The sequence below is a fragment of the Halichoerus grypus genome, chromosome X, assembly GCF_964656455.1.
Source record: "Halichoerus grypus chromosome X, mHalGry1.hap1.1, whole genome shotgun sequence".
Taxonomy (NCBI): Eukaryota; Metazoa; Chordata; class Mammalia; order Carnivora; family Phocidae; genus Halichoerus; species Halichoerus grypus.
The window spans coordinates 95,325,689-95,469,867 of record NC_135727.1 but is presented as its reverse complement, the minus strand read 5'-3'; the positions used below and the strand labels follow the sequence as shown (position 1 = coordinate 95,469,867).

The following is a 144,179-nucleotide window of genomic DNA, read 5'->3' as shown; positions in this document are numbered from 1 at the left end:
GAGAGAGAGCTTTTGACAGAGTTTTGTAGGAGAGGCCAAAGTAATGCAGATACGACCATGCGCAGAAGATCCCATAATGGAGTGCCTTGCTAATCACGTGAGAGAATCTCATGCAGAGTAAGTAAGGCCTGAAGCCAGAGCCCCACACAGTGTTCAACCTCTCTGTCATCTGACTCATGGGAAAAGACCATTGAACAAACCAAGGCCAAAGGTGAGGTAGGGAATATCGATCCCTAATGCCTCCCATTCAATCCCTTCTGTCCCTATCTAACTTCTAGCTCTCTGAACTCAGCCTACCCTCCAATTACTCAGGACTCCTCAGTTAGTTGTTTCCTACCTGAATATATCCTTCTTGGGCAGTGCTGAGTTGGATTGGATGATATCACCCCCAGGCTTTGTTTCCTTTTATCCTAATAAAACCTTACCCTTCCTGAAGTTCATTCCCCCAGAGCTTTACTCTGCAAATAAAGCGATCTGGGTTATTGGCTCAATAGGGTATCTCTTATCTAATATACTTGCATCCTAACAGAATCTCTCAGAGCCTCAAGCAAAGGATAGGTTCAAATTGTGGTCTTTTTAGTTGAGCAATATGATCGGGGAGCTGTTGTAGAGGTGGAAGATTCCTTGGTTTTCCCCAGACCACACCAACATAGACAGCTGCCTTTGCTTGCCTGTAGAAGTAGTTCTAAGGAATTTCCATGCTTTTCCTGTGGTCTTCAACACCCTGGCTGCCCCTCCCGCCATAATCAGAGGAGCCCCCATGGGCAACATTGACTGATAAGGAGAAACCACCATGTCTGCGCCCTGGCTGGACTGTGTCCATGGAGGACCTGCTATCCCAAGGGTTTCCAAGAAGACCCAAGTAACTCAGCCCAGAAGTACAGGTAAGCTAATATTCTGTAGACCAATAAGAGACTGGAGATAGGAAGAAGCCATTGCCTTCCCTTTCTCCCCCAATAGATTGTTCTGAGACACAGTGGTTCCATGCCGCCTCTCTGGACACTTTCTACGTGAGCAGGTTGTGTTTTGCTATGAGGCTGTGGCCAGCCCAATGATTCACCACCTCGTATTTGCTTTATTTCCTTCCCTGTCTCACTTCTATATTTTTTGCTCTTGGCTTCCGTGGGATTACACTCCCCAATAAAGGGCTTAAGTGTAAGCTTCTACCATTGGTTCTGATTTCTAGGGAATTGGGGCCAAAACACAGAGTAAAAATTGATTATTAACAATGATCAAAAGAGCACTCAAGTGTATATATATTCTCTTAACTATAAGCCAAATTTGGTCTTGGTGAAGTCGCCCAAAGGTTATGTGATACAGGTTGTTGAGTGCAACATGACGTGGCAGGGCGTGAAGGAGTGGAGTGTGACAGGAACGGCTGAAAGCTGGCTTCCAAAGGGCAGTGGCCCAAAGGCATAAGAAAGTTCATATAAATGGAATATGTCCAAAGCGCCCTTCTACAGAGATGTGTCACCTGTGCCTCACCCACAGTGTGGAAAAAGAATAGAGATATCGGGAGCAAATCCTGAGGGTAGTTCTTCATTCCAGACATGGTGTGCGTGGACATCTTGAGCTGTTGGCTTGGCCAAGGCTCTCTCTCAGAGCTGGATCTAGCTAGGGGTCTCTAGGGAGTCCTGGGGAGCAGCACATTGCTAAAGTTCTCCTCTGGGTCTGCGTGTTCTCAAGGCCGTGTAAAGCTCGTCTGTGTATATGCTTGATTATTGCTCTGCAACCAAGAATCCACCTTTACGTGGGGTTCTTAAAATACTTTCCACTTTACAACCCATTTCTACTTATATTTCTTAGCTAGCCAAAGATTCAGAATTACCATATATGTAACAAGATAAGTGTCTCCCCAGGTCCATGTGTGAAACTAGGGGCTGAGAATGGACAAGTGTCCTCTAAATGAAATTAAGGGGAAATGTAATAATGGCTTTAATAAGGTCACATTGAAAGGGAATGACAGGATAAATTGGACCATTTGAGAACTTTGCCAAGTATAAGAATTAAGGTTACATTACTAAAAAATCCATCTAGATAATCTTGGACTCTGAAAAAATTAATAGGAAATGGATCTAATTATTTGAGCTGAGATGCAGAAAATGTAGTTGATATACATATTTAAGGACACGTCATTTTTTGCCCAAGATATCTGGATTAAAGTGCTGACAAAGATCAATTTAATATTGAATGACATTACTTCAGGAGACCTAGAATCCTTTTTAAAAAGAGATTTAGGGGGGAAAATCTGCTTAAATAAACAAATTGCGAGATAATATTTCATTTGGATTTGGGTCGCCGGAGAGGATAAATTTGATTTTCAAATATAAATAAAATTGGGAGACCAAAAAAGACTGGACAAAAATAGACCAATGCTCTTTAACCTAAAATCAAGGAAGGATAATGAAAAGCAATATGGAAACAGTCAGGAGCAACAACGTATTTGATTCACTGTCTTTGAAAAAAATGCAGCACATGTTTAGGAATTTAAAGCTTTCAGGTACCTTTAGATGGATTTGCCTGATATTATCTGGACAATATTACAATCTGAAGATGGTTAAACTAGAAAAAAATAATTATCTAAAAATTCAGTCATTAAAGTTTCAGGAATTAAAAATCATGCCCAGCACTCGGTTTAAGGTTTTTCTATATATGATCTTGTCGACTGCTCAGAAGAACTAAGAGAGGCAGTTCAAGATGGTGGCGTAGGAAGATCCTGAACTCACCTCCTCCCACAGACACACCAAATCTACAGCTACATATGGAACAATTCCTCTGCAAACTAACTGAACAGCTCCACCAGAACAAAAGATAAAAGGGCCACATCAAGACAGGTAGAAGAGACAGAGACGCAGTCACACACACACACCCTCTGCTTGTGTGGTGACTCGCAATCAGGAGGGGTCTCACAAATATGTAGCTTCTCCTTGAAGAGCGAGGAGTTCATGCCCCATATCAGGCACCCAGACCCTTGGGCCCTGTACCAAAGAGATGAGCCCTCAAAATGTTTGGTTTTGAAAACTGACAGGGCTGATGCCCAGAGACCCAAAGGACTATAGAAAACTGAGATTTTAAAAGACTGGAACTTTAAAAGCTGTTGCTTGAGGGTCTGGCTTCTAATCAGCTGGACTCATGCACAGACTCACCCACCCCAGAACCCTGAGTGGGAGCAGCAGTTTGAAAAGCCCCTAAAAGATACGTGAAGGAGATTCATTTGCTTACCTTTTTTAAAGATTTTATTTATTTATTTGAGAGACAGAGAGTGAGCGAGTGATCGAGCACAAGCTGGAGGAGGGGCAGAGGGAGAGGGGGAAGCAGGCTCTCCGCTAAGCAGAGAGCCTGATGCCAGGCCAGGACCCTGGGATCATGACCTGAGCCAAAGACAGATGCTTAACCGACTGAGCCACCCAGACACCCTTCATTTGCTAATCTTAAAGTGTCTGCCGGAATGACAGGGATCTGTTGGGGCTCGCTCTGGGGAAGGATGCGCTGGCAATCGCCATGCTTGTGCTCTCGCTCTACCTTGCTAGCCCTGGTGGGCACGGCCTGTCCCATGTCCTCCCACAACCCTGCGAAAGCTGGTAAGCATGACCCACCCCTGGGCTCCCCTGCAACCCAGCTGAAGCAGGTGGGGATGTGCAGTCCACACAAGAGATGACCCCTTGAGTACCCTGCTCTTGAGTTTCTGGGCCCCATGGGACTGAAGCAATAAGAGATGGTTTGGAGCAGGCTACCACGGCCTAAAATGCCTAAAATGCACCCACATTTCCCTGGGAAAAAGGCCTATTTACTTGTCCTGGATCTTCAGTGTGAAAGGCAGGCTTCAGGTTTACCACACATCCAGAAGCTATAAAGGTGTTCTCAGAGAACATAGGCTAGGCTACATCATCTTTGCACTTCCCCTTGGCTTTGCTACCGTTCACCAGTACCTTCTGAATAGGAGCTTACACACTCATCTAGAGCCTCAATTTTTGCAACTCTCACCCAGGGGACACTTCCAGATCACCTGGTCTGGAGACCAGCAGTGTTTAGGACTGTGGTCCCACACCACTGTATATATTTGCATCCTTTAAATGCTGCTGCCTGAGGGTCTGGCTTCCAATCAGCCTGAAACTAGGTGCTCACTGAGATCCCTCCCTTTGGAACACTGACAGGTCTTGTCTTGGCACCCCCTCAACAACTGGGACCTATCAAGGATTAGGCTGCTTAGACAATCAGAAAGAGAAATTAGGGAAACAATCCCATTTACAAATGTATCAAAAAGGATAAGATAATTTAACCAAGGAGGTGAAAGACCTGCACTCTGAAAACTATAAGACACTGATGAAAGAAATTGAAGAAGACACAAATAAATGGCAAATTATTCCATGCTCATGAATTGGAAGAATTAATACTGTTAAAATGTCCCTATTACCTAAAGCAGTCTACAGATCCAATGCAACCCCTATCAAAATTCCAATGGCATTTTTCACAGAGCTAGAACAAACAATCCTACAATTTGTATGGAACTGCAAAAAATCCTGAATAGCCAAAGCAATCTTAAGAAAGAGCAAAGTTGGAGGCATTACAATTCCAGACTTCAAGTTATATTACAAAGCAGTAGTCATCAAAACAGTATGGTATTGACATAAAAACAGACACATAGCTCAGTGGAACAGAATAGAGAACCCAGAAATAAACCCACTCCTATCCATCCAGTCGATTAATCTATGACAAAGGAGGCAGGAACATACAATGGGGAAAGGACAGTCTCTTCAAGAAATGGTGCTCGGAACACTGTGGCCGTGTGTATCCTCTGGCGCTAGCAAGGTAGACAGCAAAAAATAGTGCCAGCCAGTGCCTCCATCCCTGCAGTGTTCCAAGAGGTCCCTGCCACTCCAACAGACACTTGAAGATTAACAAATAAATCTCCTTTATATATTTATATATATATATATATATATAAAGTTTAGGTGCTTTTCAAATTGCTGCTTTTGCCCTGGGTCCTGGGGCTAGTAAGTCTATGTGGGAGCCCATTAAGAGTGGGATCTCAGTTCCCTACAGCCCTTTGAGTCTCCTGGGCATAAACCCTGTTGGTTTTCAAAAACAGACTTTTTTACAAGCTCGTCTCTCCAGTGCAAGTCCCAAGGGTTGGGATACCCGATGTGGGGCATGAACCTCTTGCTTCATATTTGTGAGGTCCTCCCAATTGTGGGTTGCCGTGCTGGGGTGGGTTTTCTGGTGAGACTCTGTCTGCCTCTCCTACCTGTCTTGGTATGGCCCCTTTTTTAAAAAAAAAGATTTTATTTATTTATTTGAGAGGGAACACAGCATGGGGAGTGGGAGAAAGAGAAGCAGACTTCCCGAGGAGCAGGGAGCTTGATGCGGGGCTCCATCCCAGGACCCTGGGATCATGACCTGAGCTGAAGGCAGACGCTTAATGACTGAGCCACCCAAGCACCCCTTGGTATGGCCCTTTTATCTTTTGTTATAGAGAAGATGTTCAGCTTTTTTAAAGGTATTTCTCAGAGAGAGTTGTTCCATATGTAGCTGTCAGTTTGATGTGTCTGTGGGAGGAGGTAAGTTCAGGATTTTTCTACTCCACCTCCCTTGGTGTGAATCTCTTTTGATTCATCTTATTTGGTACTCCTTGGACTTCTGGGATATGGATATCTGTTTTTCCTGTTCCCTCTGTGCTGAGCCCTGGCGGGGGGAAGTCCTCTAGAGTCCATTACAAACTTTTTTGTTGTTTTCTAAAGTGAGTGTGAGTCTCGTGGACACAAGCTCCATTGGCTTTCAGAGTATACGTGTTTTGGGGGCACATCCCTTAGGCGAGATTCTTAAAAGTTGCGGATCTAGATGTGGGCTTCAAACTCTTTACTTCTCGGGGAGAAAGTGGGAGTCGGGAGTTCCCTCCCAATTGTATGGCTCTGTGCCAAGGGTGGGGTTTATGGCAAGAGTGTATCTCAGCCTTTCCTACCCATTTCATTGGGAGTATTTTCTCATTTGTCTGTTGTATAGGATTCACTCAGCTAGTTGTTGGATTTCTTTCACAGGGAATTGCTCCACATGTAGCCTTTGGTGTGTCACTGGGAAGAAGGGAGCTCAGGAGATTCCTCGGTCACTATCTTTGACTGAAACCTCCAGCATTCATTCATTTTTGATGTGATTACCTGTTATAGCATGTGGAACAAATTTGTTTACGTTTGGTCATGTTTTCCATTTAATCAGATACAATTCAGTATGGCAAAGGAGTGAAAAGCTTGTCTCCATGTCCATAAACCCACGGATTTTGGACAAAACAACAGAAGTTGGTGAACTCTGAAAATGGCTGAATAAACTAAGTTCCTAATGGCAACATCTAGGGAATTATGGCTCGTTTTCTTTCACTTCTTTTCAGAAAGTGTGTACTCTAGCCAAATTTAAGATGCACCAAAGGACACCAAGAAACATGTCACAAAAATTTGCACATTAAAAAACAACCTCTCAAAAGTGTGAGGCTTCTTAGTGGTTAGCAGTCTTGGATTCCGTGCTTGACAAAATTTAGAATATATTACATTCAGTGGATTACTGTCTGAATGTAAAGTTTGTCCATTTTTAAAAAGAAAATAATGAGATTCGATTCCTTGTGACCTATGGGGTCACCTCAAAAATTCACTGTCATGGGCTTTGGAATTAAACCGAGTTTGAATTCTCACTCTGCCACTTGCAAGCTGGGACCTGGGGGGGGAAGTTCCTTGGCCTCTTTTTCTTATTTTTCTCCTCTCATTATAAGGATTAAAAAGATAGAAATACATTCGTTATATAAGTAATTAGTATTACTAATAAACCATACTTCCAAGTTCAGTGTAACAAACCTGATAATTTCATAAGCAAATAAAGTTTCGTTTATAAATTTTAGATTCTTAGGTCAGCATATTGATTTGTGGAGTAAAGGACTTCTAAGCAATAATATATAAATGTATATTTTTTCATTTTCATTTTTTCCTCAAGTCTCCTTGTCACCCACCCTTCATCTGCCATGAAAAAAAGAGAGGCAGAAAGGAAGGGAGGGAGAGAGAGGGGAGGAAGGAAGGAAGGAAGGAAGGAAGGAAGGAAGGAAGGAAGGAAGGAAGGAAGGAAGGAAAGAAGGAAAGAAGGAAAGCAAAGAATGAAAGAAATATGTTTCCCTGTCTTCTTAATTTTTGGAAATTTGACTCCTTCAGCTGTTGTTATTTAAAACACATATATAACTTGATATAAATTCAAGAAGGACATTACGTTGAAAAGTTTCCTCTCTGGTAAAACTGACACCAGCAACCCATCCAGCTTGTGGGGATCTCAGGCTTCACTGGGAGCCATTCCAGAAACCTGCCCCGGGAGGAGGCATCGAATGGAGCACCCTCCTCAGCAGTAAATCTCAATGGGCCCACGTTAGCATGATTCCTGCAGGAACTATAGTCCCCTAGTTGCCAGAAGTGCAAATAGAGGCTGCCATCGTTTCTGCCGCTCTCATTTGTTCTCCCGGTGACGGAGTTTTCTGATGGAGGTCGAATTTTTCATGCCGTCTACACTATACACAAGAAGGACTCCAAGTTAGCCTCTGTACTCCCTCTCCCACTTTTAGTAGTCTGAGGGCTGAAATGGTGTCTGAGAAAGATCTGGTTAGGTAATTTGGGCCCTACTAAAATTCTGTCATTTTTACATTTCATGACAGTTGTTAAACAGTGAGTTTGAATAGTGGAAAAATAATCATTTAGGGCATTCTATAAATAACTCAAACATTAATAAGCATGTCCCTAATACTTTCGGCAGGAAATTATCTTAATCTTCCACTATTAGGGAGATGGCATGAAAAATTATTTAATCACCAGATATACAATGTTTAGCACTAAAATCAATCCAGGGGTAATATAATAACCAAATATTCTATTGTGATTTTGGAGCCATTATCCAAATTGGTTGCTGAAAAAAGAAACTACACATAACAAGAGCTGTGGAACCATTAATAATTTTTTGGTCTTCACTAAAAGTTAGCTATAAGAATTCTCATCCCAAATTACAAGTATAATTCAAAAATCACAGAAGACTCAAAACAAAACACAAAATGACAGTCATGAAATCCATCGACTGCTCTAATAGCAACTTACATTTCAATGGTGGCTTACACTTTGAAATATGATTTCACAGATGTTTTCTTAATATAATAATCCTTTGAAGTAGGTGGTTATGCACCATTATTCCTGTTTTTCATATGAATGTACTGAGACAGAGAGATTATGTAACATGGCAATGTCGGCCCTTTAATTCAGTTTTCCTGTCTTCAAAGTAGGTTTTCTTCCTTCGATCTTTCTGAAGGTCATAGATGTGAATATCCGGTATACAGTGGCCCCTGGAAACCATCCCAAGGTGCCTGAAGAGCTCAAATACTCACCCTCTACATCTTGGAGGGATTTTTCAAGACGGCTTCATTGAGATATAATTATGTACCATAAATTCACCCTTTAAAAAAATCTTTTTTAAATTGAACTGTAGTTGACACACAATGTTACATTAGTTGCAGGTGTGCACTATAGTAATTTGACAAGTCTATACGTTCTGCTGGGCTCATCCTTAGGGTGGTGTCACCAGACTGTGCTGTTATAACGTTATTGACTAAATTCCCTATGCTGGACCTTTCATCCCTGTGACTGATTCACCAATACACTCGTGTGTGTGTGTGTGTGTGTGAGATCCTCGTGCTACTGCGGTGCTACTCTGTGTCATTGGTGGCCTCAAACGAACCACACCTCTTGGTGTTCATGCCTTTGTGTGTTCTCCCTCATTGTAGCTGGGCTGGACCTGTGTTTGCTTTAGTCAAAGGAATACAGCAAGATGGCTGCTGGGCCTAAGCCTTAAGAGGGCCCAGCATCTTCTGTTTCTTGCTGCCGGGAGCCTGGGCTATCATGAGAGAAGTCTGACTATTCTGCGGGAGAGATCATGTGGAGAGGCCGCATGGAAACAGAGAGAGAAGCCCAGCTGGCTCAGAATCCTGGCAGAGCCTGGCCCCAGGCCAAGCTGCCTGAGGTCTTCAGCCACGCTAATGACCGCTCGGAGAAGTACCGGAAGAACCCTCGGTGGGGCACAGCCCAGGCCACGGAACTGTGAGAACATAAAATAAATGTTGTTTTAAACTACTAAGTTCTGCGGTGGTTTGCTACCCAGCAATAGATAACCGAAAGAAATGTCAGAGCTATGGGTTTCAGCCTTCATTACTCTTTCCAAGTACACAGTTATTGAATGAATGAGTATTCCCAAATCCTATATCTCAAAGTCCTGATGACAGTGCTATGAATTCTGCATTGGAGGTTTTTCATCATCAGAGAGAAAGAAAAACCTGCCATGAAAGACCAAACATTTTATGAAATTGACTTCTTTCTTTCCTTTCCTTTTTTTTTTTTAACCAGAGCCATAATGCAGCTAATTGTTTGAACCAAAGACCCAGGCACAATGTGGCTGCCTAGATAGGAAATGACACTCCATAAACTTGCAATTTCATTTCTCACCCATGAATGCATTTCCATCCTAGGAGGACCACCGCATGTGGGCGCTTTCAATCCTGGGAATGTCATCTGGGCAAATACAGCATCCGCTTGGCCCTGAAACCACAGGTTTGCAAATTAGCCAGTTTTCAGCACTCTGTTCATTAGTGAATTCAATGAGACTTTTAAAGGACTGAGAGAAATTTGTCAAAATATGAGAAGATGAAGATGATGAAATGATGAATGAAATGAAGAGTGGGGGCGGGGGCGCGGCACACTGAGCATCCCATTGCAGTCCCCTAAGCAGATGAAAGTCAATCACATGTATCACACCCATTGCTCCACCTCTGGGTCACTTGCACCTTCTGAGTCCTTGCAACATGCTCTCTCAAGTCATTTCTTAGTTGAATTTCCTTGCTCTTCCAATTCAGACCACATCAGATGTTGAGAGATGCCCCTCAACTGTGTGATTTTAAAGAAAGTTACTTGAAGAGGGTTGCTTACTGTATATTTGTGCCCTAATGCAAAACCCAGTCATGGTTTACATAATAGAAGTACATGATTCAAGGGGAGGGGTAAAGGCCTGAACTGATATATCATGAGATTTCCTTCTTCCAGCTTTTTCATCTCCCTGTCCAATGACTTGTGTTAATTCTTTGTGAGGCAGCTGATGTTGGCTAAGATCTCGGGAGGCGGGGGGGGGGGGGGGGGATGGCAAAGAAAAGCATAACATAGAGCCCCTGCCTTCAAGGAGTTTAGCGTTTCATTTGGGAGGGTTTTAACCATTCTGAGTCAGAGAGCCTCCAAGGAGCTAATGCTGAAATCAATCTCTCCTTCATTTGGAAAAAATGGGCTCAAATGAAATACACACGTTGGTTTCCTCTCACTTTTTTTGTGCCAATAGGCAGTAAGGTTCCCTAGTCCTTACCTCTTTTTAGTTGCCAGAAATGCCTACAGTCTTGAAAGACATCAACCGCCCTACAGCAACTTACATTAAACAGTGTCTTTTGGTTAAAAATGAACATGCAATTTCCGATATTTTTCCTAATAAAATAGTTCCTAAAAGGTGAATGGAGTGTGAACTATTATTCCCATTCTTTGGATGAATAAACTGAGAGGGGTTCACACACTGGATTTAAAAGTCAGGAGGTAATATGCTCATAGATAATGAGGTTGTTGACTGTGAGCAAAAATTCCCCAGAAACATGAATCTTATCCCGTCTAGTTATCCTAGTTGGGAATCAGAGGAGGCCATTACGAAGCAGTAGGCGATTTATACAAAAAGGAAGATGAGCATCCTGAAGTGTACTGAAGGTTACTGCTCTTTTGGCAAAAGAGGAGTCCTAAGCTCAGAGCTCATGGGGTTGCTAGGAGGCCATTGAGAAGGAGTCAGTCCCCCACTCTACATCCCATTTTTAAGTGGGTGCCAAAAAGTACATAGAAACTTTCAATTCAAAGCAGAAAAGGAATGATGGGACTAACATGGTGGAAGGCTCCTTTTCTTTCCCAGTGTTGAAATAATACATGTTTCCTGGTGTGTAAGATAGTATTAGGTTTACCATCTGGAATGTTTTCGCTATGGTGTCGGCACACACACACAAATGCATATTCATACATGTACACACACATATATGTTATCACCTTGATCTACTGTATTTAGTGGACACATAACCTGGGAAGAACACTGGGCCCTTTCTGTTTCCATCTGCACCATACTAACTTGCTGAGAAGCTTTTGGCACTGTGTCGAATAGAACCAGAACATACTACACAACTTTGTGGGCTCTCAACTGCCCTCATGTTTGAGTTATAGAGCAGAGAACCTTTCTCATCACCTCACACCCCACAGTATCCTTCAGAAGTGTTTGAACAGGATATATTTTTTCTAGGACAAATCTAAGGCATCAACTGGGCTAACAGAAAATTCAGTTTGAATTTCCAGTCAATGGTAAATGATTCAAACTCTCTGTGCCTCAGTTGTCTTTTTAGTAAATTGGGGATAATTAGAATAGAGTTTAAGTGCTTCTTGATGGGAGCTTAACTGTGGTAGAAATTTCTTGATATACTTTGACAAGCAAGAGACAGCTTTATTCTAAATAAGGGATTGTTGTTTCTCTCTTCCCCGATGGTCCTGTGAACTCAAATAAGCGACAATACAATGTATGCCCTGTGTGTACTGGCATTTTTTCCCTCCTCCCTCCTCAGGAGAGACACAGGTAATCCAACCATGGCAAATGAATAAGCTTCTTCCATAGCTCAGGCCAGACATTTTTCATGCTTTGTCTAGCTGTCTTTAATTTTCTGTTTGATTTTCCACCGCTCTCAAGTAAGATAGAGGGCTGTTTTGGCAGAAATTAACTGTGCAAAAATGTTTTACCATCTGCTGAAATATTCTTGGATGTTATTCTTCCAGAGCACTCATTATTAAAAATATTTATTGGACATTGACAATATATCAAATTCCGTTCAAAATATGGCTGCCTCACAGTTACTCCTCAAACAAGAGGGAAAAAAACCAATATTGATTGCATCTGAGAATGGGCAAGAGTTAGTTCTATCCCTGAATTCTGCTGCTCGTGACACTATTTTTCCCCTACTAGGAGGAGAAAGTTATTTAAGGCAAGAACTGTGTTTTTCTTATTTAGAATATGCACAGCCCTTAACACAATGCCTTGTGCATAGTAGTAGAGACTAAAAATATTGATTGATCGACAAAACCATGAAGGCCTGGTTCATCATCTGAATTTCAAGTTTCTTAAGGGGCAGTGACAAGATTTACTATTTCTTAGGTAGGGGAGCATCTGTTCCTTTCTGTTTTTAATGCCCAGCATCTGATGCCCCAGTCCAGATTTGAAAAATTGCCCATGATAGAAGCTGAAACAATGGGTACTCGTTTTCCTGGCCTCCCTTTTAGCTTGAGGGCTGGCAAGTGACCTACTTAGACTGATTAGAAGCTAGTAATGGTAAGGATCAGGCACTGTAGAGAACTCATTTGCAGGAGCAATATTTGCCATCTCGGGAGTGACAGGGGTAGCCAACTTAGCAAGTGCAGGTTGTGGGGAAGGGGATGTGGTGAGACAGAAAGCTCCGAAACTGTGTGGGTTATGAACATGAACCTGGGAACTAAGCTGTATATTCTAGGGTGGGGACTCCGGGAGCCAGCCAGAGGGGGAGGGTGGAGAACTGCCCGTGTTGGAGCAAAGAAGACAGTATCTGCATTTGAATAATCAGAAGAGGATCCTACAGACGTCAGCGTTATGAATCAATGTCAAGCAGTTCGTTCTTTTTTGAAGGCATTCAACAATCATTTACTGAAGACTTGTTTTGTGTCATACATGGCTCTAGGCTCTGGAGATAGAACAATGAATGAGACAGATAAAATCCTCAACTCGGGGAGCTTACATTCTAGTAAGAGAGATAATAAGCCATCAAGAAAGCAGAAATAAATTCCAGGTATCAGATATTTTGGACAGGGTTGTTAGAGAAGTTCTTTCTCTGAGATGGCTGCATCTCAGAAGAGCCTTAAATAAAGTGAGGAAATGTAGGACGGGTGCTTCAGGGAGAGGAGGATCAAGAGCAAAGTTCCTGAGGCACGACTGTCCTTGACTTGTTTGAGGAACAGCTAAGAAGCCAGTTTACCTGGGGCTGACTAAACCAGGGAAGAATCATAGGAGATGAAGTAGGAGAGTGTGGTGGGCACTATGAGGTGCTGACAGATCCCTTTAATGGACTTGTTGCCCCAGCTTTGGGAGGACTGTGGACAGACCTTTCCTGGCTGCTGAGAGCCACTTCAACCAAGGTCATGCCTCTTCCTAGGGCTGCCCACATCCAAAGATTGATTAATGAGGGAGTCTAAGGGCCCAGCGTCTTGACCTAACCTAAGACAACTCTAAAGCACCATTCCAGATCTAGAGCTCTACGTGACATTGGCCAAGACTCTTGTTGAGCCAATGTCAAATTTTAACTTCTTCCTCTGCCCATTCTTGCTTTGTTCCCCTCCTTTCCACAGATGTTGATCCCAAGTGCACACCCTAATAAATACCCTGCCATCTAGCCTCCATCTCAGATGGGGAATCCAACCTGCAACAAAGAGTTGGATAAGGACTTGCGTGGGAGTCTAAGATGTTATGGGAAAACTGTAGGGTTCTGAGCAAAGGAGTGATGTGATCAGACTTAAATTTTAAAGAGGTTACTTGGCCACTTTGTGCAGAAGAGACTGTCAGAGGAAAAGAGAGAAAGTTGGGGAAGTATTGCAGTGATCCTGGCAAGAAATGATAGTTAACTTTGACTAGAAAAGCGTTGATGGAGGTGATAAGAATGAATCAGGATATTTTCCAAAGCCAGAGCTAAAAGGATCAAATGATGCTCTTTAACCCATGCAAGGGGCCCTTACCCTTAACAAGTTACAGCAGAAACAAGAGTTGATTTAAAACATGGCTATTTTGCGAGCACAATTACTGCTTAAAATGTATAACACTAATAAACAGCAAGTCACCTTTCATATTCATAACCCAAATGGTTTGTCTATGTCACGGGAACAAATGTCATTGGGTTACCTGGTGGAATGCCCTGTCAGCGTGGTGGGGCTGTTGGCCTATTCCCTCACTCTAATATTAGTCCCCACTAGATACCAGGTGATGAGCAATCTTTTAGGGTCAATTTGTTGAGGTTTGTTTGAAAGGCCTATTGAATTCTGGCATTTTCTGTTATTCTTTTTGCTCATTTCAAGGTCTATTGTGATGCCTTGAGTGTTAGCTGTTTCTTATTACTATAAAACTTGGTCTTGGGACCTCTCTCACTGACCTTGTAACTTCTAACTAGTCATACCCACTGAGCAACATGCAGTAACAAATGAAAGCAAATAGCAAAGATTTCGGTGCCCTTCCCCATTTTCTATGGCACACTCCAATCTCTCTCTGCAGTTAACCCTTGCCCCTGTCTCTCATGTTTTTCCCCTGGCCCAGCAATTTGGATTTGACATCAAAACTTGTTCTTCCAAGTATCGATTCTCAGCCTTCTCTAGGAATTTTGACTCAGGCTTCCATTTTTGTCCTTCTGTTCATGGCTGTCATAGAGAAAGCCCCAGATTGGCTGTGGTCCCAGAACTCCATTGCCTTCCCTGGATGACTCCCCCTGCCACTAGAGGCTGCCTCACCCCTTGGCTGTCTTGCTGCCGAGCTCCTGCTATTGCTCTATGGTCATCTACTCTTTGGGTGGTGCATGTCAGAAAGATCCCGTACCCAGAGTTCACTTTGCTCATTCTCCTTCTTTTGGGCTCTTCTTGGTATCAATGAGCAAGGTAATATATACCTTGCCCTTATCACCTCATGCAACCGTAATTACCTCCTAAAAGGCCCTGTCTCCAAATATAGCCACACCGAGGGTTAGAGCTTCAACATATGAACTTTGGGGGGACACAATTCCCCTCATAGTAGTGCATTCCCCACTTTGCATACCATATTTCATTCTCTCAGCAACTCCATGAGGTAGGCAGGTGCTCTTATTACCCCCATTTTACAGATGTAGAAACAGAGATTTCCTTTGCATAAGGTGAAACTTGTAATTTTAGGCACATTTAGGCCTGAATTCCACGTCTGAGTGAATGTACACCTCACTCCCTTCAGGTATCTTGTAGACCTCTTCTCAAAAATTATTTCCCTCTTTTATAGGATTTACATCAGTTTACTCTAATCCATTGTATATGGGTCTTTTCCTTCCAATGGCTGTGAGCTCCTTGGTGACCTCCAGAGCTATTTGGGCAAGGGCCCTTGGGGCCCACAAAGTGCTATATAGCTACAAGGCCTCTACAGCCTCTGGTGGGTTGTGGAAGAGTCCTGGGAGACAGTGGAAGTCAATACAATACAAAGGGTGTAAATCATGGGGCTATAGTTTGTGCCAGACTCTGCGGCCTGGTTTTATAGCATTCTAGGAAGATGACAATGTGACAAGTTTCCATGATTTTAAGTGGGAATGAGAGAGGGTGTTGGTGCACACTTATAGTTCTATTCAATTTTATCATATGTCTAGGTTTGTGTATCCACCACCATGGTCAACACCCAGAACAAACAGTTCCATCAACGCAAAGATACTTTGTGTTCCCCTTTAACATGTCCAGCTCCTTCCCTATCCTGAATCCCTGGCCACAACTAATCTGACCTCCATTCTAAAATTTTGCCATTTCAAAATTGTTATATTAACGAGATCATGCAGTATATAACCTTTTAGTATTGTCTTTTTCACTCAGCGTAGTTCCGGAGATTCATCCAAATTGTTGTATGTATCAATAGTTCATTCCTTTCTGTTGCTGAGCATGTCTATATGTATCACGGTCACGTAGCCACCCTGTTGAAGGATATCTAGGCTAACTCCAGTCTTTGCCTATCGGCAATTAAAACTACTCTTGACATTTGTGTACAGGTTGTTGTGTGAACATGTTTCCATTTCTCTAGAATAAATGCCTGAGAGTACACTTGCAGGGTCCCTCTGGGTGAGAGAAGGGAGTTTCAGGCCCAGGTGGACAAAGAAGCTTCCTGGGCAAGGCCCCTTGCTATAGTGGAGCTCCCTTTTGCTGGTTCTACCCACCTGCTTCCATTATCTCTCAGTGGGGTAAGGGAGTCTAAGGCACCACCGAGATGGGGAGCACTTCTCCTGGCTGCTTATTGTTGGTGAGGCTCCCTATGGGTCCCTCTTGTGAGTGATGTCTTGCCTGGTGTTGTCAGATGGACTCCCATTCAATCTGGGGGGAGGAATGAACCTAACTGGGCTGCCTTGTGTTGCTGGATCAGGGGCAGGGAAGGCCTGGGTCTGAGTTGTCTTCTTCCAATGAGTGGGAGCACGTAAGATGCTCTGCTGCTGGGCTGTTCTTTAGTCCTGGGGTCTCAAAAGAGTTCATCTTCTTACCATCTTTCAAACTTCTCTTTTTGTTGTCTCTTTCATAATTTCCAGGGTTTATAGTTATGCTTAGTGGGGAGGAGCAGGGTGAAAGGGGTCTATGGAATCTCATCTGGACTGGAAATCTGGGCTGATTTTTAAGATAAGCAAAGAGGTGGACACTTTAAGATAAAAATCAAGGGAATAGGTAATGGCTGTTTTTACTGTCTCTTATTATCTATTCAGAACAATATTACACAGCAGCAACTCTGACCCTGACCGGTTTCAGCCTTTTGCATGTAAGATTTCTGCTAGTTTTCACATCTAAGCAGATTGTCATCCTTCCATCTTTAATTATGGGGTAGGAGCAGAGCGGATGGATGGAAATAGGAAGGCTCACCCTCATACTGGGCATCTGTTTCAAAGGATTCCTGCCCCTTTTATAATTTCTTCTAGGGCAGAAATGATTGTCTGTGGTGAAATTTAACCCAAACTCCCTGGCCGTATTGAGGTGGATTAATGGGCAGGTCCTTCCGTGTTCTTTAGAACCAACATTGAACATCAAGCTGGCACAATCTTTAGGCAAAGACACCTGCCAGAGACTTTGTAAGCATTAGAGGTTCCATTTGTTCCAACAGCATGAAATTTATCTTTCTGAGAAAAGAACACTCAGAATTTTGTTGGACTTATTTAAGAAGTGCTAATAGACACGACCTTTTATTTCCATCGTTTCTTGAGAGAAGACTAATAAATCCATGACAGGGGTCAGGGGCTTTAAGCTTCTAAAACAGAATTTGCCCAAGAATCTCCTGAATAATGCTTGTAAGAATCCTGTAAGATAGGTATTACTTTCTCCATTTTATAGATGATGAAGCTCAACAAGGGTAAGTGACTTAACCTCTGTCTAATGGGGGACAGGAGAATCCACCCAGCTTTGAATCCTTGTCATGACTCAAAAGCCCATGTTGTTCCCTTAATTTAGTTAAACTTGTATTAAGTGTCATGCTTTGTGTTAAGCTTTGTACACATCAAACACTGTCTTAGCCAAGAAATCTTCTATTATAAATTGTAAAACTCTGTGAAATTGTGGGACACCTAGGTGGCACAGTCAGTTAAGCGTCCTACCTCTTGATGTCTGCTCAGGTCTGATCTCAGGGTTGTGAGATTGAGCCCTGTATCAGGCTCCATGCTCAGCATGGAGTCTGCTTGGGTTTCTCTCTCTCCCTCACCCTCTGCCCTCCCCATTGTGCTCTCTCTCTTTAAAATAAATAAGTAAATCTTAGGAAAAAAACATAAAATAAAATTCTGTGAAATTGCTCTCCCCAGTTTTCCTTTAGGTGAAAGCTACATGGACACAGGAGCAAGCTCCAAATGTAATGGCCAACAAGGGGCATGACCCATTTCCCAGACTACAACTGTAAGGAATTTCTCAAGTATCCTTTATGGCTGATGTCTGAAAGATGATGGTATTGATTGTATTTTCATCCAAAAGCTCAGTAGTGTGGGATTTCCTAAATAAAAGATACAGTGACTATTTAAGTGGTAGTTTAATGGGGAGATTTTATAACAGATTAAATGTTACAGTGTTAAAAATGCAAATTTTACTCATATTAAGAAAAAAAATCATTTCTTTAATTCTGCATCGTATTTCTCTTATCCTACCATGATAAATATTTTCTCTCTTACAACTTCATTTGGATGTGGCCACAGGTGGAGAAGGAAGACTACAACTGTGAATTCTGCAGTTAGAGACATTTGGTTGGAATTCAGGCTCTGCCACTTACTTTCTCTGTGACCTTAGGCAAGTGACTTCAAATTGCTGAATCTTAGTGTCTTCATTGAGAAAATGATAGCACGTCCCTCATATGCTGCTGAGAGTGTTGAATGTGGTGGAGTACCTGGCACATAGGAGGATCCCTCAAATGCTAGTTCTTTCCTCTTTTCCTCTGTCCACTCTCAGAATGACCTTTTTTTTTTTTTAAAGATTTTGTTTATTTATTTGACAGAGAGAGACACAGCGAGAGAGGGAACACAAGCAGGGGGAGTGGGAGAGGGAGAAGCAGGCTTTCCGCCGAGCAGGGAACCCGATGCGGGGCTCGATCCCAGGACCCTGGGATCATGACCTGAGCCGAAGGCAGACGCTTAACGACTGAGCCACCCAGGCGCCCCACTCTCAGAATGACCTTTGATTTAAAAAATTTATATATATAAAGTTCTTACAGAGGAGCAAGTCCAGTTTCCCACTGAGTCCGAATTCCTAAGTTGAATCCCTTATTTTGTCAACGACATGTGTATCAGAATAACCTCCTCCTATTGCTGCAAAAAGTGTGTGTGATAGTCTCACCCCTGCCATAAACTCAAAGAATAGTCCAGGTTTTGGTTTCTAAGTTCAGAACTCTTTGTTGATGAGATTGCTATTGGGTTGGGTACTGCAGAGCTAAAGGTAGAGTTTTTGAGGCATGGAAAAAATCTCCTCACCCAGGTTTTTGTTTTAGAAATTCTGGGCCCTGAGAGGCAGAGATGAGCACACGAGGAGATGGGTGTCTGGGAGGACAATTTTCCCCAAGACCAGAGAGGGCTTATTTACGGAAGGTATCCCATGTAGTATGATACATGTCTGTGACTCTTTTACTATGAATTGCCAAGAGGTGGCCAGAGGACTGAAGGCTAAGAGACATGAATTTGAGAGTTCAGATATAGATCTTTGGGCCACTTTCAGGCTTGGACAATAAACATCAGCTAAGACTACAGGGTCCTGTCAGATTATCCTATAAGAACCTCTGTGAGTCAGGATAGGCAAAGTTTACTGTGGAAACAAGGAACTCTTGAAACTCAGTGACTTCAAATGAAAGAGGTTTATTTATTGCTCACAGCCTTCATGGTTGACTAGGGACTCTGCTCCACACTGTTGACATCCACACTCTGGGACCCAGACAAAGAGAGTGAACACTCTCTGAAAACATTGCAAAGCATGCAGTGGGTCTCAGACAGCTTCTTCCAAGAGTGGTACACATCATTTCAGCTCACTTCTCACTGGCCAAGGTAATTCACATGGCTGCACCTAACTTCAGGCAGGTAGAAATACAATCCTACCATGTGCCTGGAAAGAAAGAAAACAGAATATTGTGAACAATCCTACCACTTTTTACAGTCTGCCTTTCTGATCACTGAGTGCACAGTTTAATCTCCTGCTCTTAGGCAGAAGAGACTCATACTTAACTCAAAGGAGGCCATCCAAAAGTCCCGTTTAGTCTTGGCATCAAGTTCAAAGTCCAACGACTCTGGGTCATGCATGGTAGTCTCTATGTCTAGGAGTGATATGCAGTGATGACTACGTCAGGTCTAGATAGAACCTATCTTGATCCAGAGTCTTATGGACTAACACCTGAAAGTATCCCCACGTAATACAACATTAATAGTAGAAGAGAGGTAGCCTAATGACAATAACACTTCTATTTTCAAATTGAAAAAATGGAAGACATTGGTCTGTAGCAATTCTACTGGGCAGACATTAGAAGGGTCCTCTGTCAACGGAACAGAGAACACTTACTTATTCAGCCCCAGTTCTATTTCTTACCTCTTAGTCATTCACCTTGGTGTCATGTACAAAGGCAGGGGAGAATATGTTCTTTGGGGGCTAAGCCGCTTCTTCAATCTACTTGTGCTCAGTCGTGTCAAACCGTCACAGACTTTCCTTAGCCAGGCCTGTGGTTTCTTCGTCCGTACGGCTCCCTCAAAATACTGGCTTTTTATCTATTTCATTCAAGTTATGTGTAGGTGCCAGTGGCCTAGATATCTTTCTTTTGACTTAAATGAAGGGACTTTGAGGCTATCGCTCTTTGGCAGCAGAGCTATGTTCTCACGTTTGGAATAATCCTGAGAGGTTAGTTGTTCATGCTACCTTACAAACAAATGCAAAATTGCGGTGGCTTAACTAATATAGGTCTGTTCTCTCACTAGTGCTTTGAGTCCATTGAGGGTCAGCTGAGAGAGCTCTGCTCGGTCTCCTCACTCTGATCATCAGGCTGAAAGAAAAGAAAGCATAGTGAATCACACTATGGCTCGTAGAGCTCCTTTCTTGAAGGTATACATTATACCCACTCATACTTCACTGATCAATTCAAGCCCAATGGACTCAACTAAGTTCAAGTGGGAAGAAAGTAAGTCCCGCCAAGTGCACTGGAAGGAGAAAGACCTGGAATATTGGTGAAGACCAACAGTCACAATTACAAACCACGTGGACTTTTGCATGATCTATTGTAGAACTTCCAAAATGTGGCTAAGATGGCATTTCCTACCAGCCAGACCCATGAGGCTGTGGGACAGAGGATCTGATACAGACATAATTGTAGTGGGGTAATATTTGACCATGAACTGCTATGTTTTCCATTCTTTGTAAGTACCTTTGTCCCATGGTTCCTCTCTCATCTCCTCTCCTTGGGCAGCCAGGACTCACTGACTTAGCAAAGGAAGGACACAGCATAGTAACAGAATACATTCTCAGCTGGGGTGGAGATTTGTGGGAGATTTCTAAATAGATGGTTCAAACTCCTAGTATGAACAGTGGGTTGAAAGAATGGGTTTTAAATCCCAACAGCCTGTGTTTTGAGTAACAAAATTCAATATTTATGCCACAAACAGTAGACTGGTGATAACACATGCTGAGAAGGTCGGTTCTCCTTCCTTAGACTTGATAAAGATTCTATTGCCAGGGTAGTAGAGAAAAGAGGTCATGTAGATAAAAGCTGGAGTGGTCTGAGTCTGTACTGTAAGCTCCTTCCCTAGGTTTTCCCGATCTGTTACCACTTTTTTAAAACTTAACTGATTTACAAAAGTAAGTCAGGCCTGGTTCTTTTTCTCACAGAGCTCACAACCTTGGGGGAGGGAAGAGATATATTAAGAAATAATTATAGAACATTTGGCTAAAATTTAAATACAAGAAGTGCAATTGTTAGGGGAAAAGGGGAGATTGAGACCTCTTTGGGAATCAGGGACAAGAAAAACGCTTAAGCCTTCCCACCTCTTCTAGTGAAAAAGCAGGGATAGAAGCCATGTAGCATTTGTTATAAATGGGATTATCATGCTAATTCTATTCCTTCTGTGTCCTCTGCCACCCCCACCCCCCACCATAAACTGGTGTCCATCGTACTCATGCTCTGAAGATCCCGTTTTTTTCCCCCAAATTGGTTCTTCCTTGCCACAGAGGTGGAAGATCTTCCTTTTAGACCTTCCTCAACACAACCATCATGGCTGCCTTGAGGCAGAGAAAGATTTCCCCGTGAAGCCAATGAGTCTTAAGCATCAAGACCCCTCATTCTCCTGGGCCCCTTCTAAGGCCATGGCAGGGGCCTAACTGATATGCTCACATTTGTCATGTGATTTTCTACAATTTACAACAGTAAATATTTCGACAGCAGTTGGGTGGGAGAACTGTCCCCTTCCCCTCTTTCACATTTCCCCTAATATAAAGTGGCCGTGGAAAAGTTTTGGCCCTCTGTGGGATCTAACTACAAGGAAGTGGAGCGGGGAATCTCTATTAGTTCCTTAGGGCTAGGGTAACAAAGTATCATAAACTTGGTGGCTTAAAACAACAGGAATGTCTTCTCTCCTAGTTCTGGAGGATATCTGGAGATGTCTAAAATTCAGGTGTCAGCAGGGCTCCCTTGGGAGGCTCTGGAAGACAATCCATTTTTTGGCCTCTTCTAGCTTCTCGTGGCTGCTAACATTGCTTGGTGTTCTCTGGCTCTCGTGGCCACATCATTCCTTTGCCTTCACATCACCTTCTCCTCTGTGTGTGTAATCTTGCTTTGCCTGTCTCTTATAAGGATGCCTGTGACAGTATTTAGGCTCTACTTGGATATCCCAGAATAATCTCTTTGTCCTTAAGAGCTTCAGGATTCTTAATTATATCCTCAACACTCTTTTTGTTTATAAGGTCATAGCTGCATGTTCTAGAGATTCAGATCTGATATCTTTGGGTTGCCATCATTCGACCTACTGGAATCATTTTAGTTGCGTGTAGTGGGATATATCTTTGCAGCTTTCCTTGCACAGTTAAGCAGGGGCCAGCCATCCTGATAGAATTACTCTACTTCCCAAGGTGCTGACTCATCTCATACTGTAACGTGAAGATACAGGGCCATATTGTGATATGAACCTGCCCCATGGGGCCTGGAACCAGAAGTATATAGAGTTAACTAACTGGAATTTAAATAAAAACTTAAAAAAAAAAAAGAAGTTTGTAGCTAGGCAGTGGCGGAAAGACAAATGTAAGGAGCCTGAAACTGATCTGTGAAAAATTATTCTCAATATCACCGCATGTCTGTCACAGAAATTTGACAGAAGTTTCCCTAAAATTAAAAACAATTCTAAAAATGTGCATGCTGCTATCCATAACAGGTTATTTTTCCTAAACTGTCAATAAGAAGAAACAAATGTCCATCATCCATGCTAAAAGGAAGACTGAATGATCTTTCTATTCTCTATATAGAAAACAATTTTTATACAAGATCCTGCAATTTGTGGTCCCAAATTAGGAACGCTCTGTTATTGAGGTGGGTCAGGCAGTTAATTCACAAACGATACTAATTTTTAGAGATTCTTGTAATACCTGATAAATTTTTCTAAAAGTTGCATTTTTTGGGTGTTTTCTTATTCTAAGTAAAAATCAACTTTTGTCGTTGATTTTTGTGTTCATCTCCTAAAGTGACTCTCCGAATTGTATAAGCTGTGGGTGCAGTAGGACCTAGATGATCCTCAAACTGGGAGCCCCTCCACAGACTGCTCTAGAATTCAGGCCTCTTCTGGAGTGACTGAGAGGGCAGCTTCTTACACACATAAAGGGAAACTGCCCCAGGAGTTGGATGTCCTCAACATTCACAAGAAATCATCCTTATTTTCAGGGCGCCTGGATGGCTCAGTCAGTTAAGCGTCTGCCTTTGGCTCAGGTCATGATCTTGGAGTCCTGGGACCGAGCCCCACGTCGGGCTCCCTGCTCAGCAAGGAGTCTGCTTCTCCCTCTCCCTCTGCCTCTCTCCCTGGTTCCTGCTCTCTCTGTCTCTCTCAAATCAATAAATACAATCTTAAAAAAAAAAAGAAATCATCCTTATTTTCCTAGATTGGCAAAGCTGGCAATACAGAGCAGTTCCTCTCCAACCTTTTGTCTGGGACATCAGCTTGAACTCAGTGCTTCTCGCAAGCTCGGGCGAAAATTCAAATACTTGTGGGTGATTGATTGAATAAGTGATAGGCAAGTGTATCCACCTATTTTTTGCGCGTGCTAGTAGACTCGCCAGACGCAAGCCAGACCATCAGAGAGGTGTGTAGATTCCCACACTGGATTGCTCTTCCAGGATAAGGTTTATATGGTAGCACCAAGGGAAGCATAAGATACTGCCCTACAAAGCTGGTTTTTGTATTTACTTTAGGGATGCTGTTGAGGAAGTTGTCCATTATGCTCCTATATATGAGGACCCAAGGGAGACATTGCGCTCTGGCTCTCCTGGGCATCAGGGTTGATTTTTATCTTACGGACGTTGTAAATCATGTACCTGGTTTTGTCCCTCACATCTCAGGTTCTTAGTGGAGCGATGAGGATTTAGAATGCATATTTCGGGTACCAATATTACCCCTGGCTCTGTCTTATATTAACTACTTGAATTTTTCCTTTACCCTGATTTTCCTAGTTGCCTCTTATTCATTGTGTGTCTACAGCAGTCCCCCTAAAATCAGTCTGCAACGATGCGAGCATAAATAAATAATAATTTAAAAGCCACATTAAGTGATTAAAAAAATAAAACACCTCAAAGCACATTTCCCTTCAAGGCATTATTAATGATATGATATTTCTACACAGGCCTTTTGCCAGCAAGTCAGAACCTCATCTAGTGAGAAAGGATCCAAGTTTCATTACTGAAACCTTAGACATTCTCAGCAGAGGGAAAAAAAAATGCAGCTTCATTTTCTTCCCTCTTACTTTTTTCCCTTTTTCCTTTTTTTCGTTTTTTGAGCTATGATTATTGTTCACTTAAGAGTACAGAGTTTCTCTAACGCCTCCAGTTCTTTCTTATTCAAGTAGGTTTCGTCAAATTACACAGGACAAGGATGACAAAGGCCTTCCTACTCTGCAGGGCTTTCTGCCGCTGGGACAGCTGGCCCTGTGCTCTCCTTTTCTTTCCCCGAGTCAGCATTTGGCCCACCCAAAGCTTTGGGACTGCTGCTCCGAATGTCAGAAGTAAGAGTAACCACAGAGAGAGAACAGCAGCCCATATTTTTAATTTGAAAAGGAGCCCTGCTCTTTAAATGGCTGAACCATCCTGTTGTTAATACCGTCCAGAAAAGACATGGGGGGGATTCACTTCTTAACTGTGACACTGAACTCTAGAGTGAGCTCGTACTTTTCAGGCTCAAGAGACACCCAAGAGAGCTAGTTAAAGTTATTTTACCTACCCAGGGCTGAATCCCCTTATCTTATTCCCCAAACAAAGATCCTTCTGGTAGGTTGCCAATTAAGTGATATAAGCTGGATAAGTCTATATGAATTCTGATAGTCTTTTTTTCATATTTTCTCCAGCCCCGGTTAACACAGCCTCCAGTCAAATGTCTTTTAGACATTTCCAACTAGGATATAATCTGGTGATTTTTTTTTTAATTACCATTATTGTTAAAATCTCTTGCCTATCAATATGGGCAATTTTTAACTGCACATCTGAATTAGCTTCCTCTTAATTTATTTTTGACCAGTGCCCACCTGATTTCAACTTCAAGTAGTTATGTCTTGTCTCAGAATTTATGAATCAAGTTTCTATTCTACATCTCCCTGACTGTTAAGGTTCTTATGACCTTGAGATGCTATTCCTTTATTTACTTCCCCCAGGCTCACACTCCATCTTACATGTCACCCTCCACCTTATGATTTACTGTCTGTTCCTATGTCCTGTCCATTGGCCATTCCACAGGAACACTTCCAATCAATGTTCACCTTGTGGCCCTATGCAAATCATACTCCCATTTTCATGACAACTTCTGCTCACTCTTTGCCCATGCGCGATGGCTACTTGGCTGCCTTTTCCTGAGCTGCCTTAGAGCTCCTCCGAAGTCACCTCCTATTTTGAATGATAAGGACATGAAATTGAGGCCCCCAAACAAATCATCTAAAATAAACCAGCAATTCTCAGCAAAAGCATCCATCAGAGAAGAATGACATTTGTAGAGAATAAAAATGATTAAGATTGATTTTGAATGGCTCTCTACACCTGGTGGGGGGGTGTCTGCATGTGTGTAGGTGAGTAAGACAATATTTGCTGTCTGGAGAGAAAGAGAGGTGGGACCCGACAATGCAGAGGCTAGCCTGAACTCATAATGGAAAGAGATGTGAGTGACGTTACCAGGGCCCTCTTGACTTGGCCTCCCTACTGGGCACCCAGGATGCTGGCTTTTTCTGAAAACGAGGCAATGCTGGAGAGTCTTTTTACTTGAATTTCCTTACTTCTTAGTAAGTAACAAGGGAACCGACACGTCTTGCCACCATGCCATGTCCCAGAGGGGATCCACCTGCCATCCCCCCGACTGTCTTATATTAACTTTCCCAGTAAAAGCAAATCAAGTGCTTCATGAATGCTTACTTACAATGAACTGGCAAAACTATTTGTTTTACTTAGAGTGCCATTTTGGCTTCACGTTTGACTCACTGAATGTGTTCACGTGACAACTGCTAAATCAAAATCCTTTCCACTTGGTGGTTTGTCATAAGGCTTTAGAAGCTTTGTGCACCATGTGTAAATCATGCTTCACCTATGTTCTCTCTCTCTTTTTTTATCCCAGCCCCCATAATCTCAATGTGCCACATTAATAAAAACATCCAAAAAAGGAGTCCAAGAAAAATATTACACATCATTTAATTGGTAAAGACCATATTATACAGTAAAAGAACATTAAACAAAACAACAGCAATTCTTAATACGTTGAGAATTTTAAAAATGGCAGGTACAAGGGTACAAAGCAATTTGCATGTAGTTTATCTAATCCTAATAGCAACTCTGAAAAGTGGGTATTGTGGAAATATAGAAAAGTACAGTTCTTGTTCTCCACTCCAGAAGGGACAAGGCCAGCTGGCTGGCTCCTAGAGGGATTTGTTACCTTTGTGAATTTCAGCCTGACTCTCAGGCTCACGGGCCTAAAAACTTGACTATATTGGCTCAGTGAATGTGGAGCCATCTCTCAGAGGTAAATCATAAGCCAAGGAGAAATCACCATCAGACAAACCAGATACTCAAACCCACATGCTTAACATATGTATCAGTCAGGGGTCAACAGGAGACAGATGGCATGCTGAAATCAGGATAATTGGGAAAGGGTTTAATAAAAGAGTTATTTACAAAAGTGTGGGCAGGAGTAAGGAAACCACAGAGGATAGTGCAGAACTGGAGCCTAGTAAAAATTGCTCCGTTTTTACCTCTAGGCCTGAAAAGATGAGGGGAAGGGTTGGTTTCAAAGAGAGAGTTGCAGAGAAGGGGTCATCTTCACAGGAGCTGCAATCTTCAGTCCAGGGACTCAGCTTAGCCAAACCAACCTTAGAGGGTGGGACTCTAAGGATCAGTCCTCTGAAATTGCTCTCCTTCTCTCCAGTCTTCAGGTAGAGTTTCCCATTGGTGAAGCCCAGTAAGAAGCCACAAGGCAAAGTTGTTCCTTGAGGCAATCTATACAGATCAAATTTCTGGAGTAAAGAGCAGGGTAGAGAAGAATGGAGAGTGAATGTTTAGAGATACAGAATATCTGCTCCTTAAGCCAAACCTTGGTCAGAAGCCACTTCATTAATTTATCATAAATAATTACCTTGCCAGGGGCTAGGAATCCTTGGGTGTTCATGTGGTTGGTCCATTGCCCACTGTAAGCAAACTATGTGGCAGGCCAGGTCATGAGTAGACATTTGTTGGTGAGCATGGTCTCAGAGTAAGGGAAGTCAGGAGAATGGAGTCATTGATGATGTCAGTGTAAAATTGTCTGATACATCCATATACATACATATGGAAGGAATGACCTCTCCCCTGGGACTGGAATACTGAAAGCTAAGAAGTCTCTGGTGTCTAATGCTGCATAACAAACTACCCCAAAACTCAGTGACTTAAAACAATAAATGATTATTTGTCATAATTCTGTGGGTTAGCTGTGGTTCTGTGGTTCTCCTGAGCTGGTAACTTGTTTGGAGCTAGATGGTCTAGGATGGTCTCACTCATATGTACAGGGCCTCAATTGTGATGGTTGAGTTGGCTGAACAGCAGAGGCCTCTCTACAGGTATGTTCTCATCCTCCAGGAGGTTAGCCCAGGCTTGTTTACATGATGGGAAAAGAGTTAGCAGCAGCAGGAGAAGGCAAGCCTCACTATGTAAGCACTATTCAAACCTCTGCTTGTGCCATATTTGTCAACGACCCATTGGCCAAAGCAAGTCATGTGGATAAACCCAGATTCAAGGGGGAGGAACTCTACCCTTTGATGGGAGGAGCTTTCAATCTACTTTACCTTCGTTTCTATGTTAGGAGCAGTTTATCCTGTTGGACACGAAACACCCAAAATTTGTTGGCTTACACTCTGTCTCCCTTTCCCAATATCTGGACAATTGTGTTTGTCATGTTCTGATATGTTTCTATGGCTAACTGCAGCTTCTATTTTGATTGCATTTGCTACCTGGTCTTACAGCCATTTTGTATTTTTAGGGGTACTGGGCAATGAGTCATGGGGTTGATGTTTAAGGTTAGTTCTCAGACATGATTTTGTTTTCCTTGCTTTCAATTTTTTAGGGTGCTCTTAAATTTAGTCCCTAACATTTATAATATGTATTATTATTCCCATTTTTCAGATGATAGAATTGAAAGCATAGACAGTAGAGGTTGGATTTGAATCCAGATCTAACAAAATCTTTCCTTTATACTCAATTACTTCTCCAAATTTACATGGTTTCTAAGCCACAAAGTACTGATGAAAGATAAAGAAGCAACAGCATCATTTTTATTATTATTAGAACTGTCAGTATTATTCAGAGTAGAGTCCGAGTTCGCAGTGAGGTAACAAGCAATTTTTCATTCTTCCCTTTTCTCAGGAGCCAGCAATTAACACTTCATAAGACTTTCATAAGAATCAGTCTTTATTAGAAGGCTCTGAGTTTAATAGTTTTCCATTCTATTAAATAGCTATTTATTCTTTTAAATTAGCTGTCATTTCAATAAGGAAGCCAATTGGTTGAGCAACTGGGCTACAAGGTGTACAAATTAAACCATCTGTGGAGCAAGCATGTCTCATGCTCCCATTATACTCCACGTCAGGGACAAGGACAAGCCCACAGGTTGATGAGTCCCTGCCTTCAGAAAAATTGCTGCCCAATTTAAGGCCATCAACTAATATCTAATTATGATTTAGCTAAGTCAATGTCCACCGATATTCAAATAGACTGCAGTGGCAAGAACTGGGATTTGTACTTCTTTTTTCTGGCACTTAGCACACAGCACACATAATAAGTGTCTGAGGATGTTTTCATTGATGAATTGATTGAAAATTGAAAAAACTGAATGAATGGGGGTTGAGGGGGAATAGTGGCTTTTTCTATAAAATACTATTGGGTAAATATTAGTAGTTTGGATCAGTCAAGAATTCAGTTTGGCTGCAATAATAGACACCCAAATAAGAATAACTTATCAAACATAGGGGGTTTGTTTTTATTTCAGATAACATTAAATTTAGAGCTAGAAAAAAAATAGATATGGTGGCTTCGTGAATGTCATCAATTACACTGTCTTCTTGGGTTTTCCTGCTGCATCATCTCAAGCACAAGCATTTAAAATACACATTATCAATTTATCAGCATCTCATGACACATACTTTGGAAAATGCTAATCTAAATGAAACCTTTTTATAGACAACAGAATTTTTTTAACAAATATTTATTGAGCAGACACTATCTGCCAAAAACTGATTTTGAAGCTCTGTAAAAGGACAGATAAGGAAATCAAGACCTAAAGGGGTGACTTCAAAATTGACACATCACGTAAATGGACTGAGCCAAGGCCAGAACCTGAGCTCTCCAACTGCCATGTTCTTTGACAAACACGACTAAGTCTCACAAAAAATTATATAGGTCAGGTATTATAATAATTCTCCTTTTTCAGATCAGTAAATGTGGCTCAGAGACAAAGAGTAACCTGTCTAAGGTCACCCAACTAACAAAATATTGAACAATAATTCTGTCCTGACCTGTCTGATGCCAGATTATTTACTCTTTTACTACCATGTGTTTATTATTTTCTTATTCTATCTTTGATATGACAAAAGATAGAACTGGCTTTGTGTACAGAAGCTGGCAGGCTCTAAGGACTTTAGGACTGGGGTTTAGGGTTAGCTCTTTGTCCTAGAAGGAACTCCTGCAGGGACATGGAAACAAAGGCTTGGACATTCATGATATCAGTGAGCTGGCCATCTTTGATGGGGGTTACTCTATATAACAAGCTGTACTTTGCCCATGTGAGATCACTGCAGACACCAGATGTGTTAGTGCCAAACTATTTCAACACCCCTGTTGCCAAAAGAGAGTCTTCAATGCATTATGCAGACATCATTGTCTTAAGTCCTGGGCAGGGCTGAACTTGCCAGATGTACAGATTAGTGGCTTTCATGAGTTTTCCTACACTCCTTTCATAATTTTGTCATTCTTTGCTACACACTCCCTTTTCTGCACATTCCATTTACAACCCATCTACCACCAAGTGCTTTCTAAGGTTTCTTCCTTATATAAGTATTTTGGAGTGTTTCCTTTATCTTTTCCATTGCTGACCGTCAGTGTTGCCTTCCTGGATATTTGTCATGGAGATACCAAATAGGAGACTGTCACCAGCCTCTCCCATTCTACAATCTATTGCCTTACACTTCCAGAAAGATCTTCTTTAAACCTTATGTCATGGGGCGCCTGAGTGGCTCAGTCGGTTAAGCGTCTGCTTTCAGCTCAGGTCATGATCCCAGAGTCCTGGGATCGAGCCCCGCATCAGGCTCCCTGCTCAGCGGGGAGTCTGCTTCTCCCTCTCCCTCTGCCTGCCGCTCTGCCTACTTGTGCTCTCTATCTATCTGTCAAATAAATAAATAAAATCTTTAAAAATAAAATAAAATAAAATAAAAACCTTATGTCATGTCCATGTTCAAAATACATTCACAATACCTAGCCTGTCATTAATGTCCATAGTCAAATGTGTAGACACTCCTAATAGCTTCTCCATGTCCCTTTTCTCTTTATGGCTTAACAACAGAACTCTACTTTTATTCAGGGCAACAAGATGCCTAATGAAAAGACTGTATTTGTTTTATTTATTTATTTATTTATTTATTTATTTTTAAGTAATCTCTATACCCAACATGGGGCTCGAACTCACAGCCCTGAGATCAAGAGTCACATGCTCTACCAACAGAGTCAGCCAGACACCCCTTAAAAGACTACATTTGTAAGCAGTTTCTTGAAGATATGGTTGGCCTACCCATCACAGTAAGAGAAAAGCAAGGGATAGGCCCTTAGAAAAATCTATTAAAAGAGGGCTGACTTAGCTAGGAGGAGTTAGAATGTGCACCTGATGACTAATGCTCCATCTGGTAATTCTGAGGAGATGAAATTCATGCATTAAGGAGCAGAAAGACAGAAGGCACTTGTCTCTGAAAACTTCATGGAACTGCCATGACAGCTCTAGACAGGCTACTTCCAGGAGAATTTTCATGCGAGAGAAAAAAGCCTAAGCCTAAAAGTCTAATATTTATAGGCATTTCCCAATTAACATCAATAATCCACTACAGAAAATAAGACATACTACATAAAAATGCTAACTGGAAACCTAGTTCCCATTATTTTTCTTAAAGATTTTTATTTATTTGAGTGAGAGAGAAAGAGCATGAGCAGGGGAGAGGGGCAGAGGGAGAAGCAGACTCCCTGCCAAGCAGGGAGCCCAACATGGGGCTCCATCCCAGGACCCTGAGATCATGGCCTGAGCTGAAGGCAGATGCTTAACTGACCAAGCCACCAAGGCACCCCTTAGTTTCCATTACTTTAAATGAGAAAAAAATGGGTCAAATGTCAACCAAAAGCAGCTCACGGATTTCTTAAAACATAACTAAAACACAGTTAAATACCAACATGTAAAGTACAATAAATTGTTTTGAGATGTAAAATGCTCAAACTATCACTTTCTGACAGGCAAACAATCAATGTGGTTAGCAACAAATAGTTGGAATTCCACTTCCAGCTAAAATGGAGTAAGAGGCACCAGATCACCCACCCAACAAAAACAACCCCAAATTGGACAAAACCTAAGAAACAATGATTTTTAAGACACTGCATATCATGTGGCAAAAGATGGTGATTCCTGAGAAATGAAAAACGAAGTAAGTCCAATGATTAGCCTAGTTTATTGATTTGGAAGAATTCACAGGCTGAAGTGCAGAGAAGGGGAACAGAGGCAGAGTCAGAAGGACTCCCTGAGCTAAGGAGATGTGCATGAGAGTCTGGAAAGAAGAATATGGCTAGAGTTTGCAAGACAGAGTATCAGAGACTAGATAGGTTCACACAGAGAAAACTGGTGATTTGCAGGGGGATCACTCTTGAATATTTAGCAGAGTATTGATCAGTGCCTGCAAGTATGAAACATCCTAAGGCTGGGGAAAGAACCACCCAAAAAGATTATAAGTAATAGTGCCTGGTGCTCACAGTGAGTTGGGAGTAATCCCAGTAGCTAGACTGGAAAACCTCATGATTCATGAAGCATCAGTCAGAGCACACAGAAGGGTTTTACCTCAGAAGTAAGGGATAATCAGCACTAGACAACACTATTCCAGTCCCACCTAATACATTTTAAAAGCAAAACTCAGAATATCTGGCATTTAATCAAAAATTACCAGGCTTGAAAAAAGCAGGAAAACATGACCTATAATGACAAAAAATAATCACACAATCAAAACTGACCCAGAACAGGGAAACAGATTAGAATAAGTAAACAATGACATTAAAACTGTTTTTATAACTGTCTTTCAGGATGCCTGGGTAGCTCAGTCAGTTAACCTTCTGCCTTCGGCTCAGGTCATGATCCCAGTGTCCTGGGACTGAGTCCCACATTGGGCTCCTTGCTCAGCGGGGAGCCTGCTTCTCCCTCTGTCTGCTGCTCCCCCTGCTTGTGCTCTCTCTCTCTGACAATTAAATAAATAAAATCTTAAAAAAATTTAAAAGATAACTATCTTTCATATGTTTGAAAAGTTAAGTAGAGATATGGAATATATGACAGAAGACCAAATCAAAATTCTAGAAATAAAAACTGCAATGTCAGAGATGCAAAATACACTGGATAAGATTAATGGCAGATTAGTCATTGTAGAAGAAACTATCCGCAAACTCAAAGACATAGCAAAAGGAACTATGCAAAATAAAACACACACAGAACAAATTTTTAAAAGTAAAAAGAGCACCCATGAGTTGTGAGCAACAGCAAGTGTACTAATCTACATGTAATTGAAGTTCATGAAAGGGAAGCGGGGAAGTAAAGAAAATTTGAAAAAATAATGGCCTCCGAATCCAAATTTTATGAAAAATATAGACCCAGAGATTCAAGAAACTTAGCATACCCCAAATACAAGAAAGATTAAAGCAACTACTGCAAAGCACATGACAATAAATTTGCAAAAACAATGATAAAGAGCAAATCTTAAAAACAATGAGAAAAAAATTGGTTACCTACAGAGGAGCAAAAATAAAGATGACAGCAAATTTCTTGTGGGAAACAATCAAGTGAGAAGACAATGAAGCAACATTTTACTAGAAGTAAAAAAGGTCAATATAGAATTCTATATCCAGTGAAAGTATCTTTCAAAAATGAAGGCAAAATAGAAATCTTTCAGATGCAAAGGCTGTGAGAATTTATCATCAGTACACATGCACTATAAGAAATGTTAAAGGAAATCATTCTGGCAGAAGGTAAATCATAGCAGATGGCAATAGAAATCTATATAAAGAGGGGCTCCTGGCTGGCTCAGTCAGTAGAGCATGTGACTCTTGATCTTGGGGTTGTGCGTTCGAGCCCTACATTGGGTGTAGAGATTACTTAGATAAATAAAACTTTAAAAAAAACTGGGAGGAGAAAATCCTCTCTCAAAAAAAATAAATCTATATAAAGAAATAAAGAGACCTGGAAATTGTAACTACATGGGTAAATTTATATTTATCTTGTCATTTAATGATTTTTAAGTCACAATGGACTGTTTAAAATAATAACAATGTAGTTTGGTGTTTATAACTTCTATAAAAGTAAATTGTATGACAACGATACAGAAGTTGGGAGGCAAGAAATATACTATTATTAAGTTCTTATACTATATATGAAGTGGTGTATCATTTTAAGGTAAACTGTGATAAGTTAAAGTTGTATACTATAAACTCTAAAGCAACCACTAAGATAAGAAAACAAAGAGTTAAGTCAACTCAGGAAAGAAAATGGAATCATAAAAATATTCAATTAATCCAAAAGAAGGCAGAAAATGGGGAACAGGAGAACACAGACCAAACAGAACAAATAGAAATAAAATAGCAGGTAGATAAATTTAAACCTAATTGTACCAATAATCATATTAAGTGTAAATAGTCTCAATGTCCCAGTTAAAAGGTAGAGGTATCAGATTTGATTTAAAAAGTAAAATTTGGTGCTCGCTTCGGCAGCATATATACTAAAATTGGAATGATACAGAGAAGATTAGCATGCCCCTGCACAAGGATGACATGCAAATTCGTGAAGTGTTCCATATTTTTATGTAATGAGCACTGGGTACTATATAAGACTGATAAATCACAGACCTCTACCTCTGAAACCAATAATACATTATATGTTAATTATATGAATTTAAATAACAAATGAATAAATAAATAAAAATTTAAAAAAATAAAAAGTATGATTTGATTATATGCTGCCTACAAGAAAATACTTCAACTATAAATACACAAACAGCTTTGACAGATAGAAAAATACATATCATCCTAACACTAATAAGAAGAAAGCTTTAGGGGCACCTGGGTGGCTTAGCTGGTTAAGCGTCTGCCTTTGGCTCAGGTCATGATCCCAGGATCATGGGATCCAGCCCCGTGTCAGGCTCCCTGCTCAGCGGGGAGCCTTCTTTTCCCTCTCCTGCTCCCCCTGCTTGTGCGTGCTCTCTCTCTCTGTGTCAAATAAATAAATAAATATTAAAAAAAGAAGAAAGCTTTAGTGGCAATATTAATATCAGACAAAGTAGATTTCAGAACAAAGAATATTGCCATGGATAAAGAACACAATTTCACAATGATAAAGGATCACTTTATCAAGAGTACATAAAACTCTAAAATATTTATGCACCTAGTAACAGAGTTTCAAAATACATGAAACAAAACTGATAGAATGTCAAGAAGAGCTAGATAAATCCACCAATACAGTAAAAGATTTCAATATCCCCCTCTCAATAATTGATGAACAAGTAGACAGAAAATCACTAAGGATGGAAAAAAGCCTAACAACAATGCTAACCAAAGTGACCAAATTGATGTTTAGCTAGAACATGCCACCCAAAGACAGCAATTTTTGTCAAGGGCACATGGAACATTTACTAAGGTGAGCATATGCTGAGCCCTAAAACAGTTCTCTCAATAAATTTAAAGTGTTCAGACCTACAAAGCATCTTGTCTGACAACAATGGAATTAAATTAGAAATTAATAATAGGAAAATCTCCAGAAAATCCCCAAATATTTGGAAATTAAATAGTCCTCTTCTAAAAAACTCATGGGTCAAAAAAGAAATAGAGAAATTAAAAAGTATTTTGAACCAAATAAAAATTAAAATGCAGCTTTTTGTGGGATGTCACTACACAATATTTAAAGAAAAATTGTAACACTAAACACCTATATTAGAAAAGGAGAAAGGTCTCAAATCAATGACCTCAGTGTCAACCTTAAGAAACTGGAAAAAGAGTGCCTGCTTTAGCAGCACATATACTATAATTGGAATGATACAGAGAAGATTAGCATGGCCCCTGCACAGGGATGGCACACAAATTCATGAAGTGTTCCATAGTTTTAGAGTATGATGTTAAGCGAAATCAGTCAGTCAGAGAAAGACAAATACCATGTGATTTCACTCACCTGTGGAATTTAAGAAACAAATGAACAAGGAAAAAAAGAGACAAATGAAGAAACAGACTTTTAACTATAGAGAACAAACCGATGGTTACCAGAGGGGAGGTGGGTGGGGGGAGATGGATGAAGTAGGTGATGGGGATTAAGGAGCGCATTTGTCGCGATGAGCACCGGGTGTTGTATGGAAGTGTTCAATCACTAAATTGTACAGCTGAAACTAATATTACACTGTATGTTAACTAACTGGAATTTAAATTAAAAACTTGGAAAAAAAAAAGAAACTAAAAAAATAATTGGGAAAAGTAAAAATAAAAAAGAAAGTTTAGAGCAGAAATCAATGGACTAGACAGGATAAAAACAATAGAAAAAATTATAAAACCATAAATTGGTTCCTGGAGAAAATCAATAACATTGATAGAACTCTTGCCAGACTAATCAGCAGAGAGAGAGAGAGAGAAAGAACACAAATTACCAACATTAGGAATGAGAGACGACATCACTACAGATTCTATGGATATAAAAAAGATAAAAATGGTGTACTACAAATGACTTTATGCCAATCAATTTGATAACAGATAAAATGGACAAATTCTTTGAAAGACACAAGCTACCAAACTCTCTCAAGAAGAAATAGATAATCTGAATAGTTATATATCTACTTTAAAAATTAAATATGTAGGGGCACCTGGGTGGCTCAGTCAATTAAGCATCTACCTTTGGCTCAGGTCATGATCCTGGAGTCCTGGGATGGAGACCCGCCTTGGGCTCCCTGCTCAGCAGAGAGCCTGCTTCTCCTTCTCTCTCTGCCTCTCCCCAGCCCCCCCCACTTGTGCTCTCTCTCTCTTACTCTCTGTCTCTCAAATAAATAAATAAAATCTTAAAAATAAATAAATATTAAATATGTAGTGGAGTGTGGCTCAGTCGGTTGAGCAACTGACTCTTGATTTCGGCTCAGGTCATGATCTCAGGGTCACAAGATCGAACCCTGCATTGGGCTCCATGCTCAGCGTGGAGTCTGCTTGAGATTCTCTCTCCCTCAGCCTCTGTCTCTTCCCCCGTTCTCAGTCTCTCTAAATAAATAAATAAATAGTTAAAAACCTTCTCAAAAGAAATCCTCAGGCCTAGATGGCTTCACTGGAGAATTCTAACATGTTATGAAGAAATAATACCAATTCTTCACAAACTCTTCTGTAAAATAGGTGGCAGTAATAAAAAACTAATGATGTAATGTATGGTGATTAACATAACATAATAAAAAAATAAAAAATAAATGAAAAATAAATAAATAAAATAGGTGACAATAAATAAGCACATGAGAAGATGCTCAACTTCATCAGTCATTAGGGAAGGGCAAATTAAAACAGCAATCAGATACTACTACATACTTATTTGAATGACTCAAATTGAAAAGATCAACCATACCAAATGCTGGTAAGGATCCGGAGGAACTGGAATACTCATATGCTTCTGGTGGGAATGTAAAATGGTATAATCACACTGGAAAACATTGTGGCAGTTTCTTAAAATGTGAAATATCCATCTATTACATATGACCCAGCCATTCCACCCTAAGCAATCACCCAAGGGAAAAAAAGAAGTATACATCCATACAAATACTTGTAGAGGTAGTCCACAGCAACTTTTTAAAACACAGCCCTCAACTGTAAATAAGCCAAATATCCATCAGCTGGTGAGGGAATAAACAAATCATGATGTAGTTATTCAATGGGATACTACTCAGCAATAAAATGAAATGAACTATTGATACACACTGCAACATAAATGACTCTCAAAGTAATTATGCTGATTAAAGAAGCTGGACCAAAAAAGAGTATATATATTGTATGATTCATTTATATAAAATTCTAGAAAATGCAATTTAATCTATAATGACAGATAATAGATCATAACTCCCAGGGAAGGGAGGCTAGAGCTCAGAGGGCAATGGGGGAGCTATTCCAAAGTGACACAAGAGACCTTTTGAGAGTGATGGAGATGTTTATTATTTTGATTGTGATTATGGTCTCATGCATATCTACATATGTCAAAAATTATAAATAGCATTCTTTAAATATGTGCAGTTTGTTGTATGTCAATTATACCTCAATAAAGCTGTTAAAAACAAGTAATTTTTTGTAAGTAATTGTTTTATTTGCGGTTACTTAGCTTTTCTTAGCACTGGCAGCATGCTGGCTTTACATCCCCTCTGTTGTCCCTTTTCAAAATGTCTTCTCCACATATTGTGACGTTCTACCAATTGTATTTACTTATGATTTGTATGTTACTTAAGATTTCTCTCACACAGTAGTATGTTTTAAAATGTCGGAAGTGTTTAAATGTGAAAACAAAGTTTTAAGTATAATTTTTACGATAGAAATATAAGTTCCAAAATGATCTAGTGCAAGGTACCTACGTTTGTAACTTGGGTTTGGCAGAAAGCTGAGCCTAAGGCTCCTGAAGCTTATGTGCTTGTATTTTATCAGAGATACTATTCCAGGAAGCAGGAGAGGGAGAGAGTGGGACAACTGAAGTAGAACAAACATAAAATGGTGCTGTTAAGCCCGCTGTTGTTAAATGCAACAGAATGCTAGATTTGCGGCACTCAACCCCCACTATAAAAAGCACTCAAGGACTCCACTAGGGACAGTGCACAGATAAAGAGGAAGAGATTTATCCACTGGTTCTTGGATCCCATTGGTCAAAGGTTTACTCCACGGGATGTTAACCAGCCTACACTTCTGGTTTGTGCAGGCCAGGATGAAGGTGCAGGGCAGAGTACCAAGGAGAGAAGCAGCAGTTTCAGTTGGGAGGCGAGGCACTCTGATTGGGACCAGACGAAGAAAGCCCTCATCAAACTTCCCGTCACCACAACAGCTGAAAAGAAAACAAAATGAAACAGATGAGAGAAAGAGGATCTGAAATGGGCATCAGAAATGTCTGACACATCTATGTTCTATGATTATGAGGAACTGGGGTGAGTCTAAACTAGTGTTTTGTTCTATGTCCTAGGTGATATGCAAAACCTACAGTTCATCCTATTTGATATAATATGACCCACTGCTTCGTTTCACAGGAGTATGCTCTTTTATTCAGTCTTGTAGCATTCAGCCCTGCTCTACACTAAATTTACCTCAAGCACTTTTATTTTTTATTTTTTGTTTTTTTTGGCTTAAACACCAGATACTGATTTTCTCACAGTTCAGAGGCTACAAGTTCAAGACAAGATGCCACCAGCTCCAGCACTTTTATCAAACACTGACTGCCGGGCTTCACCTCCTACCAGTTGAAATGCGATACCTGGGATTGGCCTGGAAATCAGTGTTTTTTAAAGTTTCCAGGTGATTCTTTTTTTTTTTTTAAGATTTTATTTATTTGACAGAGAGAGACACAGCGCGAGAGGGAACACAAGCAGGGGGAGTGGGAGGGAGAAGCAGGCTTCCCGCGGAGCAGGGAGCCCGATGTGGGGCTCGATCCCAGGACCCTGGGATCATGACCTGAGCTGAAGGCTTAACGACTGAGCCACCCAGGCGCCCAGTTTCCAGCTGATTCTAAAGCATAGCCACGGTTAGAGAACACTGAATCACTTTAGTCTCCCAGCTGTCCCTTCTATGTTCCATGCTGGTTACCAACTCCGACTAGTTTTCGCGTCTTCACTACGTAATGAAATGCTCTCTTCATCTCTAAATACTATCCACTATCTGAAGTACATTTTAAGTCTTAACTCACCTACATATCTTTCCTTAACCAGTTTATCCTTCAGGATCTTTCCCTTCTTTCTGCATCATCTTTATTAGCAAAGGATCCTCCACACCTCTCTTAGCAATCTATAGTGAAACTTTAAAAAACAAAATGTCTTTCCAGGGGCACCAGGATGGCTCAGTCAGTTAAGTGTCTACCTCCGGCTCAGGTCATGATCCTGGCATCCTGGGACCAAGCTCCATGTCGGGCTCCCTGCTCAGCGGGCAGTCTGCTTCTCCCTCTCCCTCTGCTGCTCCCCGCCCCCACCACTCATGCTCTCTCTCTTGCTCGCTCTCCCTCTCAAATAAATAAATAAAATCTTTAAAACATTTTATTTCCATACTTAATTGCTTTTCTCTTCCCACCCACCAATGAGCTCCTGGGTTTTAATTTACACATGTTCTTAATGTGAAGGGATTCTTCCCCTAAAAATTCTGTTTGTTCTGTTTATTTTGAAAAAGGTCAGTGTGGCAAACAGATTTTAGGGTGACTCCAAAAATCTCTATCTTCTTATGTTCATGTCCTTATATAATCCTGTCCCTTGGATTGTGTGTGAAATCTGTGACTTGCTTCTGATCAATAAATTATGGCAAAGGTGAGGGATGTCATCCCAATGATTATGTTACAATATATAAGACTCTATCTTCCTAGCCGTCTCTTTCTCTCACTGGCGCTGAAGAAGCAAGCTTCCATGAATCCTACAGCCTCAAAAAATGAGTTCTTCCAGTAACCTGAGGGAGCTTGGAGTCAAATTCTTCTGCACTCAACCCTCTGACTCCTGGCTGATCCTTTGATTTCACCCTCGTGAGACCCTGAACAGAAGCCCAAACTAAGCAATACTATAACTTCTGAACTACAGAAATTGAGATAACAAATGAATCTTGTTTTAAGCTGTTGATTTCATGGTAATTCATTATGCAGTGATAGAAAACTAACTTATTTTGGTACAAGTAGTAGGATGTTGCAGTAATAAATACCTAGAAATGTGGGAATGGTTTTGCAGCTTACCAGTAGATAAACTCTGGAAGAATCTGGAGGAACACTAGAGAGAAAGCCTAAATTGCCTCAAGCAGTAGAAGTGTGGAGTTGGAGGATGCTGTTGGTGAGGCCTCAGATGAAGTGAGGAATATGGTAATGGAAATGGAAGGAAGGAGAATCCTTGTTATGTAGGGGCAGAAGGCTCAGAAAAAGGATCCCCTGCTGTTATGGGCAAAGCACATCTTAGAAGTGATGAACTCAGTTATCTAGCTAAGGAGATTAGCCAGTGAAGTATTAATGGTATTGCTTAGTTTCTTCTTGTTGCTTGGAGTGAAATGTGAGAGGTGAGAAATAAATTGAGGGAAGAAAAAAAAGAAAGAGGGCTTCATGATTTTGGAAATGCAGTCTTTTCAGATGGCAAAGAGATGCTAAAATTAAGACAGCTTGGTCTAGACAAAGAGGGTCTAGGAAGAGTGTAACCCTACAAGCTTTTGCTAAAACATCAGAAAGGTCAAGAAGTCAGAGTGTTCGGTCATACAAAGAGTCCTTTCTAGAAAGCTTCTATGCCCTCTCAACAAGAGGTCCAAATAGAGAAGGAATTGTTTTGAAAAAAAAAAAAAAATCTGTGGATGTGGCTTTTGTCTAATGGAGTAAACCCCTTTGAAATCCATGGAACACCCAGAAGGTTTCTGAGAAGATTGTTTCGTAATAAACACTGCTAGCTTGAGCTGAAAAGGACAAAGAGAGTACGAAATGGAGAGGCTGTTGGATCCCCAAAATTACACTGGCAGGAAGCAGGCTGATAAAACTACTAAGTGACAAACACAGGCTACCTTCCATGAAAATGGAAGGATGATTAACACAGAACCAAGAGCCCAAGAGGGTGGAGCTGAGAGCCGTGAAGAATGATTCCTACCCTGAAATCGAATCAAGTAACTCACACTATTTGCCTGGCTGGATTTCACAACGACTGTGGACCACTGACTCCTTTTTCCTCTCCATTCTGTCCCTTTTCGAATTGGAATGTCTACAGCTATTGTGCTGTGCTCATCTCACCATTATATGCTGGACATGTTGGGAGCAGATAATGTGTCTCTTTAGTTTCACAGGCCTACGGATGGGAAGCAATTGTAGCCCCAGAGCTGTGCGTCAGTACACCCAGGAGCCTCCTCCATACTTGGACTTGATTTAGATGATGAGATTTTGGACTTTGAGCTGATGCTCTAACACCATGAGACTCTTGGGAACCTTTGGACAAGGATAAAGATATTTCCCATGTGAGAGACATGAATAATCATGGGGGCCAGAGGGCAGACTCTAGAAGACTTTCTTTTCACATGGCTCTTACAATCCCCACCTCCCTCTGTTCACACCCTTGTATAACTCAAGACTGCATGTCTAATAAGTTCCCAGTGATATTGATGCTGCAGGTCCACGGCCGATACTTTGAGAACAACTTCCACAGACCGTCTCTACTGTAGTTCTTTCTGTGGTCTCCGTGATATACATTTTTTTGCAGTTTGCCCTGACCCCTTTTCTCATGATGATTGATATTGTAAGCTGCTGGAATTTCCAGATTCTCGCAGGCAGTTGCTATGGCAACACACACAGGGTTGCCCTGTGCTTGAGACCCTGAGTGAGGATGGCCCCAGATGAATCACTGACATAAGTGACTTATAAGTAGCATGGATGTTTCTCTTCGGTTGTCTCCTTCCTTCTGTGACCCTATTCCTGGTTGTTGCTGTTTTCCTTTTCTGGGAATGTGTTTTTTGAGTCTCACTAAGATTCTTCTAACGCGATAATAACAAAACCTGAGGTTTATGGGGTTCTCCACATTTATAAAACAGTATCTTTTCTAGCACAAAACTAAATTTTATTAACCTAGCAACCCTATGAGGCGTGCTGCGTAGGCTTTACTGTTCCCATTAACAGATAATGAATAGAGGGCTCAAGGGCACTCAGATACTTAAGATCCAAAGTCACGCAAGGCAGAAAGTGACAGAGGCAAGTCTGGAACCCAGAACTCCTGATTCCTCTGTTAGCACAGGGCTTGCTGGCGAAAAACAGCACAGTCAGAAGGGGAAGTGGAGTGAGCTTACCAGAAAGAACTACCAAGCGATAGTCAAGTACCCCAGGATAAGAAGGTAGCGCAGAGGCCCAAGAGGACAGAGTGGTTAAGTAACCTGAAGAGAGAGCCAGAGGGGCGCCTGGGTGACTCAGTGAAGCGTCTGCCTGCAGCTAAGGTTATGATCCTGGGGTCCTGGGATCAAGTCCTGTGTCGGGCTTCCTGCTCAGCGAGGAGCCTGCTTCTCCCTCTGCCTCTGCTACTCCCCCAGCTTGTGTGCTCTCTCTCACTCTGTCAAATAAATAAAATCTTTAAAAAATTTTTGAAAAAAAGAGAGCAAGAGTAACTGCTGTAGCTATAGGAGGGTGTCCAATAGGAGCTGTGGCCTTCAGTGGCCAAATGCAGGTACCACCAATCCACGGATCAGCAGGAAGCGGGTTGGGACAATAAACAACCAGCTTCTCTCCCCAGAATACGAAAGAGGCTTAGGATGAGGCAGAGACATTTTGCCTTGTGGCTGTCCGATTGGGAGGCCCCTGCGGATTTCTGAACAGGGAACAATACCCGAAAATGGGATGCAGAGAGAACTGGGCTGCTGGTGTGATACAGGGCAGATGGGAGGCATGGAGATGAGTTCAAAGGATGGTATAGAACTTAGAACATCTTCCATTTCTGTCCACACTGCAGTGGCCCTGACCAGAGCGGGCAAGGAAAGACACATGAGGATTGTGCACGGGTTTGTCACTCCCCATCCATAGGACATGTTTGTTTAAAAGAATTACCTTGGGTGCCTGGGTGGCTCAGTCAGTTAAGCGTCTGCCTTCAGCTCAGGCCATGATCCTGGGGTCCTGGGATCGAGTCCCACGTAGGGATTGCACAGCTAACACAGCAGTTGGAAGTTAACCAATGGTGTGTACCCAAGACTCCGAGCTGTCAATCCAAAAAGCAAAAGAGGAGCATAGTAGGCAAGGGAAGTAGCTGGACAGCACTCCCCCGGCTTTGCATAGTATGTCTCTTTGTTGCTCTGACCTGGTTGCAAAAGACCCCTAATAGCGCTTACTTCGCTGAAAAACAGAAGCTTCAAAGTGGTGTCATTTTCCATCAAGTTTCAGAACGGCCCATCGTCCCGCGACTTACACCTCACTGAGTTTGTATCTCTTGATTCAGCCAGGACATCTGTCCTGCTCTACATCAGAGCACTCAGCAGGATCTTGAATCCACACAGACACAAGTTTTAACACAGAGGGAAGCAGTTTCTGTGCCACACTGTGCTGAATTATTTACTCCCAGCCTGGGATTCAGAGAGCTAGCTCTTCCTCAAGCCTTGAATTTTACTGCAATACAAAGAAAGAAAATAAGTAAATAAGGAGAGGGAGGAAATCAAGCCCTTGGAGACCTCCTGGCATCTGAAGTATCTTTTGAAATGGAGCCTGATGCTGAAATGATTATGCCATTCCAGAGTGCAATGCTAATATGCTCACAACTATGGCTAAATGCTGGAGCGAAGCACAATTTTGAAGCAATAAATTTGTGGGTATGTGTTTAAGCAGAAAAAAAATGCACCTGGAATTTGCATGCATTTATTTAATTAAGCATCTCAAAATTTAGAAATCGACTCCAAAATAATGCCTTGAAGCATTGCGTGTAAAATAAGAAGTACAGGTAATGGAAATGAGGGTGTCTCCATTTCCTCTGAGATCGGGGTGAGGAAAAGGGATACGATACACATGGGGAGGCATTTAATATGTCCATAAAAGAAAAACAGTCATCTGCCTCCTTCCAGGATATGTGTCATGGAGGGGGATGATGAACATTCCCAATGCATTCCAAAGGGGCTGTCACCACGTGGTTACATAAATACAAGGTAACTTTATTTTTTTGTCTCCTACTACTCCTTTACATTTATTCAGAAGGATAATTCCTTCCCAGCCCCCAGACAAAATTCTGCGGAGCCCCATTTCTTTTCTGGAGTGTTTAGGTAATAAAAATTCTTTTTAAAAATTTTTTTATTTTATTGTGTTATGTTAGTCACCATACAGTACATCATTAGTTTTTGATGCACTGTTCCATGATTCATTGTTTGTGTAATAAAAATTCTTATCATCACTTTCAGTCCAAAACCCATTCTCTTTTTGGTAATTACTAGGAACTGAAATTTCCAGGTCTGTGCGATGATCAAAATTTTGAACATGACCTGACGCTGGTAGGAAGCCTGGAGCAGGGGATAGGGTGGGGAGAGATATGGTCAGCTTTTGAACTGGAGAAAAAATAGTGCTACTTTGTTTTTCTTCCCCCAGCTGTTCACCTGGTCCTGCACGCCTCCCACCCCTGGTGTGTGAGGAGGGAAAAGTATGTAGTTGGGGGCAGGGGGGGAGATAGGCCTTTTGTAACTGGAATGTCTCCCCCCCCCCACCAAAGGCTGGGGCTCTGTCACCTGCAGTCTTCTTGCCCCAGGTGATGGACTCTCTCCTGTCTCATCTTTTTGCTGTTTTCTCAGTCGCTGGCTGTCCCCTTGGCTTTATTGTCAGCTTTATTCTCCAAAGATTTTTTTTCACTGTTTTAAGTGGGCCCTGCTGGATAGTTCCTAAATTGATCCTACTGCTGTTTGTTTCTCTCTCTCAGTCGAACACGGACACACAGACACACACACACACACACACACACACACACACACGTCCAAATCTGTTTCACGGGAAACACTTATGCATCCTCCTCTCCAGTAGATTCCAGAACTCTTGGTCCTTGGTCCACCCAGTGCAGCCACCCACTAGAGCAGTCAGTTTATCCATTCCAGGTATGAAGTAGACATTCATCTACTGCGTCTCCCCTCGAACGATGGGCAACACATATTATCCCACCAAATGGTTGCGCCGAAGCTCCTCTCTCATGATCTGAGGTAAAGAGAGAAGTATTTCCCTGCCTTCTCGACAGAGCTTTCTCAAATAAATAACGTCTAAAAAAATCTTCTGCTAAACTCTAGCCTTCAACCCTTTTTCCCCACGTTGTGAGTGAGTCGCAACTCATAATTTTGGGGTTTTGCCATTTCTTTCCTTAAATCCTATAGGAAAGTTTATCTCACAAGTCCCTTTGGTTTCTGGTATCTATTAGTGTCTCAGCAGAAATTTCTATTTTAACATCCAATTACAAAGTAAAAAGTGTGAGGAGGCTATTTTTTCCCCTCAGCCAGAACTTGGAAGTGCCCACAGACTCAGCAATAAGGAACCTTTGGCTGGTATTTTGGGATTTGCAGAGGACTTCAGAATCACTTTTTACCAAAAGCTAGTATGTCGACAGCGTTTATTTGGAAGCCACTCTGTGCCCTCAAGACAGCTATGATGTCTAAAATGTCATTTCTCCCCCACCCCCAGGAGAAGAACTAGAGATACAGAAACAGGAAGTGGCTTTCCTGGAGACAGTAATGAGTTGTTAGAACTTGAGAAAGAACTCTATTATTGTGTGATCAGCCAACGGACCAAGCCTGTTAACAAACATATGACAGAATTCAATTTAAGTATTTCTTTCTGTCCCACAAGCACATAGGCTTAGATTGATCAGAAGGATAAGACTGCATGTGATCCAAGATCAGAAGAGTCAAGGAAAGTCTTTTCTGTAAAAGCCTTCAGGAGCCAGAGGTAGAACCAAAGCTGGAGGGCAGGAGATCATTGGATTAATCATATGGGTAACAGAACTTCAGAAGAATGAATGCACCAGGGACAAGAAGAATTGAAGTGAAAGCAAAGCTGTCCCATCTTGGAGGATTCTTTCACGCTCCTCACTCAAACATGAATCCCCCTCATGAGGAAGAGATACACCTTGGAAATGACCATAACTCACTCTCTCAGCACATCTCCGAAGCCTACCAGGGAACGCACCTGCCTAGCCTTCTGCTGCCCTACTTATGTCCATATTGCCCCAGATAAACCCTCTCATGTCCAAAGCTACACACACACACACACACACACACACACACACACACCTACACACTAAATGGCAGAGAACAGCAGCTGCTCATCAAACCTTTCTTCCTGTCTTCCTGAGAACATAGCTAGATCACATTTTCAAGCCTCTCTTGAAGTTAGGTGTGGCCACATGACTGAGTCTTAGCCAGTAAAAGGAATTGCGAACTGTTGTGTGCCACTTTCACATCTGGCCCATAAGAACCTCCCACATGCTACCCTCCATGTTGTTTCCCATTCTACCGGCTTGATGCAAATGAGCCCAACAAGCTTGGAAGCTACATGCTGAAGATGGGTCTAACATCATAGAAGTCTGGGTCCCTGAATCGCTACTTGCAAGATTGCTGCCCACCAGTTGGACCACCCATTTTGGACTTCACACGAGCAAGAAAGAAACTTCTATTGTGTTTGAAGCATTACATATATTGGGATTTGTATGTCGTAGCATCTAGGGTTACCTTAAGTGAGACAGACACCAAGAAAAGTTGCTGGACTGATACACATCTCAGCTTGGGTTTCTTCTGAGAAGTTCAGAGTAAATATTGTAAATGTCACTTTGAGCTCCTTTAGGGCAGAGTCCATATTCTAGCTATCTTTGTATCCTCCTAAAAATAGTTCTTGAAGGAGTGTCACAGAAGTAAGAATTCAGTAGCCATTTGTTTAAAATGTTCAAATGTTTAAATCCTAAGCAGAAGTATTGGCTATGAAAATATTGGAGAGCCCTTATGAGGGCTAAATAAGGGTGTACCGAATAAATGAATGAATGAATGAATAAATGGTATAGTTTTGTGAAAATAAATTCCACCTGAGGAGTGACAGAGAAATTTGCTCATCTGTAAAATGAAGGTGATGATATCTTGCCCCGATCATCAAATCGGAAAATATACTTCCAGGCCTTTAACTGCTAAATGAGTAGGTGGTAGACGCATGTAAGTTCTCTAATATAGTTTGGATAAGTTACTTTATGTGTTGCTATGTTGGCAGTATGTTGATGATATGGTTGAAGCTCAAAGAAGGAGAATCAGCCGCAAAGCACGGGGAAACATCTTGGGAAAAATAAAACAAGTTGTAGGAGGGTCCTCAGGCTTCAGACCTCTCAAATTCAGAGTCTCTTCTGATTTTCAGGCAAAATAATGCCCACCATTTGCCACTGGACTCAAGAGAACATCTTTGCATCAACGGTGCTCTGCAATCACGAGCCAACATATGCCTTCTGTATCTCCCTAGAGAGTACCTGCCACTTCTTAGGTTCCTGCTTGGCGATCACAGTCAGAAAAGAATTGAACAGCACTGCTGTGCCAAATACTATGGAAGTTCATTCAGCTGTATTACATGATTGAAATGTCAGAATGTTTAAACACTTTCAGCCACATGAAAATACATTTGGACACGTTTGGAACAAAGCTAGCAGAGAACAACCACGGGAAATGTTCCCATAAAATAGAGATGATCCAGTGATTGAGGGAATGGTTCTGGGTTGACTTTTGGTCACAGAAGCCTGGGAATGGGGATTGGGCAAAAGTGGCTACCCGGTGTGCCAATAGTGACGACAAACCGTCACCAGCTAAAGTGGGGAGGTCTATGCCAGGGGCTACAATGGCTGCACTCATGCCTGAAAGAGTATTTCTTACATTGGCTGGGCAATCGACCATCCCCAGGGGTCAAGAGATTTCCTGTGAGTTCAATGTAAGGTCACCCCTCCTTTAATCCCTAGTCCTCCATCAGAAAGAGGAAGCCCACATGTTAGAAGGAGCAAGGTTTCCTTTATGCAGACTTCATCCTCCATCGGTAGAAGTCAAGCAGTAGCTCCCAGATTCTATGTATTCCCATCACTCCTCTCAAACTGCCTGACATTTACTAGTACAGTCTACTTTGGAACATATGTCTTATATTCCTGTTCATGTCAGTCACCGGAAGAAATCTAGGGTTCCCAGCCATCCCCTATCCCCTGGCCTCTAGTCTCCTTATGGCTCTAAACATTGCCTTTTCTGTAACCATCTCCCTTCCTTCTGTCCCATCTCCTAAAAGAACGGGAACTTTCTGCCAAGCCTCTATCAATCATCAGCCAAATTCTTCATAACCCCTTACACTTCCTTGACTCTTCCCTTCACTTTTTTTGCTCTAACTGAAACTTACGTTTCCTCAGAGGCCCCTGCTTCCCTGGCAGCCTCCTCAAATGGTAGCCATTTTCTCTCCCAGACCCTTCATATCACTGGGTCTAGATGTGGGGTAGTGTCTTCCTTCCTCCTCATTATCTCTTCCAGGTCATTCCTCCTCACTCCTCCCTAACACTACACAGCTTGGATGACCTCCATATTGCTAAATCCAGGGGTCCATTCGACGTTTGCATTTCACTTGATAGATCAGCAGCCTTTTACTGAATTGATCACTCTTCCCATTGAGACATTTCCTTCACTTGGCTTCCAGGACACCATACTCTCCTGCTTGCTTCCTACCTTACTGGTTGCTTCTTCTCCATCCCTTGCTACTTCCTCCTATCCCACTGACCTTTAAATGAAGCCCCAGGACTTCATCTTTGAACATCTTCTCTTTTCTGGGTACACTCACCATCTCGATGATCTCATTCAATCTCCTAGATTTCTCTACTCTACTCCCTAAGTTATATCTCCATCTCAGACCTTCTCCTGAGCTTCAGATGTATACACCCAAGGGCCTGCCTGACATCTCCATGTGGATGTTAATAGGCATTTCACGTGCAAATTGACGAAGCTCCTGGTCTTCTTCTCCAAACCTCCTCCTCTTGAAGTCTCCCTCACACCACCCAAATCAGTTAATGATAATTATAATCTTCCAGGAATTCAGGCCAGAAACCTTGAAGGCATCCTTGGCTCCTCTCATCCTTACACTACACAGCAAATCCATCAGAAAATCCTGATGGATCTTCTTTCAAAATAGATCTGGAATCTGACCAGTTCTCACCAGCTTTACTACTACAACTCTGACCCAAGGGATGGTTATGTCTCACTTGGATTGTTGCCATAGCCTCCTAACTGGTCTACTTCTGTCCTTGCCTCCTTCATCTTGATTCTAAACACAGCAGCCAAAGTAATCCCATCAAACATAGGCAGAATATATCATTCCTTTGCTTATAACCCTACAATGGCTTCCTAGCCCACATTGTAAAAGCCAAAGTCCTTAAAATAATGTGCAAGGCCCTACATGATTTGGTCAGTCACCCCATATCTAACCTCATCTCCTACCACTCAAGACCCCAAACCTTTCTTGACATTCTCTGACCATCCCGGGCACACTGCTGCCTTGGGGCCTTTGCATCTGCTCTTTCCTCAGAACAAAATATTCCTTCTGTAAATATCCATATGACATACTCCTTCACCTCCTTTGGTCTATCCAAAAGGCCATCATTACTCCATCTTTGACTCTAGCTCCATTCCCTGCTTCATTTTTTTTTTTTTTTACCTCCACACTGACTGCTATCTATCATACTCGATATTTTAGTTATTTACCTTATTGGTAGTCTGTCTCTTCCACTAAACTATAATTTCCATTTGGGTAGGGATTTGGGCCTATTTTATCCACTGTTATATACCTAGAACTTAGAAATATGCTGGTAGGTAGTAGGTGCTCAATAAATCTTTGTGGAAATAATTGTCTTACAACAGACCCAGTGCATAGCAGGTGTTTAGAAAGTATTTATCAAATACTGTGGGACTTCTCTTCACTGACCAGAAATCCAATGCAGGACCTTTCCGCCCCCAGAATCTTAGTTAGAACCATGACCCGTGATCCACATTCAGCATCTATATCTTCCTCAAGTGCAACTTCCATTAGCATTACCTGGGGTGTATCACCATCCTGCTCAACCATCAGCTAGCATTCTACCCACACTGACCATGTGGTTTGAATTACAGTGACGCTTCATATTTCAGCATTTCTTCTTTTAGTGTCCATATTTAGAGTCTGAAGTAGTTCCAGAAGACTCTACAGTGATCTTGGAGGAATAGGGTTGAGTCCACACCAGTGGTCATAATGGGTCAGACCATTTTTTTTAAAATTTTATTTATTTATTTGAATGAGAGAGAGAGAGAGAGCGTGAACAAGAGTGGGGAGGGGTAGAGGGAGAAGGAGAAACAGACTCCCCACTGAGCAGGGAGCCTAACTCAGGGCTTGATCCCAGGACTCTGAGATCATGACCTGAGCCTAAGGCAGAAGCTTAACCGACTGAGCTACCCAGGTGCCCTGGGTCAGACCATTCTTGAATGTCCTCTAAAGGGCCAGCCTAATTGTGAACTAGCCACACCCCACCTCCGCCATGATTTGGAGAGTGGCTGAGAGCCAAAAGCATGTCTAGAGCTCTAGAGCCTTAGGATTCTTCTGGGCCCCCAGAACCTCTTAGGAACAGATTACCATAGCTTTAATACTGTTAACCTTTACTGAGTTCCTACAATATGACAGGCATGATTCTATGTACTTTACATGATTAACTTATTGAACACTCTCAACAACCTAATGAGGTTGGAACTATTATTATTTTCATTTTAGATGTGAGAAAACTGAAGCTTGGAGAGATTAAGTGGATCCAGAAGTCACACAGTTTGAAGTTGCAGAGACTGGATTCAAACTCAAACAGTAACCACTGCTAGGGTACCATGGGAAGTGGTGGTCCAGATGCTATCAAGCCACAACCAAGGGGTTGTAATCCTGTGACTTCCTTCTCCAGTGGATGAGACAGGAGCAGTAACTAAGTCTCCTACCCTGGCTATGTGGGAATTCGCTTCTCCAGCTCTATATTTCCCCCTCCCTGCCCTCCTATACAATGAAATGGTGAGTGAGGGAACATTCTCAGCCTCTGCTGTCAGACAAGCAAAGATGAGATGTGCTTTTCTACCTTTTGCGTCAGCTCATACTTTAATGGTTGGAAGTTTCAAATCACATCCCAAGTTTGTTGGAACTCAAAATTGAGTTATCTGATTCAGTAAAATGTAGCTTTCTCACTTAAAAGGATTTGCCTGAGGGACCTCTGGGATTTCAAATATACTTAAAAGCAACAACTGTGTTGAATCACAGAAGCATAAGGGATTGCATTTCCCCTGGAGAACACACAGGATGTATTAAACAGAGGGGGAAATGTTTGAAGTCCAACAAGCTTTGAGCTGCATCCCACCCACCACATCTGAAAACTATCTGAGTCATTTGATAGAGGCAGACTACAGCTGGGCTCCCTCATTCTCAGTGTTATGTGGCCTACTGCCTTGACATTGAGATGCTAGCTCCACAGGAACATTTTTACCTACATCTGCTCACCCCTTTTTACTGTACTCAGGAAGATCCCATTTTTTAAAGCCTATCTGGGGAAGGGTAGGCGGGGGGTTGCTGGGAGCAACTATCTCATCAACAGAAGGCTAGAGTTCTCATAGCAGCAAACACAGCTCTGGACAAAACAGTGAAGGGGAATGTATAGATTTATTCATGCTTAGCTGCTATCGAAGAGGTCCCAATAAAAGATTAATAATTATATAATTAGACTTTGGGAAAATTACTTAACCTCTCTAATGAGGTGTTACTTTCATTCCTATCAAATGGGGTAATACTAGTTACCTACTGGGGTTGGTGTGAGGGTAAATCAGAAAATCTTTGTAAGGTGCTTGGGACAGTGCTGAACACATAACAAATATTCAGTAGACACAAGGTATTATAATTGTTGTTTTTGTTACTACTGCCTGTCTCTCAAATGTCCATTGCTCTTTACTCTTTGTTAAAACCTGCTTTCAGATGTTTTATTCACCTAGGGAATGGATGAAAAGAATTCAAAGTCTTACCTTCCTTCTTAAATTCTTGATTCCAGAGCAGCACCTAACATGAAGCTCAGGGGGCAAAAAATAATAAAATAAAATAAAATAAAATAAAATAAAATAAAATGTGGGGTCCTCCCAAGGAGCAATTTATTCCAGGCCTATGCAGACATCCACAATGAGGCTGCATAGTGGGAAGGGGACTGGCTTTGGGGCCAAATCTAAGGGAATCCATATAAATTTGGAACTTTGGACAAGTCACTTCAATATCTTGGGTCTCTTTATAATATGAAAAGACTTAAGGCTCTTAGATCAAGAAGTTTTCAAACCTATTTTTCGACATGAAACTATTTATTCAAAAAAATTGTCACAGGGAAATACCTGTCACAGGGAAATAGCTATTCAAATTAAACAGGTCTGGGAGGTAAATTTCGGAAGCCCCTGTCCCCAGACTTCAGGAGGGTCCTGTGAACCCCTAGACTACACAGAGTCGCACTGCATACTTCTTAGTTACATGACCACCCAAATCCCTTCTCGATCTAATGCCCTAGGCATGCTGCCTTCTCTCCTTAAACACCAGGCTAGATTGCCATCATCCTCTGAACCTGCTCTGCTTATACCCACCTTTCACCTTGAGAGGCCTCCTACTTGAAAGGCATTCTGTTTTCTCCTCCATAGGATCTACATCACATCACTAAGCGTCATCTCTTACCCTTGGACCATTCTAAATGGCAGACCTCTTTCATTTGATTGGCGTAATGTTCAAAATTCTATATTGAAATAGCTCTAGGTGAACATGCATTCTGCGGTTCCTAGCAGGCCCCATTCAAACATGTGTATTACCTGCCTGTCCCCTGAAAGCATCTGAACTTACGATGCCAGATCTTCCCTGTCATTCAAGGTCCTGCTCAAGTTCAGAGGTCTCTAGGCACTCTCATCTCCAGCATCTTGTTGTACTTATAATATAGCTGTAACAATAAAAATAACAAACATAAGACAAAGTGGAGAATAATTTAGGGTTTAATTTTGGAGAACTAATTACAAAAAAGAGCAGCTGGTCAACTTTTTCTGGATCTCTTACAACAACTTATAACAAATATGCAATCTCTTCTTGATTGAGTGGTCAAGTATGTGTTCATGGAATAGAATTAAATTCGAAAAGATTCTGCCTGATAATTATGATCAGAAGTATATTAGGATGACACTAATTTCAATTAAGAAAAACCCTCAAAATTTCAAAGGCTTAACACAATAGAATTTAATTTCTTACATACAAGTCCAGTGTGGGAGTACTCAGTATATGGATAACTTAAAAATCTTTTATTTTGAAATAATTTCAGGTTTACAGAGGAATTGTAAAGATGTTACAGAGAGCTCTCAGATACCCATTCCCTAGCTCTTCCTAATGTTACATCTTATATAATCATGGTGCATTTATTAAGACTCTGGAATTAACATCAGTATGACCCTGTTAACGAAACTACAGATTTGAATCAGATTTCACCCGTTTCCCCACCAATGTCCTTTCTCTGTCCCAGGGTCTAACCCAGAATACCACGCTGCATTCACTTGTAATGTCTCTTTAGTTTCCTCTAATCTGTGACAGTTTCTCAGTCTTCCCTTGCTTCTCATGACCTTGGCACTTTTGAAGACTTGTGGTTTGTTGAATGTCCAGCAACTGGGGTTTGTCTGATGTTTTCCCGTGATTGGATTGGGGTTATGGATTCTGGAGAAGAACACCTTCTTACCACATCATATTAGGGGGTACATAATACTCACATGACTTATCTCTGATTATGTTAGCCTCAGTTCTCTTGCTTAAGGCAGTGTCTGTCAGTTTCTCCACCATAAAGTTATGATTTTATCCATCCCATACACCATTCCTTGGAAGCGAGTCCCCAAGACCAGCCCCTATTTGAGGGGAGGAGAACTAAGCTCGATTTTCTGGAGGAAGGAGGAGCCAGGACTTTGTGGACATGTGCTAAAACCACCACCATAATTAATAAATATTTAGGAGGAGATACTTTGAGGCCATGCAAATATTTTTGTCTCCTTAAAGTTTTTCCCATTAATTTTTGCATCCATCAGGGGTCTGCCTGCAGAAATTATTACTATGGTATTCTAATGTTGATTTTCTATTTCTTTCATTCCTTCGACATGTATTCTTTGGAATTGTATTATAACAAGTTTTTCCTTTCTTCCCCACTTATTTTTTATTCAATTATTTATATCAGTGTGAAATCATGGATATTTATTTGCTCTCCGGGTTTATAATCCAAAATTAATGTTATTTATTTTGTTGCTCAAATCTTTCCAGCTTTGATCATTGGGAACACTTTCAGGTTGGCTCCTGCATCTTTTTGACATGCTTCCAACTTTTAAAATTTCTTTTCTGTTTATTTTTATTTATTAATTAATTTATGTTTGAGAACTTTTTACTTTCTGTTACTACAAGATGCTTTAGGGTGATTTTCTGTTGGAGCCCTAGAATCAGCCAGATTTTGAAATGCTGTATTTTCATTTTCGTTTAAGCCAAAATACTTTTAACTTCCACTGAAACTTCCTTTTTGACCCATAAATTATGTAGAAATGCGTTGTTTAATTTCCAAATATTTGACATTTTCATAAATAGCTTTTCATTATTGATTTCTAGTTTAGTTCTGGTATGGGCCAAGAACATACTTTGTATGACTTCTATTTAAAATGTCATAAGGCTTGTGTTACGGCCCAGAATGTGGTCTATCTTGGTAAATGTGCCATGTGCACTTAGAAAAAATGTATATCCTGCTGTTGTTGTTTGGCACATTCTATAAATGTCAACGAGGTCAAGTTGGTTAATAGTGTATCATCTATAGGTGTCCTGATATTTTGTAGGCAAAATATCAATCAATATATTCCAATTAGAATTGTGGATTTGTCTATTTGTCCTTTCAGATCTACCCTTTTTTTTCCTCATGTATTTTGAAGCTTTATTGTTAGGCACACACATTCCTAAGATTATTTAAAGAATTGACCACTTCATCATTATGTAATGTCCCTCTTTTTTAGATTTTATTTATTTATTTGAGAGAGAGACAGTACGGGGGGGACAGGGAGCAGAAGGAGAGGGAGAGAAAGAGCGAGAGAGAATCTCGTGCAGACTCCACGCTGAGCATGGAGCCCCATGTGAGACTTGATCTCATGGCCCTGAGATCTTGATCTGAGCCAAAAACCAAGAGTCAGAGGCTTAACCGATTGCACTACTCAGATACCCCTGTAATGTCCCTCTTGATCCTGATAATATTTCTTGTTCTAAAGTTTACTTTTGCTGTCCTTAACATAGCTACTCCAGTTTTCTTTTGTATAGTGTTTGCATGGTATGCATTACTCCATTGGTTTATTTTTAACCTACCTATGTCTTTATATTTAACGTGGATTTCTTATAAACAGTACATAGTTGAGTCCTAATTTTTTTTAATCCAATATGAAAATCTCTGTCTTTTAGCTGATGTGTTAGACCATTCACACTGAATGGGCTTATACCCGGTTGGATTAAAATCTACCATCCTGTTAGCTGTCTTGTATTTGCTCCGTTTGTTCTTTTTTATTTCCTCATTTCTGCTTTCTCTAGGTATAATTTAACATTCTTGTGAGTACATTTTATCTCTTCTATTGAATTATTATTTATACCTTTTTAAAAACATGTTTATTGGTTTATAATTGGAGTCTACCTACAAAGACTATTACACTGCTTCACATGTAATGTCAGAACTATGTAACAGTATATTTCTAATTCATCCTCCCATCCCTTGTACTTTTGATACACATACAGAGAAGAAGTCACTGTGAAGAGAGAACATAGGGATTTCAAGATGCTGGTCCTCAAGATTGAAGTGATTTGGCCCCAAGCCAAGGAATGTCAGCGGTCACCTGTAGCTGAAAGAGGCAAGGACTAGACTCGCCCCATAGCCTCAAAAGAAAGTATGCCTTGATTTGATTCTGGCCCATGATTCCGATTTTAGACTTCTGGCTTCCAGAACTATGATAGACGAAATCACTGTTGTTTTAAGCCACCGAGTTTGTAGTAATTTCTTACAGCAGCTACCGGAAACCAATACACCTAGGTTTTGTTTTCTCCTTGCTTAGTCTTCTTTGAGCTTCTTGGATCTATAATTTGATGTCTGCCACTAATTTTGACAAATTCTTAGCCGTTGTTTCGTTATTTCTTCAAATATTTCTTCTGCCCTGTTCTTTCTTTCCCTTCTGAAACAAACGTGTTGTATCATTTGGTATTGCCCCATATCTCTTGGATCTTCTGTTTTTCTTCCCGCTCTTTTTTTCTCTCTTTGTATTTCAGTTAGGATAATCTCTGCTGATCTATTATCAAGATCACTGATTATCCCCCTGGCTGTGTTGAGTTTACTGATGTGCCCCTCGAAGGCATTCTTCATCTTTGTTACCGTGCTTTTCATTTCTAGCATTTCCATTTTGTTTCTTCTTATTGTCTTCATCTCTCTGATGAAATCAACTATCCTTGCATGTAATCTACCTTTTCAATTAGAGCCTTTAACATGTTAATTAGAGTAAATTCCTTACTAGTTCCAGTCTCTGTGACATAACTGGAACTGTTTCTGATAATTGCTTTGTCTCTTCAGACTGTGTTTTCCCTTGACTTTTTGTATGCCTCTCAATTTTTTTTTTTTTTTTTTGATGAAAGCTGGACATGTTATGTCGGACAGTAGGTACTAAGGTATACATTTTTTAATGCTTGGAGATAAGCATGCTATTCCTTCTGCTATGCTTTTAGTCTGAAAGTTTGTAGTAACATAATTGTGAGATGGGCTGAGTTTGAAGTTTGCTTTCTACTTGGCTTTGGGTCTTCTCATTGTCATGCTCCTCAAAGGCAATTTTCGTTCTGCAGCTCTCCCAGCTGTATTCCACTATTATTTTCACTTGACACATGTTAGTATGGTGATGGCAGTATGGGGGAGGCTGGCATTCTCTGATGTTCTGCTTTAGCTTCTGTCTTGAGCAGGTGCTATAATTCTCCCCATCCCCCTCTGTGAGCACTTGTGGGTCCCAATAGGAATATCCTGCAAGAAGGTGTGAGCTTTTCTATGTCCGCACCTAAGGGGCTTTATACTCTCATACTAGCCCACACTCCGCCTTTAGCAATTTGATTTAAAAAAAAAATTCTAGCTAAATCCTCTTCCCAGCTTATGTGGTTTCTGGCAACCTCTGTGCCAGGTAAGTAAATGCTAACATTCTGTTCTTCCCTACCGTCACCCATCTATCTCCAGATTTCAGGTCAGTTGTTTGCCCTCTGATCTCAGTTGTCTCCCGTGTTCAATACAAAGCCATTGCTTTCAAGTTTGTTTACCCTTTTGTTGTTGCTGAAAGGATGAAAGCAAAACTCTTTCCAGCTCTCTATGGCTTGGAGATCCAAGCTGAAACTGGTGGATGAAATTTTTCATGCATCGATTCAGGGACCTAGGTTCCTTCCTCTTGTGGTTTTACCATTCACTAGGGCTCATATGTAATTATTTACATTCACAGTAGGCTTTTACTTAGGATATATTCTTAGACGTTAAATGACTGGGTGTTGCAGTGTGTGTTCTCCAGGAAGCTGACGCTAGGTTGGAGATTACCTTGCAGAACTTTGCTAGGAAGTACTCTTAGAATCAAAACCTCTGGAAAGGAGGGGGGAAAGCAGGACTGGGCAGAGGGGGAAGTTCAGTTGTGATAGAACCTCAACAAAGGTTCAGTTGACCCCATGGGAAGCTCTGCAGCAGAGATGGCCCAAAAGAGTTGTCCTATATGCAGTGAGGAAGCTAGGCCTTTATATTTCTGCATCATCAGGTCATTGCACATGGGCTAGTCCAAAGTCATACGTTGGCAAGGTGGATGTCTCCATCTGAGAATAATTTCTAGTGAGGGCTGAGAGCTGAGGACCATCACATGGCAGCAGCTGGAGGAATAAGCCCTGAAGAGGATCTGGGCAATGCATCACAGCTTCTACTAGATCAAGTCAAAGCATATGCCTATTTTAAGGCTCTCAGTGGATACCATCAAAAATTTCACGATTTCACAAAAATTGCTCCAGAAATGGTATAATCTTTTGTAGTTAGTTTTCTCATCTATAAAGTAAAAATAATTTTAAAAAAATCTACCTCACAGTTTTCACTGTGAGAATTAAATGAGTAAATATTTACAGTATGCTTAGGACAGTGGCCAATATATACTAAATGCTAAATTCTTGTTAGCTATTGTTATTGTGGTGGTGGTTATCATTTCACACTGGCACCAGCAGTGAAGCCTTTTCATTAAAAATAAAAATTTCTGGAGTGCCTGGGTGACTCAGTTGGTTAAAATGTCTGCCTTTGGCTCAGATCATGATCTCGGGGTCCTGGGATCAAGCCCCACTGAGTGGGGAGTCTGCTTCTCCCTCTACCTCTGCCCCTCCTCCTGCTCATGTGCATGCACACACAAACTCTCTCTCTTAAATAAATAAATAAGATCTTTAAAGAAATAAAATAAAAAATAAAAATAAAAATTTCCAACCTAAGACCACCTTGCATTTCTTCTACTGTCAATTATCTGTTCATGTCCCTTATTTTCTGTTAAGATGTTATTTTTTTCTTATTGATTTGTGCGAATTTTCTCATTTATTTAGAATATTCATCATTTACTAGTCATATAAGTCATATAAACTAGAAACATATTTCTAGCTTCTTGTCTATCTTTTAGCTTGTTTAGATTATTATATTTTGATATATTTGCTGTACAGAGCCTAACCAGTGGATCAATGTCAAAATAACATTAATGATAATTATAATTATACAGATATTGTTTAATGTCAGCTAACCTGTAGTGAGTATTTACTATCCTAGTGTGGTAAGAGGTACTGATTCATTCAGGCATTATCTTATTTCATTCTCACCACAAACTTAAGAGGTAAGATCTTCTTTTATGCCCACTTGATAGATAAGAAAACCGAGGATTAGAGAGATTAAATACCTTGCTCCAAACTGGTAAGTGGTGAAATTCAGATCTGTTAGTTCCACAGTCAACATTTCCCAAGACGCAGTTCGTGAAACACTATCCTGGGCAATACTACATATGCACTCATGTGCAAATATGTGCCCACACACAAACACGCGTGAGTGTTCCATAGTCAAATCAATGTGGTAGAGCCTTGAATATCTGATTCCAGACCTAGTCCATAGATATTAGCATATTAATAACTCTAAGGGATACTTTATTATTTTTTTTATTTATTTATTTTTTTTAAAGATTTTATTTATTTGACAGAGAGAGACACAGCGAGAGAGGGAACACAAGCAGGGGGAGTGGGAGAGGGAGAAGCAGGCTTCCCGCCGAGCAGGGAGCCCAATGCGGGGCTCGATCCCAGGACCCTAGGATCATGACCTGAGCCGAAGGCAGACGCTTAACGACTGAGCCACCCAGGCGCCCCTAAGGGATACTTTAAAGAAAGAAACTTGTTCAACTTGTGTAATCCGGGGTTTTCCCAAGAATGATTTCGTCGTGATCTTTTACTTCCCACTATACCACCAACCCACTACAGAAATAATGTTCTCTTTCCCCACCCTTGGTAAAATGCCACACCATGCTGCTCAATCTCTCAACCAGAGGAGGTCTTCAGCACCCAGCTGTCTGGGATTCTGTTCAGTCATCATCAGTACGGATGAAAACAAAGAGAGCGGCCTAATGAAATTAGCTAGTGACTCAAAGTGGAGAGGAAAAGCTGCTACACTAGGTAACAAAATAAGGATTTAATAATCTGGAACAATGGACAGAAGTAAATAAGATAAGATCTGACAGGGACGAATGTAAAATCTTGCAGTTAGGTTAAAACAAAAATCAATGACGAGTACAATTTAGGAGAGAGCTTGATTTCACAGTAGTTTGTGTGAGGAAGCCTGGGGGATTTAATTGATCATAAACCCAATTAAAAAACAATTAAAATGTATTCAACAAGCAAGGAACTATGGTTTTAAACCTGCATTAATACAAAGGTAGTGTTCAGAGTGGCTGAGATTGATACCCATTACCTTGGCTGATGTCTGGAGCATAGTGGTATTCCTGGCCAGTGCTTCAGGACAGGCAACGAATGGCAATCCAGAATCTATCCAGATGGTAGTTGACTTAGATAATAAGGAGGCCACCTTGTGACCAGTAGTAGAACCAACGCAAACTGTTTAGTCTGGCAAGAGTAGATTTGGGGTAGCTGTTGGGATTGGATGATCGTACTGGGTATTCTTCATTTGTCTCTCCCTATTCATTTATTCTCCATCTTTTCCCACTGGGCTCTGTATCCTAGGAGGCTCCCTGCCCTTTACCTGTCAGTGGGAGGCACTAGGGGAGATTAGAGTGTGGGAAGAGCGTGAAGTGGGTATTTATTCCCTTGGCTGCCTCCCTACTGGCTTGCTGGGTGGTCCTCTTCTCCAGCTTCAGCTACTCTTTCTGGCCTCCAGTAAGCTTTCCTTCCCCTTGACCCTTCAGGCTTAAGATCCTGCTCTTGTTAGCTCTGGGGTGCTCCTCAGATTCACTTAACCCTGCTCCCATCTTTGTAAATCCCCTTTTATCATTCTGTCCTCAATTACCCTGCCTGAGTGTGTGATTTGTGTCCTGCTGGGGCCAGATTCATACGGATGCTGGAATGATTAGGATGATGGCCTTTGAATATTTCAAGGGCTGTCATATGGAAGAGGGTGGAATTAACACAGAGAGTAGAAGTTACAGGAAGATTGGATTCAGGTACTCATTTAGCTAATCTTATTAAGCCTCTACTACGTGCCAAGCATTGTGCTTCGAAAGCTCAGAGCAAAGGGAGTTCATCTAGGTTAGAAGTTAGAGAGGCCTCCCAGAAAAAGACTTGCAAGATGAGCAGGGAGAGATAGGACCACCTGACCAGGATTGTTCCCAGAAGAGGAATTCATAGGTGAGAGGGTTGGAGGGCTGAGAGCAAAGGAGGCTTATTCCAGAAAATGAAAGGAAACCCAATGTTGAGTGTCTCTCTCTTCTAGGTGGATGAGAAGATATCATCAAGGATGAGGCCGAGAGTGGGGAGGGCCAAACATGCAGAGCTGTTGTGAATGTGGACTTGATCCCGAGGGCCCTGGGAGCCCCTTGATAGGTGTAAAGCCTATCAGAGACCCCTAGTATGATTTTTCTCTTTCCATTGTAGAGTGAAGGGAGCAAGAATGCTCAAGGATCAGAGATATTTCACCAAGGAGTGAGCAGCCAGTTCTTGGTAGCAGCCAAGGAGAGCCTTCTTCTTCTTGGATGACAGCTTCAGGATATTTCCAAGGGGGAAGCCACACTGAGTGGGAAGTTGGACTCGCAAACATCTGTGGCCCTTTCTAATTCTGAAAATTCTGAGACTCCTCTGCTCCGGCCCCCATGCCTCACAGAGGGAGAGAAGGCACCAGAGTTAGAGAATCCATTCACTGTCATCCAAAGCTGGCAGTGAGAAGTCATTCTCTTCTTTCCCAGCCTCCCCTCCCGGAGCCTAGAAAGCAGGATACATGTCCAGACCCGAGCCTCTGGGAATACACAGGCCTCTAGTGTTTGTGCTCTTCCCTCGGCCCAGCTGACGCAGGAGGGGCACCAGCCATTGCAAGTTCCAGAAAATAGCTCTGCCAGCCTCCGACCTTCAGGCCTGCTCACAGTTGGCTCTGTGGTCTAGGATATTAGGCGATTTCACTGGTGCTTTTGTTTTTTTCTTTTAAAATTCAACCCACCAGAGAGTCAAAAAGCAAACCCCTCAGGCCCTGGGTCAGCGTCCCAGTAGGGGCCCCGGGCAAGGTCTGGGGGCTCCTAAAGCCGGGCAGCGTCCAGCACAGCAGCCCTCTTCTTCTGGAGCCCCCTCTCGGGGCCTGGGCAGATCTGTGTGTGATAACACAGCTGTGTGCAAATGCCAGCACTGGGGCGATAATTATAGAAACCTTCTCTTTATGCTTGAATGGGGGCCAAGGCATGGCCCTGGCAGCGAGGGGGGTGCGAGGCTGCAAAACTGGCACTCTTTAGAGCGAGTTGGCTTTTGCAGCCTGCACGGGCACGCAAGGTATGCCAGGGAGCCCATGTTAGCAGAGCCTGTTGTCAAGTGCCCCTAGTGCCCACTACTGCTCTTACCTCGGCCCCAGTCTCTTTGTTCCTCACCAGACTGCAGCAAACATGGCAGTCTGGCGGCAAGGCTCGGTTTTCTAGCTCCTCTTCCACTCAGCTGTTCCCGGGACTCCTCTTCTGGCCCCACAGCCTACTCCTCTCTTTCTCCAGCCCCTGGAATGGGTACCTATCCCTTAACATTCCAGGTATAGAATAGGTTTCATCAGAGCCGGGCAGTCCCTGCTCTTGGACTACAAGGACACCGGAAGCAGCTTAGGTTTCCAGACATTTCTAATGGCCTTCCATGAAGACGGACTTCTTTTGGCTGAAATATCCAGTAGCGAAAGATAATTAGAAAATTATCCATCTAGGGGCGACTGGGTGGCTCCTTCGGTTAAGTGGCTGACTTCGGCTCAGGTCATGATCTCTTGGTCCTGGGATCGAGCCCCACCTGGGGCTGCTTAAGATTCTCTCTCCTTCTGTCCCTCCCTCTCCCCTACCCCCCACTCATGTGCTCTCTCTCTCAAATAAATAAATAAAATCTTTAAAAGAAAAAAGAAAATTTTCAATCTATGCTTTGAGTCGTAACTTTAACAAGAGCATGGGCCAAGTCCTCCTAGTCCAGCCAGGATCACCACTCCAGGGCAACAGGAGGGACCTTCAAGGGGTGGGGCGGGGAGAAGGAAAGAAGGAGCTGTTGTGAGAGTGGCAGCCTTGACGGAGGGAGCAAAGCATAATGAAGTGAATGTGCGAGGGTTACATTTCCTTTATGGAAAGTCTGCTATTCTCAAAAAGCAACTTCCTCTACAGGCATTTTTGCTTTTTCCAATAAAGGCGAAGAAGTGCAGTTTTATGTAACACATATAACAGGGAAAGTAGAACGGTGACCTTGGGAAAATTACAGCATTAAAAGTAATAAGCCTGCCATTGCCGATAAACCACACAGACACCATGCCGTGCTATCTTGAGTATAAAGGTGACATTTTTACAGTTATTCCAATAGTAACTTCTCTGACTGCAACTGCATTTGGAATATCATGAGACTCTTTCCAGAGTTTGAGGATCTCTGATGGTTCGTCCTTCAGGGCCCAAGTCAGGCATCCTGTTCCTAAAAATGCTCCCCAGCCTGGGATGGGACACCTGGGTGGCTCAGTCGGTTGAGCATCTGCCTTCGGCTCAGGTCATGAGCCCAGGGTCCTGGGATCAAGCGTCCCCACCCCATGGACGGGGAATGGGTCCCTGCTCAGCGGGGAGCCTGCTTCTCTCTCTCCCCGTGCTTATGTTCTCTCTCTCTGTCAAATAAATAATTTTTTAAAAATCTTTTTTTAAAAATGCCCCAAGGCTGGGTTTTCTGCTCCCACAGTATCTCCCTCTCATGCAAATGATCTCCATCATCGGTAACTGTTTACTTCTCTTTTCCACCCACTAGATTACGAGCTTCCTGAAGACAAGAAGCACATAATCATTTCTGAATCCCTGGTGTTTGCCAGGGCCTGGCTTGACAAATGTTTGGAGAGTTGAACAACTAATGAGCCCTATTTCTTGCCTTATCCTTTAAACCAATGATAATACAAGTGGGAGCCAACTAAGTTAAATTAGATACATTGACTAATCCCTTCTATCCCCAAGATGCTGTAATTTTAGAACGTGCTGTTTTCTGCCTACATCAGGAAGTGAATGAGGTTCTAAGGCAAGATAATTGTTTAGCTACATAAGAATGTTAAAAGGGAAAAAAAAGGATGTCTCCTAAGCAGAATCCTTCATTTAAAAGGGGGAGGTAAAGTGTGCCAGGGGTGGACTGGAATTTAGGCCAGGCGTATACAAAGACGTATGCACAAAATTATAGAGACATAGAAACATGAGTTCTCATTGTTAACAGAGCAAGGTCAGGAACTGAAGTCCAGAAACAGTGACAACCAAAATTCTGACTGCAAGAAAAAAATTTCCTTTTTTTCTGAAAAGGAAAACTCTGACTTTATAAAGATAAGTTCAGAACGAAGGTGAAGCTTGATCCTTTTCAGGATCAGTGGCTCAAGGGAGGTAGAAACCATTGGTAATCAATACAGAAAAGGCAATTTAATTGGGTTTTTATTGTTTTTAAAAGAAAAATGTATAACATTAGACTTTTCTGAGTTATACAAAAGGAATAGAGAACATAAAAAAATTCAGTAAATAAAACAAATAAAATATATACGCATTTCCATTCTCTCTTGTCCATAGTTGCTGGAATAAGTAAGAAAGAAGATTGGAGAGAGAAAGAGAGAGATGGATTGGGAGAGGCTCCAGATGCATTAACACAAGATGCAGGAATACACCTGTAAACCCACATGGACACACGAACATAACTAGAAAAAGACACACTCAAACAAAGACCCAGATAAAGGTTTCCATATGGCTTAGAATCATGCTTCATTTTTGACTTCTGAGATCTACATTTCTCATGTACGAGTTTATGAGACTGATGTTTGTGGTCTGTGTGTGTATGTGTCTGTGTGTGAGAGAGAGAGAGACAGACAGACAGAAAACAACTCTCTAAAGGAATTGACATAAAAGGTATGATGAGAATCTTTGTTCAGAGTAAGGACTATTTTAAGTAGGGAATATTTTGAGATTTTGAATGGATCCCTTTGCAAACTTAACTTGGTTGCCGAAAGAGACAACATGGTATTGTCTGGGGCAGGGTCAGAAAATAAGTTCCACTGACTGTCGTTTCTCTCCTTAGATATCTGAGTCATCTATTTGTCTTCAGCTCACACTAGTCAGAATCCTGCAGTGGGAGGGGGTTTGGGGTGCTCACACTGCTGTTAACACACTGCTTCCTCCATGACCCAGTGAAAGGGGGGAAACGAAGTCAGCATATAAGGTTTTTCCATCTTAGAAAAGAGATGCTTGAACAGAGAACCATTCATTGACACAAGATAATTAATCACAGCCCACCGATGTGTCTACTGAATTTGTCATGGGAAACATGTCTGGGTTCGTTCCATGCTAAACCTTTGAATTTTTTTTATTCTTATGTAGCTGCATAGTGGAGATATCCTCCAGATAAGCAACTCTGCCCAGCTGTGTCACCCCTATTATTGCACCTTTTGAAAATATTCTACTTTCTTATTCAATTCCATAGCTATTGATTCAGAAAAAGATAGTATGTAACAGTGTGGGCTTATTATTTCATGAATTTAATGTGCTCATGAATCATTGAATGTCTTCTGTCACTGACTGCTTCTCGTGCCCATGTTATTATGTATTATTGATCCACAGTGACTTTGTAATAAAATCAGTTTTCTTTTTATTCTTTCTATTGATGTTCTAGTCAATGTCATTTAAAACTCTGCTAACTCAATTGTATCCATTTTGTTTTGCAGACAGAAACTTCCTTTGAGTTTATTCTATGGGCCAGGCATTATGCTAGCCACTGGACTCAAACGTCTTATGGCCGTGACTCCACGCTGCCAAATGGCTTCTAGATTTGCTCGTTGATTCATAAACTGATTTCACTTCTCAGCTCGCTAACGGGTTTCAATTAAATGAAGCATTATCATAAAAAGTTCTTTAACCAGGGAAAAGACACCTACTTAGGTGTGTGTTTTAAACAAACCAGCATCAAACATCTTGGCCATATGGTAAAATATGACCAATAAAAATGTTTATAAACTGTAGCTTTTTCCTCTCAGGATAGAAGTGGTTTACAGGAAAGGAGATATTCGAGTCTTAGATGAGATCAGGGCTTAGCTGTGCTGATCCTGCATGAAGGGGGGTCAGAGGCTTGAGTTTGGGTCCCTTAACAAGATGGATGGAATCCTAGTTGTAGCATCCACAACACTGATGAGATCCTCCACTGATTACTCCTCTTGACCAGAACTGAGCCAGGCCTTTTTTGTTTCTCTCTCTGGAGTAGAGGTCTACTCCATTTTTCTTCTTAAAAAGTAGAATTTAATAATAAAAATAAGAACAATTATTTGGCTATGGCATAATGACCAGCACAAAGTTAATTCTGATTCCACGGTATAGTTTAAGCCAAAATACGCTCCCTTTCTGAACTCTCAATATGGCTAAAATGACTTTTTCTTCTTTTTTCCCCAAAAGCAGAAAATCATAACCATATTCTACAAGGAAATATCTAAAACTCTATCTGAGACTTGCCTTGTTTTTTCTTAGTCTTCAAGATTAGCTAATACTGACAGAATTTTAGATCTTTGACTATAAGTCAAACTGAAATAAGCATTACAAAATAGGTATTAAAATAAGCAGAGAAGAAAGAGAAATTTATTATACTGGAGGATGAAGATGCATGTTTCACAGAGGCGAGAAACTGTAAGGAAATCAGCTGATTCATAGACTATCCAAAATATTTTGATAAAGAGAGAAAGAAGAAAAGATGATCAGGTCGAAGTGAAGGCATGCCAGTGTTATTGTGTTTGAGGTATGTTTGGGGAACAAGGAATGGTTTAATGTGGCCATGACATATGATTGGGAGTAGCTGGACACCAGGCCAATGAAATATTTTTAAGCTAATTCCTAAGCATTACTAGTGGGAATCAGAAAGAGTATCAGGAGGTAAATCGTCAGTGTATATAAATACAGCCAGACCACTTCATTGATCTGTATCTACAAAACCTGCCAAATCAGAAACAGAATCTTTTCTCTCCCAGACATTTCATTCTGAATCCCAGGCAGGGGAATGGTAATAATCATTATTGGCTCAATTGCTTTAGACCCAAAGTAACAGATATCTATTGTTTTAAATAACCCTGCAACACAATTTCTCTCCCCTAGCCAAAAAAATAAATCTGTAGATCAGCTGGGTGGTTCTTCCTATCTGGGCTAAGCTAAGATGATCGCCATGTGGAAACGCTCCTGTGTCAGTGGTTAGTAGGCAGAGCAGCTAGGCACTGGCTGGTCTGTGATGGCCTTGCTTGAGATGGCTCTCCTCCTTGTGACCGCTCATGTCCCCAAAGGCTGGTCCGGTGTTGTTCACATAGATCTCCAGGGTCCAAGGGAGCAAGGAGAAGTACACCGGACCTTATGAAGCTTAGGCTTGGAACTGCAACACTACTGCATTCTATTGGCAAACCAAATCACAGGGCTAGTCCAGTTTCATGGGATGGGGATACAAACACCACCTTTGATGGGAGAAGTTTCCAAGTCAGGTTGCAAAGGGAATGGATTCAGGGGAGCATGGACAGTTGTGCCATTTTTGTAATCAATCTACCTTGGAATAGGAAGCTTAAAAATTGGAAAGCAGTTATCAGGTTAAGGGAGCGTCTCCTAGGTTGGAAAGAGTTAAAGTGTTGTTTGGTAGTGATGAATTGCATCCAGTTGTGTCTTTGTTTTTGTTTCTTCTTTCACAGTGGCATCTTGCAAAATTAAAGATCACAAACTTAACTAGATCAAGAGCCAAAAGTTATACTGGAGTTAGAATCTTGTTTTAAAAAAGAAATTCACTTCTTTAAGTCTAGCCCAAAGCATATAGTGAGATAATCCCTTATCCATGAAAAAAAACAAACAAAAACAAAACAGTTTTAGGAAGAGCTGAGATTTCATGAAGAAATATACAAAACTTATTTTCAATCTTGATTTGAACCAATTCAACTGGAAGTCCTAATTTCATAAATGTCGGTTTGGATACAAAGCAAAGTTTTGTAGCTTGTAATTACGCAACAAGTGGCGAGATAGAAAAGATACTATCTTCTCTTTGCCCTTGGCGTGTCACTGAAGATCCTGGTGTTGCCATGGGCTGTACACTGCCCAATGTTACCGGTATTGTTAAGAACAAGTCATTCATCCAAAGCCTCACTCCTGCAGAGGTGTCCCTGATGCCAAGATCTGCAACCAGATGAATAGGAGCTGCTCTCCTCTGAAGCCCTGGAGGCTGTCCGTATTTGTGTCAACAAGTATGGGGTGAAAAGCTGTGACAAAGATGGTTTTCACGTCTGAGTGGTGGCTCTACCCCTCTCACTTCATCCTTATCAACAAGATGTCCTATGTTGGTTCCAGACAGGTATGCAGGGTGCCTTTGGAAAGTCCCAGGGCACAGTGGCCAGGGTCCACATTGGCCAAGTCATCATGTCCATCTGTCCCAAGCTGTAGAACAAGAAGCATGTGACTGAGGTCTTACACAGGGCCAAGTTCAAGTTCCCTGGCTGCCAGAAGATCCACATTTCCAAGAAGTGGGGCTTAACTAAGTTTGATGCAGATGAATTTGAAGACATGGTGGCTGAAAAGTGGCTCTTCCCAGAAGGCTGTGGGGTCAAATACATCCTTAATCGTGGCCCCCTGGACAAATGGCAGTCTCTGCACTCATGAGAACCTTGGCACTGCCCCCTCCTTATTCATGGCCACCAATAAATCCTACTTCCTGTCTAACAGAGAGAGAGAGAGACAGAGAGAGAGAGAGAGAGAGAGAGAGAGACTAGCTTCTCAGGAAAACCACATTTCCTTCTTGCGGGGGAGGGGGAAGTGAACTTCTATTGCCTTCTGATGGCAAATAACTTAAATTGCAAAAACCAGCCTAAAGACCTATTACCGTCATAAGCTTTGTAGCCTGTTTAACTTTGTTTTCAGTATGTGTTTGCCTAATAAATCCTAATTTTGATCAAGGAATAGCCCAGACTCAATTTCTCCAAATACCACTGGTAGAGATGCAATGAACACTGTTCCAAGAGTACAAGGAATGGAGAAAGTGGGCTTACAGTTGTGGTGTTAATGTTATATGCTCTTGATTTTTCTGCACCCTGATTTCCTCAACTGCTAAATATGGATGCCTTAAACTTTTCCTGCATAAAGGTTATAAGTACAAATGAAATCACATTTAAAAAGTACTGCATGCCTTGCTGGGAGATTAAATTGGAATAGAGGTAGTTTTGGTGTCAAAAACCTTCGATTTTTGCACACTTCTTGACCCAAGAATTCCACTTTTAGGGAATTATTTTAAGGAAATAATTAGGGATGTACATAAAGCTTTAGCTGCAAGGACACTTATTCCTCTAATTTCATGACAGCAGAAATACTGAAAATCACAAAAATGACCCAAATTAGGGGTTTGGATAAATAAATTACAGTAAATCCATACATTGAAGTGCTAAACAGCAGTGAGAAATGATGATCTGGAGAATTTTTATGAATATATACTGAATAGTTTACATGTCACTAAATGAAAAAGCATGGAGAAAATGATATGTTTAGTGTAATTACATTTTTGAATTAAATATGTGTATAAAAAGACTGAGAGAATATGCTCTAAAATGTTATCAGTGGTTATCTATGTTGGAGATAGGAATGGCTTTTATTTTCTTATTTTTGCTTAACATTATTTTCTACATGTATTACTTTTATATAATAACTTTTATTGTTTTTTCCTTATTATAAAGGTTTATGGAATAAAATTTATAAGTATAAAGCATTTTTTATTCTTACTTCTTGAATCAGGACACTATAATAATGAGAACTCAAATTCAAAAGTCTGCATCTTTAAGAGCTTTGCCAACTGACATTTGTCCTTGTCACAGACAAAACACTTTTCTATTTATGTTTACAGCATTGAAAAATGCACAGTATCCTACAGCACAAGGAGGGAGATTTATAATAAAGCCCTTCATCTCGGTGCAGGAGTATACCTGTAAATCATTCAACAGACTCACATTAAGTATAAGCCTCAAAGCAGCAGATGTATCAAACAAACAATAAAATTTGAGTGTGTCTGCACTATCTGCATCTTTGTTTCTCTGTGTAAGCACGAATATCTTGCTAAACTCTCTGTTCCAGAGCCATCTCATTGTTCATTCAACATATATTTACTTTGGGACTATGTATTATCACCTGAGCCTGGTACCATGATTCTGGAAATTAGGTTGCTGGTGGTTCCTTGGAATCAGAGTCGTTGCAAACACTCAACAATGCCCCTAACAAAGTGTAGGTCCTATATGTAATATCAAATAAGCAAAATACATTAGCTCTGCCCTCAGGAAACTTATTTTCTGGTTAAGAAGGAAAAAAAGGCATACATTGAATGAGTAGGAAAAAAATGCCATTCATCCTTTCTTTCAACAAGATTTATTTGGAACTTATTAATGATGGGCAACTTGCCAGACAGAGTGCATAGGATATATGGTACAAAGTTAGAATATAATTCAGAATCAATTTATGCCAAAAGGTGTAATTTAGAAAAGGGAGGGAGTAATATTAGCCCCCACAAAACTTGCTTCAGAGCTGGAACAGACCTTCGGAGCATCTTGTCCAAACAAACCTAGCATGATTTTATAGAGGTAGAAATTGCATAGGTGGGGAAGTTTTCCTAGTAGAAATAGAGCGTGGGATGGGGTTGAAATGAGGGCCAGAATTTGATGGAGAGAATGACAGAAGAGTACTTTTCCAGAGGAGGAAACAAAGATTCTGAACTGGGCAAGTATATGACCTATAAGTGAGCCTAAGAAATAAGAACAGAAGCTGAACATTTACCCAAGGTTCAAACACAGAGAGAAAGGTTCTCTATTGATTCACAACAAATACCAGTCATTAAAGAATGAAGCTCTTTAAGGACATTATTCTCCCTGAAAAGAGAGATGGAGAATAGATATACAGTCCCAAATAGTTGCTCACCTTTACTCCTAAAGACAAACAAATAAAATTAAGGGCTGAACATAAATGAACAATTATGAAAAGCCATAGGCTGGGAAGGGGAGGGGGGAAGTCCTGAGGTTTCTCCAGCCATACAGATACTTCTAAGATGATGTTTTTGAAGTTGGAGTGAAAAGAACTGGGCATGAATTCCAGCTCTCCCACTTACTACAGCACTAAGTCCTCTTGAGATCATTTCTTCATTTTAAAATGGAACAATCATATTTCCACTTCTAGTCAGGGTAGAGCAAGAGGCACCAGATTTATATTCCTGCCTGAAACAATCACAGAAACCAGACAAAATATTTGAAGCAACAGTGTTCAAGTCACTGAAAATCAGACAGTGAAGGACAGTGATCCCTGAGAGAAGGAAAAATATGAGGTGAAACCTATGATCACCCTGCCTTACTGTTTGAGAGTGTTTCCAGGCTGTGGTGCAGAAAGGGGAACCCAGGCAGAGCTTTGTGGTCTCCCTGAGTTGGGGAGACAGATCTGAGAGTCTGGGAGGACCAAGGTAACTAGAGATAGCTGGTCAAAATACCAGAAAGGAGAGAGGTGCACAATGAGAGAGTTCTGTGAAGATCTTCAAAAGGTTCCACTCAAGTACTTAGGAGAGTATTGATCAGAGCATGTGTGTGAATAAACCATCAGAGAAAATCAGAGATAACTGTGGCTAATACACTGAGCCAGGATAATATGTAATCACCAACCAGGCTGGGAAAAGGTGTAATTCATGGGGCATAGGTAGAGTATTCAAGAAGTTCTTGCCTTAGTAGGGAATAATTAGCTCTAGACCTACCTAACAAATCATAAAAACACTACCTGAAATGACTGAACTATTTTCAAATAATGTAACTACATCCCTGAGCAAAACTGAAGAATACTTATAGGAATATAAATATATCTAGAATCCAACAAGGTAAAGTTCAAAATGGCTGGCATCAAATCAAAGATTGCAAGGCAGGCAAAAAAAAAGTGGAAAATAAGACCCATAATAGAAGAATAATCAATCACTCACTCAAATCCAACCCAGTGTTGGCACACAGATATTAGAATTAGCAGATAAAAACTCTAGTTATTATTACTATATTCTATATGTAGAAACAGGAAAAATTTAAAAAAATCAAACTTCCATACCTGAGAAAACATGGAAAATACCATGAAAACTACCGTGTTTGAGACAAAAACAAAACAAAACAAAACAGTGAATGGGATTAACAGAAGATTAGAAATAGCAGGAGTAAAGACCAGTGAATATTAGGACATAGCAATAGAAACTATCCAAAATGAAAAACATAGAGAAAAAAAGACTCAAAAAAAAAAGAAAGAAAGAATGAGGAAAAAAAGAAGAAGGAAAAAAAGAAAGGAAGGAAGGAAAGAAAAGAGCATTAATAGGCTGTGGGACAACTTCAAGCAACACAAAGGGTATGTAATTGGAGTCCTTGAGGGAGGAGGGAGGAACAGAAAAAAGTCTTGAAGAAACAATAGGTATAAGTTTTCCAAATGTGATGAAAACTGTAAAGCCAGAGATCTAAGAATCTCAATGAACCCCAAACACACACAAAAAAAATAAGGAAACTATTCCAAAGTGCATAATAATCAAATTGTTCAAAATCAGTGATAAAGAGAAAATCTTAAAAGCAGCCAGAGAGAATATGCTATGTTATGTACAGCAGAATAAAGGTAAGGATGACATCATATTTGTTGTCATAAACAATACAAACTCAAAGGCAGTAGAAAAACATCTTTAAAGTACTAAAAAAAAAAAAAAAAAAACTCTGTCAACCTACAATTCTATGTGTAGTCAAAACCATCTTTCAAAAATGAAGTCAAAATAACAACTTTTTAAGATATAACATTGAAAGAATTAATCACCAGAATACCATCAGTACAAGAAATATTAAAGGAAGTCTTCAGGCAGAAGGAAAGCAATACCAGAAAGAAATGTGGATCTATACAAAGGACTGCAAAGCTCTAGAAATGGTAACTACCTGGGTAAATTTGTGAAAATCTTATTTATGATTTAAATCTCTTGAAAAGAGGGCGCCTGGGTGGCTCAGTTGGTTAAGCGACTGCCTTCGGCTCAGGTCATGATCCTGGAGTCCCGGGATCGAGTCCCGCATCGGGCTCCCTGCTCGGCAGGGAGTCTGCTTTTCCCTCTGACCCTCCTCCCTCTCATGCTCTCTGTCTCTCATTCTCTCTCTCTCAAATAAATAAATAAAATCTTTAAAAATAAATAAATAAATAAATAAATAAATCTCTTGAAAAGATAATTGACTGATAACAACACAAACAAATTTTAAAAACCCAATGTATAATAGAGTTTTAAACATAAACATCTGACAACCATATCATAAAAGCTGAGAGGGGAGAAATAGAACTGTGTTATTGTAGGATATTTTTTAAAAGATTTTATTTATTTATTTGAGAGAGAGAGCTAGAGAGAGAGAGAGAGCACAAGCCAAGGGGAGAGGCAGAAGGAGAGGGAGAGGGAAACTCCCCTGCTGAGCAAGGAGCCCGATGTGAGACTTGATCCCAAGACCCTGGGATCATGACCTGAGCTGAAGGCAGACGCTTAACTGACTGAGCCACCCAGGCACCCTATTGTAGGATTTTTATACTATGTGTGAAGTGATATAGTATCACTTGAAGGTAGTCTGTGATGAGTGAAAGATGCATGGTATGAATCCTAAAGCAACTACTAATACAATAAAACAAAGTTATAGTTAATAAGTCAACAAAAGATGTAAAATAAAATTTAAAAACTCAATACAAAGAAGGCAGAAAAAGAGGGAAAATGGGAACAAAAAACACATGGGATGAATAGACAGGAAACAAATAGCAAGATGGTAGATGTAAACCAAAGAATGTCAATAATCCCATTAAATGTAAATGATCTAACAATCCAGTTAAAAGGCAGGTTATCAGATTGACAAAGAAAACAAGACCCACTTAGATGCTACCAACAGAAATACAATTTAAATATTATAACGCCAATAGGTTAAAAGTAAAAGAATGTTGAAAGATAATCATACTAACATCAGTCAAAAGAAAGCTTTAGTAGCTATATTAATAACAAGGTATATTTTGGAACAAGGAATATTACCAGGGATAGAAAAAGCCATGTCATAATGAAAACAGGATTAATGCATCAGGAGGACATAACAATCCTAATCATTTATTGACCTAATAAGCCAGTTTTAAAAGGCATGAAGCAAAATCTGATAGAGCTGTAAGGAGAAATAGACAAATACACAATTACAGTTGATTTTAATAATTCCCTCTCAATAATTGATACAAGTAGATGGAAAATCAGCAAGGATATAGAAGACTTAAACAACATGATCAAATGACTTTACTTGATTGACATTTATAGAAACCATCCATTCAATAAGAACATCAAACCATCTCCCTTTCCAGAACACAAGGAACATCTATCAAGATAGACCATATTCTGGGCCATAAGACAAGTGTCAATAATTTAAAAGTATGTAAGTCGTAGAAATTAGATTCTCTAACCACAATGAAATTAAATTAAAAACCAATAACAGAAGTATTTTTTAAATCCCCAAATATTTTGAAACTAAATAACAGCACACTTTTAAATGACCCATGAAATCAAGGAGGGCATGTACTGCATGGAGCCCTGGGTGTTATAGAAAAACAATGAATCATGGATCACTACATCAAAAACTAATGATGCATGGTGACTAACATAACATAATAAAATAAAATAAATAAACAAATAAGTAACCTATGGATCAAAGAAGAAATCAAAAGACAAATTATAAAGTATTTTGTACTGAATGAAAATGGAAATTAGAATTCATGGGCTGCTGCCGAAGTGGTGCTTAGGAAGAAATTCATAGCACTAAATGTTTATATTAGATAGTCTCAGCGGAGCCTGGGTGGCTCAGTGGGTTAAGTGAGGGACTCTTGATTTCAACTCAGGTCATGATCTCAGGGTTGTGAGACTGAGTCCCATGTTGGGCTCTAAGCTCAACAAAGAGTCTGCTTGAGATCCTTCCTCTCCCTCTCCCTCTGCCCCTCCCCCCATGCATGCTCTAAATAAATAAATAAATAAATAAATAAATAAAATCTTTTAAAAAAAGATAGTCTAAATGAATGACCTAAACTTCTACCTTAAGAAACTAGAAAATAAAAGTACAGTAAGCAGAAGAAAGGAGTTAATAAAAGTCAAAGCTGAAATCAATAAAATAGAAAACAAAACACCAGAAAAGTAAATCAATGAGACCAGTAATTCTTTACTTGAAAAATAAAACAACAGAACTGGTAAACATCTTGCCAGAAAAAAGAGAGACAAGACACAAATTACCAGTATTGGGAATAAGAGAGATGACATTACCTATCCTACATATACTAAAAGGTTAAGAAGGAAATGTTACAGACAACTTGATGCTAACAAATTTGACAACTTAGATGAAATGGAAAAATTCCTTGAAAGACACAAACTGCCACGCTTACCTAATAAGACATGGATAACCTGAATAGGCCTATATCCACTAGAAAAATTGAATTTGTAGTTAAAAACCTTTCCACAAAGAAAACTCTAGGCCCAAATAGCTTCACTGATAAATTCTACCAAATACAGAAAGAAGAAATAATACCACTATTACACAAACTCTTCCCAAAAACTGAAGAGGAAGGACTATCCTCCATCTGGTGTTATGAGGCCAACACTACCATCCTCTCACCAAAGCCAGGAAAGTACATAATGAGAAAACAAACAAACGAAAACCTACAGACCAATATCTCTCATATAGCATTAACACAAATGTAAGGATCATAAACAAAATTTTATCAAGTAGAATCAAACAATATATAAAAAGGGTAATACATCTTGAGCAAGTGTTGCTCATCTCAGGAATTCAGTCTTGGTTTAACATTTGAAAATCAAATCAGTGTAAACAAACCTTAAACTGTCACCATACAGGGATGCCTGGGTGGAGCTGTCGGTTAAGCAACCTACTCTTGGTTTCAGCTCAGGTGGTGATCTTGGGGTCGTGGAATCAAACCCCGTGTTGGGCTCTGTGCACTGAGCGCAGAGTCTGCTTGGGATTCTCTCTCCATCTCCCTCTGCCCCTCCCCACCTCTCTCTGTCTCTCTCTCTCTCTTCCTCACTCTATCTTTCTCTCTCAAATAAATAAATAAATCTTTTTTAAAAAGTCACCATATGAACAAACTAAAAAAGAAACCACATGAAGTAAAATTCATTTGACATGATCTAACATACAGTTTTGATAAAAACTCTCAGCAAACTAAGAACTGAAGGTGATTTCTTCCACTTGATAGAGGGCATTGTGGTAGGCTGACTCTAAGATGGCTTCCAATGTTCCCTGCCTCCTCTATGAGCCCTTTCCCTGAGTATGGGCCAGACTTGCTGATGACTCCCTTTTTTTACAAATAGAATTCTGCAAAAGTGATAAGATGTCACTTCTGAGATTAGTTTACAAAATGAATGTGACTTTCATCTTGCTTGCCCTCTCATGTTCTCTCATTGGCTTGTTCTGAGGGAAGCTGAGCTGCCTACGGAAAGCCCCATGTGGCAAAGGACTGATGGAGTCCCCAGGTCAATAGCTAAAGAGGAACTGACACCCACAATCAAACAGCCTGTGAGGAAATGAATCCTGCCAACAACCACATGAGTAAGCTTGGAAGCAGATCTTCCCTGCACTCAGACTTTGGATGAAACAACAGCCACAGCTAATGCCTTGATCACAGTCTTGTGAGAAACCTTGAGGCAGAGGCATCCAGCTAAGCCGTGTCTGGATTCCTGACCCACGGAAATGGTGAGATAATAAATGTTTGTTGCCAGGAGCTCCTGAGTGGCTCAGTGGGTTAAGTGTCTGCCTTCAGCTCAGGTCATGATCCTGGGGTCCTGGGATCGAGGCCCACATTGGGCTCCCTGCTCAGTGGGAGTCTGCTTCTCCCTCTGCCCCTCCCCCCACTTGTGCACCCTCTTTCTCTCTCTCACTTTCTCTCTCTCAAATAAATAAATAAAATCTTAAATAAATGTTGCTTTAAGTTGCTATGTTTGGGGGTTATTCATTATGCAGCGACAGAAAATGAATATAGGCATGTACAAAAAATCTACTACTAACATTATACTTAATAGTGAGAGATTAAATGCTTTGCTCCCAAGATCAGCAACAAGACAAGGATGTTTGCTCTCACCACTTCCATTCAACATTGGATTGGAGGTCTAGTTGGTACCATCAAACAAGCAAAATAAATAAAAGGGATTCAGATTGGAAAGGAAGATGTGAAACTCTTTATTCTTAGCGTGATTGTCCATGTAAAAAAGATCTGATTACATCTACAAAAATATCTGCTAGAACTAAAACATAAGTTTAGCAAAATTGCAGGACACAAAATCAATATATGAAAATCAATTGTATGCCTAAATACCAGCAACAATCAGAAATTGAACTTAAATAAGCAGTAACATTTAAAATAGCATAAAAAATACAAAACACTCAAGGATAAATCTGACAAAAGATGTGAGAGACTTGTACACCAAAGATGACAAAACATTGCTGAGGGAAGTTAAACAAGACCTAAATAAAGGTCAGAGGGTCAGAGGGTCAGAGGACTTAGTGTAATTAAGATACAAATTCCCTGGGCGCCTGAGTGGCTCAGTCGTTAAGCGTCTGCCTTCGGCTCAGGTCATGATCCCAGGGTCCTGGGATGGAGTCCCACATCAGGCTCCCTGCCCGGCAGGAAGCCTGTTTCTCTCTCTCCCACTCCCCCTGCTTGTGTTCCTGCTCTCGCTATCTCTGTCTCTGTCAAATAAATAAATAAAATCTTTAAAAAAAAAAAAAAAGATACAAATTCCCCCTTAAACTGCTCTATAGAGTTACTGTAATCCCAAACAGTCTCAACAGGACTTTTTTGTAGGAAATGAGAATCAAATTCTAAAATTCATATGGAAATGCAAAAGACCTAGAATGCCCAAAACAACTTTGAAGAACAATAATTTTGGAGGACAGATACTACCTGATTTCAAGACTTATTTTAAAGCTATAGTAATCAAGACAGTATAGGATTACACCAAGATCAACAAAGAGATCAATAAAACATAATAGAGAATTCAAAAATGGACCCATACCTATATGGATAACTGATTTTAGACAAAGGTATACTGATAAATCAGTAGAAAAAGATAGTCTTTTCAACAGTCTGGAACAATTGAAAAACCGTGTGCCCCCTAAAAAGAGCTTCAGTCCATATCTCATACCATATATAAAATTTAACTCAACAAGGATCCTAGACTTAAATATAAAAATGAGAACTGAAAACTTCTAGAAGAAAACATAGAGGAGAAAATCTTTGTGATCTTGGATGATGCAAAGATTTCTTACAATAACATAGCAAAAACATGATCTATTAAAAAAATTGGTAAACTGGACTTCAACAAAGTTAAAAACGTCTGCTCTTCAAAAAACACTGTTAAGAGAATGAAAAGACAAACTACAGACTGGGAGAAAATATTTGTAAAACATAAGTCTGATACAGGACTTGCGCTCAGAATATATTTTTTAAAAACCTCTCAAAACTCAATAATAACAAAACAAACCACCCAATAAAAAAATGGGCAAAAGGTTTTCACAGACATTTCACCAAATGTATACTGATGCCAAATAAGCATAGGAAAAGAGTTCAATATAGTCAGTAAGGAAATGCAAATTAAAACCGCAATGAGTTGCAACTACACATCTATTATATTAAATTAAAAATAAATTGAAATGATAAAGACTGACCATACCAAGACTGGGTGTGAATAGAGGGAACTGAAACTTTCATACACTGCTGCTGAGAATATAAATGATATGAACATGTTGAAAAACATTTTTGCAGTTTCTTTTTTTAATTTAATTTTATTATGTTATGTTAATCACCATACATTACATCATTAGTTTTTGATGTAGTGTTCCATGATTCATTGTTTGCGTATAACACCCAGTGCTCCATTCAATACATGCCCTCTTTAATATCCATCACCAGGCTAACCCATCCCTCCACCCCCCTCCCTTCTAGAACCCTCAGTTTGTTTCTCAGAGTCCATAGTCTCTCATGGTTCATCTCCCCCTCCGATTTCACCCCCTTCAGTTCTCCCTTCCTACTTTCTCTTTTTTTTTTTTTAGCATATAATATATTATTTGTTTCAGAGGTACAGGTCTGTGATTCAACAGTCTTACACAATTCACAGCACTCACCATAGCACATACCCTCCCCAATGTCTATCACCCAGCCACCCCATCCCTCCCACCCCCACCACTCCAGCAACCCTCAGTTTGTTTCCTGAGATTAAGAAATTAAACACATACCTATCATATGATCCCAGCAATTCATGTGGAAGCACTTACCCAAAGGAAAAGAAAGCACGTATTCATATAAAGACTTGTGCATGAATGTTCACAGCAACTTTAATTGTAAGAAGCCCAAATTGGAAACAACCCAAGTGTCCTCAACAGGTGAACGCATCAACCTGGTGTTATATCCATACAATGGAATGCTACTCGACAATGAAAAGGAATGAACTTTGATATATGCAGTAACATGGAGGAAACTCAAAATAATTATGCTGAGTGAAAGAACCCCAACAACAACAAAAATGAGTACAAAGCTCATGATTCCACTCATAGAAAATTTAAGAATCTGCAAACTCATCTATGGTGACAGAAAGCAGATACCGGGGCGCCTGGGTGGCTCAGTCAGTTAAGCATCTGCCTTTGGCTCAGGTCGTGATCCCAGGGTCCTGTGATCAAGTCCCACATCTGGCTCCCTCCTCTGAGGGGAGCCTGCTTTTCCTCTGCCTCTGCCTCTCTCTCTGTCTCTCATGAATAAATAAATAAAACATTAAAAAAAAAAAGAAAGCAGATACCAATCTGCCATTAGGTTGCTTGGGAGAGGGGTGGGAGGGGTGGGAGAGAGATGATAAAGGGGCACTAGGAAACTTTTGGGGGTGATGCCTATGTTCACTGTCTTGATTGCGGTAATGGTTTCACAGGTGTAGGCATATGTCAGAACTTACAAAATTATATACTTTAAATATGTGCAGCTTCTTGTATGTCAATTATGCCTCAATAAAGCCTTTGAAGACTGAAAAGCAAAAACAGAAGGATCATAACTCTGACAGAGAAGGACTATAATGATACTGAACTGAGACAAGGGCTTTGGAAACCGTGTGCAATGTGAGCCGTTGTTGTGATCTGTGCCTATATCTTATCAGTTTTGTTATGTGTTGATGATGTTTCCTCACACAGATTTTCACAAGACCCTTCTTGGTGTGTGGGGAGTGTGTCTTCAATGATTTTACCATAGACGATGGTTTGGGTTTTTTTAAGCCTAGTTTGGCATAAATCAACAGTTCTCCAACTTGTCAGAACATAACATATATTAACTCTTTCTTCCTCCCTATCCTTCTGTCTCTCAATCTTGACCCTGATTACCTTCCAGATGCTCTATGAGGATAGCTGAAAGCACACTTGGGTTCATCATTTATTCAGCATATATAACGCAGCTATTTAAAAATTTACTGCTGAGATGTATATCATCATTGAGGTTAAAATAAAACACACTAAGTACGAGTTCCATTGTTCAAAAGGCTTATCCAATAAGTCAAACCAGAGAAAGCAGGAAGTCTGGCTCTTAACTGCAGAATCAGGAAAAATATCTGCCTTGTCCAATCAAACACTGGAGGCCAAGCAAACTCCTTGGGAAAGCTTAATTTTTTTTATTACCAATTTATGAGTTTAGGAATGAAATGTTTTAGGAGCCTCATTGCTAAGCCAGAAGAATCAATATTTTGCTGTTAACAGGCAAGCTGTCACATAAACAAATCAGCTGAAAACCTTCATTTAGCAGCTCAGGAAAAATGCCTGCTCCAGAGGCGTACCGAAGCCATACCGAAAAATCTGCTGTGTTTTGATCTCTTAAGCTGGGCCAGCCAAACCCTCGCCAGCTTCTGTCCTAGTGAGTCTATGTACCTCTGTTTCACACCTCTTGAGTAGATCCTAAATCACTTTGCTAAACAATGTTGTAATTCGTTGATTCAGGAACAAAGCTCATCTTCTCTGTTGTTTGGGAAAGGGGAATCTGAGACCTTGTGTTGGTTCCATTTATCATGTTTCTTCTCCTTCTCTTGGAGTTACGAACGCAATAGATCATAAAGTCTCCTGGCAAAGCTGAGGTTATAACTTCTCAGGTTAGAAAGACCCTGAGACTAAGGTAACCATGCTTCTAGAAGCTTCTCATTCACAGAGTTATTTCAGTATCCATCTTATATTTTGTCTTTCATCCTTCTGAATTGCCAGATAAGAGAAGTGTTTTACAAATCGTTAAGGGGAGATAAGAGTGAATGATGTTAAGATGTGAGTGGGTCTTTGACTTGTCATTAAGCTATATGCAGACCTACCCCTCTTTGAGTAAACTGAATAGTCAGTCATTGGACCAACATTCAATTCAACCGAAGCTAGGGACCAGGCATTGTGCTTAGGTGCTGAGGATAAAGGTGCACTTTTAAGGTGCAGTCCTTTCCCTGAAGAAAAATACTACATGGATGTAAAGTATTTCGCATGTGAGGTGATATATAAAATGTGATACACATACAACCTTTTAGAAAACAGCATACTACATAGCGCAAGAGATTCCTCTGTGGGTGTAATCACACGTGTGCTCATGAGTGCCTTCTAGCACGGTACTGACAAGGAGGAGGTTGTCAGGCAGCATTTATTAAAGCTGGCTGTGTATCACCTCCACCAGTATCCCATGGAAGGGGGCGCCTGGATGGCTCAGTCCGTTAAGCGTCTGCCTTTGGCTCAGGTCATGATCTCAGGATCCTGGGATCGAGCCCTGCATCGGACTCCCTGCTCAGCGGGGAGTCTGCTTCTCCCTCTCCTTCTGCTTCTCCCCCTGCTTGTGCTCTCTCACTCTCTCTCTCAAATAAATAAATAAAATCTTAAAAAAAAAAAGAATCTCATGGAAGTACGTGCAAAAATAATGCAGTCTTGAGCCCCAGTCTAGTTCTAATTCATCAGAATCTCTGGGGGGTGGGGCCTGTGAATCTGACCGTGAACTCGGTTCCTAGATAACTCTGCGCATGTCAAGTTTACAGAAGTGCTGCCATAGGAACAAGTTACAAGAAGGACCTCAACTTTTAAAATGTGAAGGGACAGATGGCCTTCCACGACTCCTGGGAAAGACAGAAGTTTGTGGTGCCCGTAGTGACTCAGGGGTACTACCTCTGAAGTAGGGCTGCTATATTCCCAGAGCAGGAAAGAAGTGTTTGCAAGGGACAATGTCTGAGCAGCAGGAGAGGGGCAGGGGGGAAGAAAAGGCTCAGCACTGGGGAAAGGAGTACTGGCTCTCACCCTGCTTCTGCTGCCCAGTGGTCTTGTGATATCAGAAGACTCACTTCTCTGATAGTCACTCACATAGTATTTTTTTAAAATCCAAAACAAGAATCAGGAAAAAGAAAAAAAAAAACCCTTTTACTCCGTCAAACATAAATCAATGCCTTCCCTGCCTATCTGATTAGGTCATTGCGAGGTGCCAGTAAGATAACATCATGGCAGTGGCTTTCTTGAAAAGAATGGAGTGTTTAACAAATGTTAAGTATTCCATTTGCTCCGCCATTACTATTTCTCCTGCTGAAAGTAGCTGAAAGCCAAGTGATGTCCTTTCCATTTGGCTGGAAAGCGGGGCATCTAGCTGGCCCGCCTTTACCACCATCTGTCTTGCCAAAGACTAAGTAATTACTCCCCCTACTGTCCCTTCCACTTAGTCCTGAAGCAACCCCCGGAATGCCAAAAAGGCCACTATGGTACCATTCCTGGACCAAAGGCCATGTGAGCAGCCCACCATCTGTGTCTCCCTCAACACCAAATTCCTCTTTTAATTGAGGAAATTTGTGGGCTCAGAACCCTCAGGACTATTAGCTAGTGTTTACACTGGGCATAAGAAACCAGTCACATGTTGCCATGGCAACGAGATTTCCTGCGAGATTTCCACCCCCCCCCCCCCCCCCCCCCCGCCATTGGACTTTCTTAAATGGAAACATCTATGCCCCGCCACCCTTTGGTCATCACAAGAATAGAGGGGCGTTGTATTAGTTATCTATGGCTGTATAACAAATTACCCCCACAATTTAGTGGCCTCAAACCATGAGCATTTATTATCTCCCAGTTTCTGTGGGTCGGGAATCTGGAAGCAGCTAGACGGGGTCCTCAGACTCAAGGTCTGTCACAAAGCAGCAATCAAGGTGTCCACTGGGACTGCAGTCTCATCTCAGGAAGGATCAGTCTCCAAGCTCACTCACATAGTTATTGGCAGGATTCAGTTTTGGGGGAACAGCCTACACTCTGGAGGGGATTACACAAAGGGCATGAATACCAGGGGCAGGACCACCGGGGACCCTTTTAGAGAAGATACACAACAAATATTGTTCGTTGATGACAGGCATTTAACTCACTTTGTTTAGAAGCCTGGTAAAAACAAAAACAAAAAACAAAAAACAAAAAAAACCCAAAACACTTCTTTCAAGATTAGTCAGTGGTTAGTCAGTCAACGAACAATATGCGTTGTGTATCTTCTCTATGTAGGAGGTAGCTAGTCAGTTAGGTGCTCAAACAGTATAAAATATGCTTGAATCTTTCCTAAAATATTTACCCTGTCTCCTCCTGTTCCAGTACATGGGGCCTTTATTTATTTCTTTGTTTTATTTACTCTATAGTTACAGAATATAGAAAGTCAAAGTTATCTGAGGACATAAGATAATCTATTCTAGGTAATCATGTTGGCAAAGTCTTCAGGGGCACATAAATATTATTTAGAGTTAACAGCAGTAATAGAGCATAGATCTGGAGAGTTTTGACTCCATAATCAAGGAGGTTTCAATTCAGATATTGACTCAACCACTTAGCAGTGGTGTGACTTTGGACAAATAAGTTCATTTCTTGGTCTCAATTTATTTACCTACATAATGAGGATCAAAAACAGTTCCTGCATCTTAGGGTTATTATACAGATTAAGTAAGCCATGCATTTGAAAAGAGGAGCAGAGCCTAGCTATAGAGTTGGGACTCAATAAATACCATGTTATTATATGATTTATCAGGATCTCGATGTAGGGTAGGTCACTAGATCACTTCTAATTGAGGAATCTGGAATTCGGGGCTAATTCTACCATTAGCTAAAACTCTCTACACTATGCTAGAACATTTTCCTTTATTTTCCTGCTTTATACCAATAATTTGATTATGATTTAATGTCCTTTAAGAATATGTTTCACACTTTTCCCTCACACCTATCTTCTTGGGGAGGGGGGCAATCCTTATAGTTTTGACATATTCCTTAGCAAAAATCACCATTATAGTTTTATGGCAACCCATTTGCAGGTAAATATGATGTATTAGAAGAAGAATTCTTGCCTTCACCAAGCTTGAAGAGTGATTTATGTACAATGACAGGTTAAAATGAGCTAGTTTCCCACGCTGATCTAAAACAAGTATTGGGCATTTTGTCCTTCCTGGTCCCTGACTCTGCTCACTTAAAAGGTGATTTATTCTGATCTACTTCTCTATTTTTTCTGACTTTACCATTATTTTCTCATGAGCAGACAGCACTCTAAGTTTTCTTAGTGCTTTTGTCCAGGCGGCAAGTCTCCAGAAATCACTGACCAAACCCCCTTGCCTTTATTCCGATGAGGCTTTGTTTCCTCCCCCCAGCAGAGTAAGTATTTACATTACATTTTGAGTTTAAATCAGCCCCAATCTTGGGATTTGGGGGACCCCACTCCCCCTCCACCACCACGTCTATGTTTCCAGCTCTATCCGGTACCAGCCAGAGTGAGCTGATGGGAATAGGGACTGCTGTTGTTCTGTGTGTTTCTGGGAACGTTGTAGCTCAACATTCATGTTTATCTGCTCCTCTGAGTTCTCGTTAGTTTGATGCCTTTGGTTCCCTGGGGCATAGGAAATAACACGTGTTTTGACTGATAGCTTGGAGTTGTAATAGATCATTGATGCCGTTCATCCTCAGCCACTTACCGCTACCCAAACCAGAGAGTTTTGTATGACAAGAAGAGCATCCTGTTAAAAAAAAAAAAAAACAAAAAACAAAACAAAACAAAACAAAAAACCCTGGATACCAGCAGGTTATTCTTGTAAATATATACACTTCCAGGTATTTCTTGAAAACAACTGAACTAGGGCTTCACCCTGAAACTTGAGTACACTCCATGTTTAACATTGCTGAAGAATTGAAAGCCTGTTGGCTTCTTCTTCTCTTGTGCTGAGAGCTTCATCGTGCATGAAACCAAAAGGGAGGCTGTGGGGCCAGGGGATGCACAATTACCAAACACGAACTGCCTGGCAGTCTCTGAGCCTAGTGCTTTACTTGGTGAGTTCATCTAATGCTCCCGCCCTTGAGAAGTCTTACTATCCCCCTACCACAGATGGGGAACTCAAGGCCCAGAGAAGGTTCCAGAATCCTACATAGATGGTTGATCTAGGATTTAGTTTCCTTTCTGTCTGCCTTTAAAGGCTCACTCCCACTGTGTGGAACAGAAGGGCAGTGTACGGTCAACACTGTTGAGGCCCAGCTCCACATCACAGTAATAATAGCTAAAATCAATCTAAGCACTTCCTAAAGTTCCAGGCACTGTTGTAAGGTTTCATTAATTCCACCCCCAGAACACCCTTGTGAGGCAGTGGTTATTATTACCTCCATTTTACAGATGAGAGAATTGAGTCATGGGTTGCTCAACGTCATAGAGCTCTTAAGTGGCAGAGCCCAAATCTACGGGCAGACGGTATATGACTCCACAGTCTCAAAAATGCGTTTAACCTCCCATACTCACCACCATATCTGATTTTTTAATCTGATTATTTAATCAGGTCATTAGCAAATCCCTTTGTTTCAGTTATCAATGGCTACATAACAAACTACTACAAAACTTTGTGGACGGAAGAAATCATTTTATTTTCTCCATGATTTTATGAGTCCAGAATTCAGGAAGGACCTCAGCTGGACCCTTTCTGAATCCAGGTGGCACCAGTTGGGGTGAGCTATTTCCAAGGTAACTTCTTCACATACATGCTTGGTGCTTTGTTCTCTCTCTCTCTCAATCTCTCTCTCTCTCTTCTTTCTCTCCTTCTTCCTCTCTCCCTTCCTCCTTCCCTCTCCATCCCCCTTGGTACGGAATCTCATCATCTGTGTGGCTTGGCCCTCTCACACTATGGTAGCTTCAGGGTGGTTATATTTCTTACCCGACAGCTGGCTTCTAAGATGCAGAAAGAAGAATTTGCCAAGCCAACTAATGATTATGCCTAGAATTGGCACTGTGTCACTTTTACCATATTCTAAAGGTCAAAGCATTCACAGGGCCTACTCAGATTTAAAAGGTAGAGAAAGAGACTCCACCTGTCGCCGGGATGGTAGCAAGGTCACATTGCAGAATAGCATGTGGGGTGGGCCATTTTTGAAAAATGTAATCTGCCACACCCTCCTTCCCAGCACAATCAGTCATGGTTTAGAGACTTAAATGTCACAAACAGAATCAATCTGGTAAAGGAATTGCTGTTTACCTCAAGGTGCTGTGTCATTTATTTTAGCACTGTAATTTAAGAGAGTGTCCTTACATAATATATGAAGGCATGTCTTATGCATTGAGTCTACAACAAAGCAATCCAATGGTGGTTCTTGAAGGAATAAAATTTCATAATTTTTTTTAAAAGATTTTATTTATTTATTTGACAGGGAGAGACATAGCGAGAGGGAACACAAGCAGGGGGAGTGGGAGAGGGAGAAGCAGGCTTTCCACTGAGCAGAGAGCCCGACGCAGGGCTCAATCCCAGGACTCCGGGATCATGACCTGAGCCGAAGGCAGATGCTTAATGACTGAGCCACCCAGGTGCCCCAATTTTGTAATTTTTGATGCCCAAGAAAAGTATCCATCAAGAGAGACCCATTCTTCGCCAAGATTTGAAATAACTCTCTCAATATAATATGAAATCTATTGAGGGCAGGGGCCAGAGATGTGACACAGTTTGTTTTGTGGAATAAGCATTGTACATAAGACACAGACATGGATCTTTTGTCATCTGGACTGGCCTAACACAGGGAGGTCTACTGATCATCCTGGGCACACGTCAACCATCCCAGTATGTGGAGGTGTCCTCACTCGAGGATGCTAAATGCACATTGTGCCTGAACTTGGACTGCCTTTGAAAGAGTATGGCAATTAAAAGCCGTTAAACTCAGTTCAGGAGCCAAGAGAGCAGGTCACATGACCTGGCTTCAGGGCCAACATGTTTCTCCGCCATGTGGCATTTGCAGTAATGTGCAGTATGGCCCTGAATTCAAATGGAGGTATCTCTGTTGTGTGGAATCCTTAACTGGTAATAACATTTCCGATCTTTTTTTTTCAAATGCCATTTGCCAATGTTGTTAGAATTACCAAGTATTCATCAAAATAACAATGATAACTTTTCTATGAATGCAGCATGCTGCTACAATCTACACTGAATTTGCATAATTAACTGCTACCATCCCTGTTCTTTTATGTGCTCAGTAAGTATTTATCCAATATACCCATACTGTTTGCTACTGTGTGTTGTTACAAAAGAGCACAGCAAGAAAACTTGGGACCTGGCTGGTTTATCGTACTGGGTATCCATGTTCAAGCCATTGGTACTGTTAGAATTACATATCTTCAGGGATTTTGTAATAGCATTCTCAAGGCACTGTGTGAGAACTCAGGAACTCACAAAAATAAACAAATCCATTTAAGCTGGATCCAGATCTTGACCCACCTCACATTAAGGATAAAAGCGTACCTGTTCCTCTAAGCTTAAGATGAAAAATAAAGATCTTTAGCATATAATCAGACAAGGTATATTTGAACAAAACAGATTGTTCAAGCTGTCTTGGCTACGCTGATTATGCAAGCACATGAACACTTTGAAAAACAAGGCATTTAAACAGCACTTACACTCTTTCTTTAGTGTTCCATAAACTCCTTGGGTTTCTTTCTGAGGGGAAAGTATTACATGATTTGACTTCACCCAGTATTATTTCACTTGTTCTTTAACAATTATAATTGGAATCATTTAAACACCCATTCATCAAAGATCAGTTTAAGGGTAGGACTTTTGGTTGGACAGTTTTACTCACCCTGGACTTGGTCATTGTTCTATGAAGATAGTACATTCTTGGATTCTGACTGTAGCCAGGTGCCTTGATGAAGTCTGATCCAGGGACCAACAGAGGATGACCTTGTTGAAGAAATTAAAGAAACCCTTAAAGAAGATGGTAACACATAAAGATATCCCTGTGCAAAAAGGAAATGAGACATCAGAATGCCCGTGATTTCATATCACTGTAGCTGGTATATACTCTACTCAGTGTGTACCTGTTGCAGGTCAAGTTTCCAAGAACTAGGCTCTGACACAGAGATTTGCACATAGGAAGTTTATTGGGGAGTGCTTTGGGAATTAATAACTATGGGAGAATGGAAGAAGCAGGATTGGTAGAGGAAAAGTTGAATTGAGAAGCAATTACTACAAAGATCTGAGATGGCCCTGAAGCATTGTCTCAAGCTGGGTCACACGGGGCAGGTCTTTCTGTACCCAGATTGAGCAGTCATTGGATATAGGTTCAATATGGGAGAGGGGTATGACCTTAAATGAAGCCATTCTCTTCAGCAGAGGACAAATTCTAGAAAGGGTGAACAGATAAAGTCTTACAGCTGCCAACACTCTCACACCCTGAAGAAATGAGTGTTTCAACTTGCAGCCTCCACTGCAGTGTTTGGAATATATAAAGCAAGCACTCCTGAGACAATTAAAGACATTTGGGTCTTTCCAGTTATTAATGTCTACTGAGTTTTTATTCTACAAATGGCACTCATTCCTGAGCTCTTTCATGATAATACTGAAAAAGACATTTCAGGAATGTCAAGCAGTTGTTGATTTCTCAACCTATCAGTGTGTTTTCATGAATATGTATTACTTTTTCTTACAACTCATGCTTCACCTTAGGGGGAGAAAATGCCAGATAGTTCTTGAGGCATTGATTGCTTTCTACTCAAAAACGATGTCATCTGCATAACCAAAATCCCACACAAATTGGAAAATGAAGACCTGCTATTATTTCAGGATTCTAACACCTTCTGACTGCCTCGTTGTCATGTCTTCACAATTCATGAAAATCCCTTTGCTATTTTTTTCTAAAATAAGCCTCATTTATTTATTTGCTTATTTTTTCCCATTTATTAGTTACACAGTGCTTCCTATGTGCCAGGCACCGTTCCAAGTGCTTCACCAATATTAACTCATTTAATTCTCATAACAACACTATGAGTTAGGTAAAATTATTAAACTCATTTTACAGATGAGCAAATGGAGGCACAAAGGTTAAGAAACTCACACAAGTGGTTACTAGTAGAGCCAAGATTTCAACCCAGAAAGTCCAGCCTCTGGAGTCCCTGCTCCTTATCCCAATGCTATGCTCCCTTGTGATATCAAATGCTGATGCCATGGGTCTTCTGAAACCCCACAATGAAGGATGATGTGAGATCTTAGATGTCAAATCTCCATTTCTCACCTCTTGGAGCTGCCAAAACAATTTATTAATCCCATGGAATCCCAGACAGTTTTGTCTCTTAAATGTGTATACTTATATGGGGTGTGTGTGTGTGTGTGTGTGTGTTGAAAGGAAAGTGCTGCTCATGGTCATAAGGGTATGAAGCAGAGAGTATAAATAAAAAAGAAAGGATTTTTGTACATATGAAACTAATGTTCTTATTCTAAGAGGCAATAATCATATTATTCTGCCAAGATTGTATCCTAGATTATCATGGAAGTCTACACTGGAAGTTAGGAAGACTAGGCTGGTGGTCTAAAATTACTCCTGATGAGAAAAATGTAAGGATGGAAACCTAAAGCTGTTCCATCCAGTCCAGATTAGTCAGGAGAGCCTACCAAAGCAATCTATTTTTCCATAAGAGATTAACTAAACAACTTTGGTCAAGAATATATAACCATTTTTCCAGACCATAGTAAGATACTTTTTTTTACTATGCTCAATTCCTTTACAAAATATCTTGGAGGACTTCCAATTTTATCTTAAATGTCATTTGTGCACCAGTTACTGTGACAGATATTGCCATCTACATTCATTTCTGATGGTAGGGCCCTATTTACCTCTCTTGTGTTATGCTTTTTGAAAAAGAGCTTCCTAAGAACTGTCACTTAGAGCAGTGCAGCCTCCTAAGACGTGGGCAAAAAGCCATTTTGCCTGAGCTTCATTGCCTTGCATGCTATTTCTCCCCTAACCCTGAGACTAGTCTTGCCATATGACTGATGAGGCAGCATCATAAAATTTGCTTTCAGGCCTTCCATTCTGGCTGAGCTGTAGATTTCAGGTACAACAGACATGGCACAGATGCTGCTTGCCTAGACTCTAAGCTCCTCTCTATACCGCAAAACTGACAAAGTTGTTTCCTCCCCAGATGACTGTGAGCAGAGAGGATCTAGGCAGGACATAGTCTAAATCATAGAAACATTTCTCACAGGTGGGTGTGACAACAAAAGACTGAGGATTGTTGTTTTGGATTTATTTTCTAGCCAGGCACCCCACACATTCCCCCAAGCATGTGTCGAATCACTCAGCCACATCACAAGGGCTGAAGTGGAGATATCTTGTATGTCCATACCCACTAGTGAAACATATGGCCATCAGCCAGCCAGTAAGAAGGCCAGCTTCAAAGTCTTCCCTCCTGGTTTATTAAAGTGGGATTCCTCAGACCACAAGAGAGCCATGAATACATTGTCGGAAGTCTATGAACATTCTATGAAAATTTACTGATTTTCAATATTTAGATTTTGCTAATAATTTAAATATATTAAATTAAGCATAATCCATATGATCCCATTGACCAATTAACCTGAGTCCTGTCACTGTATCTCAGTGCTTGCATGTGTGGTTAGGCTTACTATCACACTGGTGTTAAATCATATATCACTTTACTCTCATTACCTGTATTAGGGTTCTCTAAAGAAATAGCACCAATAAGATATAGACAGATAAATAGATGATAATGATAGATAGATAGATAGACAGATAGATAGATGATAGATAGATGATGATAGATAGACAGATGATAGATAGATAGATAGATAGATAGATAGATAGATAGATAGATAGATGATAGATAGTTGGATTTATAATAGAAATTGGCTCATGTGATTATAGGGACTGAGAAGTCCCACAATCTGCCGTCCACAAGCCAGAGAACCAGGAAAGCTAGTGGTATAATTCAGTCTGATTCCAAAAGCCTGAGAACAAAAGGCCACCAGTTAAGTCCCAATCCACTGATGGGAGAACCAGGAGCTTTGATGTCCAAAGGCAGGAGAAAATGGATGTTTCTGCTCAAGAAGAGAAAATTTTCCCTTTCTTTGAGTTTTTTTTCTGTTCGGGCCCCAGTGGATTGGATCATGCCCACCCACGTTGGAGAGGGTGGATGTTTCAGTCTACTGAATCAAATGTTAATTTCTTCCAGAAACACCCTCACAGACACACCCGGAAATAATGTTTTATCAGCTATCTGGGCATTGTTTATTCCAGTCAAGTTGACACATAAAATTAACCATCACAATACAGAATTTAAACAAAAGGAGGTAGATATAATATATAAAAGATGTCTGTAGTCTCCAGTAAAAGACAAATGACCTAACAGCCAACACGGCTGAGAGCAAAAGTTTCACAATAGTTTGCAAACGGGGAAAGTGGTGGGAAAAACTGAGTTGTCATATGGCACATGCTAGTAAAATTTTGCCGAACTCAAAAGAACCTGCCCTGTAGAAGAACCACCTAGAAACAGGCTCACCCCTGCCTCAGAGCCTTTGCACCCACTGTTCCCTCTGACTGGAACACTCGCCCAGCCCCACCCCAATAATGCCCAAATACTCACTCAAGCTTTTATCCATATGTCACCTTCTCCACAAGGCCCTTCCTACATTACAAACTGCAGTTCCCTTTTTCTCAAAGTCTTTATCTCTCCTTCGCTAGATTTTTCTCCTTAGCGCTCATCATCACCTGACACACTCCACATTTCACTCATGCATTTGGGTTATCAGCTGTCTCATCCCAGTAGAATGTGAGCTTTATGAAAGCAGGGACTTTTGTTTTGTTCACTGACATACCTGCTGCCCCTAGGTGAGTGCCACTGGAAATAACAGACCCTTAATTAATGTGGATTGAATGAATAAATGCATACATGAATGAATATTTACACTGCAACTACTAGTTTAACTTTATCACATTAATGTTTGGGTTTTTTTTTTTTTTAATTTTATTTATTCATTTGTCAGAGAGAGAAAGAGCACAAGCAGGAGGAGCGGCAGGCAGAGGGAGAAGCAGGCTCCCCAATGAGCAGGGAGCCCGATGCGGGACTCGATCCCAGGACCCTAGGATCATGACCTGGGCCGAAGGCAGATGCTTAACCGACTAAGCCACCCAGGGGTCCCCACATTAATGTTGTTAATTTGTATTTTGTCACTTTGTAGTTTTGCTCATTTGTAAGCCTGTTTTTGATTTATATTTGTACAATAACATACACATATGAGTGGCTTATCATAACCTTGCATTATGTCCCTACGTATTTAAATAATATAATAAGAAATAGTAAAGGGAACATTTGAAGCCTTTGGAATTTTTTCTCCTTTTTAGACATTTTTACATGGTTCACACTTAAAAAATAATATTGGATAAGAAGATTGCTGGCTAATGAGTGTGTCTGGAAGGGTCCTGTTTGCTGGGGCACTCTGTGATTCAATCTTTGTGCTTGATTTTTCAAATTCCCCTTCTCCCCTTGCACCCAGCCTTGGGTAGCAAGAATCATGTGGAACCAACAATAGGGTGTCGGTTGTTAAGTAGTAGTTTTTACCAAAAAAGTAAAGCACTATTACCAAAGCCAGCCCCTGCCTTGCCCATTAGTGTTACTCAAAAATTGCAACAGCTTTAAGAATCCATCTTTAAAATAAGGTCTCATTTCTCTGAAATTGTAGCTATTGTAAAACACATTCAGAGGTTTATATGGTAGTGTGTATTTTCCCCCTTAAGCTGATGGGTGTAACTATTAGGCAGTTGTTGAATGTACTGAAAAATCAATTGTTCTGGGGAAGATTTCCCCACCAATTGTTCTATCCCGAAGTGTTTTGATGGTGTTAGCTCAGTGCTTCAGATGTGTGCTAAGCTCTTTTTTTTTTTTTTTTGAGCTATTTCTTTGATTGTTCTAGAAGGCCCAGGACAGTGCTTTCAAATATAGAAGGAACTCTAGTTTACTTTCACTACTGCACTTCCCTTTCATCAGTGTCTCACAGAGGGTGTGGGCTTTGAGAAATCTTTGTCTTCTTCACTTAACCCCCAACCCAGCTACACATTATCATAACCATACAGTTCCTTAAAGCAAAAAGACACAGGCCACTCAAAACCATCTGGGGAAGTCTTACTATGTGCAAAGCTTTGTGCAAACGTGTTTCTTCTTCAGTGTCTTATGGGCTCTGGTTCTAACACATGACTCACATTCGCATTGAACATTCTTGTCATTGAGCATTTCCAATTGCAATCTCCTAAAAATATCTTTGAACTTGGCAGTAAGATTTCAAGACCCTTCCTGTTGCCCAAAAGGATCGCCAAGTCTGCACCTGATCTCCAGCCTGCTCTATTCTCCAGAGCCTTTTGATTTTACATTGATACTTCCTAACTCTCACCAGAGGCTCATCTTGTCCCCTAACCAACCTTCTTAACCATGCTTCCTCTTGGATGTTATAGTAGTTATCTATTGCTGTATAACAATATTACTACAAATTTAGCAGCATAAAACAACACACACTTATTATTTTAGTTTCTATAGGTCAGAAATCCAGTGTGGCTTAGGTGGGTCCTATTCATCAGGGTCACTCCTGAGTCCTGACTGTTGGCTAAGGCTGGAGTCTCATCTGAGGCTCAGTTGGGGAAGGATCTGCTTCTAAGTGCATGTGCTTGCAACAGGATTCTGTTCCTTGGGGGCAGTTAGCCAGAGGCCACTTTTGTTTCCTTGCTATGTGGACCTCTCTGACATGGTGGCTTACTTCATCAAAACCAGGAAGGGAGAGAATCTACTAGGATGACAGAAGTCACAATCACATGTGGCCTAATCATGGGAGTGACATCCCATCAATTACTCTATTAGTTGGAAGAAAGTCACAGGTCTCTCCCACACTAGAGTGGAGGGGAAGCACACAAAAATGTGACTATCAGGAGGCAAGGAAAATTGGGGACCATCCTAGAGTCTATCCACCACAAATGCTCCACAACCAAAAATGATCTCTAAAACTTTACTAATAGAAATGAAAAGTTAGCACATTAGCCAAATCAGTCCAGTTGTAGGAAATACTGTCAATATCTGTTTCATATTCCCCTAGGATCAAGCAATCTCAGTGCACTCTGGCTTGACTTCCAACTGCGGGCATCTGTTTCTCTGTGTTTGAAACCTTCTCTCAAGTCAGGAGAGAAGCCCTGCTCTGTCCAGAGGATACATTTTTCTTTCTTCCATCTTGGTAGACTGTTCTGAGATGCAATAGTCCATACAGCCCTTCTAAAGATGCCTCATAAGACCAAGCAATCACCTCCACTTTTTATGAAGCTGTGGCTAGCTTGAAAAAATAGCCTCTACTACCTTTCTCCTGCCTTCCCTACTTCAGTACCCTCTTTCCCCTCACTCCTGCTTTCTTGGATTTGCTCTCTCCGATAAAGTTGGGCATATGAACCTTTTGCCTAAAACTGTTTCCTGGGTAACCCAGGCTAAGACCTATAAAAGAATATATTTAGAATTTGACATGGACCCAGTGTAAGGTTAGGATAGTGGTGCATTCAGAGGAATGAGGACATATTCTTCCTGTCATCTCATTCCCAAACCTACAGCACTTTTAAAATATACTTCTTCCCCACCCCCAGGTACCTATTGGGTTTAAACTCTGCCCTGAGGTTACCCCAAAGTATTAACACTTCTGTCCCTCTCAGTCCCATTTTCCCATAACCAAGATAGAATGCATGTCCTTCTTCCTGAGGCCCCTGTTCCAGTGCTGGGGAGCATGTTTATTATATATGATACTCTTTTTACTTACCCTGAGGGTATTCCTGTTGATCTTCCAGGGTCATGGTTCACCTTGTGAGCTATAATACCACCAAGGGAGAAAGAGTAGTTCTAGCTAAGATACAATTTTAAGAAGACACACAAAACAAAATGGGGAAAAAAAAGGGCCCTCAGGCTGCTCTACACTTCTAAAGTAAAGCTCCAAAAAATAAAATAAGCAGGCCACACACAAGGAAGCGGGCAAACTTTGTTTTGCTGAGAGGACTCTTTTCCTTGGGTTAATTCCAAGAGGGAACAGGCGCTGAGTGAGTCACAGAATAAGTAGGGCAGAGTTTGCCTTTCAGGGAATGTGATAGTGTAGGCGTACCCGTAGCCCCTTGAGGACGCTCAGCAGGCACGACTTCCCAAATCCCAGACTATGTCAGGCAGAAGCCTACCATGCAGAACTTACACATCCATGCAAACTCGCTCTGGTTCTGTTCCCATGCCTACCACAAACTGAGTTTTCAGAGTGAGCTCATCTCTCTGTTTGATCTGCCTTCTTAGTGAAAAGATGGGCGAAGCAGAGTTGAGTCTGTTGAGAGTTGATAAGGGATACCCCCCAACCTGGAGCTGGGCCAAGCTGTGGGAAAGACAAAGTGGAAGTCTGGCCAATGTGTGCTGAGAGTTGCTCAGTGGGATGTCCTAGCAAAGCATTCCAAGGGGGGTCCTGAGAACAGCATACAGGGCCAAGGGTGGGACGCGCAAGAGAAGGAATTCTAGAAAGAAAAAATTCTGATGGTCAAGGGAAAGTGACCCTGTATAATACCAGGTTCAGAAGACTGCTGTCCGTGACTGGGTATTTGTGGAACTGGGCAGTCCCATGTTCCGGAGGCAGCAGAGACACTGTTCTAAAGTCAATCAATACGTCATAGATTTCAGTGTGGGAGATAGACTCAAATCCAATAACTCATGATTTAGTAGTTATTTTTGTGGCAGTTGTTTTTCCCTAGAAGCAAACTCTTTTTTCAAATGCAAACTGACAGGGAAGTATAAAAAAATATAGCAGATAAGAGAGAAGCTGCTCTAGTTGAAAATGAGGTAGTAAAGATGGATGGGCTAGGTGTTTTCCCACCTCCTCCAAAATTGGAGCCTGTGTCCCTTCTATGCCACTTCTAGTGCTCCATGGGCTATCTTTTGAAATAAAAACTCTATGCTATCTGAGGGCAGAAAAGTAAGGAGACTGGGGTAGAGCACTGGGGGTGGCAGAGAGGAAGGACTTGGAGCAGACAGTGCCCATTCTTCCTACCACTGAGAAGTTTATGAGTCAGATATTCTAGAGTGTGATTAGTACCTCCACAACGCCCATGGAGAACATGCATGAGTGTTCAGAGCTCTAGTCATGGTTTAGAAAACACTGAGAGTCTTGAACACTCTTCCTCATTACCTTTCCTTGTGTGTGTGTATGTGTGTGTACCAGTGTACCATAAAATAAAGACCTCTTTCTTGCTTTTTATCCTCCAGATAAATTACCCAATACTTCTTGTGTCTTATTAAAACAAGACTTTCAGAATCATGACCTTTGATCAATGCATGATCTTAGAATTTCTTCTGCATCTTCAAAGACTAAATTACATTCAAAGTGGCTTTAGTGTTAAATTTATTTCATTATACATCACTTCTTTGAAAAGCCATCAACATCTATGAGGTATAGTTACTCAGAGTCTCTTCCTATCTAGTGGATATTCAGTTTCTAATATTTTAGATAAAAGAAAATATACTAACCCTTGTTAGAACACTATTATTTCACAGCTCCCCCACCCCAAAACACCCTCAAATTTTCTGCCCTCTTCGCCTTCTCTACCACACTTGGTAAAATTTACATCATATTTTATTTTGCTTTCTTACTTTGACCATGTTCTTTTTGATCAGTTTTTCCCCCTTTGGGCTTTTTAATTGCCTGTGTTTTTTCCCTTGTTAATAAATACAGCATATGCTTTCACCTAATCACTAAGACTACCCACTTCAAAATCATACACTTTTTAAAATGAATCCATATGCTTAAAGGCATTTTTATAGAGACTTCATACGCCTGTGTTTAATACTGACCTGTTGCCTTAGAAGCTTGCTGTATAATTGTCATCCTGGAATTTCTTTTTATTGCACTGTTTCTTGGCTCTCAAGTCTTCCTTGTTTTTCTCATTCTTGGATTCCTTCTGTTTTTGGTTTTGCTGAACCACACTCTCAAGTAACTTTATTTTTTTTTCCATAAGTGTGTATAGATATTAAACTTCCTCAATCCTTGCCTGTCCAAAATGTCTTTATTTGGCTTCTTGACCTTCTTAAAAGTTTTCCTGGATATAAAATACTGCATTGAAAAAATGTTCCTTCAGAACTTTGAGACACTGCCCCATTGTCTTCTAGGATGTGGTGTTTGTAATGTCATGTATCATTATGGTTTCTTTTTCTATTTCCCACTGACCCCCAGAAGCTTTTAGGGTCATGCTTTTATCACTATTATTATGAAATTTTGATTTTGTGTCTCATTGTGGGTTTTTCTGTACTTATTTTGCTGGACATTTATTGAACTCTTTAAAGTTGAAGATAGGATTTTATTAAAACTGAGAAGTTTTCTTCTATTATTTCTTTGGTTATTTCCTTCCCTCCATTTTCTTGCTCCATCTTCCTGGAACTCTGATTAGGTAAATAAATATTCAACTTCCTATATGTGATCTTCTGTATCTCTTAATTTTCTTTTTATTTTCTCTCTTTTCTCAAATGTATTTACTAAATGATATTTTTATTTTTCAAGAATGTTTCTTTTTCTTTGCATGCTCCCTTTTGTAACACCTTATTCTTATTTTATGCATACCATATTTTCTCAAATCTCCCTGAGGATTTTAAATAGATTTCTTCTTATCTTATATTCCTTGAATTCTCTCTTTTTCCTCTGGGATCTTTTAAAAATTATTACATTAGGTTCTTCTATTGTGAGTCATTTGTTTCTTCAAATGCCATGTAATCTTAAGTTGTACATTTGAACTTAGAAATAAGGGAACATTTATCCACAGGATACAAAATGCTGATTCAAAGAAGCACATGCACCCCAGTTTATAACAGCATTATCAACAGTAGCCAAATTATGGAAAGAGCCCAAATATCCATCAACTGATGAATGGATACAAGATGTAATACACACACACACACACACACACACACACAATGGAAAATTATTGGGCAATCAAAAAGAATGAAATCTTGCCATTTGTAACAACATGGATGGAACTAGAATGTATTAGGCTAAGCAAAATAAGTCAGTCAGAGAAAGAAAATATCATATGATTTCATTCATATGTGGAATTTAAGAAACAAAACAGATGAACATAGAGGAAAAGAAGAAAGAACAAAATAAGATAAAAACAGAGGGGGAGGCAAACCATAAGAGACTCTTAAATATAGAGAACACACTGAGGGTTGTTGGAGGGGAGGTGGGTGGGAGGATGGTCTAAATGGGTTATGGGCATTAAGGAGGGCACTTGTTGTGGTGAGCACTGTGTGTTATATGTAAGTGATGAATCACTAAATTCTACTCCTGAAACCAATGCTACACGATATGTTAACTACCTTGAATTTATTTTTTTAAAGATGTATATATTTGTTTGAGAGAGAGAGAGAGTGCACAAGTGGGGGGAGGGGCAGACAGAGAGGGAGAGAATCCTTAGGCAGACTCCCTGCTGAGGGGGAGCCCGACTCAGGACTTGATCCCAGCACCCTGAGATCATGTCCTGAGACAAAATCAAGAGTCAGATGCTTAACCAAAACCGACTGAGCCACCCAGGTGCCCCTAACTTGAATTTAAATTTTTTAAAGGAAGAAAGAAATATGGGAACAGGTTCATTTTTTAAAAGTAGTTGATATTAATTTCCCTCTGGAGCTGTGTAGATCTTTCTCCACCTGAAAGGGGAGGCATATCATTCATGAGGGAGCTTTATTTTAGGGGGTGAAGTGACAGAAATAAGGGAGGCAGCTTGGACATCTCCCTTGAAATCAAAACAAAGAAGCCTTTACTATAGGGCACCCAGGAACCACAATAGGACTCCAGACCTTTCAATTTCTTTATAGAGCCTTTCTCCCGTTCTAAAGTAGAGGTAGTCCCTCCACATGGGCATGCAGGGAGTGGAATACCTGTTATAGCTATTTTTGACATAGTATGTCTGTTCATCATTCTGAATTCTACCCTTCAACTCTTTGTACCCGATAGCTCCTAGCTCAGAATCCCTCCACCTTCAGAGACAGTTCAATGACCTCTTCCCCTTCTGTGTTGTGAGCTGTTGCATCCACCACTATTTCATCTGTCAAAATAACCCCTTATGTTTTCAGTCTTTCAAAATTTTGTCAAAATCTCTGGTAATCCTTGGCCTTTTATCCCCTTTTTAGTTCTATTATAGATGTATTCTCTTTTATACTTCTTTACTGTCATTTCAGTGAGGTTTGGGAAGCAACAGTGAAGCCTGACATCCTGAAGGAAACTGAATGAATTTTAGATAAACCTCATTCTACTGAAGTCTGCTCCAAGGGAAAGAGAATTATAGAAAGGAGTCAGGCTATTTATGCTAATTTTTATGTAGTAGTTCTATCTTTCAAATTCTGTTTCCAGAAGTTCCCTTGGCATTCTAAAAATTAAAATGCTGTTTGGCATACTCTATGACTAAATTATACATGATCCAAATTTAATAATCGTACACAAATGTTAATTGTTATTAAACTACACATACTGCACAATTAAAATCTGTATGCACATGTTTACAAAGTTGATAGTTTACAAAGTATTTACATATATCACAGTTGAGCCTCATTACAAGCCTTTAAGGTAAGTATATCAGATTACATTGGCTGCTGCATAGTTGTGAAGACAGACTGCTTTGTTTCTAGTCTTGTTTCAGTTAACTTGCTGAAAACTATCTTCATCTTCTACAAACTACTTAACTTTTCTTAGGCCCGATTTTTTAGATTAATAATGGTAACTCCCTCAAAGGGTCATGGTAAGAAATGAGAATACCTGTAAACACTTAGAATAGGGCCTAGCACATAATAAGTGCTCAAGAAATATTAGCTATTGTTGTTGTTGTTGTTATTATTTTCTTCATAATTGCTTCTTACTCCCTTCTACAGATGACAAAACTATGTGCCGTTAGTCAAGTCACTCTTAGATTCAGTTAATAAGAAACAGATCCTGGATACAAATTCATGTGTTCTGACTCCAAATTCAAGTTATTTCTTTCACACCATATTGTTTCAACATGCTAAGAAGATTAAAGATTAAAGCTGGGAATGACCATAAAATGCTCTTTCCTCTCCTTAACCACTAGCCAAAAACGTGGTGCTATGCAAATTCTATGGATAGAACGGGGGGAGTGATCTATTTAAAATAGACATTCAATATCCTTTATCTGTGCTTTCTCAACACAAACCTATTAAATCTTCGTCACAATGTGTTGCAGTTACTAAGTAAACATTTGCCCCAGTTAAAGGACTGAATCATTCATTTTTGCATTCCTGATGCAATATCACCAAAATTTATGTAACATTTCAAGTTCAAGGGTATTTGATTAAAGTTACTTAAACAGAGGGGCATTAGTGACAATACCAAATCTATGTAGTCACTTCCACATTCTTGGGCCCTCTAGCCAATAGTGAGACTCACTGCGTGGACTTTTTCAGAGAGTTTATGCTTCAGATCTCAGATGAGCTGAACTACCAGCACATCAATACACAGAAGGTAAATGCTTAAACAAACAAAATGATTGGAGTCCCAAGGGTTAAGAACTTGCCAACGCACATATAATCTACTGCTAGTGGTTGGTCTTATTCCTGATCCTGAAAGGAGATTTAGGATATAGATTTTAGAATTCCTTTATTTTTGTTATTTTTCTTTAAAAATGTTTTTTTTCTCCTGCTTGCATGACGCTTACACACTCCAGAATGTTTGCACACATTCTTTCCAAAGCTTCAGAGCAGTGGAATCAAAGCCTCCCAGGGCATGGAAGTTTTATTTGTGGCAGGAAGAAAACAGATGGGATATAAACAGGTTTGGCTACCCCCAGGGATATTAATGGTATTGCATGAAAATAAGTAAGTAATGCTAAATAGCATGCACGTTACTTTTATTCTTCTCCATCTTACTGTTTTTCAGAATCCAGTGTCACAGACAGAAGATAATTTTTAGGGCTAGAAGAAGTAGACAGAATATTAAAATATAATTTTTTTCTTCCTTATCACGGGGCACCAGAACGGCATAGATTAGAGTCTTGGAGTTGATACACCAAACTGTATACATAGCATTCAAACTATGATACACCTTTAGTGAATTTCAGAGTTAACATGGAGGAGCTTCCATCTCATGATGATCACTTGCATGTCTTTGTTAACAGACGGCATGACATTTTGGGTATGTTGGATGGATTTTTAAGAATGGAGCTGATATTTCAGGGCGCCTGAGTGGCTCAGTCGTTAAGCGTCTGCCTTCGGCTCAAGTCATGTTCCCAGGGTCCTGGGATGGAGCCCCGCATCGGGCTGCCTGCTCTGCGGGGAGTCTACTTCTCCCTCTGCCTCTGCCCCTGCCCACTGCTCGCACTCTCTCTCTCAAGCTGTCTCTCTCTCAAATGAATAAATAAAACCTTTTTTTTTTAATTTATTCATTTGAGAGAGAAAGACCCCCTCAATACATTGTGGATAAAAAGAGATTTGGGGGTCCCACCAGACCTGAACAATAAGCTGATTAAAACTCCAACAGAGCTGACTGGCCAAGGGCAGCCCTGGTTCTTCCCAGGTCCTATGCCAAGAGTTGGGGGCGGTGGGCGGGGATCCTGTCAGAGCAATCCCTAATGTTTAAGGCGGGTGTCCCGTCCCCTTGTTTATTTCTCACTGCAAACTACCCTTCGTTACTAGCTTTGCATGCCATCCCGCCAAGAAAAAGCCAGTGACCAGATATATCTCTGACTCTGCAGTAGCTACAGACGCGAGAGATGACTCATTTCTGAGGATCAGACAGAGAGGTTGCAGTTTAACATTAGATCATTCCAAGCTCAGCATTTCTAATGCTAGAGGTCTGTCACAGGTTGGTTTCCCTAGGAAGCCGACTCAGGGAGTTATTAGAGGGCTCTTGGGAGCAACACCAGTAGGAGGGAGGGGAAAGACAAGGGACTGGGCTGAAGGAGAAGTCCAGCTGTGACGGTCTCAGGGCTAAGTCTTGGCCAGCTCCGCGGGGAGCTCTGAAGCTGGAATGACCTTTCAGAGTTGTCTTGAGTTGGGTCCAAATGAACAGGCCCCTTAGAACCCTACACTGATCAGTCATTGGGTTTGGGCCACCCCAGGAAAGAAGCGTGATCTTGAGTCAAGGGTTTCTCTTCAGCCGAGGACGTCCTGGGGAAGAGGGGGCTGTTGAAGGCTGTCTGCAGAGGGCACTCTTGGCAGCTGTGATGCTAAAGGGGGTCTGGACGGGAGATCACAGTGCTCACCACGAGGTCCGGCTCCAGTGCAGCCGGGTCTCAGTTCAAGCACCCAGCCTAGCCTGTGATTGAAGAGCATGCTGGCTCCTGGGATGCGTCCTGCCTATCCGTGAGCAGCAGAGTTTGCCCTTGTTCAATGCCAGGTCTGTGATCGATCCTACAGCCCCATGGAGAGCTCCAGGACGGTGCTAACCGTATCAGAAAGAATATTAAATACACGCAAGGGTGCCTGGCCCTGCTCTAAGCCCTCTTCTTGGGTGACTTCATTAAGTCCTCCCAACAACCCCATGACATGGGTAGTTTTGCATCTCATAAATGAGGAAGGTGAGGGGACAGAGCAGAAGGGACCACGAGTGCCTCTTCTGCCCTCACTCGGAGATGAGGAATTCAGGGCTAGTGGGTTGTCCCGGGTGCACCACTGATCTTTCTTATTTTCCTGCACTTTTTTTTTTTAAGATTTTATTTACTTATTTGAGAGAGGGAGAGAGAGCAGAACAGAGAGAGAGCATGAGGCGGGAGCAGAGGTAGAGGGAAAAGCAGACTCCCCACTGAGCAGGGAGCCCAAGGCAGGGCTTGATCCCAGGACCCCAGGAACATGACCTGAGCCAAAGGCAGACACTTAACTGACTGAGTCACCCAGGCTCCCCTTTTCTGCACTGTCTTTTTGCTCAGGTGCCCTGAGAGGAGCAAGGTACCTCCCTGCACAGCTGAAGAAGCCGGAGAAGGTGTCCGGTGCTGGCCTGCGGGGAGGTTTTCTAAGAAAAGACAGACGCTCCCTGAAGGCTTTCCTGAGTTCTAAATGCAAAAGCAGCCCCCAAATCAATTTGAAAACACATTTCAATCTGCCTTCAATTTATGTTCCCGATATACAAAAGGAGAGGTCGTGTGGCTATATACGAACATCACTGCCCTGTGGCTTCATAAGCCCTGGCCGATCTTTTGGTCTCTGCTGCTTAAGAGACATAGACACTTCACAGCGCTCACCATAGGACGCTGTGAATTGTGCAAGACTGTTGAATCACAGATCTGTACCTCTGAAACAAATAATACATTATATGTTAAGAAAAAAAAAGAAGAAGATAGCAGGAGGGGAAGAATGAAGGCGGGGACATCGGAGGGGGAGATGAACCATGAGAGACAATGGACTCTGAAAAACAAACTGAGGGTTCTAGAGGGGAGGGGGGTGGGGGGATGGGTTAGCCCGGTGATGCGTATTAAAGAGGGCACATTCTGCATGGAGCACTGGGTGTTATACGCAAACAATGAATCATGGAACACTACATCTAAAACTAATGATGTAATGTATGGTGATTAACATAACAATAAAATAATTTTAAAAAAGAGAGAGACATAGACACTTACCTCTAAGGTGAGGGAGTTGGAACAAAGGGACTTGAAGGCCCCTCCCAGCTCTAAAAATTGTATGTTGCTATCAAAGTCCATAGTAACTAGTAAAGAGACTTCAGAAGAAAAAAAAAAAAAAGAAACATTCTGAGACTATCAAGTGTTGTATGTTACTATAAATAACTGAATGTGGTTCTTACCTGTGGTTTGGATTCAGGAGACAGAATTAATTCCTTTCTTTCATAAACTTGGCACTGTCCTGGAAGTTTCAAAGCATTTTAAAATTAAAATGTAGACTGGCATTACATCTAAATCCCGCTTCCTGTCCTCCCATTTCGTCTCCTACTTTGCAAACCTAGTGGTGATGAAAACAGCAAGGATATCGTCAGACAGAAGGTTACGTGAAGCAGCAAGCCTTGCCTTTTGGGAGAGTCACCTCTTCACCTTGTCTTCACCTGTGTCCCTCACAGCTACCGGTGCTGGAGCTGGAGGCGACACAGGCAACAAGCTGTATTTGAGTGTGTGCGCAGCTCCTGTCTCCAAGAGGCCTTCAGTCTGCTGGGAGAAAAGAGAGAGGCTCAGATACATCTGGTGCTATTACAGAAAATGATCAGCACTTTAACAGGTGCAGAGAAAATGCGTGCGAGGGAGAAAAATAATACTAGCTACCGTTGATTGGACACCTACTAGAGGCCGTGTGTTTTACTAACATCTTTTCATGTAATCATTCCAACGACCATGAATGGAAGGTATTATTTATTATTATCCTCATTTGATTGTGAGGAGACTCCCCTCAAGAGGGGTGACAAGCCTCGCCTCGGGTGACTCGGCTAATATATGGGAGAGCCCGGATTCAAATCTAGAGCTTTGGGACTCTAAATCCGTTCCTGTCGATTACTATACTCTTCTGCCTCCCCCAAGGCAGGCACCCACTATTCTGACTCAGGGGTTTGAGGTGCGGTTTGCACTGAATGTGGAAGATTGAGTAAAAGACGCAGTAAAAACAGGAAGACATAGGGACGCCTGGGTGGCTCAGTTGGTGAAGCATCTGCCTCCGGCTCAGGTCATGATCCCGGGATCCTGGGATCGAGCCCCGGATCGGGCTCCCTGCTCAGCGGGGAGCCTGCTTCTCCCTCTGCCTCTGCTCCTCCCCCTGTTTGTGCACTGCACCAGTGACTGAGTGTGTGTGTGCGGGTCGGTGGGTGAGGACAGCGTCCAGGAGGGTGAGGAGGAAGGTCTAGAGAAAGAGTAGCATGGGGAGGGGACAGACTGAGTACAGCCATGATCTGAATCAGGCAACATATCATGGAAGCTTCTGGGCAAACCTGCGTACAGTCCTCCCATTCAATGTGGTGAATTTCTGCAAAATTGGATACATATCACACACACACAGAGAGTAACAGTGAGGTCTGTCCCACAGAGTTGAGCTCAGCTAATTAAAAAGCTGTATTGTAGAGGAGCGCTTCTTAAACTTGAATGTCCATAAGAATCCCCTGGGAAGCTTGTTGGAACACCCACGGCCCACACCAGCCCCAGAGATGCGGCCTCAGTAAGTCTGGGGCTGGCCCCGAGAATGTGCATTTCTAACCAGCTTCCAGGTGACACTGATGCCACCAGTCTAGGGACCACGCTTTGCCCGGCGGCACCCGTGTCGAGCGGGGTCTCTCTTGGCCAGGAGCGAAAGGTGAGAGATTCTCCACGTGAACACTAAAATCATCCGCTTCCCGAGACCAAGGTCACATTTGTGCTCCCGTCTCCAGCTTTGTCCGCCCCACCCCGTTCCATTCCAGACCCTACCGTGTAGCCCTTTTCAAAAATAAGAGTCTGAGCAGGTCGTCCTCCTGCTAAACACATTAGCGGGTCCTTCGCCTTTGTGTGGCACGTCAACCCTTTCAGAGTCTTTCTTGTCTCTTTTATCCCTCACCTTGTTGGGCAAAAACACCTTGCCGGTCCCCGAAAAGGCCACGTTACCTCTTTTCTACATCTGGAATGCCAATCATCCAGCGCCTGCCTCCCTTCATTTGATGAAATTCCATTTCTCCTGCAAGTGTTTCAAGACTGCTCACAACGCCCCTTGGGTGCCTCTCTACAGCACTCTTGCACAGTGTGGAAGTGGCCTGGTGACAAGGCCACGCTCTCCACTGATCTGGCAGCTCCTTGAAGACAGGCACTGGGTCTCGGCATTTAGTGCATGAATAAACAACTTAATAAATTGTAATTGAACTAGTGATATTCCAGACCTGGCAAGAATTAACCGTCACATCTGTTCTTCCTGGAGCAAAGGATTATGTGCTTTCTTAGAGTCTGAGCTACCACAGGGGGAAAAAGAAAAAAAAAAAAAAAACCTCTCTCACAAATAGCATAAGGAAATGACAACATGCCATTAATAACCCAGAAGAAGCTGTATCTGTTTTAGGATTTTTCCATCTGGGCATTACAAACCACAAAAGCAACTGTTTTGCCTCCACAAAGAACATATTTTTTTTTTTAACAGCACACTTGCCAAAAGGACATTCCTTCTGTTGCATTTTGATCTATCCTGATTTAATTTAAAGTTTGGAGATGGGGTCTGACCTTATCTATCAGTGGCTGAGCTGTTGTCTCATGGAAATGCAGTTCGAAACTCATTAATAGTGTAGCCTGTATATTATAACTTAGAAGCTTTGGGTTATCACTGATGCCTGCAATTGCTATGGAAACCGGGTTCATATGCACCTTTCAAAGAGTCTGCTTTAAAACAGGGGAAAAAAGGGAAGAGGAAAAAAAGGATCCTTGAAAGAATAAGATATTAGTACCCAACACGCATAGGCAGGTTTCGTGATGCAAAAATGCTCTGCCTACACAGTGATAAAAACAATTCTTTATATTTTTTAGGAGCTAATAATGTAGAACCTTGTATTAGAGAACTGTGTTTATACTGGTGAGGAAGAATGCCTCCGGCAACTTTCCCCCCTGCCCCCCCCACACACACATGCACACACGCAACTGTAATTTTCAGCTTTCCCCAGACTTTTCCCAGACTGCATCCTTAAATCCTCCAAAAGCCCCTGCACATGCAGCTTCAGCTGCTAAAGTCCAACCAGTGTGGACACTGGCAGAGAGCTCAGCCTCTTCTGCCCCCACCCCTGATGTATATTGAATGCTGCATCCATTGCTTGTGGACTGAATTTCCCCATGTTGAAATGGTAGCCCTAATTTGATCAAGGGCCTCATAAAAAAAAATTCTGGTTGTCTTCCCCCACAAATCTGGGTTTTGGAGGCTCCATCCTTCATCTCTCTCCTTGCCCACATTTCTCCCTAATGATCCTATTAATCCAAGTGTGGTATTGTGTTGAGTAAATGAAAACGTGAACAGCCACCAATGTGGAGGGGGAGACTCGGCCACCACCTGAGACTGGCACCGGAGGGGGGCGGGGAAGCCAGAGAACAGGGTGGCCTGGGTGGCTCAGCCGTTAAGCGTCTGCCTTCAGCTCAGGTCATGATCCCAGGGTCCTGGGATCGAGCCCCACGTCGGGCTCCCTGCTCCGCGGGGAAGCTTGCTTCTCCCTCTCCCACTCCCCCTGCTTGTGCGTGCGTGCTCTCTCTCTCAAATAAATAAAATCTTAAAAGAAAAAGCCAGAGAACGGGGGTGTGGGATGGGGGGGTGTTTGATGACAAACGTCAGAATTGGCTTCTGAGTGGTGTGGCCCTACACACATCATCTCACTCTCTTACTCCCAAATGTCTGTCTTTCGCTGTTGTTTTTTTCCCTACAAAACTTGGCTCTTTCATCTCCTTTTCTCTTTCCTCTCCCTGTCTCCTTCCCTTCTGCTCTGCTCCAGCCTGACTCGCCTCCCTTCTGGCCACTCCCCTGGCCTTCTCCATGCTTCCTCCCCATCAGGCTGGGGTGGAGGATTGAAAGTAAAGGGATACACACCTCTCAAAAGAGCACCTGCCCTGATTCAACGATGGGACCCAGTGTTCCAGAGCAGGACAATATAGCTCCATAGAGCACCATCCAACAAAAGGAAGCATGGTTTAGAGTCCATATTTTACGTAACTGTCTAACTTCTGAGACAAAGCATCTATAATGCCTCATTCAAATAAGGGAAAAACAAAACTCTCAGCATCATCTTGTGGTAAAGGATTCTCCCGAGTGGACACCCCAGCTCTCAGTGCACCACCATTTGTCATCCCCTCCGATGTCTGTTTACCTCCCCACTTGTGACTCCTTCTCTGGCTTTCCCCTAATCCCCTCTGCGCTCCTTCCCTAACCCTGAACACATGTGAGCTGGGCCTCCTCTTCTCTTGAACCAGAACAGATCCTGAGGGTTGGATTCCCTCTGTCCTCACATTCAGACAGAAGGAACTCAAAAGAGAGTACCTCTTCTGAAGGCTGGTGCTCACCTTGCAGGCATCTAGAAACTACTTAGTGGCTTTCAAGTCATTAACATCACCTAAACAAGGACTCCTGTCCCTCTTTTAATACAGGGATCCTCTCTCCTGGAAGACTTCATAAATGATCCTTTCAGAACCATCCGGGTCTCCCCCACTTGACTCAGACCTCCTTGGGGGCAGAGGCTGTGTTTCATTCATCAGACTGCCCCTGACGCATGGCCATGCTTGGTGAATGTTTGTTCACTGGTTGAAAGAGACATATGCTCCATTCATCTTTGTTTGAGTGAATATCTCAGGTTCTTCGCTGAGCACGGACTCAGAGCAGAGGGTGAGAGGGAGTAGCACAAGCACCTGGGGCTCGGGGGGGTGTGCGTGTGGGGAGGGGGCAGCTCCTAGATCGGAGAACGTTTTCCTGAGACCACTCCCACTCTGCTGTACAGAAAAGCAGCCCCTGCTGCAAAGTCAGGGTAGACATGTGTGCTTAGGGGGCGTGCAGGAAGAAGCCTTAGTCCCCATCAGGGACCTGAATAGAGCCAGTGTTGTATGGTGGGGGGGAGGACTCTGCCTGAGGAAGCCAGACAGGCCTGGGTTTGAATCCGGATTCCATCATTCAGCAGCTGTGGATTTGGACAAGTTACATAAGTGTTTTTATTTTAAATTTCCTCACCTCTAAAATGGGAAAAACAATACTATTTCAAAGGATTGTGGGCATAATTGAAGGAGGCAATGTTTTTGAAGCCCTAGTACAGTGTCGGACACATCACATATACTCAGGAAATGCCAATTATTAGCTGTAGTACTGGTAGTAGTATTGATAATAATTATTTGGTTGGATGGAAAAGAGAACTATCCTTTTCCTCATCGTTCCTTCAGTAAGATTTTGTGTCCTTTTTATGACAGTTCAGAGTGTTAATGACTCATTGAGAGCCAGTCACAACTTTTAGAGCTAGTGAACTCAATCCTCCATTCTTTTTTTTTCGCATTTTTTTTCTCCCCTCCCTTCCCAATTTCGCACTCTGGCTACCTCTTTCTCTCCTTCCGTTTTTATAATGAGCCCCAATTTTGGCCCACTCCTTTCCCAATCAATACTCGATACCACATTCTTCGTTTATTCTAAGGTGTGAAAGGCCGATAAGCCCCTATGATGTTATTCCCAGGGGATATTTGCACATGAAAAAGAACAGAATCCTTTAACTGAAAATATTAAGATCCTTTTTTTTTAAAAGATTTTATTTATTTATTTGACAGAGAGAGACACAGCAAGAGAGGGAACACAAGCAGGGGGAGTGGGAGAGAGAGAAGCAGGCTTCCCGCTGAGCAGGGACCCCCAATGCGGGGCTCTATCCCAGGACCCTGGGATCATGACCTGAGCCGAAGGCAGACGCTTTTCGACTGAGCCACCCAAGTGCCCCTGAAAATATTAAGATCCTTTGAGTTCAGTGTTTTTCAAATTACAGGTTGCAATTTAAAGGGGCAAATTTAGTGGCTCTTGACTACCATTCTTTCATATTATTGTGCCTTATTACATGTTATTTAGTGCACTAATGTAGAGGGAAAAAATGCAAACAATTTCAAAGTCTAGAGGGACATGTAATTGCTTTAACCTTCAAGAGGAAGTTATTCTTATTTAACAATCCATTTATACCATTATGTGTCCCAGGTTTTAAATAACCAGCCCTGCTGAATCTCAGACTGAAAAATGAGTAAACAAAGGCTGACATCAGAGGAGTTACTAGAGGAGATGATACTGATAAAGAGTTGAAACTGGAACTGAACATTCTCAGATTCCTTTCACCAAAGGAAACTTAATAACTTAAATAATAAAAGCCCATTTTCTATGGGCACCTGGGTGGCTCAGTGGGTTAAGCATCTACTTTCAGCTCAGGTCATGATCTCGGGGTCCTGGGATCAAGCCTGCCTGGGCTCCCTGCTCGGTGGGGAGTCTGCTTCTCCCTCTGTTATATCTCTCGCTCTCACTCTCTCTAAAATAAAAATAAAATCTTTGAAAAAAGCAACATTTTTAAAAAAAGAAAAGTCTACTTTCTATACAGCCCAGTACTATGTCACTTAATTAGGAAATCACAGTGTGGAAAAAAAAATATCTTTCTAGATTGCATTTGACTAGGGTACCAAAAGCACCACACATAAAAGAAAAAACGGATAAGTCGAACTACATCAAAACTAAAAACTTTTGGGGCACCTGGGTGGCTCAGTTGGTTAAGTGTCTGCCTTCAGCTCAGGTCATGATCTCAGGGTCCTGGGACCGAACCCCACGTTGGGCTCTCTGATCAGCGGGGAGTCTGCTTCTCTCTCTCCCTCTGCCTGATGCTCCCCATGCTTGTTCTCTCTCTCTCTCAAATAAATAAATAAAATCTTAAAAAAAAAAACCTAAAAACTTTTGCAGAGCAGAAGTCTCTGTAAGCGGATAAAATAAGGTACAGAATATAAGAAAAGATTTGCAAATCAAAGAACTCTCAAAACTCAATGGTAAAAACAGATAATCAAACTAGAAACTGGGCAAATGACATTTCACGGAAGAGGATACGCAGATGGCAAATAAGCACGTGAAAAGATGTGCAACATCATTAGCCATTCATGAAATGCAAATGAGGACATTAGGACACTTTTATAAAAATGACTTAAAAATAGTGACAATACCAAATGTTGGTAAGGTTGCAGAGAAACTGGAATGCTCATATATGCTGGTGGGAATGTAAAATGGCACAGGCACTCTGGAAAACAGTTTGGCAGTTTCTTAAGAAACTGCAACCACCGTACGAGCCGGCAAGTGCACTCCCGGGCATTGATCCCAGAAAAGTGAAAACTTATGTTCACACAAAAACCTGTGCACGAATGTTCATAGCAGCTTCTTTTGTAATACCAAAACCTGGAACCAGTCCGGATGTCCTTCAATGGATGACTGGATAAACAAAGCGTGGTACATCCCAAAAGGTTATATACTGTATGATTTCATTGATAGAACATTCTTAAAAGGAGAAAATTCTAGAAATGGAGAACAGATGTGGCTACAAAAGGGCAACATGAGGGATCCTTGTGGTGAGGGAATGTTCTGTATCTTGATCGTATTAACATCAATATCTGGGTTGTGGTATTGTGTTATAGTTTTGCAACATGTTACTGGGATATAATGATTTATAAGAAATAATATATTTGCTCATCCAAATGACCCAAATTACATTTCTCAGATATATTTGCACTTCATCCACAGTTCCCTGAAAAACACTTCAGAGCCATAAAGGTGAAATGGGTGTCCTGCTGTTAATGAAAGTGACTTTTGGACCCCACCCAAGGGCAAGGGCTGGTTGTCAGGGGAACCAACCGTGTCACTATAGGCTTGAAACTTTCAGCCCCACCCCCTGACCTTGGGGGAGGGGAGAGGCTGAAGGTTGAATTAGCCAATGGCCAGTGACTTAGTCAATCCTGACTATGTCATAAAGCCCCCATAAGACCCCAAGAGGACAGGGTTTTTTGGTCCTTTTTTTTTTGGAGAGCTTTCATGCTTGGGGAACCAGAATGCTTCCGTGCCACTGAGCTGGGATCCAAGATCCATGACAACAGAAGCTCCTTTATTCAGGACCCCCCCCCCATGTATCTCTTCATCTGGCTATCTATTCATAGCCTTTAATAAACTGCCAAATGTAACTGTTTCCCTGAGTTCTGTGAGCTGCTCTAGCAAATTAATCAAAGTTCTTCATCCTTGGAACCCACAATCTGTAACTGGTCGGTCAGAAGCAAAGGTGATGGCCTAGGGTAGTGACTGGTATCTGGCTGGAGTGGGAGTAGGACTGAACCCTTAACCTGTGGAATTGGATGCTATCTTCAGGTAGTGTGAGAATTGCTTGCTGTGTGTGTGGGAAGCCCCTCCTCCCACATTGGAATTGGGTCAGGAAACCCTAAAAGAGTTACCATTGAGGAAAGCTAGGTAAAGAGAACTCAGGATCTCTCTGTATCATTTCTCACAATTGCATGTGAACCTACAATTATCTCAGTAAACGTTTAAATTAAAAAAAAAAAAAAAAAGGAAATACACAAAAAACCTTTGGGCTTACTTCTGTCCAGAAGCTATAATCATGTCACTGGTTGCAAAGGAATCTGTCATGAAAGAAAAGCTCAGTTGTTTTCTCAAAGCTAACTAGGTCAAACAATAAACTAATAATAGCAAGTTATTTAGCAAGCTATAAACCAAAAAGGTGTAAAAACTTGGCAGTTGAATTCTATTTCCTATTTCTCCATACCTTAGAAGGCTGAATAGGCCATAGTGATCAAGGTAGAAATAACACTGTTTCAACAAATGACAAAATATTTGAGAGAAGGGAGGGTCCCCAATGTCTTGAGAATCGATGACTCATAAAGGGTCGTGTGTGTATCTGCTGGGAGGATTGAGGCAACAAAAGGTTGAGGCTAAGACCGTTATGAGAAGGGAGTACTAAGATAACATTAGATTTTTTTTTAAATATTGACATCTAATCTGCCCACCTGGTGTACAAGACACAGTCCGAATAGACACGCACAATTTTAACCCAGTGATTCGTGAAAAAGAACTATTTTTGTTGAGAAAAAAGGTAGCATTTCCTTGTAAGCACTGAAAGAAAAGAGAAAATGTAAAGATCCTAAGCTCATTACTCTTAACACATCTTCCCCTCCCCAATTAAACAGGCAAATCACCCTAAAGACAAGTGCTTTTCAGCCTGAATATTCATCAGACTATGTAACCTAACTGTACTGACTGCATTTTGATTTTGTAACAAAACCTTTTTATAAAAGCCAGTCGATAAAAAAAAAAGCCAGTACATCTACAAATGAATGTAAATTAATCCCCTTTAACATCTAAAAAGCTGTATAATATGTACAGCAAGCAGTAGTTTTTTAAAAGCCAAGTGGTTTTAAATTGCTATCAGTATTTGCCACAAAGAACCACGCACAAAAATACCAAGCAACCGTTTTGCCGTTAGTGTATTATTTTCTAAGTTCACCATTGAATTATGGAGGTACAGTTTAACTGATAGGTATTTTCAGTACTGGAAGCCAGGGTTCGACAAGCAAGCAGCAGCGTGATGGAATAACAGTTCGTAGCAGTTTGTGGCAGTTCGTGGCAGTTCGTAACAGTTCGTAGCAGTTCGTGGCAGTTCGTAACAGTTCGTAGCAGTTCGTATGGCAAGCAATGGCCGGGCAGAGCAGATGTTGTCTAGGCAGAAAATGACTGGGTTTGCAGTTCGTCACTTGTAGGACCTTCATCCGATTCTTCCGCAGCAGTGTTGTCTTCGTTGTTGTCATCATGTAGAGTTTCTTCGTTGTCATCCTTGTCTTTCTCGTCTTGGAAGTCTTTGGAGATAAGTTCTCTAGCCAGCTTGAGGTTCAGGCCTTCGTTCGAGTATAGTTTCCTTTTCATTTCGAACTGCCACTGCTGTTCTTGCTTGTCGAAAAGGATCTTGCTGCTGTGCGCCCTGTCACTCTCCGGCTCTCCCAACTGGCAGTTCAACTCCAAGGTACAACTGGCGGCTAATTTCTTGGCTAAGATGTCTGGGGTCATGGCTTCCTTTGCTTCCAAATCACTCACTGGCTCTTCTCCATCGTCCTGTGGGCTGAAGTAGGGGCTGCTGGGCTCTTTGATCTTCATTAAATCGTAGTCTCTGTAGGCTAGACGGTGTGTGGCCAGGATGTTGGATTCGTCCCATTTCTGGGACTTTTTTCTCTTTACCTCCGGTATTGTCCCTCCCGACTGCTGGGCAGAGGCAGTCACCGAGGAAGCAGTGGAGCTCTTATTCTTCAGTATCCCTTTGATGGGCCGGTGTGAGGTGGTGGAGGTCGCCATGCCTCCCTGGGGAGACAAGGGCCGCCACGGGAGGGTTGGGCCTCCGCAGCCTCCTGCCTGCCCTCCAGGCTGAAGCAGCAGCTCGGTCTGTTCTGGGCACTGGTCGCAACGTCCTAAGAGCTTCACCAGGTCCCAACATCACAAAGGACACTGCAGATGACATCACAGAGGTGGCCGCTGCCATCATGGCCGCCGTCATGGCCCCCGTCACCGCCTCCCAGCCCATGCTGGCAGTTTTTTTGTTTTAAGGAGTAATATGGGAAATAGCCCTGTGTTAAACACGAAACAGGGAAGTACTGTTTTGTGAATTTCTATGTAGTCTGTCTGTGTACCAGAGGCTATGTAAAACATATGTCTTACTGTGGGTCCCAGTCAAAAATTTGACTCACTATTTTGGTTGGAAAGATTGGAGGTGTAGGTGCTACAAGGCGATTACCTTCTGCTCCTTCCTTCTGTCACCATGCACACCTCCCTCTCCCCTACCTACTTACACACACAAGCACACACATACACACAAAACCCCTGGTCTTTCTTTCATGCTCCGCCTCTTGGTTAATGGCCCCAATATCCAGTCACTTACACCAGCTGGGAACCTGGCATCATCCTCCCTCCGTGCCTCACTCTCCAGTCCAGCTCTCAGGCACTGGCCTAAATAGTTCGAGAAACTCTCCAGTTCTCTCTGTTCCACCACCACCCTGTTTCATTTCACCACCACCTCTTGTGGGGACTACAGCCACAGCCTTTGACCTGAGCCCTGCCTCCCATAGCCCCCCCTGCTGCCTTCCAACCTCTTTTATCCACCCTCTAGCCAGAGTGGTTTTTCAAAAACACCCACCAAATCTTGTCACATCTCTCTTTCAAACCCCTTAACAGCTGCCCATTTCCTGTAACATAAAGACCCAAATCCAGAAGAGGCCAAAAAAGGCAGCTCTCTGAACTGCTCAGACATACATCTGGAGCATTCTCCCGCTGAAGTCTTCCCACCCTAGCTCCAGCTTTCAATCCTGGCCTTTCCGTGCCAAGAGCATCCACTTCCCTTCCTATCCCAGAGGCCTTTACAGTTTTCAGCTCAATCTTTATTGCCTTATTTGGGCCTGTTTCCTGAGCCCCAGGGCAGACAGGCCTTCCTGTGCTCTCGTGGCCTCTCTTATTCTCTTTGGCATTGTGATTATACGATCTGTGCACACTAGATGGTAAACTCCAAGAAAGCAAGGGAGATGTGTTTTGCTCACCATCATCTCCAGCTCTGTATCTTCACAACATGATGCTGTACCTGGCACATAGTACGTATTACAAAAATATTTATTGAGTGAATAATAAATGAGAGGTGATGGGGAACTGTAAGAATGAGATGTGTGAATAGAGAAAAGAGGACTCCAGAGCCTTTACAGTCAGTTACCATTTGTCCAATTAGTCACATGGGGGGGAAAAAAAAAAACCCAAAAACCCATATGTGGAATTTGGGGGCTGTTATAGGAGTGACTTTGGAACATTTTGTCCTTCACAGGCCTCATATTTCACAGGCAGTGACATTCTTCTAAAAAACAAAAAGGAAATTAAGATCCAGTTTCACATTCTCCCCTCCAGGTAGCACTCACAAGATTTTTTTTTCCCTTCTGATAACATTTTGCTTCCTCCTCTCTCCCTCAAGGTCTTTCTGCATTTTCGAAACACAAAAGCAAAAGCATGAAAGAACCGTAAAACTTTTACAAGGGTCTTAAGCACCTTAAGTTCAAGTTGTCCTGTATTCTCCAAAGTCCTACTAACTTCAGGAACTCTGCAATCACTTTAAAACTGTGTTATTCATCTCAGAAAAAGAATTTCCTGATACCCTACTCTTTGAAAAAAAAAAAAAAGCTGCATTCTGTGGTGAGGGCTTTCAGGGATTCAAAAGCTGATATTCAAGGCTACAGGAAAACCCTCCGGTATGTCAGGGGAGGAAAAAAACAACCTTCATTATTCAGAACTACTCCAGGCTACCCTTTTAAAAAGCCTAAATGCAAGGCAACACAGGGCAGCACAAATGTGGTTGGTCCTCCTGGCTGGTAGGCAGTGTGGGTCTGTGCATGTTTAGCTGTAAACAGGATGTTAAAGGGAGATGCTGATTCCAGTGCATTGGGATTTTGCTTTTGTCCGTACACAGCACCCACCCCCACATACTGTGATCTGAATATACAAGCTGCTCAATATATAATGAGTCAGCAATCCGGTTGTTCTTGCGCTTTCTGAAATTCATCTTTCAGTAGCACAAAGGCAGCTCATGCTGGGGCAGGAGCACTATGATTGTGACCTATTACATGGGCCACAAACAACATGGTTTAAAGAAAGAATCCGCCAGGCCTGACAGATTTCAGTTGTACCTTACGTAAAAGTAATCCTTTTTCACCTACCATTTGCTCGTTATCTGCTTAATTAATGAAGCGCTCCCTAAGAAAAACCCAAGTTTTGAGTTCTTGTCATCAAACTAAAAATTCTCAATCTCAGCAACCCTACCATAAGCTTGAGTTAGAAAAGATCAGCAGGCTTTCCAATATTCTTCTTTCTTTACGCTATTCACTTGTTATTGCCCTAGGACAAGAGAGGAGCAGTTATGTCTGAGGCTCCATCATACACACACACACACACACACACTTCAGGGCTAACTAAAACTTTCCCAGTCAATGATACATTATATGAAATTTAGATACACACCTAGAAGATCCTTTCGACAAATATTTAGCGACCATCCACTGTATTTCCAAGAGCAGAACCTTCCTTTCAAATGCACAGAAAGCCAAGTGGTGCTTCGGTGGTCCTCAATGGGTTGATGTTTGATAAATACATCTAAATATCCATGCTGTTCTATCATCACAATTTTAAAAAACATTTAAAAAATATTACTGATTTTTAAAATGTCATTTGAACCCTCTGATGTTTGCACAGGATCAGAGTATTCTGCAGAGCACTGATTGACTCCACAGCTTTGTTTCTTCCCCTGAGAATCACCTCTTTTCCATGGAGACATTCTCCAAGCGCTGTAAGTATGGGGGTTGGTTCGAAAGGAGAACCAAGCTAGGAATAAAGAAATTCTCAACTAAAGGTGGAAATACCTAAGAAACCAAGAGTCCCCACCAACAAGGAAGGTATCCCAGATGTCCCACTGGTTGCCATTAGTGAGAGATTAGTAAAACTCTGAGAAGGCAGTGGGCTATTCGGGGACCAATCATGCTACTGGAAGTGGGGATTAGTACTAATTTTGCCATGTGGTATCTGAAGTCATGCATCAGTTTATCCAAGAATTATCCACAGTACTTGGAGAACTATGTTAAATACTGTGTGGTATGAAAACGAAAGTGCTCTTTGGTTTTGAATCTCTGTTTCTTGCCCCATTTCTCTCTCTCATATTCCAAACCCAGGTTTCTGACATTCTACTAAATATCTGTATCTTGGATTGGGTTCCCTTACAAACCAACCCTGAGACAAGGATTCAAGTGCAAGTAGTCTATACTTGAGAAGAGATTTGCAGAAAACATTGGTAGGGGAGTAAGAAAGTGAGACAGGGGAGGGCAGGAGACTAAGGGTACATCACCAAAGCACTTCCTCCTGTGGGCAACTAGAGCTTAATCCTGCTGCAAAACTGGGAGTCAGTGAGGAAGAGTGACCCCCATGGCTCACCTCCACCTCATGGGTGAGGGTGCTGGAGTATATTTATGCATCAACTGCTGCCATCTTTACTTAAGGCCTGCTGGGAGTGGGGAGGGGCATTAACTCCCTGCACTTTGGATTCCGGCTGGAGCATTGGGAGTGGATGGCCAATGTGCTGATGCATCCTCCTGTTGGCTTCTTCCCATCCTTTTTCACAAATCTTCTCCTGCTATCCTGCTCCTTGGGCTCACAGTCCCAAATGAAAGTCTTTCTCTCCAGCTCTGCTTTTACAGGCAGAACCCAGACTAAAACAAGGATTGTGCATTTTATCTTCAGTTCCCCCACACCTAACACATAATTGACACCTGTCTAAACTCTGGCACATGCCCATATTTCTGTAAAGCTGGTGAATGAACTGAGGAAAGTGTACAAAAATCTTTTGAAAGGAGGAGTCTGACAATATGGGCAGATCTAGAGAGGTTCAGTGAGGTGATGGTTTTCTATCTTTTTCATTAAAAGTTTGAAAGCAGTGAGACTTTTTTTTTTCCAAATGAAATATTACATAGAACTCCAGAATAACAACTGATAACACTGGAGCTAGGAAGCAATGGAGTTGATCTGTCTGAATGAAGTGGGGACCCCAGAGTTATCATCACTTGGCACCTCAGAGGTGGTTCCTGAGGCATCACAGGGACCTGAGAAAGGAAGCCAATTTGAAAACCACTGTGAAAGTGAGTTGTTGCCCAAAGCATGAGTGTTTGGTTATCCCAAGTGTTGATTTTCTGAGTGGTCACTTGTCTTAAGGAGATTTTCTACTGTAGTGATTGACAATCATAATCATTGAGAGCAGGTCACAGAGGAGACAGGACATCACTGAAAATGTCTGATGTAACATAGTAAACATCAGCCTAGCCCCCCTCCAAGGGGATAATCCAGTTTGGGAATATTAAAGGAAGAGAAAGATCATCAATGGGAATGTCTGCCAGGAGTTATACAGAAAGTAAAGTCACAGATATCAGAAAACAGGCCTTGCAGGGATTGGCTGAAGAGTTTGTGGGAGAGAAATGTTCTTCCTGTTCCCTAAAGGACGCTAAAATGTTTCATAGGAAAATGAAAGGTGGTTCCTCTTCTTTCTCTTGACCCTGCTTGGTCAGGGAAGGAGCTATTGATAAAATAGAACATGGCTTTATCAATCAATTATTTTCATATATACACATAAAGTTAGATTCCAGAAAGTATTATTTTGGCTCAGATGGAAATCCTGAAAGTTCTATCAGCCAAGCCCAGGAGATGGGAAGGGGGTTGGATCTAAACTTGGGGAGGAAGGGGTGCCTGGGTGGCTCAGTCAGTCAAGCGTCTGCCTTAGGCTCAGGTCGTGATCCCGGAGTCCTGGGATTGAGCCCTGGGTCGGGCTCCCTGCTCAGCGGGGAGTCTACTTCTCCCCCTCCTTCCCCCTTGTGCTCTCTCTCACTATCTCACTCTCTCTCAAATAAATAAAATATTTTTTGAAAAATAAGTAAACTTGGGGAGGTATCTGATTTGGATATGACACGTGCTGGAACCCCTGACTGCCACCACTCCTAGAAGGGTTGTGTAGCAAATGGGAAAGTACAATGCCACAGCAGTCCCAGAGGACTCATTGCCTAGTGGAGAAGATTGAGGATCAAAAAGATATGGTGGCTTGTTCAGGGTCAAACAGGCAGTTAGTGGCACAGCCAGCACTAAAAACCCAGGTCTTCTGGAACCACTATGGCAATGCACTTGCCCACTTGCTACAAGCCTCTTCTAGAAGTAGTGGGAGTCAGGGTCCCAACATGTGTCTCATATCCAAATCAGATATCTCCCCAAGTTTAGATCCAACCCCCTTCTCATCTCTGCCTCTTTGGCCTGCATCATTCTCCAGTAGCACTGGCACTTGGAAAGAACAAAAGAAACAGCAAAACCACCATTTCAGGATTAAAATCCTAAAATCTTGTGTCCTCTGCGTAGCAAGCTAAAATATAAGGTGCAAGCTCAGCTTGAGGCACCAGTGGAAGTTTTTTGGGCAAGGAATCAATAGGCCAGCTGACCAAGTTTTCTAGTTCTGGATGAACCATAGTCAAATTAGAAAAGCAATAATGTGATCCCGGGCAGCAAAATTCAATTTTGCCAACAACACTGAGATTCCTTGAGGCAGCCCTTTAAAGATGACATTATAGACAGGATTATTTCCCATGTGTACAAATATGGCTGGGGAGAAAAACACACACATGGAGATATAACCTGATGTGTGATCCATTCTATTCAGGAAACAAATTTTCTTGTTATTATATATCTGTATTTTTTAGAAACAACATTATAAAAACAGCAAGAGAGGGTAATAGAAAAAGAAATGAAACACTGCAAGTCTTTTTTATGATGTTTCGCACGCAATAAGAAAAATAACTCACAGAATCGTCAGATTTCTTAGAAGCTGCAGTAAATATATTGTTAGCATCCCATGACTCACTAACAAGATGGTATCTGCAGGGAGGTGGGGCAAGAAAGCTGTCACCGAATTCCAGTCAATGATTTATGGTATTTGTGACTACCACATGCAAAGATCGTCAGCTGGCAATTTATTCTGGCTGATGTAACCCGACAGAATCTTCTTCCTTTCTGACAACCAGTCCAGTAAGTAAGGTTAACACATTTCAGCTCTAATAAACAGAAGTAAACCTAGCAGTGAAGTTTGGTTCCATCTTAGTCATGCCTATGTGTTGGTTGTATTTAAACAGAGCCAGCAAAACAGTTCATGGCAGCCACGAAGACCCTGACAGGAAGGCGGGAGTCAAAGAGAGTAGAACAGTGGTTGTCCAACCTCAACGTGCAGCAGAACTCCCTGAAGGGCTTTTAAGACACAGAGTACTAGGCCCCTCCCCCAGGGCTTCTGATTCTGTAGGTCTGGGGCAGAAGGAATCTGAGAATTGGCATTTCAGCAAGTTCCCACGTGATGCGGATGGTGTTGGTCCAGGGGATACATGGAAAACTAGTGGAGTAGAACATGGTCCTGCCCCATCTGGCGGGTGATTCGGACAAATCCAGGTCCACAGCTGGAGACCCTGTGCTCTACTCTTTGGAAAGATGAGCAAGTACAAAGGGAAGTACAGAGGGAGGGGAATTCATTCTGTGATGAAGGGCTTGTATAGGGGGTGTGTTTTGAACTAAGCACTGAAGTGAAGAAGGGCCGGGGAAGGGAACTTCAGGCAGAAGATGGAGAAGGTGGTCTGTGGTAGATGATGAGTACAAATGGTCTTTGAAGGATTGATCCATTACATACTGCCACAATAGAATGGCTACTCCTTTCAGAACTATATACAAGAATGGCCCATTGTTCTTTGTTTAATCAAACAGTCACACCAACTACTTGAGTTGATTGCACATGTAGAAAGAAAAGTAGAAGAAGGAGTTGGCAGGGTGGGTTCCCTGGCATTCCCTGTTACTGATTCTCTACTGATGTCTGCACTTGCTCAGTACAAACTAGAGTCACATGAATAGCTATCCTTCAAAGGCAGAGTCTATTTCTCTTAGCTGATAGTTTTCCCCAGGGAATTGCCATTGTAACAGGTTACATAGACCCATAGATACTTGATAGGATAGTGGGTTGGTGGTATTTTAGGCATCTGATAGTGGTTGCAGGGTATATTCTTTTGGACAGAACAACTTTCTTGGCACTCTTGTAATCTCGTCTCACAGATGGTCCCCTGCAGGTTAGCCTGGCCATATTTGTCCAAGCATGCTTCATCCAACAGTCAATCTCAGTGGTCTCATGGCCCAGTTTTCACAAGGACTCCAATTAGAGCTCGATGGAAAGCACCTCACATGTAGAGATCCTGTTTTTGATGTCCTATGTGTCTTCTGTATCTCCTAATGCACACAGTAAGGGCTTGATAATGCTTTTGTTAATAAACAGCAGGGATCAATGCAAGCATGTCCGTCAGACAGTCACTGGGGCTGTTCTAGGTGATGGCTGCCTCTGCCTTAATAGAAAATCCTCCAGCAGTAGATGGACACAACTCTTCAAAGAGATTAGCCCCCATCCCAATGTAAAATGGTCACTTCAGATAATTGTGCTAAAAATAATACACTTTATCATCAGGGTTTTTTTTTTTTTGAGAAATATGCACTTAACAAAAGATAAAACAGAACATTGCTTCATGGCTCGGGCAATACATCTCTGTCTCCATTGTTTGTTTAAGTCTTATTAGGGTCAGTTGTGACCTGAATTGTTCCATTTTCCATTTCCCTGTGCCTATACTTCCAAACATTTCAGAAATAAAGTCCCTTTTTTTCATTTTATTTTTTTTAATGGGGAAGTATTGAGTATGACAAGGCCTGTCATCACCTAATGAGAAATGGCTCTTGGGCAACTTATAACTATTATTAAGATGACGTTTTTCCCCTCTTGAGTATCAACAGGAAACCAAGGTGCATGGCTCAAAAAAAAAAAAAAAATACAAAACACCGAAGGACCAAAGAGAAGACAATAGCCAAAGCAAAGTAGAAGAACCAGGTTTACGAATTTAGGCTTGGACTGGTAACATTTTCAAAGGCACCTTGAAAATTTTCCTTTAGAGAAAAATAGAGAAAAGCAAAGGGACACGAGGAAAGTGAGATTTGGTATATCATGAGGTTTATTACTTTTCAGTAGGCTTCTTGAATTAGTGACCCAATATTCTGACAAAGAAAAAGTCCCTCCCATTGTCTACTCATCAAGGAACCTGTAGCGGAGAAAGCCATTTTCAGATCAGTTCTGAACTACAAGATGAAAATCATTAGTATGACATACATGCATACATAATGCATTGCTGCAAAATTGATACTGGGTACCACAGTGCAGACATGAAGTAATGTATTAGAAAACCACCATAAAGTATTGAATACTTACAAACACCGTTTTTCTTTTTTGACAGCATAATGAAAAGTTTCAAAGCACTCTTGTCTTTCAAATTATAGTACCATTTTGTTTTTATGGTTTCATTTCCCAATAGATCTTTAGATATGTGCCAGCAGTCATGGGGATGAGGATGGGTATGAAGATGAAATCACAAACTCCAAACTGTCTCAACTAATGCTTGGAATCTGGAAAGTTAGAGCAGATGCCTGAGTTATGAATTGCAATTTTGTGTGGAAACAATCTGTCAGCAACATAGTGCTGAGTAGCAACTGTTCTTTAGAAAATAATTTGTCTCCTTTGGTAGCGTGGCTATGCTTGAAGAATAAAAGGTCATTGAAAGGTCATCTGAAATTCTGGAGGCATGGAAGCAGGGATACAAGGCTAGATGTTATTGTAGGTGCTGATGTGATAACCAGTCCTGTCATTTTTACCCAGGTTTCCCAAATCTCTGACTTGGAAGGAATTCAAGATTTATCTAGGCCAGTACTTCTCAACATTAACGTGCTTATGAAACATCTGGAGATCTTGTTAAAATGCAGATTTTGACTCAGCAGGTCTGGGGTGGGGCCTGAGATTCTGCAAATCCAACAAGCTCCCAGGTAAGGCCAATGCTGCTGGTCTGTGGAGTACATTTTGGAGTAGCAAGGTCTAAGACCAGTTTTATTTGTTTTTTGTTTGTTTTTTAACCTATAGTTTTTAGACATAGAGTGTTTTGTAATTATGTCACAGGTAATTTGTTACCAGTGCTAGTTAATCACCAAGTTTCTTCCACTGTAACTGTATATGTATGCGTATTTCTATCTCGGTAGTTATAGCTATATCTATGAATCAAAGTAATTTAAGATGATCCCCATAATATTACTCTCCTTGACATTGTTGGGGAGCAAAAATATTCCTCTACCCTTTAAGATTCTTTTGGCTGGTCTAACAGTTACGTTGACATGAGACAGATTAACAGGAGAAAATAAAATTTAATTGCATACATATGGGGGCTCCATAAGACTATGATGAAGTCAGTCAGGCAGTTGAGGCTTATATGTCGTCCAGAGCTAAGGGGGCTGGAGTCTGAGACTTCAAAGGGAAGAAAGATTATTTCACAGGAAGATGAAAAAGAGTAAATGTTTGGTTAACAAATGTTTCTTGGGCCATACAGAAGCAATGAGACACAGAGAGGAATTTTAACAGACTTTACTAGGTTCCTCTCTGTCTACCACACCTAGTCTGTATTATACTGCAGTCATCTATGGTGATAGCTCCCTCTCTGGAACAAGTCCTCTATATAAATTCTTTTAGGCAGTTAGAAGGAAGGTCAAAGTTTCTTCCTAAACTTTCCATTTCTTAAAAGTAATCAGCCTGAAATAATCCACATGTCAAAGAGACACATTTTGAGGCGGCAAATCTTGCTTCACTACAACATCTAGCTTCTGACACACTATTCTTAGTGGAAGATAAAAAGGTAGATTCCTGCGAGGAAATTACACATAGGCCTGGTTATGCCTTTGGGAATGTGTTACACAGGGAAGGTCAACTGCCGTGAGTGGAGGAAAGATTGAGAATTGCTAATCTAGTTCAATCTCTCAACTGATGATTCGAAAAGCAGGTCACATCGGCCCCTAAATAAATACGTATTGGATTTTTTTTTAATTTACACAAAGAATACATCTCCATTTAACAGATTTAAACAGTGAATATCTATGCAAAGGAAGAAGCAATCAATTCTTTGTATTCCCTCCAACCCTGTGTTAACTGTTTGTTGTGTGTACTTCCTGATGAAGTTTTTATACTTACATAAACATAGTTTTTAATAAAGTATATCAATTGCTCTGCGACTTGCTGTTATTATTTAATATTTTGGAAACAACTACAGCAGGTCTATTAGAAAAATATAACCAAGCATTTTCTTATTTAAAGTTTTAATCAGCTTAAAAATAATTTTCCTGGTCTTTAATTCTGCTTTTGTGATTCACAAACTACTTTTATTAAGCAGAAAATGAATACCAATCAAAGTGTATTCCCAGGACACTAGAACGTAAGTTCTATGAATTCTAAGATCTTTGTCTGGATCAGATATATCCCAACTTCCTACAAGGGAGCCAGGTACATAGTAAGTACCTGACAGATATGTATTTAATGAGTCAACATCAGCTAGACAGTGTGAGGACAACTAGGAGATGGGTGGGGAGATCAGGATAGACTGTCAAGGAAAGGGGCTGAGGTATGCCCTGTATCTATTAAATGTTGGTCCTTGACACCATCCAGTAAGAATCAACATAGCAGTTGGGCAAATTGTGTCTCTGTCTAAATTTTGTTTAATGGCTGATCACATAATGAAATGGTTTTTCTTCATCCTAGCAATGTGATAAAATGGATATGCACTTTATTTGCCTTTTTTATGAATTAAAATTACCCTAAGAAGACCAGTTAATTAAAAAAAAAAAACTAAAGAACACTAGGTAATTGATCAAATGCTAATTTGTGATTTACTGATATTCTCTTCTCCGATAAAGAGTCATGATATATCTATATCGATAGGTAGATACTTATGTAAGGGCTTTTGATCCCAGTTCTTACCAAACTTCAGAAAATGTTCATTTATTAAACAAATATTTCCATCCTTAAAACCAGGACCTAGGGGCCATGTATGTGTATAGATCTTGGCAGTAAAATTAGGGTGTGAGTGCAGGATGGAGGGAATACCAATATAATAAGAATCCTCATGCTTAGCTCAATGCCATCCCTTAGAACACTGGAAACCTTCACAGCCACTCAATAATTATTGCACTCAACCTCCAAGTAAAAGAAAGCTGGGTATTCCTTTTGTGAATCAGGAGCAGAAGAAGTTTAGCCATATTTTGTACTGTGCTGATAACCCTCAAGTGCGCTCCTCCATGGCCTTTGGCTCCATCTGGGGACAAAAAATTATCAGGTCATGTGATTTTCAGATGATCTAGGACATCTAGAATTTTGAAGTTGTTATGCAAAGAAGAAAACAAAGACTCTTTGCTTCAGGGGAATTCGTTATAAAGATTCACTGGAGCTTTGAACTTGTTTGTATGCAATTCTACACCTTTTAAGATGCAAATCATTTGGCCAGATAAACCAGAGGAGATCTGTTGAAAAAATACTGTGGGCTTTGGCAGTTTAATAAAAGGCCCATTTTCAAAACCTTGCCTTATGTAGTGTGGGTCATGTCAGGGGATCTCATTTTGATGCTACTTGAAGTTAATAAGGCAATAACTTCTGACAAAGGGTGTTGCAATTTAATATAGTTAACACTGTAAGGATGGAAGAGGCCAGATACTATTCTTGTTTTTGTAGCTTAGAATCTTTTTGAACCGAAACAAATTACTTAACCACTGTGAGCCTTGGTTTCCCCATGTACAAACAAAATAAACGCTAATATCTTCTTGATAGGGTTGTTGGAAAAAAAATCAACTGAGAAACTGTGCAGAACATTGGCTCAGTGCCTGGCACTCAGTAAGTGGTCAACAAGGTTAACTGGGATCATTGCTAATAAGAATAAAACATACATTGGGATGCCTGGGTGGTTCGGTCTGTTAGGCGTCTGCCTTCAGCTCGGGTCAAGATCCCGGGGTCCTGGGATCAAGTCCCGCATCAGGCTCCTTGCACAGCAGGAAGCCTGCTTCTCCCTCTGCCTGCAGCTCCCCCTGCTTGTGCACTCTCTCTGACAAATAAATAAATAAAATCTTAAAAAAAGAATAAAACATACATTCCAAGCATGAGAGTATTTGTATTAGTTTGTTTTACTGAAAATTCCTCCTACTGCTATATTGGAGAAAGATCTAGCCAACACATGAACTCAGCTTCCTGCTATTATTTGGCCAGCATTATAGTTTGCTTTTAAACTTTGTTTTGGCTGGATCTTGAATGTCAGAAAACTTAAAAGAGAAGAACACAGGAGAAAGAATTTACTTTAAAATTGCACTTCCTTGCAATCTAGCCTTGAACCTATTTGGCCAAATCATCCAGAGTGGTGCTGATGACGTATCTTGCCCTCTTACTGGCTCAAGAGGAGCTGTCAGGAATGGATTGCCCTGTTCCACTTTAACAAGCCCATTTTGAGTCATTACAGTTTCTTGCTTAAGTACTTCTGAAACATATATTCTTTCATTGACAGATTATTTCAGCTCCTTCGGAACCATTCCCATCTATTATGCTGAGCGGTCTTAGTATTCAACTGTTGTTAAATTAATATGTATATGTGTAGTAGAAACGGATATGAGGACAAGTTACTATGCCAAGGCTTGTGATAGAAAAGCAAATATTTCAAATCTGTCATAGTATGACTGTGTGGTTAAAAGGCATGGCATTTTTTATGTATATTTTAGTAGTCATAAGCTTGCAACCCCCGAAAATAACATGGATTATGAGTCTTGCTATAGTTCCCCAAACATATATTAGTCCTTCATTACTATAGGTATTATAGGAGAGAAATGAATTTCTGTCCCTTCTAACACCCATTCTCTAGGCAGGAACCAAAGTAATACCTTTCAGTAAATCAGATCATGTCATTCCTTTGCTCAAAAGGCTTTATCGTCTTTCCATTGGATCTGGAAAAAGAATCCAAATTCCTTCCTCAACAGGTGCCCTATTATAGGGGCCCTGCCTCTTCCTTTCTCTCTGTCTTCATCTTCCACTGTCTCCCCTCTATCACTATCTTCTGTTTCTCTAAATGCAGTTTGCTTCAGCCTTGGGAACTTTGCATTTGCTTTTCTCTCTGTTTAGAGTGTTCTGTCTTTAATCTTTTGCATTCAAGGCTTTAATGTTTCAGCCCAAAGGCCACTTTCTTTAAGCCTCCCTTGACACCCACACTAAATTAACACCTTCATCATCCAAACACTCTCTACCCTTTTGTCTATTATTATTATTATTATTAAATACAGCACTCATCACCACCCAAAATTATGTTCATCTCTGTTTTCTCATCTGCTGTGTTTTCCCACTAGCATGAAGGCAGGATGTAATGCATCTTATTCATTGGTATATCCCCAGTGCCTGAATCAGTACTAGGCACAGACGAGACACTCAATAAATATTTGGATGAATCTTATGGTGATGCCTCAGAGAGGTGGTACGTCTCTCTTCGGTGCCTAAGAAAGTGTGTTATTACCTAAAGGCAGGTTCTCATTCAAGCTCTGCCTTGACTTAGCTGTGTCATCTTAGACAAAGTATCCACATTGTTGAACTGTACTTGATTCATCATTCAAATAAGGAGAAGGATATAGCAGGGTCTTTCAAACTAGAAACAAAAAATTAGTAATGGATACTCTCTATTTTTAATATTTCAAAAAGATTGATGAAAATCTGACATTTAATCCATATTATATTTGTAGAGAACAAATATCAATTTTTTGGCTTTGTCTAGAATTCTATTAGTTCAGAATAATTAGCAGTTTTATGTCTTTTATTAAATCAAGGATAATTTAATTCTTTAGTAAAAAATTTTCAAATGGGAAAATAAAAGAATGGGTTATTGGGGCTGAAAAAGCATTGGAGAAGATGAGCTCTAAGTGTCTTATCAGCTTCAAAATTCTGTGATTCTTAGTACATCATTCAGAATACCTAGTTGTGAGCAACAGTCCATTCTAGCCAGTTACTGCAGAAGGGGATTTAGTAAAGAATGGCAGCTACCCTACAGAATCTCCAAGGCAGCAAGTAGCAAGGACTAGATACACCTTGGGATTGCAAAATAATGATACTCTAATTCTATCATTGTCAGTTGAATTTTTACACAGAATTTCTTGGCTAAAGCTCATACATTATTTATGTTGATAGGTAATACTAAATTTATACCCACAAATCATATGACCAACAATGAATGGGAGAGGAAGCCCTTTCCCTCACATCCTTGCCAAGTGCCAGGGCATTAGTGGATTGCTGGCCATCCATCTGTTCAAGGCCATGTTGAGACATCTTATTCCTCTCTGTGTGGCCCTCTTCCCAACCATTTGTTCTCCTAGACTTTGTTGCCACTTTGGGAATCCAAACAGATATTATAGGTATAAATCCCTTTGTCCCTTGGTCCTCCCGCTTCCAGTGAGGTATTTCCAACTACTCACAACACTAACTCAAAAAGAAAGGCTCAGAATTATTTCTTTCTCTTGGAATCACAGGCCTCTGGGCTCCTTGCTTTCCCTCTGTCTCTCCTACTTCCCACCATCCCAAAAATATTTTTCCCGTCTGAGTAGGAGTGGTGCTCTACTGTCACTCACGCGATTCTTCCAAACATTGTCTATGCCCCAGGTCTGCTCTAATTAAAACAGAAGTCACAATATGGTGGCCAAGAGGCAGATTTGACCACAGATTAATTTTATTTGTCTGGGTAGTATTTTTAAAAGAAATTAATTGAAAGCTTTTAAGTAGGCCAAATACTTTTTGGCCCAGAAAATGTTTTGTCACAAAAACAAATAAAAACCCTCCATAAATGTTTAAAAGCATTTTTTTCCACCTCTGTGTTGTCTGTGACCAATTGGTAATTACTAGAACTTTCTTCAAAGCTCAATGCTAGGCCCTTTTCTCTTTTCTTCTTTATTCTGCCCCTAGCCCATCTCATCCATGCTCAAGGCTCTAATCCCCATCTATATGCAGTGATTCTCAAATTTATATCTCTGACACAGACCTTTGACTTTCAGCCTCTTATTTGACATCTCTACTTCTGTGTCTTGAATATTTTCAAGCTCAACAATTTCAAAGCCAAATTTATGATCCCTTCTCCTTGGTCTTCTTCCATTGTGCTGTATTTTAGCAAATGGTACCATAGTCCTCCTGGTAGTACAAAATCATGCAAAGGAACAAACAACAAAAACTGGAGTCACCTTGACCTCTTTCTCTTCTTTATTCCCTGTATCTTATCTATCAATCCTAACTGTTGCCAACTCCTTTATATTGTTACAAAGCATAATGAGTCTGTCCATTTCCCTCCATTTCTACTATGACCTATCCAGTCCAAGCTACCATCATCTCTTGCTTGAACAGTCTCCTAAGTGATGTCCTTGCATCCATATCTTTCCCTCTAATTAGTTCTCCACCAAGGATCCTGAGTGAGCTTTTCAAAATGCGAATCTGATCATGTTAGCCAAGCCTCTTCTTCCCCAATCACCTGAAACAATAGAAAGACATTCTGTAATTCTTAAGATGAAGATTACAATCTTCACGGGTTCTACACAGCCTTGTATGGCCTGGTTCCTAACTTTCCTATTACATCTTATGCCATGATGCTCCTAGATTTCCCTGCTTTAATCATACTGGCTTCCTTCTGGTTCATCCACTAACCATATTCTCTCCTTTAAGACTTTAGCAATCCTCTCCACCCCTAATCTCACTCCCAGGCTGGATAACTCTTTTTTCTCCTTCAGATCTCAGCTCAAGCAACACTTCCTCATGGAGACTTTCTCCAGCTCCCCAGACGACCTCAGATCCCCATGATATATGTGTCATAATGCCATGTATTTTCTTTCAAAGCTGGTGGACATTTGCCTTTTGTTTTTCTTTTGGTCTGCCATTGGTCTGACTTCTTAGTTTGGAAAATTCCCTGTTGTGGATATTCTGGAGTCAACATATTTAGGAACAAATTCAACTGACTCTTGGTAAGCATACAACACAACTGTTGGGGAGAGAAAGAGCACAGGAAATCAAGAGAGAGGTCTATACCTCTTAAATATGCAATGTGGCATGAGCACCTGTCAGAATGTTGAACAGTGGGAATGGAGATCCCTACTAGACTTCTACTGTTTGGGGACTTACTTGAATAAGGTCTCTATATTAGTTTCCTATTGCTGCTGTAATAAATGATTACCATCTTGATGACTCACAACAACACACATTCATTCTCTCACAGTTCTGGAGGTCAGAAATCTGACATCAGTATCACTGGGCTGAAATCAGGGTGGCTGCAGAGCTGCACTCTCACCATAATATCTAGGGGAGTATCTGTTTCCTGCCTTTTCTTCTAGAACTAACATTCCTTGCATTCCTTGGTTCAGGGCCCCCGCCTCCATGATCAAAACCAGCAGTGTAGAATCCTGTTTCAGTCCTCACATTTGTCCTCTTCTGTAGTAATGTCTCCCTCTGCCTCCCTTTTATAGGACATGACATTACATTGGGCTCACCCAGATAATGCAGGATAATCTCCCCAGTCTCTAAGATCCTTAACTTAATCACATTTACAAAGTCCCTTTTGCCATGTATGGTCACATTTGTAGGTTTCAGCGATTAGGACACGGACATCTTGGGCCATTATTCAACCTACCATCATCTCTCTATTAGATTTTTAGCTTCAGGAGGGCAAGAGCTGCATCTATTTATGTTCATTGTTGTGTTTGGCAGACCCTTTGACCTCTAGTAGAAACTTAGAAAATATCTTCTAATGAGTAAATATGATTCAGCATCTTTTTGAAGGATTATTAAGTCCATGTGGCTTCCTTTTGAAAAATTTATTTTATAGTTTTGTGTTGGCATTACAGTAGAGCACTTCAAACTTTCATTTACTAATCTTTCATAGAATAAGTGCATACTTAGTGTTAACATTACTTAATATCAGCACTAATGTTTAATAGGTATCCAATAAATGATTTATATAAACTTAGGGCTATAAAATAAATTGTCCTTTTATTTCACAGAAGAGAGAATAGAGGTCTAGGAAACATAAAATTATTTGCTTAAGAGTAGACTATGAAAATGAGGTCTAGTTAGGATTTGAACTGAGATGGTGTTCATTGCACCAAATGAGATCTTGTAATATGGTGAGGTCCTTCCTATCGCTTACATGTTGTGAGACTAAAAGGAAGTTACTTTTTCTTACCATGCTTTAGTTATATGTTCTGTATAACGAAAGCAGTATTTGTCTCTCATATTTGTGATAAGGATTAAGTTACACACTGCATATAAGTACATCTAAGACACCAACAAATGTTACTGACTCTTGTTCTTTTCTTCGATTGTAGATGGCAGATTTAGGCATCTGAATGCATTTCATATTTGTGACTTTCTCTCAAGAGCAATCACTGAACACAGAAAGAAAATTTCTATAAAAAAAGACTTCCCAAGAAGGATGCAATGCAAGGAGGATTATGGATACTTGAGAATTCTTAAGAATAAATTTTTGGGACCTAAATGCTGACCGATTCTTAGCTGTAATGGCTAGAACAGCTAATTTACCCTGAAAGCACAAGTTTCAAATAATTCAAAGCTAACAGACATAAAAGGTAAAGATTTAGCAGCTTGATTTTTACCTTTAAGTATTTGTCAAGAAAAGCATCTTAGGGAATTTAATCCTACATTTGTCCCTTGAGATAGCAAATCATAATTCTATAATACAAAGTAAATGTCTTAGTGCAGAAATGAATCATAAAAATGATAGTTTAGAGATTTCTGTCAGAAGGCCCCTTAATCTTATTCAGCACAACACAGAAGGAAAGAAAAGATCATGAACCTTGAGTGACATAACAAAACTTGTCACATTCATAGAAAGCTAAAACAGGAAAACAAGCAGGTCTTGGTGACATTCATTGTGGGCAAAAAGGAAAGAAAGAAAAAATAAAGAGAAGAGTATTTTTTGCAAAAAATTAGAGACTTGGGCACTAGGAAGGCTTGTACAAGGATGTTCACTGTTGCGGTGTTTATAAAATTAAAAAAACTGGGAAGAGTAACACCCAATGTGGATGATTATGTTAGGGTAAGGTAATTCTCATTTCTATGATATGTTTTTATCTCTCTAGAAGGTTTTAGAAATTTTTTCTTTATTCTCATTATTTTAAAATCTCACAGTGTCTTTAAATTTCACACAGTAGACCTTTAGATTAGACCTTCCAATTAAAGAATCGCCACTCTTCTCCGGTTTTGGAAAATTCCTTATTTCTTCACTAATATTCTCCTCTGGACTTCCTTTGGTATGTATTTGTGAGACATATAGATGATTTTTTATATCTCTAATATTTTCCCTCATAATTTTTTTCACTTTGTCTTTTGGGGGTCAATATTTTGGGAAATTTCTGAACTGAATATAACAACCTTTAATTGAACCTCCAATAATCATATTTTAGATAGATAGATAGATAATATATGTGTGTATGTGTATCCTATTGTCATATATATTAACCAATTGTTAACAATAATCTGTTGAGATATATGTGTGTGTGCATGAATGTGTGTATATTTATATCTATATATATCTCCAATAAGATATGGGTTCTTGTTAACAATTGGTTAATTTATTTAACAATAAGATATCCTATACATATATCCTATTGGTTCTGTTTCTCTGGAGAGCCCTGACTAATACACTGACCAAGAACTTTCTACAAATGGCTGGTGTTTGTCAGCTGTGGACTTCACATTAAAGCAATCAGGTGAGATGCAGTCAGGGAGGTTACTATCATGCTGGGATTCCCTAAATTCCAGAATGGGGAGGCTATCTTCTGGGGTACCCTAATCCATCATAGATGCCCAAATTTACCCCATATATTTTTCTTTCTTTTATTTGGATATCCCCTCTCCTTTACACATTGAGAGATGGGGAATGCACAGTAACATTCTTGTATGCTGTTTTGCATGCATGTATTGGAGAGGGATTCAGATAGCCAACAATTACATGTACAGATCCTGCTTTTATCACCACTTCTTATTCCTGCACCTGTCATGCCTGCTAGCTTCCATGCTGAATTCCTTTCTAGCCTTTTTCCAAGTCAGTTACTCCCCCTCCCATATCCACTGCAACCCATTCCTGTGTATATAGTCTGGGGTTTAGTTTTCTCCTCTTTGTTCCACGTGTTATTATCTTTCTATTCTCTTTCTGTATTCTAGAAAGTTGTTGATATCCCTTATCTGATAACGACTTGCATTCCCATTTTTTCATTCTTATGGGTTCATCCCCTTTTCAGTAGCTTTGCTATTATTTTAATAGGGTTTCTTGAGAGAGAAGAAAAAAACATATGTGGTCATTTTCCATCTATAGCAAAATAAGGGCTTCAGAAGTGCTTTGGGTTATAGAAGAGGAATGCTGAAAGGAAGGAATTCTTTTGATTATCTTACTCTGTAGTATAACTTTTTTTCTTTTTTTAGTCAAAATTAGTATGCATCCTATATGACTTCTAATAGTCCTGTGGCAAGGTAAAACTGGACCTTTTAAGGCCTTTCATATAGGTGTGAGCGTGTGTGTGTGTATACATATGAATGTGTGATTGTTTCTTGGTACAGTATTGGAAGTTCATCAAGGGGTCTATGAATGGGGGATTAGCTTGCAGCAAAAACTCTAAAAATATAAATGGTAGATAAATAGATAGATGATAGATAAGACTTGAGATGAATCTGATCTCTGAGCTTGAGGGTAAGATGGGGGTAGAGGTTAGTTTAAAGCAGGAAAGGAAAATAATGGTCTTGGTTATATAGCAACAATGCTATCCTGGCCTTAGGTTACAAGCTGACAAGACTACAGAGGGCTAAATACTAATGTTTGTTCCATGATGTTGCCTATGAGGCATGAAGATAGATGGGAGGAAAGTCAGGAAGAAAAGCAGTATCATTTCTGATCCTATGATCAAACACTTCTTCCTGGCTGATTCAGGTGTCATCAAAACCCCTTCTCTTCTCCATTTTCCTGCTGGCCAGTAACAAACATGGTATTGTGCTCTTCCTTTCTCTCTACTAGCATGTACTGGCCTCCTTGATCTTGGAATGTCCTTCTGAAAATCGTCCTAAACCATTAAAAGAGTATGTGAATATGTGGGTCTTCCCTATCCAGATGGTTATTTAATCCTCAATTTCTACCAGTCCTTATTCATCAGATCCCAGGTGAGAAATAGCTCTTGTTTACAACTGAAACCACATTAACAAACAAAATGAGGCCTTTATGCATGAAACAATACTACACTTGAAGACATCTCGGGTCCCTTCTAGACAAGGAGAATAAATATTTTACCCTCGGTGGTCATGGTCTGAGAGGCCAAAGTTAGCCTTTCTTTACACATTTCATAGATTTCTTGAATTTTTTAGTTGAAAAGGTCCTTACAGTACTCATTTCACAGATGAAAAAGCTGAGACCCAGAGACATAGTAATTTACCCAAGGTCAAGTGTTTAGTTTGTCAAAGATCTGGGTCTAAAATCCTTGTCTTCTATTATATTCAGTTCTTCCATAATAAAATCATGCCATTGGACATTGCCATTGGAAAATTAAATGATCAAACATGGACAGAGTTACCTAGAGTAGCAGCCAAATGTACAGACATAGCTACAAAGTTCCAAGTTTGCATGGTTGTTGGTTTCCAACCCTCTTGGGAGCCTTCCGGATGTCATCTGAAACCAATCCCCATGGGCAGAGGGCAGGGAGAGACCAAAGAAAGAGGCAAGCCACACCAAGCTGGCAGGTGGCAGTTTTAATAAGCAAAGGGAACTTAAACACAAGGCTTGTCTCAGGCAGCAGCAAGATGAATGGATCCCCACACCAGTCCACCAAATCTTAAAAGTTTATAAAGAGGCCTTAACTGGGTTCAGTCAAGAATACTGTGCAGGTGTTCTCAACACCACATCACTATCTCAAGACTCTGTCCTTGGAGCAGCCTCTGGGAGAAAGAAAGGCAAGTGGAACCCATAGTCCAAGGGCAGGGGAGGGGGTGAGGAGCCTCTGATTGGCTGGCTCCACCTCATGGGTCAACTCTTGGTCACACCTTTTCAATGACCTTCCCCAACACATGTATTCTTATAGATCTCCAAGGTCTGTAAGACTATTGTCATGCCCATTTGACAGATAAGAAAGGTGAAGCAAAGAGGTGTTAAATAACCTATCCAAGGTCATACAGTTAGCAACTTGCAGACCTAGGGTCAAAACCAGGCAATCTGGCTCCAGAATCTATATGCTTCGCCATTACACTCTTCTGCCTCTCTACATGGTGAGGGTCTCATTTTGGTGGCTATGTTTCTAAGATGAGACTCTTCTCACTGATTTTGGGTGTGATAAATAGTAAAATAACACTCCAGGCACAGAAGTACTTTACCTGAGGCTCTGTCAATGAGGAATTGAGCAAGAAAACACAGAAACTTGGATAAGAAAATGACAGAGGAGAGAAATTAGGAAGACTTCCCATTTGAACACAAATATAAGCTGCAGAAACACTGGGGCACAGCTGAGACATGGCTGTTGGAAAATGAAATGATCAAACATGGACAGAGTTACCTAGAGTTGCAGAAGGTTTTTGTATGCTTTTCTCACTAGGCATTTTGCCAGCTGCTCTTTAAAAAGCAGGTCATGTCTTCCACTGTTCTTTCAGACCCTGTACATAGTAATATGAACTGGAACTGAGAAATATACATCACGGGAAAATGTGGCCTTGCAGGCTCAGATGAAAAAGTCGGCTTCAACTCTCCTTGTAACTACAGGCCCATGCAGGAGCCTATGGCTGATAAGGCCATGTAGTTTACCCTTGTCAGGGGAACCAACTCTCAGCACCTGAAACCTTTACAATCACTGTATCAGTTATCTATTGCCGCATAACAAATCATCCCAGTACTCCATGGCTTTAAACTACAATTTATTACTTCTCATGATTCCACCAGTTAGTTGGCTGGTTCTTATGCTGGTTTTGCTGAAATCACTGATGAAGCTGTATTAAGCAGAGGGGGCAGGTGGGGTCTGAGTTCTGTTAGAACCGTTGGGAGAGCTGGACGTCTCCATGTGGTTTTTCACCTCAGACTTTTTGCAGCATGATTTTCTTAGGTTTCCAAGACAGTATAAGAAGAAGCTGTAAGACCTCATAGGGCCTTAGTCCGGAACTTGTATGGAATCACTTCTGCCATGTTCTACCAGCCCAAGCAAGTTATAAGGCCAATCATCATATAAGATTAGAGTAGACTGCTCAAGTCCATGAATTCAAGGTGGTATAATTCATTGGGGACTATTTTGTAGCGATCTAACACTCAGGAATTTTTAAAGCCAGACCAGAGCGCCTGGATGGCTCAGTTGGTTAAGTGTCTGCCTTTGATTCAAGTCATGATTCCAGGGTCCTGGGATTGAGTCCCACATCAGTCTCCTTACTCAGCAAGGAGCCTGCTTCTCCCTGTACCCCTCCCCCTGCTCGTGATCACTCTCTGTCTCTCTCTCAAATAAATAAATAAAATCTTTAAAAAAATAAAATAAAATAAAGCCAGACCAGTCTTTCTTTTACATGATTGGCTGGGGTAACAGCAGCTTAGGCAAGAAGAGAAAGAGCATTCAGTACTGAGCTCGCCTTTCAGAAAAAGGCATCATGCCAAAGGAAATGTAAGAAACATGGTTATTTACTGAGTCTTTCATTGTTTAAATGGTTCTCATGGCACATGAGTGACTCTGACATGGTCACAGCCATAAGAGGGTGGGCCAGTGTAGATTTTACGTCAGGATATAGTGGAGGATTTCTGGCTTAAAGTTAGTTAGGGCTGAGAGAAGGGAAGGGGCTTGTACAGAATAGTGTTGCCACAGGGCTGTCATACCTTAAAGTCAGGGTTAACAAAATAAATACCCATGTAGAAAAGGGGGAGGGGACTACTACACAAGTATTCATTAAAGCTTTGTTCCCCCCTTCAGCATGCTCAGTAACAAAGCTGGTAACAGTTTCCAGTGATAGAAGGTTGGTCCTTCCCAGTCCTTTACTAAGATACGCTGCCAAAGAGGTAGCATAGTAAGGAATGTGTGTGCGTGTGTGTGTGTGTGTGTGTGTGCGCGCACGCGCGGTGTGTGTTTTAGGGGAAGGGTGGCAAGAGAACATCTGGGACAGATATTCCAAAAGGGTATACATATTTGCATCAGTTAATCTTAAAATGTAATCTTGCAGGGCACCTGGGTGGCTCAGTTGTTAAGTGTCTGCCTTCGGCTCAGGTCATGATCCCAGAGTCCTGGGATCGAGCCCCGCATCGGGTTCCCTGCTCCACAGAAAGCCTGCTTCTCCCTCTCCCACTCCCCCTGCTTGTGTTCCCTCTCTCGCTGTGTCTCTCTCTGTCAGATAAATAAAATCTTTAAAAAAAAGTAATCTTGCAAAAACCTTAATAAACTACTTTTTAGAAAACAACAAGATAGGCATCTGAGTATCATAAATGGATATAATAACAAAAAGCTTCTTCTTTTATCCAGACAGATCCTGATTATCCACAAAGCTGGGGTGAGGTTGATCAAAATCTGATTATCACGCTATTTCTGCTATATTTTTTGTTGGTATCCATACCCAAAGCAAGTTCCAAAGGTCAAGGTATTCCATAGGCCCCTATAAAAATGCCTGGTAACCATTTGGAGTAGTTCTACAACTGACCAACTCTGAATGGAAGGTTCCTGAATGTTGGGAGTGGAGGAAGGCCTTTTCTGGAAGAAAATATCAAATATAAATTTCACTTCATTTACACTATCAATCCACCTAAGATTAATCTTTACATACAGAGGTGGCTCAGTTCTGTCAAATGGATTTTTTTTTTTTTTAAAGATTTCATTTATTTATTTGACAGAGAGAGACAGCGAGAGAGGGAACACAAGTAGGGGGAGTGGGAGAGGGAGAAACAGGCTTCCCGCTGAGCAGGGAGCCTGATGCGGGGCTCGATCCCAGGACCCTGGGATCATGACCTGAGCCGAAGGCAGCCGCTTAACCGACTGAGCCACCCAGGTGCCCCTCAAATGGATTTTTAAGCCCATTGTTCATGGTTTCCTGCTTGAAAGAAGATAGGTCAGCAATCCAACTAATGCAGTCCACACATTCTGGTATCTGTCCAGGTAAAAGATACTCAAAAGTCAGTGATGAAAAGAAAATTGTACACATTTTACATCGCCTCAATAGTACTTCGCAAGTTCCTTTCTTTCTCTCTCCCTTCCTTCCTTTCTTTCTCTCTCTCTCCTTCCTCCCTCCCTCCCCCCTTCCTCCCTCCCTCTTTCCTTCCTTCCTTCCTTCCTTCCTTCCTTCCTTCCTTCCTTCCTTTCTGCCTAATGGCTCTGGTTAGAACTTCCAGCACAATGTTGAAGAGAAGTGGCAAGAATAGACATCCTTGTATTGATCCCGATGTTATTAAGGAGAAAGCTTTCAGTCTTTCACCATTATGTATGATGTTATCTGTGGGTTTTTCAAAGATACTCTTTAATAGGGTGAGGAAGTTCCTTTTTATCCCCAGTTTGTTGAGTGTTTTCATCACGAAAGTGTGTTGGATTTTTTTCAAATGCTTTTTTGCATCTACTAAAATGATCATTTTTATGCCCTTAATTCTATTAATGTTGTGTATTACACTGATTAATTTGTGGGTGTTAAAACCAATCATGCATTTCTGGAATAAAATTTTATTAATTGTGTTCTTAAGAGCTTGTGAGAGTATAGCTCCGGGGTAGTAACAGTGAAAGCCCACCCCACAAATAGGAGAGGATATTGTACTGTGTGTGTGTGTGTGTGTGTGTGTGTGTGCATGCGCACATGCACATGCATGCACATCTATGCTTTCTACCCCTCAGCCTTGAAAAATTGCAAAGAATCTAGCCACCCACCTGGGGTTGCATGTAAAAGAGTTACTCAAGAGAAATTAGAATCTCAAGTTCATACAATACGTGATTTAAATTTTGTACGCATACTCTACACAAGAGGAAATAACTGTAGGTACCGAAATTAACTTTAGAACCTCATTTGGAACCAGTAAGGGAAGGCTGCTGCTGTCTTTCAGGGAATCAGGAAGTTACATTTCATAGTTGTAGTAGTTTCCAGGGGCTGCCATAAGAAAGTGTCACAAAGTGGGCGGTGGCTTAAAAAAAACAGAAATGTATTCCCTCACAGTTATGGATGCCAGAAGTCTGAAATCAAGGTATGAGCCAGGTTGGTTTCTACTGGGGACTCTGAGGGAGAATCTGTTCCCTTTGTCTCTCCTAGGTTCTGATGGTTGCTGGCAATCCCTGATAGTCCTTGGGTTGTAGCACCATCATACCAATCTCTGCCTCCATTTTTACATGACATTCTACCTTCTGTTTCTTCATATAGTTTTCCCTCGGTGCATGTCTGTGTCTAAATTTCTCTCATAAAGACACCATCCTTTGGGTTAGGGCCCATCTTAATCCAATATACCCTCATCTTAACTTGATTATATCTATAAATATCTTATTTCCAAATCAGGTCACATTCTGAGGTCCCAGGTAAATGTGAATTCTGGGAAGATATTATTCAACCTTAACTTCCTTAAATCACGGAATGCACGGATGCTGACATCTTCCTGTAGCACCCTGGCAAATACGTGAGCCAAGAATATTCTATCCAATCAAGTTGTGCTTAAAGTACAAAAGGACAAAGACAAATAGTTTTGAACATGCCAGAGCTCAGGGAATATCATTGCCATGAGCACTTTCTGAGAAAACGAATGGAGGACAAATATAAGACAATAAACAGATTAACAAGGAAAATTATGAAAGACTTTACAACGAATTTTGAACATTTTTAACAGTAGAAACAAGCCTAAAAAACATGTGGGAAAGAAAGTACGAAATAGAATGTAAAAGTTATACACAATAATAATGGAGAAATGATATAATATCTAGGGGACTCCGTCAGTGCCTCATCGTATCACTGCAGCTTTACCACTTTCGGTTGTTCTAGCTGATTCTATCTACCAATATATGTGTCTTTTCCCCAAGGGCACCATAAAAGAAGTACCATGGAATTAAAATCCCCCCAGAAGAAGCCCTCAACAAATGATTGATGGGATTTGGTGAATAAATACTCTGAATCCCTTGATCCTTGGAGAGACAACTCTGACGCATGAGTATTACAATGTTTCCCAGAAATTCTTCACAATATAAGCTCTAGTTACCCACAGAAATAGCTGGCATAATACTCCTTTTATTGGTTGCTTTGTCTTTCCTGTGTACTTCCTTCCTTTCCTATTGGTATTCTTGCCCTTCACAAATAAAGAAGTTACACTTGGACCATTGTCTCATGATGTGCCTCTGAGGGAACCCAAATTAAGAAAATATAACTAGCCAAAATTGATTGGGAGAGGGAGAAAGTAAATATAAAGTATTGCACATATCCAATTGCTTCCTCTGTAATTGCTGGGAGTCCAAAGAGATAATTTAAAGTTGCAAATATGAAGTCATAGAAGCATAAGCATAGTTAACTATAAATGGTAAACAAAAATATAATATAATTAACTAAAACTGAGTGGTAGAAGTGAAGGAAGGAAATGAAAAGGAAGAAAAAATATCCTAAGTTTATCATTGCTCAGATAATAGATACTGCTTAAGAGATGGAAGATTAAGGGTATTATGTAAATTTACAGTTATAAAGTGAAAATGGCAAAGTAAGGATGCCAAAAATTCTTTCCTCCATAAAAGCAACGAGAAAACTGGCAAAAAATAAAGAATCAGCTTTTTCAGAACTCTGGAAATTAACTAAAGGCTTGCAGCAATCCAGGGAATGTTTATGCAAGAAAAACAGCTGGTAAACCTTGGTAAAAACAGCAAGCTTTGGGGCATCTTAACTTGTCCTGGTCTCATTCTCTGCCTCCCAGAAGCACGGTGGCCTTGAAACATAACAATGCACATTGATGGTGAAGACTGGCAACTACTGGAGAAAGCAGAACAACACTGAAGCTCTTTCAAAGCATCATTCCCCCAAACTGTCATTTGTGACCTGCCTGTCAATTGTGACTCCATAAGAGTGTATTCGCAAGCTATCAGTATCTTACCTGACTGGGAGCTTACCCAGTGTGAAAAGCCTTATCCCCTAGGGACATTTATCAAACAGCAGTTGCAGACCATTGCTGACCTTCGTGGATGCCTGAGGCAGTGTATAACAGTTGAGGCAAACAATAGACTAACCAAAAAACCTTGAAAACAAAAGTTGGGGAATGAAATTCCATCAGGGCATTCAAAAGCTCTGATACATTCCTGGAAATCTGTAAGTCCAGGCACAATGCCCACGGCTGTTTGTATGCTCAGGGCTGTGCACATGCACAGAAAGGATCTGAGGAGGCCCCCAGCTCTCACCTCTGGCTGACCTTGAGATTTTGTAGAAGTAAGAAGTGAAGGCTAAGGCAAAGTTTTAAACTGCCTGGCTGAGTGTTGAAAGCTACCCCAACACATACACAGAGCCCCTCAGCAAAGGGAGATCTGCCAGTCTCAGGCAGTTAAGAAAATCTCTGGCCAATCATTAGCTGATGACTCAGCTAACCAAGTAGAGATTCAATGGTCACACATGAGACACAGACTTTATGGAACTAGTTCAGAAAACTCATTAAAAAATAACAAAAACTACAAATGAAAAGCAAATCCTACGGAAGGGGAAGAATCTGATTTTCAGAGTTATCACATATGACTTCAAATGTCCAGTTTTCAACAAAAAATAAATTATAAGACATATGGGGGGAAGGAGCAAGATGGTGGAGGAGTAGGAGAGCTAAATTTTGTCCGGTCCCAGGAATTCAGCTGCATAGGGATCAAACCATTCTGAACACCTACAAACTCAACAGGAGATCGAAGAAAAGAAGAGCAGCAACTCTCTGAACAGAAAAGCGACCACTTTCTGGAAGGTAGGACGTGCGGAGAAGTGAATCCGAGGCGATATTCGGGAGGATAGACGGCGGGGGAGGGGCCTCCGTCGGCCGCCTCTGGCAAGTGATAGAGCCACGGAGCACAAAATCGGAACTTTTAGAAGTCTGCTCCGCTGAGGGACGTCACTCTGGTGGCTAAGCGGGGGGTGGAACCCTCGTGGGACAGTGTGGTCTCAGGACCCTCGGGGTCACAGAAAGACCAGGGGTGCCTGAGTGTGGCAGAGCTCCCAGGGATCGGAGCGGGGAAGCCGGCTGCAGAGACGGAGCCCAGGCGCGGGCTCTCAGCTCGGGGTGGCCATAAACCGTGATCCGCGGCACAGTCGGGCCACTGCTCCTCCAGCAGGGACCCAACAAGTGGCAGATCTGGGGAGACTCACCTTCCTCCCCCAGGAGGAGAGGTGCGGGAGCGCACCGCAGGGATCTGCTGGGTTTGGAGACACCACACGGGGTCGGGTGCCAGAGATAGAAACGCTCGGTCACAGGCCGGGTGAGCACGGAGTGCGGCCGGAGACCGGGGAGACGGGAGTGACTGACTGCTTTTCTCTGGGGATGCACTGAGGAGCGGGGCCCCGAGTTCTCGGCTCCTCCGGGGCGGAGATTGGGAGGCCGCCATTTTCACTCTCCGCCTCCAAAGCTGTACGGAAAGCTTGCAGGGAACAAAAGCTCCCGAGAGCAAACCCGAGCAGATTACTTAGCCTGGACCGGGCAAGGGCGGGGCAATTCCACCTCCGGCAAAGACATTTGGGAACCACGGCAACAGGCCCCTCCCCCAGAAGATCAGCGAGAACAGCCAGCCAAGACCAGGTTTACCGATCAATGAGAACGGCAGAACTCCAGCGCTAGGGGAATACAGCACATAGAATCCATGGCTTTTTTACCATGATTCTTTAGTCTTTTGAAGTTATTTTTTAATTTTCTGTTTTTTCTTTTTCTATTTTTTTTTGAATTTTTCTTTTTCCCTTTTTCAACAAACATCAATACCTTTTTTAAAAATCCTTTTTATTTTTCATTTTTAGAATCATATTCTCTCCCTTCATAGTAGTTAACCTTATTTTTGGTATATATATAAGTTGTTCTCTCTTTAAAATTTTGGGATACAGTTTCTTCTAACAGACCAAAATATAACCTAAATCTCTAGTGTATGGCTTTGTTCTAGTCTCCTGCCTGATCACATTCTCTCCCTTTTTTTTTTTAATTTCTCTTCTTTCTTTTTTCAACCAACTTATCTTATCAATTCCTTTTATAAAATCTTTTATAATTTTCATCTTCACAGTCATATTCCATCCCTTCATCGTATTTACCCTTATTTTTGTACCTATATAAGCTTTTCTTTCTTTAAAATTTTGGGAGGCAGTTTCTTCTAACAGACCAAAATACACACAAAATCTAGTGTGTGGCACTGATCTATTCACCAGCCTGATCATATTTGATCATATTCTTTTTTTTTTTTGTAACTTTTTCTTTTTCTTATTTTTCTTTTTTCTTTCTTTCCCCCCGGTTTCAGATCTCTCCTGATTTGTTTAGTGTATATTTTTCTGGGGTCATTGTTACCCTGTTAGCATCTTGTTCTCTCATTCATCTATCGTCCTCTGGACAAAATGACAAGAGGGAAAAAAATCACCTCAAAAAAAAGAACAAGAGGCAGTACTGACTGCCAGGTACCTAATCAATACAGACATTAGTAAGATGTCGGAACTAGAGTTCAGAATGACAATTTTAAAGATACTAGCTGGGCTTGAAAAAAGCATGGAAGATATTAGAGAAACCCTCTCTGGGGAAATAAAAGAACTAAAATCTAACCAAGTCGAAATCAAAAAGGCTATTAATGAGGTGCAATCAAAAATGGAGGCTCTAACTGCTAGGATAAATGAGGCAGAAGGAAGAATTTGTGATACAGAAGACCAAATGATGGAAAATAAAGAAGCTGAGAAAAAGAAAGATAAACAACTACTGGATCATGAGGGCAGAATTCGAGAGATAAGTGATAACATAAGACAAAGCAATATTAGAATAATTGGGATCCCAGAAGAAGAAGAAAGAGAGAGGGGCAGAAGGTATATTGGAACAAATTATAGCAGAGAACTTCCCTAATTTGGGGAAGGAAACAGGCATCAAAATCCAGGAGGCACAGAGAACCCCTCTCAAAAT

At 41.1% G+C, this 144,179-nt stretch overlaps 1 protein-coding gene, 1 long non-coding RNA gene, 2 other non-coding genes and 1 pseudogene across 5 annotated transcripts; 3 read left to right on the top strand and 2 right to left on the bottom strand.

The window, feature by feature from the left end:
• Positions 1 to 34,055: 34,055 nt before the first annotated feature.
• LOC118519877 (U6 spliceosomal RNA) lies at positions 34,056 to 34,161 on the top strand. The gene has a single exon (XR_004909378.1). It is a non-coding gene; the product is annotated as a U6 spliceosomal RNA (small nuclear RNA).
• A 1,189-nt stretch (positions 34,162 to 35,350) lies between these two features.
• On the top strand, positions 35,351 to 35,457 carry LOC118519878 (U6 spliceosomal RNA). Its single transcript, XR_004909379.1, has one exon. It is a non-coding gene; the product is annotated as a U6 spliceosomal RNA (small nuclear RNA).
• Positions 35,458 to 37,622: 2,165 nt separating this feature from the next.
• Positions 37,623 to 103,999, bottom strand: LOC118519876 (uncharacterized). Of its 2 annotated transcripts, none has more exons than XR_013444605.1 (4): positions 103,937 to 103,999; positions 87,942 to 88,042; positions 52,898 to 52,991; positions 37,623 to 38,389 (listed from the first exon to the last, which is right to left on the bottom strand). It is a non-coding gene; the product is annotated as an uncharacterized LOC118519876 (long non-coding RNA). The 2 variants fall into 2 exon arrangements; XR_013444606.1 differs by lacking the exon at positions 103,937 to 103,999 and adding an exon at positions 94,937 to 95,068.
• Positions 57,961 to 68,436, top strand: LOC118538965 (large ribosomal subunit protein uL16-like; annotated as a pseudogene).
• Positions 104,000 to 113,319: 9,320 nt separating the features above from the next.
• Positions 113,320 to 113,983, bottom strand: PPP1R2C (PPP1R2 family member C). The gene is made up of 2 exons (XM_036097280.2): positions 113,717 to 113,983; positions 113,320 to 113,638 (listed from the first exon to the last, which is right to left on the bottom strand). The coding sequence occupies exons 1-2, from the start codon at positions 113,944 to 113,946 to the stop codon at positions 113,320 to 113,322; spliced, it is 549 nt and encodes a 182-aa protein (XP_035953173.1). The 5' UTR covers positions 113,947 to 113,983.
• Positions 113,984 to 144,179: the final 30,196 nt, after the last annotated feature.

Coding starts and splice junctions, on each gene's coding strand:
- PPP1R2C (XM_036097280.2), bottom strand. CDS start 113,946: ATGGCGACCTCCACCACCTCACACCGGCCCATCAAAGGGATACTGAAG. Junction 113,639..113,716: donor CCCAGCAGCCCCTACTTCAG/CCCACAGGACGA, acceptor CTTAGCCAAGAA/ATTAGCCGCCAGTTGTACCT.